At 42.0% G+C, this 144,179-nt stretch overlaps 1 protein-coding gene across 15 annotated transcripts; it reads right to left on the reverse strand.

Moving 5' to 3' along the window:
• Window positions 1-2,598: 2,598 nt before the first annotated feature.
• On the reverse strand, window positions 2,599-119,208 carry waca (WW domain containing adaptor with coiled-coil a). 15 transcript variants are annotated; one of them, XM_078233693.1, is made up of 15 exons: window positions 118,982-119,176; window positions 118,616-118,649; window positions 117,661-117,850; window positions 114,631-114,737; window positions 109,109-109,224; window positions 108,907-109,022; window positions 107,537-107,845; window positions 76,102-76,344; window positions 57,638-57,760; window positions 41,694-41,842; window positions 40,714-40,829; window positions 15,368-15,545; window positions 11,133-11,168; window positions 6,006-6,133; window positions 2,599-4,045 (listed from the first exon to the last, which is right to left on the reverse strand). In XM_078233693.1, the coding sequence occupies exons 3-15, from the start codon at window positions 117,755-117,757 to the stop codon at window positions 3,976-3,978; spliced, it is 1,788 nt and encodes a 595-aa protein (XP_078089819.1). In that variant the 5' UTR covers window positions 117,758-117,850; window positions 118,616-118,649; window positions 118,982-119,176; the 3' UTR covers window positions 2,599-3,975. The 15 variants fall into 15 exon arrangements, with proteins under 15 accessions (XP_078089819.1, XP_078089758.1, XP_078089751.1 ...); XM_078233632.1 differs by having other exon boundaries at window positions 118,944-119,176; XM_078233625.1 differs by having other exon boundaries at window positions 76,102-76,347; window positions 118,944-119,176.
• Window positions 119,209-144,179: the final 24,971 nt, after the last annotated feature.

A 144,179-nucleotide genomic window follows, 5' to 3' on the forward strand; every position in this document is an offset into this window, starting at 1 on the left:
ATCTAGTTATACAATTGGCCAAGCCACTGGTCCCAGCCATGATTAAGTGGTGTCCATCCCACTGGAATAGTTTCCTCTTTCCTGAGTACTGATGCCAGTTCCCATGAATCAAAATCCCTTCCTCCCACACCATTCTTTGCGCCACACATTTACTCTGATCTGCTTGATCCGGTGCCAATTGGTTCATGGCTCAGGAAACCGGAGATGATTATTCATGTTGTTCTGCATTTTAATTTGGACCCGAACTCATCATTCCTAGTTCTACCTATTTCTTTGGTTCCCATGTGAACCACAACTCGATCCTCCCTCACCCAGTTCACCTCCAGCCGAGATGTCCTTACCCCTGGTACTGGGTAGGTTTCGGAGCTCCTGGCTGAAGCTGCAGAGAACAGTATTTAGCCCCCCAGCTATACTATACCCACAATTATTTTTCACTGCCCCCTCCCCCCAATAGCATGGTCAATTCACCCATTCATTTTGCAGTCCTCACGCAAACAGATAGCACACCTTGTATCTGTTGCTCAAAGCCAGGGGCCAAGGCTCCTGCATCACTACATGCAGGTTACCCATACCTGCCTCACTTGCAGTCACCCTCCTGTCCCTGACCACCAACCAACTATAATGCTCTGCCTATCCCAACGGGTGTGTCTGCCCTCTGGAACAAAGTATCTAGTAACTCTCCCCTTCCCTGATGCTCCATTATGTTTGCAACTGAGACTCCAACTCAGCAACTCTGAGCCAAAGTTGCTCAAGTCACAGGTACTTACTGCACATATGGTTGTGCAGAACTGCATTGCATTCCGATTGCCACATGTTGCGGTCATGGCACATCACCAACCCTGCCATATCTAACTTTATTCAATTAGTCAATTATTTACACAACTGAAGTAATAGTAAGCTACACTCTCCTACCTTGAAGACAAAAGATGACTCACCAGCTGCTGGAGGCTGAAGAAAAGTCAAAAATAGGAGCACGTTCTCCTCCCGTGTCCCAGTTCCTGAATTAGCACATTACACTCGGGCATCACCTCCACTGTGTGTCACCTCACTGCGTGTGGCACCTTCTTTTGGAAGTATTTATGACTAATTCCTACGTTGCAATGCTACCTGCATCAATTAAGAACTTCAAAATGTTTGCAGAATCAATATCCAAATCCATTTAAGTTAATATACCTTAACTGTTGCCATAATATTTTGATACAAATGATAATCTAATGCTAAAAAGATGCTGTAATTTATGGATATGGAAACACCTAGAATTTCAATCTACTTAATCCAAGAAAATATCATCTTGCTTTTCTGACATTTGGATCAGAATTTATTGCTGCAGGTGTCCACAGGAAGCAAACAAGAACTGCAGCCATGAAGCAGTCATCCAAACGTCAGGGTTATATTGATACCAGGTCATGTTGCTAATGTGCAATGAAAGATTTAAATGTGCTGTTATGCCCCACTGCACAGTACAGCACCCAAAATGTACTAGTTCTAGATATTCAAAGATACTTCAAAGAGGCAAGGAGAGCATTGATGTTGCAGTAAAATTACATACATTTACGTTTCCGCACTCCTCAATTCTGGGGCTCAACACTGATATTCAATTTGTTCTGCTATTCCTATCTGACCATCAAGTAAAATTTCGACTCTTTCATACTGTTTGTTCACACATGATGACAAGAGGAATTTTTTTTAAATATGGAAAGCAGAAAGTCAGGTAAATACTATTCCAAATATTACATTTAAGCTGTAAAGGAAGGACTTTAAAAACTGAATGATATATATGTATATATAGATATATATACCTTCCGGTTAAACAATTTTCAAAAGGTACCTAGATTCAAAGAGAATATTTTTGAAAATTGGTCAGAATATGGAAAGAGTTGTTCAGAAATGCATTGCACAGATATTACAATGCTCATTTTAAAAAGGCTGAAGTAAATAGTCCCAGGTTTTGATTCGATCAACTTTGGTTAGTATACAAACTTGCCCTGCACACCAAGGAATGATTATTTGAATAAAAATTAAAATCATTTTTAAAAAGAGTTTAACTTGCAGGTTTAAAGACACAAATGACAGCTTTCTGCGAAGCATAAAAGACACATATGGATACAACGGCTTCAAGCAAAAAAAACTGAATGCCAACCGAAGAGAAGAAATTTATTAAGTAATTAATCTACTGTTGCTCAGTTGATTGTAGAAGTAGCAAGAATCTAATTAGTACCCTTGCCTTTATTCAAACTGAATTAAGTGGTAAAATCTATTAAGTCAAGTGACCAGTGTGTCTGGGATCATTGGGCACATATGTACTTTAATAAAATCATAATTTATAACCAAAACAGATTGAGCAAGTTAAACTACAAATCAAAAATCTATCCTTCAGAAAAACGTTTTCAAGTCTTACATCTCTTCTAACATGCATGAAAATCCCTGCTCAAAACCAAAGTAAAATGAAGTGCTAGCACAAGGAAAGCTGTAAAGTCAATTTTGTTAGTAAGACAACATTGGTGAAAAATACGTTCCTTAATTATCTGAACAAAGATTTTGGTTCATAAACAGGCAAACCTCAGGTAAACCTACATATAAAAGAAAAGTGAGCATAAACAGTGGTAGCATAGTTTTATTTTTATATACTTTAGGAAACAATATACAAAGCTGAGCTCCACCATCATTTTCCAATGATGGCTGTGTGCTCAAATTACACAGATCTAGCGTATTGTGATGGCAAAGAACAGCAGTCAGCACCTTACTTGCACAGTTAGCGACAACACAAACATCCTTCAAATTAAATGTGTCATTATAGCAATACAGGTAAACCAAGACTTTGCACAAGCCAATTACAGGCAAGGAATCCAAAACCCTTGTTGAAGTTCTTGTTTTAGTCACTGAATCACTTACAAAAAGAAAAAAAGTTCTTCTGTCATTCATATTTGCACAAAATGATCTCTTCTTGAAAGCTAGAGTTCTATACAAAGAAAAACAAGCATCCAACAAGGATTACTCCCAATCAGGTTTGCCAGAGCAGTTCAGCTTCCTGTATGCATCAGCTGAATAAAAAGAAGGGTACCCAGTGCTTTAAACAACAAAAGTTTATTATATTTACATACATCTTTTCATGACTGACCGGCTTTCTTCCATCGTCAACAATGTTAGCAAATAACATTGGGCTTCTGTCACTATTCTTCGAGTGGCTTCTGCCGCTTAATAAATACACACATGCCCTGTATCAATCTTTCTCCGCTCCCATTTTTTTTGTTTTAAAACAGGGCACAAATGCAAATACACAGCAATTAGGTAGGCATACAAGAAATCAATTTGTACTTTACCTACTGCAACAACCTGTATTTTTTTTCCATACAACAGCACATCACTTATGAACTGCTGTACAGAGGAATGAAAAGTTGGTGAACCCAAGTGCCTTGACCACAATGTCTTAAGAAAAAAAATTGTAATTGCCTTGCAATGAAGAAAGCTGTCTGCAGAGCTGCTCCTGACTGGGCCTGTGGAATCTGAAGGTGCTCCATGCTAATTTGTGTACTGACCAAACTGTTCCAGTTGTTGCAGCCCGTGATGCACACTGGCTGATGCCAGGATTCTAGGAAATGCGTATCACTGAATGATGAAAATTACCAAAGCTAGTTTGCAGACAAGTTAACATGTAAAAGGCTAGATATTTAGCCACCTCAGCATTGATTAGTTCAGATGTCAAAGCTCTGATACACATGGCTTCCCATGGCTTCACTCTACAAAACATATTTACAACGTGAAGGATACATCTACAAGAAATCTACATTTCAAGGGTTTACAAATCAACCACTTATCTCCCCTGAATCAGAACCCTCCATTTCCCCTTCCCAATCCACCCCTTTGCCCAGCCCCACGGTCCAAAGCCTTCTCAAACGCAGCTCAAATTTTAGTTTAAGACTGGGCAAACGTTTACAGTCCCTGGCTTTAAACCATGTGCAATTTCTTCACAAGTCCTCACACCATAAAGGAATTTTGATTCTTCAGTTTTTCAAGTTCTTTAATTTGTTGTCTCAGAAACAGTATCCTGTAAAAAGGGAGAGCGAGAAAACTAACAGTTAATACATGTTATAACATGGAAGTTTAAAAAATACAGCCAAATTGAAAGGAAGAATAGATTTTTGAGCATTATCTTGTTTGTACTCTTAGGTGATTCATGTTCAGATCTCATTTGAATGTATAAAATTTAGAGTATTTGGAAAAAGTTAAATTATTTATTGAGTTTTACAAATGCACACTTCTCACCACTACAAACCCATTATTCCCACGAAACTCATCGCCAAACTCCGTGGCCTGGGCCTCGGCTCTTTCCTCTGCGACTAAATCCTGAACTTCCTAACCAACAGACCACAATCTGTAAGGATAGGCAATAACACCTTCTCCACGATCATCCTCAACACCGATGCCCCACAAGACTGTTCTCAGCCTCCTACTATACTCCTTATGCACCCATGACTGTGTGCCCAAATTCCCCTCCAACTCGATTTTCAAGTTTGCTGACGACACCACCGTAGTGGGTCGGATCTCAAACAATGACGAGACAGAGTACAGGAATGAGACTGAGAATCTGGTGAACTGGTGCGGCGACAACAATCTCTCCCTCAGTGTCAACAAAACGAAGGAGATTGTCATCAACTTCAGGAAACGTAGTGGAGAACGTGCCTCTGTCTCCATCAATGAGGCCAAAGTAGAAATGGTTGAGAGCTTCAAGGTTTTAGGTGTCCAGATCACCAACAAACTGTCCTGGTCCCCCCACCCACGACACTGTAGTTAAGAAAGCCCACCAACGCCTTTCCTTTCTCAGAAGACTAAGGAAATTTGGCATATCAGCTACGACTCTCAACAACTTTTACAGATGCACCATAGAAAGCATTCTTTCTGAGTGTATCACAGCTTGGTATGGCTCCTGCTCTGCCCAAGACCGCAAGAAACTACAAAAGGTCGTGAATGTAGCCCAATCCATCATGCAAACCAGCCTCCCATCCATTGACTCGGTCTACACTTCTCGCTGCCTCAGCAAAGCAGCCAGCACAATTAAGGACCCCACGCATCCCAGACATTCTCTCTTCCACCTTCTTCCGTCGGGAAAAAGATACAAAAGTCTGAGATCACGTACCAACCGACTCAAGAACAGCTTCTTCCCTGCTGCCATCAGACTCTTGAATGGACCTACCTTGCATTAAGTTGATTTTTCTCTACACCCTAGCTATGACTGTGACACTACATTCTGCACTCTCGTTTCCTTCTCTATGAACGGGATGCTTTGTCTGTATAGCACGCCAGAAACAATACTTTTCACTGTATACTAATATATGTGACAATAATAAATTAAATCAAATAGTACATCACCGTTGCAGTAGGGAATATTTCAGCTATCAACCCACCACTGTCCATTATTTGTTACTTTAAAATACATTTGCCTTCAATTGAGCTTCTATCCTTGGACAATAAAGATACAGTTATGATTTTTTCTCAAGTTCACATGTAAAACATGCACGCAGAATCAGATACTGCATCAGTGAATGTCATAAATTCTCTCCCCCTTTAGTTCTTCATGTTGAGAAGAGGAGCCCTATAGAAGGAATCCTAATGAAAAAGGCTAGATTGCACACCAGAACACTCAGATGTAATTTGAATGCAAACCTAACTATTTTAAGTCATTGGTTTTATTGGTTAAAGGTAACCTGTTTATTGTAGTTTGACTTCAATAGGAGAAGGGGAGGCATGGTCTTCTCCGATTGAAGCCAAACGGCAATATACACAGGCTATGTTTAAACAATAAAGCCAGTACCTTAAAATAGGTTCGCATTCGACAATTACTTCAAACAACTTATCATCCTATTTCGTTTTTATTGCACTGACCCAAAGTACATATTGGACAGAGTCAAAATTGTTGAATGTCACACAAAAAGCTGGCAACATTCACAGAGGTTTAATTTGCACACATAATGGCGCTCAAATTAATCATGCAGAGAAGAGTTACTTACCTTTGCTCACGCAAAGTTGCTTGGATTTCACATACTCGAACCAAAGACCTTAAATTTTTAAGCTCAGTACAAATTTCAGATATGTGAATGCTTCCCATGTTATGTGCTTCTTCTCTCAGTCGAGATGCCTAAACATAAAATTAAAAAAACAAATAAATAGGTATTGAAGATCTGCAGTAATAAGAAAAAGGAGAAATAGTTCAACTTTCTAAACAACATGGACATACGCTGAAGTTAAAATTTTAGTTGTATTGAGCTAGCCATCATTCAATTATTTCCCAATACAGAGTATTTATGTATGGCGCACTAAATATCTCATGAAACTTTTCAGACCCACATGCACAGACAGACACACACACAGCAAGATCTTGAGGGTGTAGAGGACGTTTAACAAAATGCTTTCAGAGCTCTTTGAAAGAGCTATTCAATTTGTTCCACTCCCTGCTCTTGCTCCAAAACTCTGCAATTTCCCCCCCCCCCTTTTCAAGTATTTATCCAATTGAGGAAACGAATCCCAGCTTTTCCACTTAATTCAAGTGCGAAAAGGCTAGGATTGGTCTCCTCAGAACAAAGAAGCTGATGGGAAGATTTACTACAAGGTGTCCAAAATTATTCTTATTCATGAAGAAGATATAGAAAGAAGTCATTTCCACAGGCAGGAGGGTTGAGAAACAGAACTTAAGCGAATTGGTAGAAAAATCAAGACAGGAATTGTTTTTAATGCAAAGAGTTATCATCTGGAATGCATTGCCTCAAAGGGTGGTAAAAACAGAATCAACAGTGACTTCCAAAAGCAAATTGGATAAGTACTTGGAAAAATAAAAATTTGCCTAGTTATGGCAAAAGGGCAGGGAGCGGAACTAATCAAATAGTTCTTTCAAAGAGTCAGCACAGAAATTATGCTTCTTTGCTGTATGATTCTAAGATTTATCCCTAATCCTATTTTATTGTAAATAACGCATTTGTGGTTTCCTCCCACAGTCCGCAAGATGTGCTGGTTAGGTGCACTGACACAAACAGGCAACTAGGGGAATTTCACAGTAACTTCATTGCAGTGTTAATGTAAACCTTATTTGTGACTAATAAATAAACTTTACTTTACATCCCTTAAGCTAACTGGGGGAATTACCTACAATGTTCATCCAACACACAAAAGCAAATCTCTGAGATAGTATTACGATCAGACCCTGTTGAAAAAGTATTTTCCCTTTCACTCAGTTACCGGGTGAGTTGCATTCTTATCTGTACCTGGAATTATATATTTACATGCATTTTTAAAAATTGGTTTGAATTGACTACAATGCAACTGCACCCAAACTTTACAGCAGCCCATAAAAAATACATGCTGGCCAACAGGATTGCACAGTGAGCAAATAAACAACCAATTAAATTCAAACAAAGATTTGCATTTCTTTAATGTCCTTTATGACTACAGGATGTTGCAAAACACTTTTCAAACAATTAAGTACTTCTGAAGTACAGTCTCTGTTGTAATAGGAAAATCAACAATTTGGGCAAAGCAGCATCCCCAAACAGCAATGTGATAATGACACTATAATCTGCTTTTGTGATGTTGATTGAGGATAAGCATTGGCTGGGACATTGGACATTCCCCTGCATTGGACATTAGTGCCAAAGGACCATTTATGTCCACCCAAGATGCAGGGATCTGGAAATATCGATGCATAAATCCCTCAAAGCAGCAACAAAAAATGCAAAGTAGCAGAAAAAAACTTGCATTTACATCAATGATTAATTTCTAGAGAAAAAGAATGCAAAAGCAGACAAATCATGTTAAATTCATATAAAGTCTTGGTTAGAAGACACTTCTAAGTAATTTTATGGTCTCCATAGTATTAAAGGGTATGTTAAATTATTGGAACAAATGCAAATAAGATATATATGGACGTTATAGTACCAGAATTGAGAGAATGCAACAAGATATATATGGACGTTATAGTACCAGAATTGAGAGAATGCAACCATCAGGCAAAATTAAGCAGGCAAAGGCCCTCCTCAAAAAATCAAAGACCTGATGAATCTTTAAAATTATGAAGTGATTAATGTGGAGAAATTGGCTGAGTAGTGAGAACGTGGAAGCAGATAGCATCGAAATATTTTGGCGGTGACTTGATGCATACAGGAGAGGCGGGAATAGAGGGATGTAGTGGCAGGGAGGGGAAGAGGTAATTGAATAGGGTAGAGTTGAGCGTTAACACTGACATGGACCAGTTGAATTAAATGCCCTGTTACTTGCTGTAGGATTCAAAACCATTTTCACAACTTCAGAGCTGCATTCCACACGGAGAGAGTTAACCCTGAATGTTGAGTATTTACACAGTTCATTTGATGCAAGATAAAAGTTGAGTTCTAAAAAGTATCCAAAGTACAATCACATCAGTGAGGAACAGGATTACAACTGGATATGGAAATTTGGAACCCTCCACACAGTAATTGAGTGAGTTAAGCTTCACTTACTCATTGTAAATTTTCTCTGCAGTAGCCCTGTCAGTTACAAACATGAAGTTAAGAAACCAAGTGCTTCCCTCATTTCTAGGGTCTTCTTGATCACCTCCACACTGTGCAGCCTTGAAGTCCAACATGGAAGTTCAGTTTCAAATTTCACTTTCTCGCCTCCCTCCCCAAAATACCGATTCTGAATCCTGTGACATTCTCTGCCTCTGCCGGACACACAATCCTCCAACTGCTAATGAAATGTGTACATGTATGTCAGCTCTAGTCTTCATTATTACAATGCTCTTCTGCTCAGCATCTCTAACCTAAGAAATTACATTTTTGCCACCACCCACCTCCCAATCTCCACATCGGGTCTGCCTCTGTTGAAAGTAAAAGCTACTTAAGTAAAAGTTTCTGGCTCACTACATGTATCGAGTGTGTGCCAAGAGCAACATCAGGCATAAAGTAAAAGTTACTGAAGACAGTACAAAGTTACCAGTACATAAGACACCATCAGCAGCAGGTTACCGAACGAAGCACCAAAAACCAGGCAATTAACAGCTGAAGCTCTTTATTCCCCTTAAGTAGCCTACATGAGCCCAAGTGGTCTGACTGACTTTTTTCCCTAAGATTTTCAACGCAAAAGTGTCAAATGGAAGGAGAGAGTGGAGATGATGAGGATTGCGCACAATGAGTGATGAATACTAACTTGGGAATTTGATGCAAATGGGAAAGGAAGTGCTGCTTTTGTACATTTACTTTCAACTTCCAGTCGCTGTTGAGTATTCAATAGCATTAATTAGGTGCGCAAGTGCATGAATTATGAGTTTTAAGCTTTTAACCCTCTAAACAAGGGCAGCAGTTTAGACTTGAACTGGGGAGGTGTAAACTTTGCATTACATTTGTAGCTTAGCTAATTAAACTGCTCAACATGAATGCACACAACAGTCAAGTGATATTTCTAAATCTGAAACCTAATAAGCTAAATAAGACAAAATGGCAGGGCAGGATGACATGTGGCACAGTGGCTAGCATTGCTGCCTCACAGCACCAGGGACCCGGGTTCAATTCTGGCCTTGGGTGACTGTGTGCAGTTTGCAAGTTCTCCCCGTATCTGCGTGGGTTTCCTCTGGGTGCTCCGGTTTCCACCCAGTTCAAAGATGTGCAGGTTAGGTGGAGATGGACTGGCCATGCTAAATTGCCCCCTTAGTGTCTTAAGATGTAAAGGTTCTGGGGATCAGTGGGTGAAATATTTCGGGTTATGGGGAACAAGTCTGGATGGGATTGCCCCTTATCAGAGGATTACATGGGTTTACAAGGGTAGGGCCTAGTTGGGATTGTTGTCAATGCAGACTTGATAGGCTGAATGGCCTCCTTCTCCACCGTAGCGATTCAATGATTCTATTCAATGACTCGTGGTGATATGTTGCAACTGTAGCATTGGGGAGCAGGTCAAAACTTTGAGTTAAAGTTGCTGAGATGAGAGGCTAAGCTTTAGACACTGAACTATCAGAGACCAGGGTTGGGGGGAGAAGGAGAGAGAGAAAAAGAAAAGGAAGGGCGAGAGCGAGAAAGATTGCGCGAAGGAGAGAAGTTACTTGGAAACTTTGTGCCAGGAGGCAGTCACACACCTGAGGATAAGTACTTCAGATTTGGTCTGTGGCCAGAGAGGGTGTGATTGCAAGTGAGGTAGGCATAAAGATCCAGCAAGTAACAATGTAGGAACCTCAGCAATTGTACAACAGGTTTGAAGTTCTTGCGTGGATGAGAGCAGGGACTGCATGGGGGGGGGTGGATGAGAAACTGACTATGGCACCAAGGTGAAGGGAGCCCTTCAGTGATGGTGGTGGTAGTAGTGGTAGGGCACAAAGGAGTGTAGTGTAGTAATGTACAGTGTAGTTAGGAAGTGAACTACTGTTCTTTGTAGTTGGGAGAGAGTGCCAAAGGCTACATACCCTGTCCAGTGCGAGGGTACCAGTTGTCATAGTGCACATGGTTACAAACATAAGCAGAACTATGAAAGAGGTTCTGCAGAGGGAATATGATCAGCTAAGTGTTAAATTAACCAAGCAGAACTACAAAGGTAATGATCTCTGCATTACTACCGAGCCACAAACCATGTGCACTCCGATCAAATTGACATATGATGAATAAGTTGAATGCGTGTGTGGCTTAAAGATTGATGTGGGAGAAATGGGTTTCGCTTCATAGCACCAGTATTGGGGAAAGAGGAAATTATATTTAGGACGGTCTTCACCTGAACCGTGCTGGAGCCACTGTCCTGACAAGTTGTATAACCAGGGCGCTTGAGAAGATTTAAAACTAAACAGTGGGGGGTAAGGGTTTACTAATGGAGAGATTTGGAAAATAAAGGAAAAGGACAAAGCAATAGGACAGGGTAGCAGTACAGGTAATGGTAATCAGAGTGTGACATGAAGGGATAGATTGTACAAACATGAGAGCACCAGCAAACATGGTCAGAGCAGAGAAAACTGGTTTTAAACTAACAGAGGGGGAGGAGGATTTGAATCCAAAAGGGAACAATTGAGACAACAGAAAAATGTATTGATGTGGGTAAAGACAGGCTGTGTGAGATAGGAAGCGACAGTAATAGTGCAAAAGTTCCATGCATGGAATAGTAGTAAAAAAAAAAACCTGAAATCACTTTACCTGAATATGCGAAGCATCTGCAAAAAGATAGATGAACTAGTGGCACAAATAGAGATAAAGGGTTTAAATGTCATCGCTATCACAGTGACAGAGTTACAAGGTGACCAAGGATGGGAAATAAATATTTCAAGGGACACACCATTTCGAAAAGTCAGACAGGATGGAAGAGAAGTAGCCCTGATAATGAAGGGTGACATTGGATAAGAAAAGATTTGGTTCAGAAAATCAGTAGGTAGAATCTGGTGGCGATTGCAAACCGCAAGACTCAAAATGCTGGTTGGAATAGTTTTTTGGCCCCCGAACAGTTGTTATATCACTGAACATGAAAATATTGGAGCTTGTAACAAATGCAATGTAATAGTTGTGGGGGACTTTCATCTTCATATCGACTGCACCAGAATGGCAAAGATGGTCTGGAAAATGAGTTTGTAGAATGCTTTTCTGCCAGTTTCCTAAAACACTATGTTTTAGAAGCAACTAGGGATAAAACTATTTTAAGATGAAGCACTGTGCAATAAGACAGGGTTAATTAGTAACATGATAGAAAAGGAAAATAGTGATCACAATACAAGTGAATGCCGCACTAAATTTGAAAATTACATGCTCTATTCACAGCAAGACTCTTAAATTTTAAATAAAGTAAATTACGTAGGTACGTGGGGAAAACTGGATAAGGTTGATTGGGAACATTGGGAAATATTTAAAGATATAATTCAAAATATTCAACAAAAATACATTCCATTGAAGAACAAAAGCTAAGCAAGAAAGATTCATCTGTGACTTAAGAAGGAGGTTAAGTATTATATTGAAAGAAGAGGTTTATAATCTTGTTAACAGCAACAGCAGGTCTGAAGATTGGGAATGTTTTAGAAACTAGCAAAGGGCCATAAATAAGCTGATAAAAATAGAATACAAGAGTAAACTAGGTAGGAATTTCAAAACATTTAAAGAGTTTTTACAGGTCCATTAGAATCATAGAATCCCCATTGTGCAGGAGGCCATTGGCCCATCAAGTCTGCACCAACTTTCCGAAAGAGCATCTTAACCAGACCCTTCGTAACCCCCCACCCGCATACATTTACCATGGCTAATCCCCCTAAGCCACACATCTTCGGACAAGAAGGGGCAAATGAACGTGACCAATCCACCTAACCCACACGTCTTTGGACTGTGGGAAGAAACTGGAGCACCCGGAGGAAACCCATACAGACATGGGAAGAATGTGCAAATGCTACAGAGTTACCCAAGGCCGGAATCTAACTTGGGTCCGTGAGGCAGCAGTACTAACCACACTGCCACCATGCCGCCTATTAAAAGGAAATGAGTAGCTAAAGTAAATATTAGTCCCTCAGAAGCGGAGGCAAGAGAAATTATCGTGGAGAATAACGAAATGGCAGAGGAAGTGAACAAATACCCCGTGCCTGTCTTCACAATAATAGGCAAAAGTTACAGATGGAACCTAGGGGCTAATAATGTGAGAAAATTAAGATAATTAATATCACGATAGGGGAAGTACTGGACAAACTTCAGAGACTAAAATCCAACTAATCCCAGAACCTGATGGTCTAAATCCTGGAGAGTTTTAGGAGATAGCTGCAGGGATAGTGGATGAGCTGGCTCTGATTTGCCAAAATTACGTTAATTTGGGAATGGTCTCAGCAAGGTTGGAAGTTAGCAAATGTAATACCATTATTCAAAAAAGGAGGGGGAGAAAAACAGAACTACAGAATGGTTAGCCTGACAAATGGTGGAATCTACTATAAATTAAAGCAATCTTAATGCACTTAAAAAAGCAATATTAGAACAAGTCAGTATGGTTTTATGAAAGGGAAATCCTGTTTGACAAAACTATTGAATTTTTTTGAGGGTGTAACTAGTTGGGTAGTGAAGGGGAATCATTGGATGTTGGATTTCCAAAAGGCATCCAATGTTGTGCCACAAAAAGTTAACACAAGTTAAGGGCTCATGGAGTTAGGGGTAGGTAATAGCAGGGCAAGAGGGTTGGTTAATGGACAGGAAGTAGGGAATAAGGAAAAATGAGATATTTTCAAGTTGGTGTGCTGTGAATAGTGGAGTGCCACAAGAATCAGTGCTGGGGTGTCAACTGTTTACAAGCTATATTAAATGACTTGGACAAAGAGACAGAGGAATGCATCGCCAGCAAACTTGGGTCCGAAGTTAAGTGGGAATGCATGCTATGAGGAAGAAACAAAGAGACTACAAAGAGAAATTGCTTCGTTAAGTGGACAACGAAGTGGCAGATGGATCATAATACAGGTAACTCAGAGATTATTCATTTTGGTCATAACAACAGAAAAGCGGAAGGTAAAGGTGTAAAATTTGTACATGTTGACTTTGAGAGATGTGAGCGCATTTGTGCAAGGAACATAAAAGATTAGCATACAGGTACAGCAAGCAATTAGGAAGGCAAATGGCATGTTGACCGTAACTGCCAGAGAGTTGGAGTAGAGAAAGAAGGAAAAGTCTTGCTGCAGTAGTACACGACTTGTTGAGATCATACCTGAAATACTGTGTGCAAGAATGGTCTCTGCAATTAAAGGAGGATATACTTGCCTTGGAAGTATTACAACAAAGGTTCAGTAGATTGGTTCCTGGCATGGGGGGTTGAATTGTGTCTGCATTCAATGGAATTTAGAAGAATGACTGATGATCTCATTACAAAAGTCAAGATTGTGAAAGATTTGACAGGGTAAATACTGAAATATTGTTTCCCCTGGCTGGAGAATCTAGAACAATGAGGCATGGTTTCAGGATAAGGGGCTGATTATTTAGGATTGAGATGTGGAGAAATATCTCAAAATGTTGTGAATCTTTGGAATTCTCTACCCCAGAGTGTTGTGGATACACCACCATTGAATATATTTAAGGCCAAGATAGACAGTATTTTGGTCTGTCAGGTAATCAAAGGACATGAGGAGCAAGTAGTAAAGTGGACTTGATGCCCATGCTCATATTGAATGGTGGAGCAGGCTCAGCAGGCTGTATGATCTTACCTTGCTCCTATTTCTTATGCTGTTCAGAGTGCATGATCCCACTTTGCCCACTCCCTAGTCCTCCACCATTTTAGTGCCAGAGTTTATACACAATTTTATTCAATTCATATTCTTGTCCAGCATTTTACTGTGATTATTGAACAATATGGAACACTATGGATGGGAAATATCCTGGCAACTAAACATGAGAAATCTCACCCAGGTAACAAATGTTTCACCAGCCTCCTTACAATCCAGTTAAGTGATGGGAGGAGTCACCAACACTGGTATTAAGTAGCACTCGTTTACCAATAACCTGCTTGTTAATAACCACTTTGGGTTCAAACAGAATTACACTGTTCCTGACTTCACCACAGCTTTGATGCAGACTTGGAAGCAAGAATCAAATGTTGCAGGAATTTGACTGCCAAAAAGCCCTTGTGAAACTGAAATCAATGATGGATGAAGAAAAATACAGGAACAGGAGTAGGTCATTCAACCCTCAAGCCTGTTCTGCCATTCGATGATATCAGGTTTGAGCTGTATCCTAACTCCTTCTGCCTTGGCTCCATATCCCTTTATTCCAAGGGCTAGCAAATTCTATCAAGCTAAGATTTGAAATTATTAATTGATTTGGCATTTAATGGAAATATCAGATAATCAAGTTGCTCAATTGTACAGGATTTTAAAGTTTATAAATTACACATGCAGAGGGCAACTGAACTACACTGTTTCTCACATGACTAACACTGACTAATGTCTGAACTTGACTGAACTATGTGGCTGTTAAGAATATTTTGCGCAAGGGTAATGGCAATCACTACGGAATAGTTGAATATTTACAAGGCTACCACATTTATCCTAATTAGTATAAACTTTCTGCACAGTTACTGAAACAAGCCCATTTAAACAATTAAAAATTATGCCATAGTATCAAGGTAAAACATGAGAGAACCTAGACATATTTTGTGATAAGACATTGTAAATGAATAGTTGGCAGCCAAGATTGACAGCTCAACTCAAACCAATGTAAACAGCCATGTACTTTGATGGTCTACAAATTGGATAGATAACTGAAATTTTACTGAGAAAATACTGTTAAATCAGTTGGTCAAAATTAATGAAGCAACAGAATACATAGCAAAGACAAACCAAACCGATTCCCAAGCGTTAACTTACTTGAAGCATCTCTGAGCAGGGTTTGTATAAACTATTTCAAAACAAAAACAGTTATGCACTTACTTGCTTTTCCGCATGATCAGCGGGCCAACCTTGAACATGCTTTATAAGATTTTCATTGAAGTGCGCTGCTAGTGTCGGCGTCAATGAACACGAGGAGCGTGCAGACGTGGCTGACGGTACCGAAGATGCACTGTTACTTGCAATATGATTTGGACTTGGTGATGGACTTCTCTGGTTACTGTAAAAGTTTAAATAGTTGTGCTTGACACAAATTCTAAAGACCTTCCAAAAATGCATTTGATGTCACTAAAATTATAAGAAAACATTTTCATTGAAGCAAAAGCCCTCCAAATTCCTGTTGAGAGATATTTCTATGATCAAACTGGCTACCATGTTTCCTACAATATAATACTGATGACAACCATACTTAGCTTGTTGTAATGTGTTTTGGGATGCTGAGATTGTGAAAAGTGTCATATAAATGCAAATCTTAGTTTCTGATAAGTTATCCTGCAAGGTGAAAATTTGATTTGTGTGTTATATCTTCAAGTCAGTTAACACAAACCTGCATTCACTTCAAAGATTTGTTGCTTTGTCCAACTTCCTCAGGAATTATATTTCATCACCCACCTTTTATAGGCCACTTAATATCTCATTTCTTCTCCCTGCCAACTGCTGTATTATTCATTTTGGATCTAATAAAATGGAATCTCAGTTTCTGTTCATGCATGTCTTTATAAACTCTAGACTGCTGTGCCATCAAGTATTGATGAGCTTTTCTCTCAATTATTTCTGCAATAAACTTTGAATAAAGCAGAGTATACTTCTTCATACACTCATCCCTCCATTTGCACCAACATTTTATGAACACAAAAAATCTACTTCACATTTGGAAAATTTTAGTTCCAAATACTGGCATAAAGCCCAATTTAGTAAACATCATTTAATGTAAAGTGAACACATGTCAGATAACTAATCATATAGGTTGAAGCCACCTCATGCTTAATTTGCAGTCAAATATTACTCATGAACCCACATGTGAATAAGCAGATCAAATTTTTATCAATTATCCAGAGGCACTAATTAATTGTAGCACTATAAATGACATCCTGGCTGGGATTAATTAATGGAGGACATTTTCAGTGATCAGAACTGACAGCTTCTGGCTCAATACTAAACAAGGCAGTGTGCAAAACTAGCTCCAGTTTGCTCGCATGTTGTTACTCTTGAGGTAGCTGTGGTTAAGAATCCACTGAAGAAGAGGAACTTGCATTTGAAACACTATTGTTTTAACAAGCTTTCACAGTGCTTAATTCATATATTCATATGTGAATATTCATATTCATATGTGAGGATATTCAATTATCCTCACAGTGAAAATATGATCAGCTAAGAAAGAATTTAATGCACACCAAGCGTGAAAATAAAGATCCACGGTCATGCACACACACTCTGCCAGAAATTTTGCACGTTGTCCAGGCCAGGGCACTGACTTTGACCATCAATTGGGACATTAGACTTGTAAAATAAACAAGCAGAAGCCAAGTCTCAAAAGGGCTTACATTTAAAATGCCAATGGTAAAACATAACCTTCATTCACACTAAGTTGTTGTGCTTGCTCAGTTTCTTAGAACTATGTTGAATATTTTGTTCAAAGACCATCCAACACACATGTATAGGAACATAGGAATTAGAAGCGAGTAGGCAATTCAGCCCTTTGAGCTCGCTCCACCATTCTACATGATCATAGCTGATCTCCATCTCATCCTAGCTCCACTTCCCTGCCTTTTCCCCATAGTCCTTTGTGCCACTTTTGATCAAATAGTTATCTATCTCTTTCTTGAATCCATTGATCGATTCTGCATCCACTGCACTCTGGGGCAGTGAGTTCCATAGATTCACAACCCTCTGCGAGAAGTATCTTCTCCTCATCTGTCTTGAAACTCCCCCTCTTACTCTATAACAATAACCTCTTGTCCTAGAAGGGGGAACAATTCGGTTAACATTTACTTGAATCAATCCCGTTGAGCACGTTATATACCTTAATCAAATCCCCCCCTCATTCTTCTGTACTCCAGCAAGTACAAGCCCAAGCTACTCAACCACTCCTCATACGACAGCCCTTTCAAACCTGGAATCAATCGCGTGAACCTCTTCTGAACCATCTCCAGTGCCACCGACCACATCCTTCCTCAAAGATGGTGACCAGAACCATAGCCACAATGCTCCAAGTGTGGTCCCACCAATGCCTTATCCAATTGTAACAACACTTTTATACTCTGGACTCTTTGCAATAAATGCCAAGATTCCATTTACTATTTGTGATATATATAAATGATTTGGAAGAAGGTGTAACTGGTGTAATCAGCAAGTTTGCGGATGACACGAAGATGGCTGGATTTGCGGATAGCGAAGAGCATTGTCGGGCAATACAGCAGGATATAGATAGGCTGGAAAATTGGGCGGAGAGGTGGCAGATGGAGTTTAATCCGGATAAATGCGAAGTGATGCATTTTGGAAGAAATAATGTAGGGAGGAGTTATACAATAAATGGCAGAGTCATCAGGAGTATAGAAACACAGAGGGACCTAGGTGTGCAAGTCCACAAATCCTTGAAGAACAACAAAGAACAATACAGCACAGGAACAGGCCCTTCGGCCCTCCAAGCCCGCGCCGCTCCCCGGTCCAGGATTGAATCCTGAATCCAGGATCCCCGCCCAATTTTCCAGCCTATCTATATACCAATATCCTATCCACCGAGCTGTCCCTCACAGCTACGATGCTTTTGTTCATTACAACCTATTAACTTACCCCCACCCCCACATTCCAGACCATGTGATCTCCAGGGAGAGGCGAAAACCCAGAGTGAAAAACCCCAGGGCCAATATGGGGAAAAAAAATCTGCGAAATTCCTCTCCGACCCCCTGAGGCGATCGAAACGAGTCCAGGAGATCACAATGGCCCCGATCGGAAAATGCTTCCCAACCCTAGTCATCTCCACTTCCACGAACACCATATGAATTCCCTGCCCCCGAGACAGGTTCCCAACTATCCGCAGTCTCACTCTGTACTGGCACCAGCAAGATGATCATAGAATGAAGCCTTGAAACGAGAAACCAGGAACAATTAGCCCGCGCCGCTCCCTGGTCCAAACTAGACCACTCTTTTGTATCCCTCCATTCCCACTCCGTTCATATAGCTGTCTAGATAAGTCTTAAACGTTCCCAGTGTGTCCGCCTCCACCACCTTGCCCGGCAACACATTCCAGGCCCCCACGACCCTCTGTGTAAAATATGTCCTTCTGATATCTGTGTTAAACCTCCCCCCCTTCACCTTGAACCTATGACCCCTCGTGAACGTCACCACCGACCCGGGGAAAAGCTTCCCACCGTTCACCCTATCTATGCCTTTCATAATTTTATACACCTCTATTAAGTCTCCCCTCATCCTCCGTCTTTCCAAGGAGAACAACCCCAGTTTCCCCAATCTCTCCTCATAACCAAGCCCCTCCATACCAGGCAACATCCTGGTAAACCTCCTCTGTACTCTCTCCAAAGCCTCCACGTCCTTCTGGTAGTGTGGCGACCAGAACTGGACGCAGTATTCCAAATGCGGCCGAACCAACGTTCTATACATCTGCAACATCAGACCCCAACTTTTATACTCTATGCCCCGTCCTATAAAGGCAAGCATGCCATATGCCTTCTTCACCACCTTCTCCACCTGTGACGTCACCTTCAAAGATCTGTGGACTTGCACACCCAGGTCCCTCTGCGTCTCTACACCCTTTATGGTTCTTCCATTTATCGTGTAGCTCCTCCCTACATTATTCCCACCAAAATGCATCACTTCGCATTTATCAGGATTGAACTCCATCTGCCATTTCCTTGCCCAAATTTCCAGCCTATCTATATCCTTCTGTAGCCTCTGACAATGTTCCTCACTGTCTGCAAGTCCTGCCAGTTTTGTGTCGTCCGCAAACTTACTGATCACCCCAGTTACTCCTTCTTCCAGATCATTTATATAAATCACAAACAGCAGAGGTCCCAATACAGAGCCCTGCGGTACACCACTAGTCACAGGCCTCCAGCCGGAAAAAGACCCTTCCACTACCACCCTCTGTCTTCTATGACCAAGCCAGTTCTCCACCCATCTAGCCACCTCCCCCTTTATCCCATGGGATCCAACCTTTTTCACTAGCCTACCATGAGGGACTTTGTCAAATGCTTTACTAAAGTCCACATAGACAACATCCACGGCCCTTCCTTCGTCAACCATTTTGGTCACTTCTTCAAAAAACACCACCAGGTTCGTGAGGCATGACCTCCCTCTCACAAAACCATGTTGACTATCGTTAATGAGTTTATTCCTTTCTAAATGCGCATACATCCTATCTTTAAGAATCTTCTCCAACAACTTCCCCACCACGGACGTCAAGCTCACCGGCCTATAATTACCCGGGTTATCCTTCCTACCCTTCTTAAATAACGGGACCACATTGGCTATCCTCCAATCCTCTGGGACCTCACCTGTGTCCAGTGACGAGACAAAGATTTGCGTCAGAGGCCCAACGATTTCACCTCTCGTCTCCCTGAGCAGCCTTGGATAGATTCCATCAGGCCCTGGGGATTTGTCAGTCTTTATATTCTCTAACAAACCTAACACTTCCTCCTTTGTAATGGAGATTTTCTCCAACGGTTCAACACTCCCCTCCGAGACACTCCCAGTCAACACATCCCTCTCCTTTGTGAATACCGACGCAAAGTATTCATTTAGGATCTCCCCTACCTCTTTGGGCTCCAAGCATAAGTCCCCACTTTTGTCCCTGAGAGGTCCGATTTTTTCCCTAACAACCCTTTTGTTCCTAACGTATGAATAAAATGCCTTGGGATTCTCCTTAATCCTGTCTGCCAAGAACATTTCGTGACCCCTTTTTGCTCTTCTAATTCCCCGTTTGAGTATTTTCCTACTTTCATTATACTCCTCCAGAGCTCCCTCCGTTTTTAGCTGCTTGGACCTAACATACGCCTCTCTTTTCCTTTTGACCAGTCCCTCAATTTCCCTGGTTATCCACGGTCTCTAATCCTACCCCTCCTATCCTTCTTTTTTACAGGCATATGCTTGTCCTGTAGCCCTAACAACCGTTCCTTAAAAGACTGCCACATACCAGATGTGGATTTACCCTCAAACAGCCTCTCCCAATCAAGAGCTGCCAATTTCTGCCTGATCCCAATAAAGTTAGCCTTCCCCCAATCCAACACCTTACCCTTGGGACACCACTCATCCTTTTCCATCACTATCCTAAAGCTAACAGAATTGTGGTCACTATTTGCCACATGTTCCTCAACCAAAACTTTGGGCTCATTCCCCAGCACCAAGTCCAGTATAGCCCCCTCTCTAGTTGGGCTGTCCACATATTGTTCCAACGAACCCTCCTGTACACATTTTACAAATGCCTCACCATCCAGAGTCCCTGCCCTCAGCGATTTCCAGTCTATACCAGGGAAATTGAAGTCTCCCACTACAACAACCCTATATTTCCTGCACCTATCCAGTATCTCCTGACATATCCATTCTTCCACTTCCCTTGGGCTGTTGGGGGGCCTGTAGTACACCCCCAACATAGTGACTGCGCCTTTCCTGTTTCTAAGCTCCACCCAGAGTGACTCGCTACACGACTCCTCCGAATTGTCCTCCCTCTGCACCGCTGTAATATGCTCTCCAACCAATACCGCTACTCCCCCACCTCTTTTGGCCCCTCCTCTGTCTCGCCTAAAACACTTGTACCCTGGAATATTCAGCTGCCAGTCCTGTCCCTCTTTCAACCAAGTCTCTGTCACCGCAACCACATCCAAATTCCTCGTGCGCATTAAGGCCCCAAGTTCGTCTGTTTTACCTGCTACGCTCCTTGCATTGAAGTATAAGCACTCCAGACCCCCAGGCTCAGTGAGGTCGTCCTCCCCCAGAGTGCTCTTCTTCTTTGCCAGCCTTGTCCCAGCCCCAAGCTCGTCCCCAGCCACCACACTTATAGACCTAATAGTTTGATCCCCACCCCCCTGCCATACTAGTTTAAACCCCCCCGAACTGCATTAGCAAAGCTCCCAGCCAGGATATTTGTGCCCTTCCAACTTAGTTGTGACCCCTCCCTCTTGTACAGGTGCCATCCTCTCCTGAAAACCTCCCATTGGTCTATGAAAATAAAGCCCTCCCTCCTGGACCAGTCCTTTAGCCAGGCATTCATTTGAACCAACTCCCTATTCTTATCCTCACTGGCACGAGGCATTGGGAGCAGCCCAGAGATGGCCACCCTAGTTACCCTACTTTTTAACCTATTTCCCAACTCCCTGAATTGCTCTCTTAGGACCCCCCTACTCTTCCTATCTACGTCATTTCCACCAATGTGTATAATGACATCCGTTTCTTTATCTTCCCCTTTTAAAATGCCTCCTATCCGCTCGGAGACATCCGTGACCCCAGCACCAGGTAGGCAGACTACCATCCTGGAGTCCCGTTCGCCCCCACAGAATCGCCTGTCTGTCCCTCTAACCGACACATCCCCCACCACTATCGCTCTCCTAACCCCTCTCTTCCCTTTCCGGGCCACAGAGCCTGACTGTGTGCCAGTGACCTGGTCACTGTGTCTTACCCCTGGAGAGGCACACTCCTCCACACTATCTAAAACAATGTACCTGTTTTGGAGTGGGACAACCACAGGTGACCCTTCTTCTAACTGTCCACTCCCCTCCCCTCTCACACCTGTCCCCAAGCCCTTCCTATTTTGAGACACCTCTGGAGACCTCCCTTGTACTTTACCCTTCTGCCCTTTACTCCTCCTAACTGTGACCCACGTGTCATTCTCCCGATGCCCCGGTGTAACTAGTTGCCTATAACTGCTGTCAATTTTTCTCCCATTTTCCCTGACTAGGCTAAGGTCAGCGATCTGCAGCTCCAGTTCCCTAACACGGTCCCTCAAGAGCTGCAGTTCCACGCACCTGGCACATATGTGAACCTCTGGGAAGCTAGGTGTTTGCAGGAACTCCCACATCCCACATCGGAAGCACTGAACTGGCCGATCACTCATACCTGCCCTTATCCTTTATAGGGTTGGGTAAAAAATAACTAGCCTTGCCTTGCCCTTTTAGCCCAAGCCCTGTGAGCCAAAGCCCTTATAATGCACACTCTGCTACCCACTCACTCCACTGCCCGCTCCCGACGCTGCCCGCTGTATAGTGCAGACGGCTTTTTATGCTCCCGACGAACCCCCCAAGTAACTGCCTTTTATACTGAGACTCAACCTCCCAGAATCCCCTTCAGCTGACCTCACTTCCTCAATTCAAAACCCTGAAAAAAGCCCGCGAAATATACTAGGAATACCCTTAAATGAATAAATGAATAATTAAATCACTTCTTAGCTTACTCTCAGCACTCCTGCTAAGACTCTCTCCCCCACTCTCACTCCAGTTAAACAAAGAGGAAACAAAGAAGGTGGCAACACAGGTGGAGAAGGTGGTGAAGAAGGCATATGGTATGCTTGCCTTTATAGGACGGGGTATAGAGTATAAAAGCTGGAGTCTGATGATGCAGCTGTATAGAACGCTGGTTAGGCCACATTTGGAGTACTGCGTCCAGTTCTGGTCGCCGCACTACCAGAAGGACGTGGAGGCATTGGAGAGAGTGCAGAGAAGGTTTACCAGGATGTTGCCTGGTATGGAGGGTCTTAGCTATGAGGAGAGATTGGGTAGACTGGGGTTGTTCTCCTTGGAAAGACGGAGAATGAGGGGAGATCTAATAGAGGTATACAAGATTATGAAGGGTATAGATAGGGTGAACAGTGGGAAGCTTTTTCCCAGGTCGGAGGTGACGATCACGAGGGGTCACGGGCTCAAGCTGAGAGGGGCGAAGTATAACTCAGACATCAGAGGGACGTTTTTTACACAGAGGGTGGTGGGGGCCTGGAATGCGCTGCCAAGTAGGGTGGTGGAGGCAGGCACGCTGACATTGTTTAAGACTTACCTGGATAGTCACATGAGCAGCCTGGGAATGGAGGGATACAAACGATTGGTCTAGTTGGACCAAGGAGCGGCACAGGCTTGGAGGGCCGAAGGGCCTGTTTCCTGTGCTGTACTGTTCTTTGTTCTTTACCTTCCTGATAACATTCTGCACTACATACCCACTTTCTGAGACTCATGCACAAGGACACCAAGATCTTTCTGCACAGACATCTTTTAAATCTGTTTCCCATTTAAATAGCAATTTGCCCTTTCATTTTTTTCTAGCCAAAATGAATAACCTCGCATTTATCCACATTAAACTCCATCAGCCAGATTCTGGCCTATTTCTCTAACCTGTCAATATCCACTTGCAAACTTTTTATCTCTTCATCACAGCCTGCTTTCTCACCTACTTTTGTGTTGTCAGCAAATTTCACTGTGTTACACTTTGTCCCTGCTTGCAGATCATTGATATAGATAGTAAATAGTTGTGGTCCGAGAACTGAACCCTGCGGGACCCCACTAGTTACAGGTTGCCAACTGGAGAAGGACCCATTTATCCCAACCCTCTGCTTTCTATTAGTCAGCTAATCCTCAATCAAGCCACTACTCTAACCCCTTGGGATCTAACCTTCTAGATCAGTCTCATGTGGCACCTGATCAAATGCTTTCTGGAAGTCCAGAGAGATCACATCCACAGGATCCCTGTTATCTACCTTGCTAGTTACATCCTCAAAGAACTCGAGCAGGTTTGTCAGACAAGACTTGCCTTTCACAAGTGCTGACACCAGTGAATTGAGCTTTGCTTTTCCAGATGCTCAGTCGCCTTCTCCTTAATGATTGACTCCAAAACTTTCCCACCAGAGGTCAAGCTGACTAGTCTATAGTTTCACTTTTTACCCCTCTCCTTTCTAGAACAAGGGCGTCATATTAGCATGTTTCCAGTCCACTGGTACCTTTCCGGAATCCAGGTAATTTTGGAATATCATAACTAATGCACTATCTCTGCCGTCACCTCCTTTAACACCCTAGGGTGTAGGCCATCAGATCGTGGGGACTCGGCTACTTTTAAACCCTTAAGTTTACTGAGTACCTTCTCCCTGGTTATAGTAATTTCACCAAGTTCCACTGTATTAACTGCAGCTTTTCGGGCAAAATCATCTTCTACTGTGAAGACAGAGACAAAATATTGGTTTAGTGCCTCTGCCATCTCCCGAGTTTCCCATTATTACCCCACCATTTCCATTCTCCAAAGCGCCAACGTCTACTTTCACTATTCTCTTCCTCTTAGAGAAAATTTTGGTATCAGTGTTTATCTTTTCAGTTAGCGTAGAGATATCAGAGGGTTGAAAGACCAGAGGAGGTTTCACCCAGTCAGTCTGTTGGGGGTGTGAGGCCATGCTGGAATTTGAATTAAGGATGAGAATTTTTAAATTTGCACTGTTACCAGACTAGGAGTCAGTGCATGTCAGAAAGCACAAGTGTGATGAGTGAACAGGGTTCAATACAAGTTGGTTTGTGGGTAGAAGAATTTTGTGAAAGAAGTCACAAGCAAGTAGGCTGCTTTGTCCTGGATGATGCTGAGCTTCTTGAATGTTGTTGGAGCTGCACTCATCCCAAGAAGTGGATTGTGTTCCATCATACTCCTCCTGACTTGTGCCTTGTAGATGGTGGAAAGACTTAGGGGAGTCAGGAGGTAGCATGTCATCAGATTGGCCAAACATGCCTAAACACAGTGCACCACTGCACACTGTCCTCAAAGCAACTGCAGCGGGGAAGAGGCCACTGCACATCTTCTAAAGTGTGGCTTCGCAAAATAAGTCTGGAAAGAGATGCAAAGGTATTTGTCAAGGTTCATCCCAAGCAACTCTGTGCTCTACAGACTACTCCCAGGGACGCAAAACAGGAGAAATATCAACTGCTGCTTGAGAATCATCAACTCATTGAAAGGCACTTTTGGTCTTGCTGGTCCTCCAATGTAAAGAGTTGCCCACGACCAAGTGTTGCAAAAGTCACATTCCAAGGTTCAAGACTACATGCTGAGGAACACACTAAAACTTGGGGCAGCCATCGCAAATACGATGGTTTGGCGGGGGGACACATCAAATTTATAAGAGATCAGTAAGCTCATTGAATCATTTTTTTCCAAAATGGAACTTATGCTTACAAATTGACTGCTGCAGTCACATTCACCAGCAGATGGCAGCAGCCATGTAATAATGCTCATCACTATAAAGTAATAATATTGCCTTGAATCTGTCTGTTTCTAGTTGTGAATCCACGTGCAATGCCATACTTTGGAACATAAAAACAAACAGGAGCAGAGCCTTAAAAATATTCAACAATGAAGCATTGACGATAACCAGGAGAGACGATTCGTAAGATTCACAACCCTTTGAGTGAAGAAATTTCTTGTCTCAAGTTTAAATGTTTGGCCCTTTATCCTGAGACCATGCCCTGTCTATGTGATGACCCAGTCAAGGGAAACAAGCTCTCAGTATCTATCATTTCAATAAGATCACCTCTCATCCTTCTGAACTGCCGAGAATGAAGGTGCAATTTACTGAGACTCTCATCATAGTACAACTCCCTTATCTCAGGAACCAGTCTAGTGAACATTCACTTGATCTTTTCCGTAGGAAGTATATCCCATTCTCAAACATGGAGACCAAAACTGTACAGAAGACTTCAGGTGTGATCTCACCAAATTCCTTTATATTTGTGGTAAGATGTATTATTCTTGTACTCCAATCCCCTTGCAATAAAGGCCAACATGTCATTTGCCTTTCTAATTGATCCCTGTACCTGGGACCATAGAATAGTTACAGGGCAGAAGGCTGACTCTCTGAGCAGTTCATCCTAGCTACGACCCCACTTTGTCCCTGCAAATACTTCAGTTTCCAATAATAATCCAATTAACTTTTGAATGCCTCGACTGAACCTGCCTCCACCACAGTGCAATCCAGATCCTAATCACAGCTCTTGGAATGCACTTCGATTCTCCTCAGTTTCCTGCTATTCTCCAAGATACAAGATTTCTTGGGATCCTTCCACAAGTATCTGGAGAGGTAATCCTCCAACTCTGCTCAAACACCTCACAATGGTGAATGACACGCCTTAAGCATGGGCCTCACTGTTTTTTTGTTCACTGACTCCAAAATCAGAGAACACCCTTGTTATCTGACAGCCTTTTATTGATCTACAACTCCTAGGAGATGTTTCTCTTGGCTTGTCTCAAAGCCGTTTCAAGGCCCCAATTGATTGCCGGGATCCCCAAACTAAAGGTCATGCTCCTAAAACATATGAATCGGGAAATTAGACATGTCCACAACAAAGAAGCACTCATTCCAGTGAACCTTTACTGCATCGCTGCCACATTAAAGTTCTTCTCTTAATGGGGTGCTTAGAATTACATGAAGTACATGAACCTCAACCTAGTTGATGGCTTGTATAAATTCACCATTACATCCTTGCTTTTGTATCGAATTCTCTACAGACAAAATAAATACAGCATTCTTCATAGCTGTTTCTAACTACTTAGAAGATTTGGGCATTTGTGGGATCTCACTATTCATCCATGCATAAAATAACATGTAGACCATTTGGCCTGCTCCGCCATTCAATAAGAGCTGATCTGATTGTGGGCTTAATTTCACTTTTCTGTCTGTCTCTACAACCTTTACTCCCTTGTCAATCAAAATTCTGTCCAACACATTAGGTATGACCCAGCCGCCCCTACCCTCTAGGATAGAGAATTCTAAAACTTAATAAATCGACAGAAGAAATTCCTCACCTCAGTCTTAAATTGAAGCCCCCTTATTTTGAAACTTTGGTCCCCAAGTTCTAAATTTCCTCAGGAGGATAAGCATCCTCTCAACACCTATCTCATCAAGTCTCCGCAGAATCTTCGATGTTTCAATAATATCACACTTCACTCTTATAAACTCCAATGAGCATAGCCAACCTGTTGAACCTTTACTCCGAAGACAATCCCTTCATCTGAAACATCAACCCAGTGAACCTTCTCTGCACTCCCTCCAATGCATATATATATCCATCTTTAAACAAGGAGACCAAAACTATATGCAGTTTGTATACACTTTGGTGTGGTCTCACCAATGCTCTGTAAGGTTGTAGCAAGATTTCCCCCCTTTCAATAAGGGCCAACATGAGCATAGAAACTAGAAGCAGGAGTAGGCCATTCGGCCCTTCAAGCCTGCTCCGTCATTCGTTTTGATCACGGATGATCATTGAATTCAATATCCTGATCTCCCCCCCCCCCATATCCTTTGATCCCTTCAGCCCCGAGAACTACATCTAATTTCTTCTTGAAATCAGACAACGTTTTGGCCTTAACTACATTTGATGGTAGTGAATTCCACACATTCACCACCCTCTGGGTGAAGAAATTTCTCCTCACCTCAGTTCTGAAAGGTTCACCCCTTATCCTCAAACTATTACCCCTAGTTCTGGACTCCCCTACCATTGGGAAGATTATTTCTGAATCTACCTTCTCTAACCCTGTTAGAATTTTATAAGATATTATGAGACCCCCTCTCACTCGTCTTCTAAACGCCAGTAAATATAATCCTAACCGACTTAGTCTCTCCTCAGATGACATACCTGCCATCCCAGGAATCAGCCTGGTAAACCTTTGTTGTACTCCCTTTATAGCAAGGGCATCCTTCCTCAGATAAGGATAGCACAACTGCACACAATACTCCAGATGTGGCCTCATCACTGCTCTATACAATTGCAGCAAAACATCCCTATCCCTATACTCAAATCCTCTTGCTACGAAAGCCAACATACCATTTGCCTTCTTTACCGCCTGCTGTACCTGTGCACTTACTTTCAGTGACTGATGCACAAAGACAGCAAGGTCTTGTTGAGATCCACCTCTCTCAATTTACACTCATTCAAGTAATAATCTGTCTTCCTATTATGTCTACCAAAATGGATAACCTCACATTTATCCACATTATACTTTATATCATGCATATGCCCACAGTAACTTCAATGCACTGTTAATGTAAGCCTACTTGTGACAATAATAAACTTCATCAGCCTGTCTAAATCATACTGAAGCATCTCTGCATCCTCCTCTCAGCTCACCCTCCCACCCAGCTTTGTATCATCTGCAAATTTGGAGATAATGCACTTGGTTCCCTCTTCCAGATCATTAATATAGAATGAGAACAGTTGGGGTCCTAGCACAGATCCTTGTGGAACCGCACTAGTCACTGAACGCCAATCAGAAAAGGACCCATTTATGCCAACTCTTTACTTCCTATCTGCTAACCACTTTTCTATCCATCTCAAGACATTACCTGCAATCCCATGCGCTTTAACGCTTCCTAATTATTTGCTGTAGCTGCACGCTAATTTTTTGCAATTCATATACCAAGGACATCCAGGTCCCTCTTCAGCGCATCTTTCATCAGGCACTCTTTATTTAAACAATATTCTATTTTTTCCCAAAGTGGACAATCTCACATTTTCCCACATTATTATTCATCTGCCAATTTTTTGCCCACTCACTTCAACCTTTGCAGACTCTTTGTATCCTCTTCACAACTTTCTTTCCTACCAGTCTTGACATCAGCAGCAAACGTGGCTACAATATGCTTGGTCCCTTCATTCATTAATATAGATAAAAACAAAAGTTGAGATCCCAGCACTGATCCGTGTGACACTTCACTAGGTGTAGTTTACCAACTTGAAAATTTTCTCAACTCTATTTCCTTTTGTTAACCAATCCTCTACCCATGCCAATATATGAACTCTAACACCCTGAGCTCTTATCTTTTATAAATCACCTGACCAAGTGCCTTTTGGAAATCCAAATACACAACATCCAGTGACTCCCCTTTATCCCCCCTTACTCTAAAATTTGTCAAACATGATTTCTCTTTTATAAAACCATGTTCACTCTGCTTGATAGTATTGCAATCTTCTTGATATTCCTTCCTTAACAATGGATTCCAGCATTCTGTCAATAGCAGATGTTAGGTTGACAGGCATTTAGCTCCTGCTCTCTGTCTCCTGTTGTTTCTTGAATTGTTGCCTTTGTGATTTTCCAATCTAGGATATATGGACTTTTGGAAAATTGCAACAAATGCACCCACCATCTCCAGCGCCGCTTCCTTGAAGATCCTAGATTGCAGGTCAACAGACAGGAATAGTCAACCTTTCATGCCATTTGTTTTCCCATTACTTTTCTTCTGTGATAGTGATCGAGTTTGTCCCTCCCTTTTGTCGCCCAATTTTCCAGTATTCTTGGGATGCTTTTTTGCATTGTCTACCACATTGACAGATACAAAACGCTTACTCAAGTTTCTGCCATTTTCTTGTTTGACATTATTAATCTTATTTTCATACATTAAGTTACCAATGTTTACTTTAGCTACTCTGTCCCTTTATATATACACTTGTAAAATATTTTGTCTGTTTGATATTTCTCGTTGGCTTACTCTCAGATTCTATTTTCTCCCTCTCATTTTGTAATAGTTTTTGAGTGGTGGTAGAACTGAGAATTTAGGGATTCTGCAGGATAAATAGTATGCCTTTGAGCTAACTGCTCTTATCACAGGAGGAGGAGGGACTTTTATTTACCCAACAAGCGCTAATGGACTGGAATGCTCAGATCACTAAGATGGCGGAAGCTATTACAACAAGAATGGGAGAAGTGTGCACTTGATGTCGTCCCACTCCTCCACATGTCACACCATTAAACTAAGTGTCTATGTAATTCATTCACTAAAAAAGGCCAATTATTTACCTTCGCTATTGCTAGACCAAAAATGAAAGAGACTTCAACCAGGCGTCTTTCAATAAACTAGGTGATTGATTTATTAAAAAAAAACATTCTTCCCAAAACAAGTTGTAGGAACCGGTTAACAAGACAATTGGTAATTATCCAAGCATCTATCCCTTTTAAAATTCCCCAGAATTTAAACACAGTAACAAAGAACAAACAAATAGGATTTCTGCAGAGATGGGCAGTTGAAGACTTTATACATTAAAAAGGATGAATTTCACAGGGTTTCAACACTGTTGATCTCTAGTCCCAGTAAAGACCATAAGACCATAAGACATAGGAGCGGAAGTAAGGCCATTCGGCCCATCGAGTCCACTCCACCATTCAATCATGGTTGATTTCAACTCCATTTACCCGCTCTCTCCCCATAGCCCTTAATTCCTCGAGAAATCAAGAATAAAGGCCTGGAAGTTCTCACCAATGGAGCTTCAGTGTAGAGGAGAATAGAGCCAAATCAATCCTTCTCGCCTCAGCCTCTCGGGTTTCCAAATACAGACAAGTTCCACTGAGATGAGGACTCCTAGATGGACACTGATAACCACAATGTTTCAGACAAGGCAAAGAGCACACGAATTGGGCAGCTTCGCTCCTCCTCAGTTCATTCCCAACCAAGTTTTAAACAACTCATCCTTATCAGGTGATTTCCAGTCAATCACAAGGGCATCTCTGCCATTAAAAGTTATTTTTTTCTAGCCATCAAAGCAATTACTGTTCAAATAAGCAAATAACTCTCCCCCTCATGTGATTTCTTAGAAAAGGCATGCCTGCTCCCAGTCCAAGATCTATAACCTTTTTGAATATTTAAATACACTGAAATGAATGATCAGGTAACGAAACATGAACATGTACTGTAAATCGTCACATGTAAATAGTATACTCTGTTGAAAAGAAGGCAATGTATCTTTAAAAAGGATGGGACCTGTTGTAATATGCACCACCACTTTAAAGGGCAGTGTGTCATGTGATCCAGCCTGTTTCACTTCGACCTGCAGCAGAATACAGACAAACAGCCCCGCTATTGTTATCTTCAAGCTTTCTGTCCATGTATATTTGTTCACATGTGCCTAGAACACACACACACTTTTAATTTGAAGTTGTGTAGCTCAAGGATCATTATTGAATTTAAGGCTTGCTCAATCCGCAGTATGTCTAAATTCTCAATTCGATCGCCACTCAAAAACCATTACAAATTATGAATACTAGAATCATAGGTTTACAGGGGTACAGAAAGAGGCCACTTCGCCCACCATATCTGCACTGGCCCAAAATCATGCCACCCAGCCGAATCTCACTTCCATCACTGGTCTGTGGCCTTGCAGGTTCCAGCATTTGAGGTGCATATTCAGGCACTTTTCAACTAAGTTGAGGGTTTCTGCCTCTACTACCCTTACAGGCAGAGTGTTCAAGATCCCAAAAGACATCTGGGTAAAAAACTATTTCCTCGTCTCCTATCCAATCTTTCAACAATCACTTGAAATCTATGCCCCCTAGTCATGATGTTTCTGATAGAGTGAACGTGAAGGGCCCATTTACTATATCAAGACCCCTCACAATTTTGTACGTCAATCAAATCTCACCTCCACGTCCTCTATTCTAAGTACAACAACTCCATCATACCCAATCTTACCTCACAGCTGCAATTTTCCAGTATTGGCAACATCCTTGTAAATCTCCTTTGTACCCTGTCTAATGCAATTACGTCCTTTTTTACAATGAGGTGACCAGAACTACACACTGTACTGGTCCAAGGTCTTACCTAGTTCCAGCATAACCTCCCTGCTCTTATATTCTGTAAGTCGGCAAGAAACAAAAGGACTCCATATGCCTTTTAAACCACCTTATCAATCTGTCCAGCTACCAAAAGGATTCTCTCCAAGGTCCCTTACTTCCTCCGATTTATTCTATAATCCTCTGCCATGTTTGACCTCCTCAAATGCATCACCCCACTTCTCTGGATTGAATTCCACTTGCCACTTTCTACCCAAAGAAAAAATGCTGGAAAATCTCAGCAGGTTGAGCAGCATCTGTAAGGAGAGAAAAGAGCTGATGTTTCGAGTCCAGGTGGCCCTTTGTCAAAGCTCTTTGCCACTTTCTACCAATCTGATCAGTTAATTGATATCTTCCTGCAGTGCATAGCAATTCTACTTACGCAGCCAATGTTTGTGATGTCCGAAAATGTCTTGATCATTCCCCCTACATTTATATTCAAATCATTAATATATACCAAAAATGCAGAGGACATAATGCTGATCCCTGCAGAAACTCATTGGAAACAATGTTCCAGTCACAAAAACAAACAACAATCACCTTTTGTTTCCTATCACTGAACAAATTTTGTACCCAGCTTGCTGCATTCCCCTGGATCCCATGGTCTTCATTTTCTTAAAAATCAATCTGCCCTGTTGGACCTGATCAAAACCTTTGCTAAAATCCATGCAGACTACATCAACTACACTACCCTCATTAATCCTGCTGGTCACTTCGTCAAAAAATTCTATCAAACTTGTCAGGCACTACTTTCCCTTAAATCCATGCTGATTCTCCTTGGTTAATCCATGCCTAAAGTGACAGTTTATTCTGCACCACAGAATTGATTCCAATAATTTGGCTACGAATTTTCCTTTTTAAACAAAGGTACAACAGCACCATACTTGCACAGTTAGGATTTTTCTGGCTGGTGATCAGTGTGTGCCTCAAGGTGCAGTGTTAGGACCCCAATTGTTTATAATTTATAAAGATGATTTGGAGTTGGGGACCAAGTGTCGTGTGTCAAAGCTCGCAGATGACACCAAGATGAGTGGTAGAGCAAAGTGTGCATAGAACACAAAATCTGCAGAGGAACATAGATAGTTTGAGTGGGCAAGGGTCTGGCAGATGGAGTATAATGTTACTAAATGTGAGTTCATCTATGTTGATAGGAATAACAGCAAAATGGATTAGTATTTAAATGTTCAAAAAAATTGCAACATACTGTCTGTGCATCCCTTCTCAAGTAAGGAGACCAAAACTGTACACAGTACTCCAGGTGTGTCCTCACCAGCATCTTTTCCAACTGCAACATAACTTGCAGAGGCGATTCACTAGGTTGATTTCAGAGTTGAGAGGGTTGGTTTACGAAGAGGAACTGAGTAGACTGGGACTATACTCATTTGAATTTAGGAGAATGAGGGGGAATCTTATAGAAATATATAAAATTATGAACGGAATAGATAAGAGAAGCACAGAAGTTGTTTCCACTGATGGGTGAAACTAGGATTAGGGGGAATAGCCTCAAAATAAGGGGGAGCAGATTTAGGACTGAGTTGAGGAGGAACTGCTTCACCCAAAGGGTGGTGAATCTGTGGAATTCCCTGCCCAGTGAAGCAGCTGAAGCTACCTCGTTGAATGTTTTTAAGGCAAAGACAGCTTTATGAACAGTAAAGGGATTAAGGGTTATGTTGAGCGGGCGGGTAAGTGGAGCTGAGTCCACAAAAAGATCAGTTATGATCTGATTGAATGGCAGAGCAGGCTCGAGGGGCCAGATGGCCTACTCTGCTCCTAGTTCTTATGTTTGGAAAATGATGATCAGACTCAACGCCATTCTCTCCTGTGCTTCTTTTACAGCCGAGGGTTACATTTCATCCGGCCCTGGTGATTTGTCCACTTTGAAGAATCTTTAATCACAGAATTAACGGATTGTTACAGTGCAGTGGCAGCCATTCAGCCCATCATGTCTGCACCAGATGTCCAAATGAACATCCTGATTTAATGCATTACCCCTGCCTTTTCTCTGTACTCCTGCACATTGCTTCGAAGTCAAGTAATCATCTAAATGCCCTCTTGAATGCCTTGATTGAACCTGCCTCCACCACACTTCCAGGCAGTGTGTCCCAGACCCAAACCACACTCTGTGAGAAAAGGCTTCTGCTCACATCGCATTTGCTTCTTCTGCAAATCATTTTGAATCTGTACCCACTCGTTTGCAATCCTTTCACAAGCAGGAACAGTTTCTCCCTTTCTATGCTGTTCAGCCCCCCTCGTGATTTTGAGCACTTCTTCAATACTTATTACTTCCTTTCTCCCCATGTTTATCACATCTATTACTTGTCACTCCTCCTTAACTACAATGTATGCACTGCCCCCTCTTTTGTGAAGACAGGCACAAAGTATTCATTAAGACCCATACCCTCATTCACTACACACAAGTTACCCTTTTGGTCTTCTATGGCCTCAACTCTTGCCTTTGTTATCCTCTTACTTGTAACGCATTGATAAAACATCTGGGTTGTCTTTGGTTTTGCTTGCCAATATTCTTCATGCCCTCTCTTTGATTTTCCCAATTTCCTTTTAGATTTCATTCCCCCATTTTTCTATCCTTCTCTCAGCTTTCTGCAGTATTGAGTTCTTTGGTGAATGACATAGACTTTCTTTTTCTGCCTTATCTTACACTGCAAGTTCCTTGACATCAAGGGTGCTCTAGATTTGGCCATTTTACTATTTGCCTTTGAAGGAATATATTTACTCTGAATCCTTGAATCTCGCTTCTAAATGACTCCCACTACTTTGACACTGATTTACCTTCAAGTCGCTGTCTCCATTTCTGTTAAACTACCCCCTCAGCTTTGTAAATTTGGCCTTGCCTTAATTTAGAATTTTAACTCTTGTTTCAGCTTCGTCCTTCTCCATAATTATGTTAAAACTAGCTTAATGATGGCTACCACCACCGAAGTGTTCTGCTGATGACACTCTTTCCAACTGGCCAGCTTCATTTCCTGAAATGAAATTCAAAACCATGTCCTTAAATTCTTGCCTAATTATAATATTCAATTTCTAACGAAGCATGCCTATGTGGGTACACCATCCAAACTTTCACACCTGCAGACCTTGGCTGTTATGGCTACCTCTTTGTGGTTTATCAAAGTTCCCATTCTCTTGTCGCTTGTTCATCTTGTTTGTGCAGCCCATTTGTAGCTGTGGGGACTTCACAGCAGCTGCCCAGGGGAACTCTGCTGTACTCAATTCACAGGGGAATTCTACTGCAAAGGGATTTTAACCCTTTCAGGTACTACCACAGTACCTGTAAGCTATCAGCAGCAGTCTGCTCAGCTTCCAGTAACAATAGTGTAAGGCTGAGGACCAAGTCTTTTGAGCCAACTCACTCTGGACATACTCTTCCACCTTCTTCTGTCGGGACAAAGATATAAAAGTCTGAGGTCACGTTCCAACCAACTCAAAAACAGCTTCTTCCCTGCTGTCATCAGACTTCTGAATGGACCTACCTTGCATTAAGTTGATCTTTTTCTACACCCTAGCCACAAACGTCACCCCACATTCTGCACTCCTTTTTTTCTCTATGTACAGTATGCTTGGTCTGTATAGCATGCAGGAAACAATACTTTTCACTAATACATGTGATAATTATAAATAAAATAAAATCCTATCCCTGCAACCGCACATATTTACCTGCTAACCACCCTGACAAGAAAGGGCATGGCTAATCAATCTTAACCGCACATCTTTGGGGCTGTAACAGGAAACCGGAGCACATGGAAGAAACCCACAGACACAGGGAGAATGTCCAAACTCCAGAGTCACCCAAGGATGGAATTAAACCCAGGTCCTTGGCGCATATCCCTATTTTAACCATTTAGTCAGGAAACAACACTCATTGAAAATGTGGGAGAACAAGTCAAGCTCAGCACCAGACATACTCAAAATGAGATGTCAACTTGATGAAGCTACAACACAGGAAAACATGCATGCTAAACAGCAGAAGCACCACACAACAGATAGAGCCAATGAATCAGATTGAATAAAAGCAAAATACTGCGGATGCTGGAATCTGAAACCAAAAGAGAAACTGCTGGAAAATCTCAGCAAGTCTGGTAGTATCTGTAAGGAGAGAAAAGAGCTGACATTTCGAGTTCAGATGACCCTTTATAAAAGCTCAACTTGAATCAAATTGATGTTCTGCAGTCATACCATAATCAGTCATCAACAGCCCAGTAGACAATTAAACATTTATCTGGAGCAGTAGGTGCCATGGGTGTCCCCATCCACAATGGTGGCAGAGCTCAACATTTAAGTGCAAAACAGTGAAGAGTCTGCAAATGTCTTAGAATCATAGAATCCCTAGTGCAGACAGAGGCCATTCGGCCCATCGAATCTGCACCAACCACAATCCCACCTAGGCCCGCACCCCCACATATTTACCCTGCCAATCCCCTGACACCAAGGTCAATTTATCATGGTCAACCAACCTAATCCACACGTTTGGACTTGGAGGAAACCGGAACACCCAGAGCAAATCCACGCAGATATGGGGAGAACGTGCAAAGTCCACACAGACAGTGGCCCAAGCCGGGATTCGAACCCAGGTCTTCAGAGCTGTGAGGCAGCAGTGCCAACCACTGTACCACCCCTCAGCCAGAAATGTTGAGTTGAGGACCATCTTGGCCTCTTCCTATGAATCCCTGCACCACAGAAGGTCGTTTTCAATCAATTAGATTCACTCCACGTGATGTCAAGAAATGGCTGAGCACACTGGATGCAGCAAAAGCCATGGGACACATCAGTACCCTGGTTGCAGTGCTGAAGTCTTATGCTCCAATAGAAAGAACAACAGTACAGTATAGGGCCAGGCCCTTTGGACTACCAAGTCTGTGTCGACACCGATGCATCTCTAATTTAATAATTTCTTGCCTTTACATGATCCAGATCCCTGCATTCTCATGTATTTATCCAGGTGCCTTTTGAACATGGTTAGAGAATCTGCTTCCACCATCTCATCCCGCAGCATGTCACGGGCACTCACCATCCTGTGTGAAAAACGTGCCCCTTACATCTCTTTTAAACTTTCCCCCTCTCACTTTCAACCGTTACCCCGAGTAATTGACCTTGGAAAAAAGACTGACCATCCACTCTATCCAATCTGTCATAACCTTGTAAACCTCTCGTAGGTCCCCTCTCATCCTCTGACGCTCCAATGAAAACAATCCAGGTTTGTTCAACCTTTCTTTATAATCCATATCCTCCAAACCAGGCAACATCCTGGTAAATCTCTTCTGCACTCTTTCCAATGCATCAACATCCTTCGGGTAGTGTGGCGACCAGAATTGTACACAATACTCCAAATGCGGCATAACCAAAGTCAGATACAGCTGCAATATAATTTTCCAATTCCTACACTCAATGCCCTGACCGACGAAGGCCAGCATGCCATATGCCATCTTCAGGGAACTGTTGATCTGCACGCCTAGTATATGCTAATAATTGTAAGGGCTCTACCATTCACTGTATACTTTCCTTCTGCAGCAGACCTTCCAAATTGCATCACCTCACATTTGTCCGGTTGAATTCCACCTGCCATCTTTCGGCACAGGTCTCCAGCCAACTTATATCCTGCTGCATCCTCTGATAATCCTCTTCACTATCAACTACTCGCCCAATTTTTATATCATCTGCAAATTTACTAATCAGATGACTGACATTTTCCTCCAAATTATTTATATATATTACAAACAACAGAGGCTCCAGCACTGATCCTTGTGGAACACCACTTATCACAGACCTCCAGTTAGAAAAGTACCCTTCCACTGCTACTCTCTGCTTTCTGTGCCCAAGCCAGTTTTGTATCCATCTTACCAACTCACCTCGGATCCCATATAACTTCACCTTCTGTATCAGCACCCACAGGAGAAACCTTATTGAAGACTTTACTAAAGTCCATGTTTACAACATCCACTGCCCTGCCCAATTCTTTTTGTCACTTCCTCAAAGAACTCAATCAAATTTGTGAGACACGACCTCCCCTTCACAAAACCATGTTGCCCATCGCTAATAAACCTACTCTCTTTCAGATATGAGCACATCCTGTCCCCAAGAATGTTCTCCAATAATTTCCCCACCAACAATGTATGGCTCAAAGGCCTCTAATTTCCCGGATTGTCTCCTCTGCCCTTCTTAAACAGAAGAACAATGTTAGCAACTCCCCAATCCTCTGGTAACTCGCCCGTGGTTAAAGAGGATACAAAGATTTTGGCCAAGGCCTCAGCAATTTGGAATAGCTTGGCTACAGGCACAGCAGAAGCAGATGTGCCTCGAGCCAAGCTATTCCAATGCAACAACAACAACTGGCATTGACCCAAAGAAAAACTGTGCTGTTTGCAAAAAGAGACAAACCCAATCAATTAATGCCCCATCAATCAGCAAAGTGATTGAAGGTTTCTTCAACAATGCTATCAAACAGCACTGACTCACCAGTAACTTGCCCACCGATACTCGATTTGGGGACTGACAGGTCCATGTGGCGCCAGATGTCACTGCAGCTACCAAAGAATCGAATTTCAGAGGCAAGTGCGACTGCCCTTGACATCTAGGCAGCATTTGTTGGGATTGTAGCTTCAAGGAACCCTATCAAAACTGAAATCAATAAGAATTGATGGGAGGAAAACTTCATTGGCTAGTCATCCCTAGCACAAAAGATGATGGCTGTGGGAGACCAATCACCTGAGCCCCAGGACATCGCACTAGGAGTTCCTCAGGGTAGTATCCAAGGCCCATACAGCTTCAGCTGCTTCATTAATGACCACCGCTCCAACACAAAGTCAGGAGTGGAGGTGTTGGCTGACAACTGTAGTGTTCATTTTCGTCACATCTCCTCAGATATGAAGTAATCCGTGCACAATGTGAACAGGGCACCATGTAGGTTTAAGCAGCCATGGTTCAGGTAATAGCTGTATCACACAAGTGCCAGCTCAAACGTGAGTGACTAATCACTTTTCACGGATATTCAATGGTGTGACCATTGTGGAATCCCCCATTAACAACAGCCTGAGCTTGACAATTGAGCAGAAACTGCACGAGCCATATATTCTGTAGTTAAAAAAGCAGGTCAGAAGCTAGGAATAACTCACCTCCTGACTCCTCAAAGCCTATCCATCACCGACAAGTCAGGAGTGGAATGGAACACTCTTGCAGGGATGAGTATAGCCCCAGCAACACTCAAAAAGCTAAATACCATCCAGAAAAAAACAGCCTGATAGACTGGCAACCATTACACACTACATTCACTCCCTCGACCACTTGCGCATGATGCACTGCAGCAATTCAACAAGGCTTCTTGGACAGCACCTTCCAAACACGTAACCTCTACGACCTTGAAAAATAAGAGTAACTGACACAGGGGAAACTCACTAGCTTAAATGTTTTTTTTGGAGGGTCAAAATCCTGGGACCACTTAGCTAACAGCACAATGGGAGTGCATACACCAAAACGTACTACTGCAGTTGAAGACAGTGACTCACCATTACCTTCTCAAGTCCACTAAATATTGGCTTTGCCAACAACGTCCACATTCCATGAATGAATTAAAAACATCTTCAGCCAAAAGCGATTCCAGCAGATGATTCTACTTCACTTTTACCTTTATAGATATCAGTAACCTGCCAATTTGGTTCACTCCATGTGACATTTGAAAAAAGCAGTTGAGTGTAGTGGACATGACATCAGTTTCTAACTTTGTTAGTTATGTTTCCAACCGCGAGGTTCACCCAGTGCTTTCAGATTTCCTGAAATCAGTTTGGTGAAATGTTCAGATAAATGGCAGATGAACTTCAAAAAAGAAATACAAAGCGATGCATTTTGGAAGAAAAACAAGAGACGGCAATATATACTAAGTAGCACGATTTTAAACGGTGGTGTAGAAACAAAAAGGTTTAACAACCACAAATTTTTGAAGGCAGTACTACAAATTGATAGAGCTGTTAGAATAACATGTGGTATCCTGAGCTTTTTAAATGAAGGTGTAAAGTACCAACAAAAGTAAGTGAATGATCTGCCTTAAAGGATGATGGAAGCAGATTCCTAATGTTCAAACGGTAAATACAAAAACATAAAGGAGGAGAGGAAATTGCAGTGTAAAGGGAAAGAACTGGGGAATGGAACAAATTGAATACCTCTTTCAAAGAGCTGGCAAATTATCTCTTTTTGTGCTGAAAATTCTAACAAAGTACACAATTACATTGCAACAGAAAGAGCAATTAAAAGGTTAAAAGTTCCATTCTAATTTCTCTAAAATAGATGTATAATAACAACTAGAATCAAATTCCTCGTATCAGTGACCAATTACTTATGGCACCCAAAAAGATGCCCAAAAATAATTTTAGGCATTTCATTAACAACCTCACCCTGGAAATCATAACACCGAAAAGAGAAAATGCTGGAACATCTCAGCAGATCTGGCAGCATCTGTAAGGATGAAGAAGAGCTGATGTTTCGAGTCCAGCTGACCCTTTGTCAAAGCTTTGACAAATGGTCATCTGGACTCAAAACATCAGCTCTTTTCTCTCCTTACAGATGCTGCCAGATGCGCTGAGATATTCCAGCATTTTCTCTTTTGGTTTCAGATTCCAGCATCGGCAGTAATTTGCTTTTAATCATGACACCCAGTTGCCCTTGGCAAATGCATCTATTTATTCAGTGCAGAATGACATTTTCATCCCAAATTAAAGATAAAATTGTTACTTAGGTCAGCCTATGTAGCAAAATCTCAAAACAAAAAAGCCTAATTCATACTTCAAACTTCATCCACAGCAATTCCAACTAGATATCCTCACCTTGAACGTTGAACATTACGAGGAGATCCTGGCTCATGCCCATGCTTGTCAGCAGGTGCAGGTTGTTGAGATACTTGCTGCTGTGCTGGCCCTGGTTTCACAATTGAAGTACTGGACTAAAGACAGAAAGGGGAAGTCAAATCCTCACCTCTTTCTTAAATACACATTTTTCACTTAAATCCATACCACGTTGCTTAACATTGCCTTTTATACTCCCCAACAATGCACATCTCTAAACAATGTGTTATTTAAATAAAAATTAAAACAGATCAATGTCTTAGAAACTACAACAGCAATCTGCATGATACACAACTTCTGAAACCATAGCAGGTGCACATGCAGTGCAATTTCCGTAAAAGTCTCACACTAATGCTTGCACTTGACTTTTAGTTTCAACACACAAATTCTGAGCATACCAAGGGACAGGATCTTCCCCACTGTCTCCATCAACCTTTGCGAGATGAGTGTAATATTTGTAAATAAAGGTTGAGCAATAAAGAATCATAAATCCTTCGAGTAATAGATTCTCATATTAATTGAAATGATTTTGGGGAGTGGCAAAAAGCTACATTTAAATTGATCAATCTTCATAAACACATTCCCACAGAGTACAATCATATTGCAGGAACAGGAGTACAAATTTCTGACCAATAATTCTTTTTTTAAATCCCTGGCATTACATAACATAAATACAAGTCCAGCCACAGAGTTAGAATGCACAGCATCTCCGACACTCCTCCAATATAACTTGAATCGTGTTGCTAAGAAAATGGACATTTTCAGACAGTAAAAATGCTATGATGTTACTTAAATTGCAACTCAAGTTAATCACAAGGCAAACTACAATGATACAATCATGAAACTACCACATACTAAATTTAGAAGTGGACATTTAACATTCATATACCATCCCTTCTAAAAGTGCATTTTTATTTAAAAAATTCAGTATTTGAATTAAGCATTAAATGGTTTTAGTTTACCTTTGGTTGAGACGACACTGGAGGTGTACTTATCAGTGGTTTAAGAGGAACAGTGTTAGTCTGCGGCGTACTTATCCTGGGAGACACATATGACCTTGGGGATGATGCATCTGATGCCAAAGACATCGGTGACTGATTAGACTGCTGGGCTGTATTTTGGGGGGAAAAAAAAAGTCAGTAATATTATTCAATTAAAAGACTCTGAAGTTTTTTTTAAAAGGGGGAATAGGTTACTAAAATACTTTCAAGCAAACTTTTTCAACGTACCAAGTTTTTGTGAGAATATTTCTCCAGTGGGCAGCATGTGAGCGGGCGGCAGAGTAAAGGGGAGCAGAGTGAAGGCTGAAGGGCTTTGGCTCAACGGGCTTAGTCGGCAACGGGCGAGGCATGTTAGGTTCATCTCGTAGTTTTACCAGTGTACTTGAAGAAAGGGGAATTATGAGTGAAAGTCCAGTTTGTCGTTCTCGGTGTTGGATGTGAGAGTTCCTGGAGTCAGCTAGCCTCCTGGACGTCCATATCTGCGCCGGTTGCATCGAACTGCAGCTCCTAAGGGACCGCGTTACGGTACTGGAGCTGCAGCTCGATGACCTTCGTCTGGTCAGGGAAAATGAGGAGCTGATAGATAGGAGTTACAGGCAGGTGGTCACACCGGGGCCACGGGAGGAAGACACGTGGGTCACAGTTAGGAAGGGGAAAGGTCAGGTACTAGGGAGTACCCCGGTGGCTGTGCCCCTTAAAAATAAGTAGTCCTGTTTGAGTGTTGTTTGGGGGAGCAGCCTACCTGGGGGAAGCATCAGTGGCCGTGCCTCCGGCGCAGAGTCTAGCCCGGCAGCTCAGAAGGGTAGGGAAAGGGAGGATGAGCAAACTGACCACAGCACCATGGTACAGGAAGCCGTTCAAGTGGGGGTAGAAAAAAGAAATGTAGTAGAAATTGAGGATAGTACACTTTTGGATGCTGTTTGGGAGGGGGGGGGGGTGAAGAGAGAGAGAGAGAGAGACTTAGCAGGGGTAAGCCATGGTGTATAGGTCACTGGCTGAGAGTCTGCCCTTGTTGCTCAGAAGAAAGGGTGGGGGGGGGAAGAGGAGTAGAAGATTAGTCATTGGGGACTCCATAGTTAAAGGGACGGATAGGAGATTCTGCAGGAACGAGAGAGACTCGCGGTTGGTGTGTTGCCTCCCAGGAGCCAGAGTCCATGATGTCTCGGATCATGTTTTTGAAATCCTTAAGGGGGAGGGGGACCAGCCCCCAGTTGTGGTTCACATAGGCACTCAAGACATAGGTAGGAAAAGGGATGGGGATGTAAGGCAGAAATTCAGGGAGTTAGGGTGGAAGCTTAGGGCTAGAACAAACAAAGTTGTTATCTCTGGTTTGTTACCCGCGCCACGTGATAGTGAGGAGAGAAACAGGGAGAGAGCGCAGTTGAACACGTGGTGCAGGAGGGAGGGTTTCAGATACCTGGACAATTGGGGCTCTTTCTGGAGTAGGTGGGACCTCTACAAACAGGATGGTCTGCACCTGAACCAGAGGGGTACCAATATCTTGGGGGGGAAATTTGCTAATGCTCTTCGGGAGGGTTTAAACTAATTCAGCAGGGGGGTGGGTACCTGAATTGTAGCTCCAGTGTACAGGAGGTTGAGAGTAGTGAGGTCATGGATGAGGTTTCAGGGTCGCAGGAGTGTACTGGCAGGCAGGAAGGTGGTTTGAAGTGTGTATACTTCCAATGCCAGGAGCATCCGGAATAAGGTGGGTGAGCTTGCAGCATGGGTTGGTACCTGGGATTTCGATTTTGTGATCTCGGAGACATGGATAGAGCAGGGACAGGAATGGTTGTTGCAGGTTCCAGGGTTTAGATGTTTCAGTAAGTGCAGGGAAGGTGGTAAAAAAGGTGGAGGTGTGGCATTGTTAGTCAAGGACAGTATTACGGTGGCAGAAAGGACATTTGATGAGGACTCGTCTACTGAGGTAGTTTGGGCTGAGGTTAGAAACAGCAAAGGAGAAGTCAACCTGTTGGGAGTTTTTTTATAGACTTCCGAAAAGTTCCAGAGATGTAGAGGAAAGGATTGCAAAGATGATTCTGGACAGGAGCAAAAGTAACAGGGTGGTTGTTATGGGGGACTTTAACTTTACAAATATTGACTGGAAAAGCTATAGTTCGAGTACTTTAGAGGGGTCAGTTTTTGTCCAATGTGTGCAGGAAGGCTTCCTGACACAGTATGTAGATAGACCACCAAGAGGCGAGGCCACATTGGATTTGGTACTGGGTAATGAACCAAGCCAGGTGTTAGATTTGGAGGTAGGTGAGCACTTTGGTGATAGTGACCACAATTCGATTACATTTACCTTAGCAATGGAAAGGGATAGGTATATACTAAAGGGCAAGAGTTATAGCTGGGGGAAAGGAAATTATGATGCAATTAGGCGAGATTTAGCTGGCATAGGTTGGGGAAGGAAACTGCAGGGGATGGGCACAATTGTAATGTGGAGCTTGTTCAAGGAACAGCTACTACGCGTCCTCAATAAATATGTACCTGTCAGGCAGGGAGGAAGCAGTCATGTGAGGGAACCGTGGTTTACTAAAGAGGTTGAATCTCTTGTGAAGAGGAAGAAGGAGACTTATGTGAAGATGAGACAGCTCAATTAGGGCGCTTGAGAGTTACAAGTTAGCCAGGAAGGACCTAAAGAAAGAGTTAAGAGCCAGGAGGGGACATGAGAAGTCTTTGGCAGGTAGGATCAAGGAAAACCCTAAAGCTTTCTATCGGTATGTCAGGAGTAAAAGAATGACTTGGGTAAGATTAGGGCCAGTCAAGGACAGTAGTGGGAAGTTGTGCGTGGAGTCTGAAGAGATAGGAGAGGCACTAAATGAATATTTTTCGTCGATATTCACACAGGAGAGGGACAGTGTTGTCGAGGGGAGTACTGAGATGCAGGCTGTTGGACTGGACGGGATTGAGGTTCATAAGGAGGAGGTGTTAGCAATTCTGGAAAGGGTAAGTCCCTTGGGCTGGATGGGATTTATCCTAGGATTCTCTGGGAGGCTAGAGAGGAGATTACAGAGCCTTTGGCTTTGATCTTTGTGTCGTCATTGTCTCCAGGAACAGTGCCAGAAGACTGGAGGATAGCAAATGTTGTCCCCTTGTTCAAGAAGGGGAGTAGGGACAACCCTGGTAATTATAGGCAAAGTTTTGGAAAGGATTATAAGAGATAGGATTTATAATCACCTAGAAAGGAATCATTTGATTAGGGATAGTCAGCACGGTTTTGTGAAGGATAGGTCGTGCCTCACAAACCTTATTGAGTTCTTTGAAAAGGTGACCAAAGAGGTGGATGAGGGTAAAGCGGTTGATGTGGTGTGTATGGATTTCAGCAAAGCGTTTGATAAGGTTCCCCATGGTAAGCTATTGCAGAAAATACGGACGCATGGGATTGAGGGCGATTTAGTGGTTTGGATCAGGAATTGGCTAGTTGTAAGAAAACAGAGGGTGGTGGTTGATGGGAAATATTCATCCTGGAGTTCAGTTACTAGTGGTGTACCGCAAGGATCTGTTTTGGGGCCACTGCTGTTTGTCATTTTTGTAAATGACCTGGCTGAGGGCGTAGAAGGATGGATTAGTAAATTTGCGGATGACACTAAAGTCAGTGGAGTTGTAGACAGTGCGAAGGGAAGTGGAAGGTTACAGAGGGACATAGATAAGCTGCAGAGCTGGGCCGAGAGGTGGCAAATGGAGTTTAATACGGAAAAGAGTGAGGTGATTCACTTTGGAAGGAGTAACAGGAATACAGAGTACTGGGCTAATGGAAAGATACTTGGTCGTGTGGATGAACAGAGGGATCTGGGTGTCCATGTGCATAGATCCCTGAAAGTTGGCACCCAGGTTGATAGGGTTGTTAAGGAGGCATACGGTGTGTTAGCTTTTATTGGTAGAGGGATTGAGTTTCGGAGCCATGAGGTCATGTTGCAACTGTACAAAACTCTGGTGCGGCCGCATTTGGAGTATTGCGTACAGTTCTGGTCGCCGCATTATAGGAAAGATGTGAAAGTGTTGGAAAGGGTGCAGAGGAGATTTACCAGGATGTTGCCTGGTATGGTGGGAAGAACGTAGGCGGAAAGGCTGAGGAACTTGAGGTTGTTTTTGTTAGAGAGAAGGTGGTTAAGGGGTGACTTAATAGAGGCATACAAGATGATCAGAGGATTAGATAGGGTGGATAGTGAGAGCCTTTTTCCTCGGATGGTGATGGCTAACACGAGGGGACATAGCTTTAAATTGAGGGGTGAGAGATATGGGACAGATGTTAGAGGTAGTAAGGGCGTGGAATACCCTGCCTGCAGCAGTAGTGGACTCGTCAACGTTAAGAGCATTCAAATGGTTATTGGATAAACATATGGATGATATTGGAATAGTGTAAATTAGAGGGGCTTTAGATTGGTTTCACTGGTCGGCACAACATTGAGGGCCGAAGGGCTTGTACTGCGCTGTAATGTTCTATGAAAATATCCCTAAGTAACATACAAGCCCAATCAAATTTTTCTTGAATACAAAATCATAAAAAAACGTACTTAACTGTATTTAAAGTCATACATAAAATGTGGTACATAAATTTAATATAATTAGCCTGTTTTACCCCAATAGATTTCCTCGTTCTGTAACTGACATCAAAAATATTATGCCAATATTTTGTGCCTCAGCTCCAACATGATTAAACTTAGTTTATACCAAGACTAAACACATCAGAAACTGGAACGCAGCTTTTCAGTGTTATCCTATCATTTTTCTTAAATGTGCACATATGGAAGATAATCAGATATTACACATTTGATTTTGGCTAATTAAATTACAGGACTGCATGGTGAAAATCAATTTCAGGGTATATACCAACTCAAATATTAACAATCTATCGCTTCTAATGTCTTAAACAAGTTCACAGCAACAACAAATGGACGAAGTTCGGTGGCATTTTGATCCTTTTATGGAATCTCACTACCTAGCATCTTAAGTACCAGTGATTATAATAAATGTGATACTAATTTCATTTTCAAAAAATAAATTAGTCAGTTTTTCAATCTGAGGTGCTTGACAGAGATATCAAAAAGGGAGAGAAAAAAAGGTAGAGGAAAGTTCCATTTGTGTCGACCCACAGCATCTTCTAACAACGGCCTAGGAGCAAACAATGCATCTGTTGTCCTGGTTGCAGTCACATGATGAATAGAACAAACAAAAGGCAATAAAACTACAAGTGATATATTCTAGCAAATACCATATATATATATTTTCTAAATCCATTCTAAAAACTGACTTCTGACAAAGATTATTCCAGTACTGCTTACTGTCAAGAAAGTATGAGTTTATAATTCAAAGCTGCATTAAAAATTTAGGAGCGGAGAGTGGAATGTGAACACAGTCCATATAGTTTTCTTTGAACTCAGTATTTAACTTAGCAGCTTAATGGCGTGCAGAATCTTTTTGCATAGCATGTGAAGTCAGAGCTGTGTCCAGGCAGGGAGCATGACAAGCAATTCCCTGGTATGTTTGCTTGCAAGCTCCTGGTGAAAACCTTATCCCTGCCCTTGCAGCTGACCTCCTTCACACCACCACCCTCCCAGCACTCAGCTGTGCCTGGATCCCTCCTCAATCTGAAGCCTTGGGTGGGTGCAGTACTAGCAACAGTCACCATTTCCATGGAGGCCAGCGGCTCTTCCCTCCCCAGGGTCCTTGATCCTGAGAGAAGGCCGACCGTCGGCCTCTTAAATGCCTCAGTGGCACAAAATGCAGCAGGTCTTCTCGAAAGGGACAACATAGGGATCACATCAGTTCTCCAGCCAGCAACTGGAGACCCCCGTTGCCACCACAAGATTCCATCCAATATGCAGTTTCTTAATGCCAATACTTTTTGCAACTTGAACACTCCCCATATCAAAGCATGAACTGCATCTATTTGTGCAAACCTGCTAATCACAATCCCGAATCAACAGATCTAGCAGCAGCTCTGAGGTCAGTTCAGGAGTTGCTAAGTGCAGGTGATATACAAAGAAATTAAACTGAAAATTGGTGAAGCAAAGACAACCAATGTTAAAAGACACCACCAGCCAGAATCTTCTGTCCCCCTGCAGGAGTCAAGGAATGAGGCAGATGGGCCTGAACATTTGGTGGGTTGACATCAGGAACGATACCGATGCCTATTCCCCCCTCCATCAGAAGTTCTGGGCAGGAAGGCTAATAATTGACCTTCTCACCCCACATTCACTCGAGTCCCTTAAGTGGTATATTAACAACGACTTAACAGCCTCTTCCCACCTCTGATGCAACCTTCCAAGCCCCAGGTCGGCTGACTTACGGCCATCTTAAGAACATAGAACAGTACAGCACAGAACAGGCCCTTCGGCCCACGATGTTGTGCCGAGCTTTATCTGAAACCAAGATCAAGCTATCCCACTCCCTATCATCCTGGTGTGCTCCATGTGCCTATCCAATAACCACTTAAATGTTCCTAAAGTGTCTGACTCCACTATCACTGCAGGCAGTCCATTCCACACCCCAACTGGTAAAATGTGCGAGCTGCATGTCAGCTGGGGGGGCGTGGCCTCCCTCGATCTTCACTAATGCGCGCATGATTGAGGACATGGACACAAGGCAGTGGGTGGCTTCTGACAGACAACCCCCTCCCTTTGCTGCCGACACCATGGCTCCAACTCCCTTGAGCCCCACCCTGCGGGTATGCTCCCAACAGCATTTACCTTTTTTCTGGGTCACTCTGCAGGGGAGGGGTTGCTGTTCCTGCAGTCGCCATGGCCTCCTCCATGGAGTTAACAAGTGCAAGAGCTGCTGGCAGGCAATCCTTGGTGGGCCTGATCGCTTTCCGAGGTCCTAGGTCAGGAAGGAAGTCCACCGCTGTCAACCTAACTGCCTAATGGACAGAAAGTACAGTGGGACTTCACCCAGAGTCAGCGCAGGTGTCTCGCTGCCTTTTAGGCAGCTGGCGGGGTACGTGCCAAGAACAAAAGATTCCACACTTCCATATCAATGCTTTGCCTTCAGAATGTCTACCCAGGTGGCGTAAGGTTGTGTATTATACATACAATCGAGTCTGCCCACACACACTGTGGCTATTTCACTGGGATTGTAATGCAGAGGTCCTACCTAATGCTCTGGATACAGAACTCCCAAATGAGGTACCTAAATGTTAGTCTCATTAATATAGATCATAAAACTATAGGATTGCCATGAAGGAAGGAAAACTGCTGTTCTTACGTGGACTGGCATTTGGCAGCTCAGACCCACAGTAGTGTGATTGACTCTTAACTGCCTTCTGAAATGGCCCAGAAAGCCACTGTATATCAAAACCACAGAAAAATTGAAGACAAACAAAATTAGATGAAATTTCCGGCATCAACCTCAGCACCCAAAATTACAAGTCACCCCACCCTACAAAGTCCCCTCTAAGATCTGGGGACGTGTGCCAAAATTGGTAGAGCTGTCTCGTCTAGATCAGCGACAGAATGACTTAGTCATATTGTGACACGAACTGTGTCTTTAAGGAATGCATTTTAATCCTGCTTCTGTTCTATTGTTGCCATGGTGTCTGGTGAAGTCATATTCCTTTATTTTCAATTTGGGCCTAATGCAATGTCCTGGGGTTTGACATGTTTACAACAGGGTAAGCACTCAGCTAGTTCCAAATGCCTGCATTTGACCCATATCCCCCTATACCCATCTTACCATGTAACTGTCTAAATGCTTTTTAAAAGACAAAATTGTACCCGCCTCTACCAGCTCGTTCTACACACTCGCCCCCTCTATGAAAAAATTGCCCCTCTGGACCTTTTTGTATCTCTTCCCTCTCACCTTAAACCGATGCCCTCTAGTTTATTCTCCCCTACCTTTGGGAAAAGATGTCCACTGTCCATCTCATCTATACCCCCTCGTTATTTCATAAACCTCCAAGATCACCCTGAAGTCTCCTACGCTCCAGGAAAAAAAGTCCCAGTCAATCCTGCCTCTCGTTATAACTCAAACCATCAAGTCCCGGTAGCATCCTAGTAAATCTTTTCTACACTTCTTCTAGTTTAATAATATCCTTTCTAATAGGGTGACCAGAACTGTACACAGTATTCCAAGTGTGGCCTTACCAATGTCTTGTACAACTTCAACAAGACGTCCCAACTCCTGTATTCAATGTTCTGACCGATGAAACCAAGCATGCTGAATGCCTTCTTCACCACTCTGTCCACCTGTGACTCCACTTTCAAGGAGCTATGAACATGTACCCCGAGATCTCTTTGTTCTGTAACTCTCTCCAACGCCCTACCATTAACTGAGTAGGTCCTGCCCTGGTTCAAGCTATCAAAACGCATCGCCTCATTTATCTAAACGAAACTCCATTTGCCATTCATCGGCCCACTGGCCCAATTGATCAAGATCCCGTTGTAATCCTAGATAACCGTCTCACTGTCCATTATGTCACCAGTCTTGGTGTCATCTGCAAACTTACGAACCATGCCCCATAAATTCTCATCCAAATCATTAATATAAATGACAAACAACAGTGGACCCAGCACCGATCCCGGAGGAACACCGCTGGTCACAGGCCTCCAGTTTGAAAAACAACCCTTTACAACCACCTGTCTTTTGTCGTCAAGCCAATTTTGTATCCAATTGGCTACCTCACCCTGGATCCTGTGAGATTTAACCTTATGCAACAATCTACCATGTGGTACCTTGTCAAAGGCCTTGCTAAAGTCCATGTAGACAACATCAACTGCACTGCCTTCATCTACCTTCTTGGTTACCACTTCAAAAAACTCAATCGAATTCCTGAGGCATGATCTTCCACTCACAAAGCCATGCTAACTATCCACAATCAGTCCTTGTCTATCTCAACGCCTGTAGATCCTGTCTCTCAAAATACCTCCTAACAAATTACCCACAGAGGTTAGACTCACTGGTCTAGTTCCCAGGCTTTTCCCTGCAGCCCTTCTTAAACAAACGCACAACATTTACTTGCCTCCAATCTTCAAGCACCTCAACCTGTGGCTGATTCAAATATCTCAGCAAGGCAACCCGCAATTGCCTCCCCAGCCACACACAACATCGTGGGATACATTTCATCAGGTCCGGAGATATATCAACCTTGATGCGCTTTAAGACTTCCAGCACCTCCTTCTCTGTAATATGTATACTTCTCAAGACATCACTATTTCCCCAAGTTCCCATCCATGCCTTTCTCAACAGCAAATACCAATGAGAAATATTCATTTAAGATCTCCCCATCTCTTGTGAATCCGCACATAAATGACCTTGTTGATCCTTAAAAGGCCCTATTCTCTCCCGACTTACTCTTTTGCCCTTTATGTATTTGTAGAAGCTCTGGATTCTCCTTTGCCTTATCTGCCAAAGCAATCTCATATCCTCTTTTTGCCTTCCTGATTTCTCTCTTAACTCTACTCCGACAACCTCTATACTCAAGAGATCCACTGCATGTCATATGCCTTCTCCTTACTTTTAACCAGGACCTCAATATCCCGAATCATCCAGGGTTCCCTACTTCTACATGCCTTGCCCTTGACTCTAAAAGGTGCAGACCGTCCCATTTGTATTGGTCCCAACTCACCCTGTACCGGTTCCAATGTCCCAGGAATTTGAATCCCTCCCTCTTGCACCATCTCTCAAGCCACAAATTCAACTTAGCTATCCTGACATTCCTACTCTGACTAGCACGTGGCACTGGTAGCAATCCTGAGAATATTACCTTAGGAGGTCCTACTTTTTAGTTTAACTCCGAACTCCCTAAATTCAGCTTGTAGGACCGTACCCCGTTTTTTACCTGTATCATTGGTGCCTATATGCACCACGACAGCTGGCTGTTCACCCTCCCCCTCTAGAATGCACTGCAGCCGCTCCAAGACACCCTTGACCCTTGCACCAGGGAGGCAACATACATCCTGGAATCTTGTTTGCATCCACAGAAACACCTTGTCTATTCCCATTACAATTAGGTCTCCTATCACTATGGCTCTGCCACTTTTTTTTCTGCCCTCCTGCACAGCAGAGCCAGCCACGGTGCCATGAACCAGGCTGCTGCCACCTTCCCTTGGCGAGCCATCTCCCCCAACAGTATCCAAAACAGTACATCTGTTTTGGAGGGAGATGGCCGCAGATGACTGCATTGCCTTCCTACTCTTCCTCTGCCTGGTGGTCACCAATTCCCCATTCCCTAAGTAATTTTTATCTGCTGTTTGGCCAACTCACTGAACATGTTATGCATGACTTCCTCAGCATCGTGGATGCTCCAAAGTGAATCCATCCGCAGCTTCAGGACTGTCAAGCGGTCTAGCAAGAGTTGCAGTTGGACACACTTCTTGCACGTGAAGGAGCCAGGCATACCAGAAGAATCCCTGAATTCCCACATGGCACAAGGTCAGTTTGGACAGTTTTTTTTCCTTCACAGGAGAACTTTACTTTCAGTTTTAGTTAGAAGCTGTTAGGACTGCAGACTGCAAGCAGTATTTCTGTGTCTCTCTCTGATAGAAACATAGAAAAACTACAGCACAAAACAGGCCCTTCGGCCCCACAAGTTGTGCCGAACATATCCCTACCTTTTAGGCCTACCTATAACCCTCCATCCTATTAAGTCCCATGTACTCATCCAGGAGTCTCTAAAAAGACCCTATTGAGTTTGCCTCCGCCACTACTGACGGCAGCCGATTCCACTCGCCCACCACCCTGTGTGTGAAAAACCTCCCCCTAACATTTCCCCTGTACCTCCCCCCCAGCATCTTAAACCTGTGTCCTCGCGTAGCAGCCATTTCCACCCTGGGAAAAAGCCTCCGAGAGTCCACCCGATCTATGCTTCTCAACATCTTATATACCTCTATTACGTCTCCTCTCATCCTGATACTGGAAATTTAGCTCTTGATGACTGGTTAGCTAGTAACTAGAGGCAAAGAGTGCCTTTGTCTCTTGAAGTGATTTGCTGGCTAAAAGCTAGAGGCCAGCAGTGCCTCTATCTTGAGGAGTACTCAAAGCTACAGGACAGGGAAGTCAAGAGTTTCAATGCTCCATCCACAGGACTAATTCACAGCAGGTGTTGCAAAGCTGCAAGATCCTGCATCAGATGAGCATACTCAGTTTCTGTGCTAAACTTGGGACAGGTAAATGTTTGTAAGATGTTTCTTCTAATCAGCACTGATAGGCATCATTGTCACACATGCCTTGTGGAGACAATGAGGATATGCCTTACCATCTTATGTGAAACTATAACCACCAATGGGTAGATTCAGGCAGAACATAGCCACCAGCAAAAAACTGGACACTGAGGCAGAGTCAGCAGCAGAACTCTATTCAATCACAACACAAACATATAGCCCAGCACATCCTTCATTCTACCACTGTCATCACGTCAGCGGAATAATCCCGATTCAATGAGAAATGTACAAGAGCGAGCAATCCGGGCAACATAGGGCATAACTAAATAATGAGGTACCAATCTGGTGAAGCTACAATACGGTACTACGTACAGAACCAATCGATCTGATAAAAGATCGGCAGACCTGCCACATCCAGCTGAGAACATTGGTGAACAATTAAACAGTTAATCAGGAGGAGAAAGTCCCATGAACATCCCCATCCACAAAGCTGGCAAAAGATATGGCTGAAGCACTTATAATCACCTTCAGCCACAAGTGCGAAGCTGGTGATCCATTTCAGCTTCCGCCCAAGACACTAGCAGCACAAATGTCAGAGTCATAGAGGTATGCAGCACAGAAAATGGCCCTTCGGGCCATTGCATCAATCTTTAGCCAATTCAGTATCACTCCTTGTGACATTAAGAAATGGCTGAAGGCACTGGATACCTCAAAGACAATGGGCACTGACAACATCCCTGCTGTAGTATTGAAGACTTGTACTCATGAACGACCTGTAAAGTTAGTCAAGTGCAGCTACATGTGTGTGATCTATCTGACAATGTAGAAAAATGTCCAAGAATGTCCTGCCCTCAAAAAGACAACTGAATTATCACATCAGTCACTCACAGTTATCAGTGAAGTGATGTAAGATATCAAAGAACAAAGAAAATTACAGCACAGGAACAGGCCCTTCGGCCCTCCAACCCTGCACCGACCATGCTGCCCGACTTAACTAAAACCCACTACCCTTCTGGAGACCATATCCCTCAATACCCATCCTATTCATATATTTGTCCAGATGCCCCTTAAAAGTCACTATCGTATCTGCTTCCACTACCTCCTCCAGCAACGAGTTCCAGGCACCCACCATCCTCTGTGTAAAAAATCTGCCTCGTACATCTCCTTTAAACCTTGCCCCTCGCACCTTAAACCTATGCCCCCTTGTAATTGACTCTTCCACCCTGGGAAAAAGCTTCCGACTATCCACTCTGTCCATGCCTCTCAATCTTGTAGACTTCTATCAGGTCGCCCCCCCCAACCTCCGTCGTTCCAGTGAGAACAAACCAAGTTTCTCCAATCTCTCCTCATAGCTGATGCCCTCCATACCAGGCAACATACTGGTAAATCTTTTCTGTACCCTCTCCAAAGTCTCCACATCCTTCTGGTAGTGTGGCGACCAGAATTGAACACTATATTCTAAGTGCGGCCGAACTAAGGTTCTATGAAGGTGCAACATGACTTGCTAATTTTTAAACTCAATGCCCCAGCCCATGAAGACAAGCATGCCGAATGCCTTCTTGACTATCTTCTCCACCTGCATTGCCACTTTCAGTGACCTGTGTACCTGTACACCCAGATCCCTTTGCCTATCAATACTCCTAAGGGTTCTGCCATTTACTGTATATTTCCTATCTGTATTAGACATTCCAAAATGCATCACCGCACATTTGTCCGGATTAAACTCCATCTGCCACCTCTCTGCCCAAGTCTCCAACTGATCTATACCCTGCTGTATCCTCTGATGGTCCTCATCGCTCTCTGCAAATCCACCAATCTTTGTGTCGTCCGCAAACGTACTAATCAAACCAGTTATATTTTCCTCCAAATCATTTATATATAGTACAAACAGCAAAGGTCCCAGCACTGATCCCTGAGAAACGCCACTTGTCACAGCCCTCCATTCAGAAACGTACCATTCCACTGCTATCCTCTGTCTTCTTTGGCCGAACCAGTTTTGCATCCACCTTGCCAGCTCACCTCTGATCCCATGCGAATTCACCTTTCGTACCAGTCTGCCATGAAGGACCTTGTCAAAGGCCTTACTCAAGTCCATGCTGATAACATCCATTGCCCTACCCTCATCAATCATCTTTGTCACTTCCTCGAAAAACTCGATCAAGTTGGTGGAACATGACCTCCCCTTCACAAAACCATGTTGCTTCTCGCTAATGCACCCACTTATTTCCAGTGGGAATAAATCCTGTCTCAAAGAATCCTCTCCAATAATTTCCCTACCACTGATGTAAGGCTCACCGGCCTGTAATTACCTGGATTATTCTTGCTACCCTTCTTAAACAAAGGAACAACATTGGCTATTCTCCAATCCTTTGGGAGCTCCCCTGTAGCCAGTGAGGATACAAAGATTTCTCTCAAGGCCCCAGCAATTTCCTCCCTTGCCTCTCTCAGTATCATTGACAGTGTAGCACCGCATGAGCAATAACCTGCTCACCGATGCTCAGCCTGAGTTCCAGCAGTTCATTTGGCCCCGGAGAACATTGCAGCCTTGGTTCAAAAATGCAGAAGAGTCGCATTTAAGAGACAAGGTGAGATAGTGCTGCCTTTCTGCCATGGACACTATGACAGCAAGGAGTTGTAAAATTTAAGTTAATTGAAAACTCTCCACTGGTTGGAGTCATACCTAGTACAAAGAAAAATGACTGTGGCCATCAGAAGTCCATCATCTGAATCCCAGGACATCACTCGAGTTCAACTCGTGTTCTCAGCCAAACCATCTTCTCCCACTCACTCCATCAATAACCTTCCCTCCACCATAAGGTCAGAAGTGTATATGTTTGTTGATGATTGCATAGTGTTCAATACAATTCAGAGCTGCTCAGATATTGAATGAATCTGTATCAACATGCAGCAAGACCTGGATAACATTCAGGTTTGCGCTGATAAGTTGCAAATAACATTCATGCCCCACAAGCAGCAAGCGGAGAGTAGAAAACAAGAAAGCCAAGTCTCAAATCAGTTGGCATCCAACAGTGTGGAATCAAGTGCTATTCTTAGCTTCTGACAAATTGGTAAATACAAGCAACATAACTCCGGACTTGAGAAATCATGTGGAGTTAAGGATACTGGGAGTGAGAAGGAATTAATATAACAAGAATGCATCAGGGTCGAATTCAGTGATATGCAAGTAAGTTGGAGCGAAAATTGGGGAAAAAGAACACTAATTCAAACAGGTACTGTTGGCACTCAGATTGCCCATTGGGCTGAATTGAATTTATTGCTATAAAGGGTAGAAACAGAGAATGAACCAAAAGTAAAAGGAAAAGTTATCTCAAGACAAACAGATCTTATACTTTAATTCATGGCAAAGTCCAAAGTTAAGAAGTTTTGTAGATGAGTTAACAAGCTTTAAAAATTCGACAGTATGTAAATGTCCTATGAATGAATTGTACATGTGTGTCAATGAGTACTTGCAATTCAAATACTCATGTACTTCAGCAAAAACATAAAATACACATTTACAAATTTTTAGTCTACAACTCAACGCCCAAGAGCTGTGTTCTACTTATAATAACTTCCAAGGACAGTGAAGTTCTCTCATGCCATGCAACCTATTCTCAGAAACAAAAGTCTTGACAAATATAGCAGCTTGACATAGCACAAAACAAACCAGGAGTTCAGAATAACGGATACTTGTTTCTGATGCTTGCAATTAATGGTGTAAAGAAATTAGAGATTTCAAGTTGAATCCCCAAAGCTTACCCACAATTCAATGTATGTGCTCCAAAGTAGTGAAGCAAATGCCTAAATCACCACTTGAACAAAAGCGGAAGAACACAAGGTGACAAGCAGGATTCGTCATGGTCGGGAGAAGCATGACATTCAGCTTGTTTCTCAGGTTGAGAATTTTAAATATCATAAAAGGAGGTTGAGGCACTGTAAGTGCGTGCTGGTGAACATGAACTTCTACCTTTAAAAGTGCTGAAATTGATTGTGCAATACTCAAGGTTGCAAGTTTAACAAGTTTCAGAATTCTAAGCATCTCCGATGTTAATGGTATTGAACTATATTAAGGTGATGCCATCAGTTGCCAACTGTAACAAATGAGGCGACATTTCCTTGAAGGTTCCAACTCCATTTGTTTTCCCAGTCAACTGTCGCTTGTTACCACAAGTACAAGGATATCACGTCCATGATAGGAATGTTTATGGACCTAAGTTCATGTCAATTTGAAGAATTAAATTCAAGCCTTCAGATTCAGCTTGGCCTTTTGCAATACTATTTGAGTTGCCAGTCTCAAATGTTTTTGTTTAGTTGCAGCTTACCTATCAGAAGGGTGAAGTGAATAACCACGAAGCGTAATATAATCTGCCAAACAATCTCTCAGATATGCACACAAGATAGAGTTTCAGTAAAACTTTAGAAATAAATCTGAACTATAATGAATTCAATCTTTTGAGTGACATTGAAGTCACAAACTCTTTCAACTGGGACAGAGCAAAGTTCTTCGTGAAACATTTGAAGAACGAAAAAAAAACTGAGTCATAAGCTGCAGAAGCGCAAATCTTCTTCACCTAGCTAGCTGGTGTATATCTCACCTAAGGTCTATTGCTGATGCGAGGAGGAAAATGACGCCTTCCCAATACTGAAACCCTTCAACTTGATGGGTACATTAATGAAAGTGAGGGGGGGGGGGGGAAGAGGGGGAGGTGGGGGGGGGGGGGGGGGGAAGAGAGAAACAGTGGGCAGTGCAACGTTTTAAGTGCTAACAGAGCAGCAAAAGAACACACATTTTTGTTTCAACCTTACCCTGAGAAGACAACTGTGCAGCTTGGGAAAGGAGAGTAGTGATGCTTAAAGCTGATGGTCCAGCCGTGAGGAGCTTATGAAGCATAGACTGTAAGGAAGCTTGCGTGACAGCAGCTGTAAGGACTGCAAGACAAAAGGAAAGTGCTGGCTTAAACTTCTGCTATGCAACAATAACATATTTAAACTGCTTACAATACGTCAAATAAAATTAGAAGATCTCTTTAATTCTGATTTAACAGACTGCAACCCAATAATGCCAACAGGCAATTAAGGCTGTCTCAATTCAGAGCGTCTGAAATCCAATTTATGCGTTACTTGTTTCGAAATCAAAATTGGTTCATATTGTTAGCTGAGGCATGAGATGATGTTGCAAAAAAAAATGCATCACCAAAACAAATTACTCAATCCTCATATCTAAAAACAAATCATTGTACAAAATGCAAGGATTGAAGAAAGAACAGGAATGTCCTTTTCAGAAATTTATGCCCCAGGCAGTTTGCCCTCCCTGCAATCATCCAAGTAATAAACAATCTTTTCAACTTGGCAAATGTACTCTCAATATTCATTTGTAACAAATCTAGTATTAACAGTGAAAATCTAAAATCAATAGTGGAAGTACTGTTCGAGAGCAATCTGCAGCATAATACAAATGAACATTTAAATAACATGCACTATGCAGCAGTTGACATAATTCTAGAAATAGGTTACACCTCAATTCTACAAGAGTTCTTTGAGGGTCCAATAAATTAGTGGATTCAGCTTACTCAGTTTTGTAAAAAAAAACATTTCCTCAAAATGTGCAATCTGTAAAGAATTTTAAGATTTACTAAATTACCAACATCATCGAGTTCAAAATTAAAATTGGCATGACAACCAAAGACAGTTACTGACAGAAAATGCACTGCCAGTGAAGACGAATCTAGTATAATATATAGGAACTCTGCTCAATCACAAACTTTGTGAATGATAGGGAACAGCACATTAGTGTAAGAATTTAATTTGTTCACAAAACAAAGTTCTGAGTCTGTTAAAAATAGAAAGATTATCCATACTCCATGACACATGGCAGTTACATAAATGTGCTAAGGTGGATTGAATGTTAGTAAATAGATGCAAGTCAACACATTCAAGAACAGGCAACAGTAAACTTGTGAAGAACACAAAAGGACCCTGTTATAAGCAACGCCAGCGAGATTAGGCAAAGCAAAATTCCCAACAGGCATCAACAGGCAGCAGCATAAAACAATACCTCAAATTGAGGCAGCAAGATTGGTGCAAACCTAACTGGATTATCCTTTTAAATTGGCAATGCCACTTGGGTTTTACTTGGGCTTCATTTTCCTCCAATGCCAGAGATGAAAAAAGATGACGATGTTGGAGTGCCACTGATCAAACTCTAAAATTAATACTGGGTTCATCTAGAGAGCATGGAACAAGTTAGCCAAACAATATGCAAAGTCTGATTCTAAGCCTGGCATGCAAATCTGATAACTTTACCTCAAGAATAAAAATCCATCAAAACATTCAGAAAAAATACCAGACACTTTGAGACACAAGTGATGAAGCAAGGTAGATATGCGCAAGTAGAAAACTTCATTTTCACAAAAGAGCATAATATGAATTCATTCCCTGAAAATGAGACCCTGTGCATTGTATTTTTGTTTTGCAATGCGAATCAAAGCAACTTAAAACCATTTCAAGATTCTTTGCTGCTTTCTCCTGCTCCAATAACCAAACAAGTGCACTTCTATATTTTACAAGCAAAAAGGAAATAAGTTGAAATTTCAATACTTTATCCTCTTCAAACTACAACTAGCACTGAACCTTCATTCAAATCAATTCTGCTGTTCCAACAATCAGATTGTCTATGCAGTGGATATTTTCAAATTGCTCTGAAACATTGCAAGCAAACTCAAAGTCTTCACTCAACCTCTAAAAAGCCCTATTCAAATTACTAAATGAATCTTGGTTAACACGAGCTGCAACTCAATTGCTGACCACAAATGAATAGCTGTTATATTGAACTTCTATGGAAACAGATGGATGAGGTCTTATTATTTTGATTCCAATAATCCAAGCGGCTGCAAAGAATTATAGCACAACATGGATCCAGAGGAGTGACAGACAATGCATTTGGGGAGGTCAAAGATGGCAAATACCCAATAAGTGGGAGGATATTGAAAGATTTCTTAGCGGAGACCTAAGATGGGGCGGCATGTTGGCACGGTGGTTAGCACTGCTGCTTCACAGTGCCATGGACCCAGGTTTGAATCCCAGCTTGGGCCACTGTCTGTGCAGAGTTTGCACATTCTCCCCGTGTCTGCATGGGTTTCCTCCGGGTGCTCCAGTTTCCTCCCACAGTCCCAAAGACATACTGGTTAGGTGCATTGGCCATGCTAAATTCTCCCTCAGTATACCTGAACGGCTGCCGGAGTGTGACGAATAGGGGATTTTCACAGTAACTTCATTGTGGTGTTAATTTAAGTCTACTTGTGACAAATAAATAATTTTTTAACTTTACTTTAAAATGCAACATCAGGGGTGTTATCTTGGAGCTGTATAAAATACTGGTTACAGTTGAGTACTGCATGCAGTTCTGGTCAACTCATTACAGAAAGGATATAATTACACTAGAGGATACAGAGGAGATTTAGAAGGATGTTGCCTGGACTGGAAAATTACAGCTATGAGGAAAGATTGGAACTGCTAGGGTTATTTTCCTTGGAACAGAGGAGGCTGAGGGCAATTTGACCAAGGTGTATAAAGATGTGAAGGGCCTGGATAGAGTGGATGGGAAGGACAGAGATCAGTGACGAGGGGACATTTATCTAAAGTGATTAGCGGAAGATGGAGAGAGGAGAAAGAAAAGATATTTTCACCTGAGAGTGGCAAGAGCCTGGAACTCTCTACCTAAAAAGGCAGTAGAGGCAGAAACCCTCAACTCATTTGAAAGGTGTCTATCAGGTAGCGATGCACCTGAGGTCCGTAACCTCCAGGGCTACAGATCAAGTGCTGGAACATGACATCTGGCTTTTTTTGGGGCGGGGGGGGGGGGCAGCAAAGTCAAAAATTATTCAATTTAGAAGACAAACTTGCCAGAACTAACATGAAGAGCAAGATAAAAAGATTTTCAGCATGCACCATTGACAGCTGGTTTAAATTCTGTACTCTATGCTGAGGCAAAGATCTGTTTGTGATCAGTGGAAGAGTTAACTGTGCACACCAGGACAAAGTTTCAAATAGAGCAGAATAGGGACCATTCATGGCACCACTGCCAATTATTTTCCACAGGAAGAAGTTTAACAACACCAGGTTAAAGTCCAACAGGTTAATTTGATAGCAAAAGCCACACAAGCTTTCGGAGCTCTAAGCCCCTTCTTCAGGTGAGTGGGAATTCTGTTCACAAACAGGGCATATAAAGACAGAGACTCAATTTACATGAATAATGGTTGGAATGCGAATACTTACAGCTAATCAAGTCTTTAAGAAACAAAACAATGCGAGTGGAGAGAGCATCAAGACAGGCTAAAAAGATGTGTATTGTCTCCAGACAAGACAGCCAGTGAAACTCGGCAGGTCCAGGCAACTGTGGGGGCTACAGATAGTGTAACATGAACCCAATATCCCGGTTGAGGCCATCCTCGTGTGTGCGGAACTTGGCTATCAGTTTCTGCTCAGTGACTCTGCGCCGTCGTGTGTCGCGAAGGCCGCCTTGGAGAACGCTTACCCGAATATCAGAGGCCGAATGCCCATGACTGCTGAAGTGCTCCCCAACAGGAAGAGAACAGTCTTGCCTGGTGATTGTCGAGCGGTGTTCATTCAGCGGTCACGGGCATTCGGCCTCTGATATTCGGGTAAGCGTTCTCCAAGGCGGCCTTCGCAACACACGACGGCGCAGAGTCGCTGAGCAGAAACTGATAGCCAAGTTCCGCACACACGAGGACGGCCTCAACCGGGATATTGGGTTCATGTCACACTATCTGTAACCCCCACAGTTGCCTGGACCTGCCGAGTTTCACTGGCTGTCTTGTCTGGAGACAATACACGTCTTTTTAGCCTGTCATGATGCTCTCTCCACTCACATTGTTTTGTTTCTTAAAGACTTGATTAGCTGTAAGTATTCGCATTCCAACCATTATTCATGTAAATTGAGTCTGTCTTTATATGCCCTGTTTGTGAACAGAATTCCCACTCACCTGAAGAAGGGGCTTGGAGCTCTGAAAGCTTGTGTGGCTTTTGCTATCAAATAAACCTGTTGGACTTGAACCTGGTGTTGTTAAACTTCTTACTGTGTTTACCCCAGTCCAACACCGGCATCTCCACATCACAATTATTTTCCATCCATGGAAGTATGGTTATTTATATTTGTGTACACAGGCTCAATTAAAGATATATACCCCACCCAGATATGTGCATTTGTAACCAGCTGCAGAGATGCAAAGATTAACTTTCAGTAAGAGAAGCCAGCATAATAGGTGATTACATCTTTCAAAATATGAAAATTAACCATTAATATTTGCATTGAAAGTTGATTCAAGAATTTCTATAGGAAAAGATCAGGTACATGAACACTTCATTATAATGCATTGCTCCAGAGACTACCTAATATCGGCTATTGAGGGCAGTCACATGCACACACAAATAAATAAATAGAAAGCCGTGACAATGCCTTATAACTACAACACAAACAGAGGAAAATCCAACAATTTTTTTAATGAATAAGGAAGCAAAATGAGAAGCCGAGGTGAACTGAGTTACATAGTAGCAGGCATGTAATGTAATAATGAGTGGCCTTTAAAGAAAAAATTGCTTAGATGTAGTCTAGGTATTCTCCAAAAGGAGAAAAAGAGCAATCAAAATCATGCTGGACAAAGAGTTAGAAAGTAGAAGAGAGAGAAGCGGGGGTGCAGAGTGGGGGAGGGGGCGAGGTTGAGTGGAGAGAAGCGGAGGGGTAGAGTAGAGAGGAGCGGCGGGGAATATGGTGCCACAGTGGTTCGCACTGCTGCCTCATGGCACCAGGGACCAGAGTTCAATTCCAGCCTTGGGTGACTGTGTGGAGTTTGCATGTTCTCCCAGTGTCTGTGTGGGCTTCCTCCGGGTTCTCCAGCTTCCCTCTCACACGCCAAAGATGTGCGTGTTAGGTGGATTAAACCTGGTAAATTCATGGGATTAGAGAGATAGAGTAAGGTGGGGGTGGGGGGGTTGGTTCTACTGAAGTGTGACAATTCTTTTCATGTTGTATGGCTGCACCACATCTAAACAAATGCACCACTTTTTAAGCTTCAAAACTTTTGTCACTTCTTGCTGAGTACCAGTTCCATATGACACTTCAAACAATCCAATGCCCACATTCCCACTTTTGCAAAAATTACTCAATCACTTAGGCAAACACTGGAAGATTAAAAGTTTTTGAAGGGAGAGAATGGAAAAAGAAACCGACAACGCCTTCACTTCCAAACCAGATTATTTGCAAGGTAAAAATATAACACCAGATGACATGCATAGCAGCTAACAGAAGTTCCAGTTCTAAGAGATTACCAAAAATACTTGAGACAAGACTGAAAATCACAGACCACTGGATCAGTTGGAGACTCCATTACACACAGCTGAGCCATTCGCAACATTTAAAAACTGAAATTCAGTAAATCTGACCATTGATTCATTTTCTTTCAGGGATGTCTGCCTTTCAACCCATACACAATGATCCTAAATTTAATTCTTGTCTGTGTCAAATTAGTTACAGTAAGTTTAACAACACCAGGTTAAAGTCCAACAGGTTTATTTGGTAGCAAAAGCCACAAGCTTTCGGAGCCTTAAGCTTGTGGCGTTTGCTACCAAATAAACCTGTTGGACTTTAACCTGTTGTTGTTAAACTTCTTACTGTGTTTACCCCAGTCCAACGCCGACATCTCCACATCAAATTAGTTAATCATAGTTGATCAGAGAGATGGTGGTAAGAGGAAATGCAAAGATTAAAAAAATTATACTGCAGGATCAACAAAATTCAGTTTCACTATCTGGCAAGAGGATAGAAGCTGGGGGGGGAAAAAGAGTCACAATTTACTACATGCACACCTCTTTTGCTGTGCATGTTCACATTTGTTCTTAATAATGTATGGATGATTTAGATTTGCGCAATCATAAAATTGTTATGGCACATAATGTCCAACATAATGACCCCAAGGACTCCAAAAGAGTATTGGGTTTTATAAACTGGGACATATATAAGAGTACGATTTCAGCAAAACAAATTTTCATGAAACATTAGAATAAAAGCAAATGACTGCAAATGCTGCAGATCTAAAATAACAGAAAATGTTGGAACAACTCAGCAGGTCTGGCAGCATCTGTGAGAAAACACTTAACATCGAGTCTGTAAGACTTCTTCAAAGTCATACGGACTCGAAGCATTAACACTATTTTTCTTTCCAGAGATGCCTCCAGACTTGAGGTTTTCAAGCATTTTCTGTTTTTATTGCATGAAACATTGGTTCACTCGAAGTTTGGAGTACCAGGCACAATTATCAAGAAGCCATTGAAGCCAGATTGCACAAGGCACATATTCATGGTGATGTTGGGATGGTGAAAATACGAATCGCACAGACCAGAAGAGATTTGATTGGGTTTTGATGCAGTGAATAATTCAAGAGAATTTCCTGAAGGGAATCAGTGATTAGGGCTCATCAATTCAACATGCTCAAGAGAAAAAGGGAGGGGGCGAGAAAAAAGTTATTGAACAGATAGTTTTTACAACTTGAAATACTCAGGCACAGGGAAGGAACAATGTTTCTGTTAAAGGAAAATGGATAAATATTGCAAACAGAAGATAATATAGGGCTATAAGGAAACAAGATTAATTTTGGAATAAAAACACCGCAGGAAATACTCAGCAGGTCTGGTAGCAACTGCAGTGAGAAAAACAACAGTTAATGTTTTTTTTAAGTCCAATGCAATGTTCTTCAAAACTGAAGGGGAATAGATAAGTAAGGGAAAAAAAGATTTACATGTGTAGGAGAAAAGAATTGGGGACGAGGTGAAATGGATACCTCTTTCAAACAACTTATATCGGCTAAGTGGACTGAACCCATTTTTCTGTGCTATAAGATTTCTTCTATGAAAATGGCACAAGGATTGATCAAAAAAGTGGGATTGCAACATATAATTCCAGTGGGCACACCACAAAAGGCCCAAGCACCATGACCTAACATTGAAGATGAAATTCTTTGCAAATTAGTTCTTTATTATTGTGCGCCAACTCATAAAACTAGAAGCAGGAGTAGGGAATTTAGCCCCTCAAGAGTGCTACACCATTTCATACGATCATGGATGATCTCATAAGGACTTAAGAATTAGGAGCAGGAGTAGGCCATCTTGCCCCTCGAGCCTGTTCCGCCATTCAATAAGATCTTCGTGGACTCAGCTCCACTTACTCACCCACTCACAATAATCCTTAATTCTTTTGCTGTTCAAAAATCTATCTTTGCCTTAAAAACATTCAACGAGGTAGCCTCAACTGCTTCACTAGGCAGGGAATTGCACAGATTCACAACCCTTTGTGTGAAGAAATTCCTCCTCAACTCAGTCCTAAATCTGCTCGCCCTTATTTTGAGACTATGCCCCCGAGTCCTAGTTTCACTTGCCAGTGGAAACAACCTCCCTGCTTCTATCTTATCTATTTCCTTCATAACATTAAATGTTTCTATAAGATTCCCCCTCATTCTTCTAAATTCCAATGAATATAGTCCCAGTCTACTCAGTCTCTCCTCATTAGCCAATCCTCTCAACTCTGGAATCAACTTAGTGAATCTCCTCTGCACCCCCTCCAGTGCCAGTATATCCTTTCTCAAGTAAGGAGACCAAAACTGTACACAGTACTTCAGGGTGTGGCCTCACCAGCACCTTATACAACAACATAACCTCCTTGTATTTAAACTCCATCCCTCTAGCAATGAAGAGCAAAATTCCATTTGCCATCTTTATTCCCTGCTGCACCTGCAAACCAACTTTTTGTGATTCGTGCACAAGGACACCCAGTCCCTCTGCACAGCAGCATGCTGCAATTTTTTACCATTCAGAGAATCCATTTTGCTGTTATTGCTACCAAAATGGATGACCTCACATTTACCAACATTGTACTCCATCTGCCAGACCCTTGCCCACTCTCTTTAGACTATCTATATCCCTCTGCAGACTTTCAATGTCCTCTGCACACTTTGCTCTGCCACCCATCTTAGTATCATCTGCGAGCTTTGACACACTACACTTGGTCCCCAACTCCAAATCATCTATGTAAATTGTAAACAATTGCGTTCCCAACACTAATAGAAATCATAGAAACCCTACAGTGCAGAAGGAGGCCATTCGGCCCATCGAGTCTGCACCGACCACAATCCCACCCAGGCCCTACCCCCGCTTATTTACCCGCTAATCCCGCGAACCTACGCATCTCAGAACTCTAAGGGGCAATTTTTAACCTGGCCAATCAACCTAACCCGCACATCTTTGGACTGTGGGAGGAAACCGGAGCACCCGGAGGAAACCCACGCAGACACGAGGAGAATGTGCAAACTCCACACAGACAGTGACCCGAGCCGGGACCCTGGAGCTATGAAGCAGCAGTGCAAACCACTGTGCTACCGTGCCGCCCCTCTCTGAGGGAATCTCTGAGGGAAACCACTAATCGCCAACCAGAAAAACACCCATTTATCCCCACTCTTTGCTTTGTTCGTCAACCAATCCTCTATCCATGCTGATACATGACCTGTAACGCCGTGCACATTTATCTTGCAGCAGTCTTTTGTGCAGCACCTTGTCGAATGCCTTCTGAAAATCCAGATATACCACATTCACCGGTTCCCTCTTGTCCATCACACTCAATGTCCTCAGAGAATTCCAGTAAATTAAACATGACCTGCCTTTCATGAACCCATGCTGCGTCTGCCCAATGGGACAATTTCTATCCAGATGTCTCGCTATTTCTTCCTTGATGATAGGTTCAAGGATTTTCCCCACGACACAAGTTAAACTAACCAGCCCAGTTACCTGCCTTTTTTAAACAGTGTTTTCCAATCTGTCGGAACCATCCAGTGAATTTTGCTAAGTTACCACTAGTGCATTTGCTATTTCCCCAGACATCTCTTTTGGGACCCTGGGATGCATTCCATTAGGGCCACGAGACTTGCTTACCTTTCGCTCCATCAACTTGCCAAAAATATCTTCTTCAGTGATAATGATCATTTCAAGGTCCTTACCTGCTCTCGCCTCCTTGTCATCAATTTTTGGTACGTTATTTGTGTCTTCTAAGATGAAGACTGACACAAAATAGCTGTTCCATGCCTTGGCCATTTCCTCATTTCTCATTATTAATTCCCCCTTCTCATTCTCCAAAGGACCAATTTTTACCGTCACCACTTTTTTTCGTTTTATATACATCTCATCTCGGCCTCCACATCTGCCACCCCTTATCATAGAACATAGAACAGTACAGCACAGAACAGGCCCTTCGGCCCACGATGTTGTGCCGAGCTCTGTCTGAAACCAAGATCAAGCTATTTCCTCCCTATCGTCCCTAAGTACTCCATGTTCCTATCCAATAGCTTCTTAAATGTTCCTAAAGTGTCTGACTCCACTATCCCTGCAGGCAGTCCATTCCACACCCCAACCACTCTGCGTAAAGAACCTACCTCGGACATCCTTCCTATATCTCCCACCATGAACCCTGTAGTTATGCCCCCTCGTTACCGCTCCATTCACCCGAGGAAATAGTCTTTGAACGTTCACTTTATCTATCCCCCTCATCATCTTATAAACCTCTATCAAGTCTCCTCTCAACCTCCTCCGCTCCAAAGAGAAAAGCCCAAGTTCCCTCAACCTTTCCTCATAAGACCTACCCTCCAAACCAGGCAGCATCCTGGTAAATCTCCTCTGCACTCTTTCCAGTGTCTCCACATCCTTCTTGTAGTGAGGTGACCAGAACTGCACACAATATTCCAAATGTGGTCTCGCCAAGGTCCTGTACAGTTGCAGCATAACCCCACGGCTCTTAAACTCAAACCCCCTGTCAATGAACGCCAACACACTATAGGCCTTCTTCACGGCTCTATCCACTTGAGTGGCAACCTTCAGAGATCTATGGATATGAACCCCAAGATCTCTCTGTTCCTCCACATTCTTCAGAACCCTACCTTTGACCCTGTAATCCACATTTAAATTTGTCCTACCAAAATGAATCACCTCGCATTTGTCAGGGTTAAACGCCATTTGCCATTTTTCAGCCCAGCTCTGCATCCTATCTATATCTCTTTGCAGCCTACAACAGCCCTCCACCTCATCCACTACTCCACCAATCTTGGTGTCATCAGCAAATTTACTGATCCACCCTTCAGCCCCCTCCTCTAAGTCATTAATAAAAATCACAAAGAGCAGAGGACCAAGCACTGATCCCTGTGGCACTCCGCTGGTAACCGGTTTCCAGTCCGAAAATTTTCCATCCACCACCACCCTCTGTCTTCTGTTAGATAGCCAGTTACCTATCCAATCGGCCAAACTTCCCTCTATCCCACACATCCTTATTTTCTTCATAAGCCGACCGAGGGGGACCTTATCAAACGCCTTACTAAAATCCATGTATATGACATCAACTGCACTACCTTCATCTACACACTTCGTTACCTCCGCAAAAAAATCTATCAAATTTGTGAGGCAAGACTTGCCCTTCACAAATCCGTGCTGACTATCCCGGATTAAGCTGCATCTTTCTAAATGGTCATAAATCCTATCCCCAAGGACCTTTTCCATCAACTTACCGACCACCGAAGTAAGACTAACCGGCCTATAATTACCAGGGTCATTTCTATTCCCTTTCTTAAACAGAGGAACCACATTCGCCACTCTCCAGTCCTCTGGCACCACCCCCGTAGACAGTGAGGACGCAAAGATCAATGCCAAAGGCTCTGCAATCTCATCCCTTGCCTCCCAAAGAATCCTAGGATATATTTCATCAGGTCCAGGGGACTCATCAACTTTCAGTTTTTTCAAAATTGCTAGTACATCTTCCCTCCGAACATCTACTTCCTCCAGCCTATCAGCCTGTGACACCTTCTCTTCCTCAAAAACATGGCCCCTCTCTTTGGTTAACACTGAAGAAAAGTATTCATTCATCACCTCTCCTATCTCTTCTGACTCCATGCACAAATTCCCACTGCCGTCCTTGACCGGCCCCGGCCTCACCCTGGTCATTCTTTTATTCCTCACATAAGAGTAAAAAGCCTTGGGGTTTTCCTTGATCCGACCCGCCAAGGACTTCTCATGCCCCCTCCTAGCTCTCCGAAGCCCCTTTTTCAGCTCATTTCTTGCTAACTTGTAACCCTCCATCGAGCCAACTGAACCTTGTTTTCTCAACCTAACATACGCTTCCTTCTTTCTCTTGACAAGACATTCCACCTCTTTTGTGAACCATGGTTCCCTCACTCGGCCATTTCCTCTCTGCCTGGCAGGGACATACCTATCAAGGACGCGCAGTATTTGTTCCTTGAAAAAGTTCCATTTATCATTAGTGCCTTTGCCTGACAATTTTTGTTCCCATCCTATGCTTCCTAATTCCCGCCTGTTTGCATCATAATTACCTCTCCCCCAATTGTAAACTATGCCCTGCCGTATGGCCCTCTCCCTCTCCATTGCAATCACAAAAGACACCGAATTGTGGTCACTATCTCCAAAGTGCTCTCCCACAACCAAATCCAACACTTGGCCCGGCTCATTTCCCATTACCAAATCCAATGTGGCCCCACCTCTTGTCGGCTTATCCACATATTGTGTCAGGAACCCCTCCTGCACACACTGCACAAAAACTGCCCCATCCGAACTATTCGACCTATAAAGGTTCCAATCAATATTTGGAAGGTTAAAGTCCCCCATGACTACTACCCGGTGACCTCCACACCTATCCATAATCTGCTTAGCAATTTCTTCCTCCACATCTCTATTCCTATTTGGGGGCCTATAGTAAACTCCTAACAACGTGACCGCTCCTTTCCTATTCCTAACCTCAGCCCATATTACCTCTGTAGGCAGATCCCCTTCGAAATGCCTTTCTGCAGCCGTTACACTCTCCTTGATTAACATTGCCACTCCTCCACCTCTTTTACCAGCTACCCTACACTTACTGAAACATCTATACCCCGGAACTTCCAACAACCATTCCTCTCCTTGTTCTACCCATGTCTCCGTATTGGCCACAACATCGTAGTCCCAAGTGCCAATCCACGCCCCAAGTTCACCTACCTTATTTCGGATGCTCCTTGCATTGAAGTAGACACACTTCAACCCACCTTCTTGTCTGCTGGTACCCACCTTTGACCATGATACCCTTCCCAGTACCTCACTACACTCACTGACCTCTGGACTACAACTCCTCTTCCCATCCCCCTGACCAATTAGTTTAAATCCCCCCGAAGAGCCGTAGCAAATTTCCCTCCCAGGATATTGGTGTCCTTCTGGTTCAGGGGCACCCCGTCCTGTTGGTACAGGTCCCACCTTCCCCAGAAAGTGTTCCAATTATCCACATAGCTGAAACCCTCCCTCCTACACCATCCCTGCATCCATGTGTTTAACTGCACTCTCTCCCTGTTCCTCAACTCGCTATCCCGTGGCACCAGCAACATACCAGAGATGACAACCTGTTTTGCCCTGGCTCTCAGCTTCCAGTAAGAAGTCTCACAACACCAGGTTAAAGTCCAACAGGTTTATTTGGTAGCAAATACCCTATGGTATTTGCTACCAAATAAACCTGTTGGACTTTAACCTGGTGTTGTGAGACTTCTTACTGTGCTTACCCCAGTCCAACGCCGGCATCTCCACATCTCAGCTTCCACCCAAGCTCCCTGAATTCCTGTTTTAAATCCCCGTCCCCTCTCTTACCTATGTCTTTGGTGCCGACGTGCACCACGACTTGTGACTGTTCCCCCTCCCTCTTTAGAATCCTGAAGACATGGTCGGAGATGTCACGGACCCTGGCATCCGGGAGGCAACATACCATCCGTGAGTCTCTCTTGTTGCCACAGAACCTCCTATCTATCCCTCTAACAAACGAGTCCCCAATAACTATAGCTCTACCGCTCTCCCCCTTTCCCTTCTGAGCCACAGGGACGGACTCAGCGCTGGCGATCTGGTCACTGCGGCTTACCACTGGTAGGTCGCCCCCCTCACCTGTATCCAAAGTGGAATACTTGTTGCTAAGGGGAACAACCACAGGGGATCCCCGCACCGACTGCTTCCTCCCAGCCCCGCTCACTGTCACCCATCTATTTTCATTCCCTGGAGCAACTATATCCCTGAAGCTGGTGTCTATGGCCCTCTCTGCCTCCCTGATGTCCCTAAGCTCATCCAACTCCAGCTCCCTAACGCGGTCTTGGAGGAGCTGCAGATGGGTGCACCTCCCACAGGTGTAATCAGCAGGGACACTGATGGTATCCCTCACCTCAAACATTCTGCAGGAGGTACATTGCACTGCCTTCACTTCCATCCCTTCCATATAACTTATAGTCTTATCCTAAGACTATGACCTCTTTTTCTAGATTGCCCTAAAGAGGAAACATCCACTCCACATCTACTTTGTTAACCCCCTTATCATCTTGTACACCTCAATGAGATCTCCTCTCATTCTTCTAAGAGGGCCCGGATGGAATGCATCCCAGGGTACTGAAAGAAATGTCAGAGGTAATAGCGGATGCGTTAGTGGTTATTTATCGAAATTCGTTGGATTCTGGGGTAGTGCCGGCGGATTGGAAAACGGCTAATGTTACGCCGCTCTTTAAAAAAGGAAATAGACAAAAGGTGGGTAACTACAGGCCGGTTAGCTTAACGTCTGTAGTTGGGAAAATGCTGGAATCCATCATTAAAGAAGAAATAGCAGGCCATCTGGATAAGAATGGCTCGATTAAGCAGACGCAGCATGGATTCATGAGGGGAAGTCGTGCTTGACGAACTTGTTGGATTTTTATGAAGATGTGACTAGTGCGGTTGACGGAGGGGAACCGGTGGATGCGGTGTTTTTGGATTTCCAAAAGGCGTTTGATAAGGTGCCTCACAAAAGGTTGCTGAAGAAGATTGGGTCACACGGAGTTGGGGGTAGGGTGTTCGCGTGGATTGGGGATTGGCTATCCGACAGGAAGCAGAGAGTCAGAATAAATGGGTGCTTTTCTGGTTGGCGGATGGTAACTGGTGGCGTGCCGCAGGGATCGGTACTGGGGCCTCAACTATTTACCATTTATATGGACGATCTGGAGGAGGGGACTGAGTGTAGGGTAACAAAGTTTGCAGACGACACAAAGATAAGTGGAAAAGTGAATCGTGTGGAGGGCGTAGAAGGTCTGCAGAGAGATTTGGACAGGCTGAGTGAGTGGGCGAGGATCTGGCAGATGGATTTTAACGATAACAAATGCAAGGTTATTCACTTTGGAAGAAATAATAGCAAATTGGATTATTATCTAAATGGAAAGAAATTACAACATGCTGCTGTGCAAAGGGACCTGGGGGTCCTTGTGCATGAGATGCAAAAACCCAGTCTGCAGGTGCAACAGGTGATCAAGGCGGCAAATGGGATGTTGGCCTATATCGCAAGGGGGATAGAATATAAAAGCAGAGATGTCTTGCTGCATCTGTACAGGGCATTGGTGAGGCCGCAGCTGGAATACTGTGTGCAGTATTGGTCCCCTTATTTACAGAAGGATATATTGGCCTTGGAGGGAGTGCAGAGAAGGTTCACCAGGTTGATACCAGAGATGAGGGGTGTTGATTATGAGGAGAGACTGAGCAGATTGGGTTTGTATTCGTTGGAATTTAGAAGGCTGAGGGGGGAATCTTATAGAGACCTATAAGATAATGAAGGGGCTGGATAGGGTAGAGATGGAGAGATTCTTTCCACTTAGAAAGGAAACTAGAACTAGACGGCACAGCCTCAAAATAAAGGGGGGTCAGTTTAGGACAGAGTTGAGGAGGAACTTCTTCTCTCAGAGGGTGGTGAATCTCTGGAATTCTCTGCCCACTGAAGTGGTGGAGGCTACCTCGTTGAATATGTTTAAATCACGGATAGATGGATTCCTGATCGCTAAGGGAATTAGGGGTTATAGGGATCAGGCGGGTAAGTGGAACTGATCCACTTCAGATCAGCCATGATCTTATTGAATGGCGGGGCAGGCTCGAGGGGCTAGATGGCCTACTCCTGCTCCTGTTTCTTATGTTCTTATGTTCTTAAACTCGAGGGAGTTTAGGACTAAACTGCCCAATCTCTCTTCATAAGAAAAACGCCTCATCTCTGCAATCAATTCAGTGAGTGTTTGTGTTAATTTTTCGTGTAACAATTAAAATATAAATAGATTTAAAATATAAATGGGCCTGAATCTTCCAAGCAGCGGCAGTGGTAAGCAGATTGCCGGTATGTGTGAAAATTCCCCCAACCTGAAACTGCTGCATATTTCTCCCAGAATCTCCAGCACTGCGACACCGGGAGCTCCATCAGACCAGACTAGAGTCGGGGAAGAGAGAGCACACATCCTATGTGCAGCACAGTGACCCTGGGGAGCTCCACCAGAGTGGAATCAGGGAAGAGAGAGCACACTCCCTATTTCCAGCACAGTGACCCCAGGGAGCTCCATAAGAGAACAGTCTTTGCCAAATGTGGACAATTGGGACTAGCTTAGGGGTTAAAAAAGGGTGACATGGACACGTTGGGTCGAAGGGTCTGTTTCCATGCTGTAAACCTCTATGACTCGAAACCTCCTCTGAACTGTCTCCAATGCAACTAGTCCCTCAAATAAAGGAATCAAAACTACACAATAATCAGGAGCCACATCATTATTGGATACAAGATGAATCAAACCTTTTAAAGTAACAACAGAAATTTAAGGGTTCATATGGAACAAAAGCAAGAAAAACAGCCATCACGTGATGACAGCCAGAATAAAGCTCAAGTTGGTGGAAATAACTTTTACTTCAACAGTTTAAATACCACAGCGACTGAAGAACATATGATCTGATTTGGGGCATCAAAATATTGCACAGAATGATGCCCATCTGAACAAATTAAGCATTCAGATATGCTAACAGGGTCCTAAACGGTCCTAGACACAATCAGGAAAAGACTTCTGGAGCATAGGTACAGAGAATGAAAACAAAGATTCTGGGACAGAACCTGGAAACTCAATTAAAAAAGGAAACAACTGAAAGCTACACTTCACATCACTCACAGACGATCAAGTGAAGAACAGGATAGGCGACTCAAGAAGATAACAGGTTCTCTTTGGAAAGAGATGTTGAATTCAAACTATGGCATGGTTGTGGATACCATCAACTAAGTTTGCAACAGGAAGTCGTATGAATAAATGACAAAGTCAACAAATGGTATTGTTAGGTTTGCATGAAAAGGTGTTGCTCTGCCCCAAATAAAGATTCATGCAAGGTTAATATGAAGAAAGGCAAGTGAACCAGCAACTGCAATCACATTTGCAATTTCAATTCTTGAGACTGCAATTCTGCTTGTTCTGTGTTTCGAGGAACACTGTTGAACAGTACACAGATGGCAAACAAAACTTTACACTGAGCAAATTGGATGTGGTATATGAGAATGAACATGACCACAAACCTGGAAAAGCTCAAGACTGCAAAATGCCAGAAAATAATTGGCACATGATCAGTACGTTTCAACACCAAAGGAATAAGTAATTACAAATTTAATTGCGGAAAATCAAGTGGCAGAACAAAAAACCTGATGAATGTAGGAAAACGGTTGTAAATTGGGGCATAAACATAGTTTCAATTTCATAACAGACAAGTGCAATCAAAAGTTAAAAATGAAGGTGCAGGACTGGTAAAAGGCTATAAGTGGAGTGACACTAAATTAACGAGGAAGAATGAATCAGCTATGGAAAATATATGGATGAACAAAAAAACCTCAGTGCTAAACTCCTTTGGAATTCTGTGGATAAATGGGTTTAAAATAAATTGAAAATTAAGGAAGAAACACATGAGGAATTATAAACTTTTGCAGAGAATTGAACAGATTAAAAGGACATCTGAAAGAAGGCTCACAGGTCATAAAAACAGAGTGCTAAAGGCTTTTATTACCATAGAAAAAAGCTTTTAAAAATTAAAAGTGAAGGTAGGACTACCCAGTCAAGAAGGATGCAGTCTGTGCAGGATGACACAGTTGGGATGCTTGGTCAACTATCATCGGAACTCTTGTGACTTGCCATTCATACTCCATGATACGTCGTGCATGATAGTATCTGTCTGATGGCAATATCTGTGTCTTTCATTGTATAAAAAACTGATATTTATTGTATTGGGGCTTGTCAAATTTGTTTCAAATAATATCTGAACACTGAGACTTGCTTAACCAATGAGATTCAACAGTGACATTACTTCCTCCCTTGCGACAATAATTTTAACTTTACATCAACTAAAATCGGTTGATCATTTATTCAGCCAGGGAAAACTTTTACAAGGATTTCATATCTCCAACTTTTCATTTTACCACATCACAACCCTAGAGTAATAAGCATGTAATTTGATTATTCTACCAGCTAAAAGCACATTATGCGAAGCAAATCACAGAATGATACTGCATATTATGCTTGTGCCGGCTGTTGGGCAGAGCTATGCAATTATTCCCATCTCTGCTTCTTACTTATAGCCTTACAGTGTGCTTCACTCAAAGTGTGTGTCCAATTCTCTTTTGAATGTTACTGCTGAATCTGCTTCCACCACCATATATTCCAGAACTCGCTAACAAATGTTTCCTCATGTCACCTCAGGTTTTTCTACCAATGCTTAAATCTGCCCTCTGGTTCGTGACCTTTTTAACCACTGAAAACAGTGCATCTTCATTTAGTCTATCAGAGTCAATGATTTTGGACAGCTGTATCAAATCTCCACTTATATGCAGAGGTTAGGGGAGGCTGGCTAAACATCTCTGGGCAAAGGAAATAGAGGATTGGATTGATGAAGAGTCAAATGAGGAAGGATGGGAGGTGGCTCAAATGGAACAGGGGCTGTTTGGACTGCAAGGATAATTTCTGTGCTGCATATTTTATAGAACTCACTATTCTACTAAATCCATTCCGCATTTCTCCAAGAGCTCAGCAAACTTCTTGAAGGGTGGTACCCTGAACTGAACCCAATATTTCAGCTGAGGCCTAACCTGTATTTTGGAGGTTTAGCAGAAATGAACAAGAAATGAGGCTTTGAAGCCTAAGATGGAGTTGAGGGTGAAAAGTTGATATACAAAATGCGGTCACTCAGTTAATCAGCAAATTATGACTTTTGAAAGTTTGTTGCATCAAGTGCCACATTATACAACAAGAGCAAGTATCAAGTATTTTCATCTTTCAGATCTTATATAAAGTAAAAGTTTTTCTCCGATCTATTTTATGCATTGAAAACACATCAACAGAGAAGTTGTCGCTTACCTTCATTTATTTTTGACATATCCACATTAGCATTGTTAAGCTGCAAAGTGGCTTGTAAAGCAGGAAGTAATTGTCTCAAAAGATTTGGATCCTGTAGTAGAGGAGGGATAGGTGACTGAGGAACAGGTGAAACTGGGACTGTAGATGTGGTGGCTGATGGAGTCTGAGAAGCAGGAGTCATTCCTGAAGACGACGACGAAGGGGTAGCACAAGACTGAGATGCTGACTTGTCCACTGAAGCAGCTTCTGGTGAAGAAGGGGGGACAAAAAGTCAAAATGTAGCATCTCTTCGAGAACCTTACAAAAAAACTAATGCGTGGGATAACAATTTTTCCCCTCAGTTCCAAAATAATAATCACCATTTGCTAATTCTCAGGGGATTCCCTTGGATATTATTTTTTATAGATATAATGGTTTGGGATGGGATTTGACAAAATTTCATTGTTGCACTTTAAACCATTTTGTGGACATTTAAACCAAGATCCCATCTGCCTGCTAATGTGGCATTAATCAAACAATAGCAAGGAAATCTCCCAATGCCCGAGTCAACAGTCCCCCTTTCATTGTTTGCAATGCACTTTTCAATGGCCAGATAATGTGAAAAGTCTTCCATAAATTCAAGCTACTGATTGCTTTATCCAAGCTGCCAATACTTGGTGCTGACAGACAAGCTTGACGGTATGATCCACACAGACCGAAGTGGCAGAAAAATCAGTAACATGAACAATATCAGTAAAATATTAGTTTTTCTTCCCCAGAACTAAATGTTACTTTACTTTATATACATAATTGCCTGAAGGGAGTCAAAGGTTATATATACCACATACTAACCCCAATATTGCTAATAATTTCACCTTTAAGTCAACTTGGGATAATTAATAAATGCAGTCTTATCAACATCCAGTGAATAAACAGTAGTTTGGTAGTACAGAACTTGGAGTATTGCTGAAAAAGAGACATGTTGAAGCTTTTTACCTTGCACTCATCAGGGCACTTGGCAAGAATACTGAATTAAAGAAAAAAACAACAATTTATACTCGATGTGAAGAGCTACGTTGACAACCAATTGAAGATAGTCAGTTGGGCTAAATGTAGTGTATTTGCATGCATTTGAGGTTGCGTACATTAATACACCGGGCTCTATTCTTTGCAGACATAAAGAACGTGTACACACATCAGCTAAACAAAATAACTGACAGCCATTTGTTGACTCATTCCTTACAGCAATGCCGTAACCAATTGGGGTCAAACTGCCTGGTTCAAACAATGTTTGGCAGTTAATTGTCACCCGGTGCATTCTCCAGAGCAATGCCCCCACTAGATGCTACTAGTCAACCAATCAGCACTTTGTCATACAGCACAAATTCTTGTTTTCTCCTTATATCGGTATTCTTGCAAGGTGGCCTGATGAAAAGCTACAATGCCTCTCTCTTCAGCAATCCGTAGAACAAATTAAAATAAATATTTTATCTGAGTACAGCAACTACATCAAGCATGCATTTAAAGAAACTTAGTATTCATTGTAACATAACATAGGAAAAACCAAGATGCAAATTTCCCCACTCAGGCAAGTAGAAGGTTCTATCATTTCATAATTATTTTGCTGAATAAAAGAGGGGAGAAATAACTGTCAATTTAAGATTACATTTATGTTGATAGGGGTTTTCCAAACACCCAATGAAGGAGAAGTCTATAAATCTCTGTTCTTCAACAGCTAAGGTGTGAAACACAAGCACATTGGTTTTCCATGAAGTGAGTGATCCAACAATTGAATCGCACAGAACTATCTGGCTGAAACAGCATTTTAAGTAACTTTTAAAGTGAGCATTCTCACCTGGCAACCTGCAAGAGCAAAATACAAAGTGAATAGCCCTTTGAAATGAGGGTTTTTTGGTTTATCCTGCTTTACGTCAAGAGCTTTGCTACATGATCATAGGTATTCTAAATTTGTCACAGCTGGCCAACACAAGTCAAAATCTCAACCAGGTGTTTTGAGGACTGATCCACAACAGGAGGCTAATGAACCTTTGGGCTTGGTTGCTTCCATATTAATAACAGCACTCTAGTTTGAGATAAATTCAAACCATCTTCAGAGCTTGGGGCAAAAATTCAAAGTAGGATCATGTTTTATTTATCTCTTCACCCATCCAAGGTCATACTGTGCACAAGTCTGGCTCAGTTTGCAGTATTATAACACTATGGATTGAAAGCCTTAGACAGGACAGAGTCCAGTGCATTAAACAAGGAGCCATACTGTCGAACATGTTTGAAGCTTTGAAGTGTTACTTCTACTTCATATGAATTCAAACCTACTATAGACTTGAGCACATTGTTGGTCACATAATCTTTCTATGCTGCATTTTGTCTCACTACAAGGAGATTTATTGCGGGAACTAATTTTACTGATTTCAGAGACATAATATATAAATGAATTAAGGCATTTTAAATTATTTCCTCAGGAAAATTGCAATAATAGAAATGTCTGATCTGGAGTATCACCTCCAAGATAGAACTGAAAAGCAGAGAAGTTATGCTAAACCTGTATCAAACCTTGCTTAAGTGCTTTGTATAGTTCTGGTTGTCATATTACAGGAAGAATATTGAAGCAAAGATTTTCATCTATGAGAACAGACTTATTGGTGAAGGAAGAAAGAGCATGGATTTCTTTATCTTGGAAAAGGACGACTCAAGGATGACCTCACAGAAGTAAAATTATTCAAGGTTTTGTTAAGATTGGGTACACAGAGAAAGTTTCCACTTGTGACCATCAATATAAGACAGTAACCAAGAAATAAAATCAGGATTTCAGAAGAAAATTTTTAACCAGAGTGTGATGAGAATGTGGAACTTGCTACCACTGGGAGTGGTTGAGGCAAATAGTTGCATCTAACACACTATTGTTAAGACTGGCCAGCACACATTGAGGACACCCTCAATCCAGTTGCATGGAATGACCACCATATCACATGGGATACAAGAGGTGCTCCAACAGCTCAAGGCTGGGCATCCATGAGAAGATGTTAGCTAACAACAGCTGAAGAAATTTCTTCTGCTCGAATCCATCACATGATCTATCATAGCTCATTATTATCAAATCATGGGATCAATCCTAGTTTAATATTAGTGTAGAACAACATACCAAAAATGAGGTGCCTGGTGAAAATTGCTTTAAAAAAAACGCAGCAAGTAATAATTATCTGGAATGCATGATCTCAAAGGTGGTGGAAGCAGGTTTCCAAAGGGAATTGGATGTTTACTTGAAAAGGAAAAAAAAATTGCAAGCCTATGGGGAACGAACAGGGAAGTAGGCCACATTGGATAGCTTTCGGAGACAGCACTGACATGTTGGGCTGCTTCCTTCTCTAATTTAATGATTGCACAATTTTCAATTAAATTTGTGACCTTTTGCAGAGATAACAGCATCAAATTTCAATTTCAGTTCTGCTATTTTAACATTGAAAGAGGACAGTGTACCTTTTATGACATTTTGACAGGTAGACACTAACAACTTTTAATTTCAATGCGAAGCATTAACTAGAACATATTCAGCCTTCAAATCAGTGTAAGCCACATAGACGTTTAGCCATATTAATCATAAACCACTTCAAAATCGTACCTCGAGAACTGTAACACTATCTCTCGCCAACAGAGTCCCACCGTTCAAGCTTTACCAGCTAGATGGGCGAAAGCTCTGTTCATTTCTATGTTTTTACATCATTTCAAATGCCAAAAAAACAATTTTGTGCACGGAAAATATAATTACATGCACTGTGGTTACACAATGGGGAGATGGTGGCATAGTGGCAATGTCATTGGACCAGTAATCCCACCAAGGTAGCTAGTGGGATATAAATACGATTCATAAAACTGGAATATGACAACAATCGCCAATTGTTGTAAAAACCCATCTGGTTCAATAACATGTTTTAGGGAAGGAAATCTGCTATTCTTAGTTGCTCTCGCCTACATGGCCTTGATACGACTCCAGGCCCACAGCAACGTGATTGACTTTCGTGACGTGAGTGTACCATTAGGGAAGGTTCTCTTTAAAAAAAAAAATCACAATTTCTGCAGCTCTCACAGCTTCAGTGTTTTTTTTAAACTCAGCCTCAGCTGATGTCATTCTGTTGCCAGCTTGTCTGGAGATGTCCTTTATTGCTGCTTAAACGGGGTTTGTTTATTTTTACTGGGATGTTTATGACTCTGCATTGTTAGGAGAAAAACTGGTTGACAGGTCGGGTGATAGGAGGTTTTTTCATTTCCAGTTTGGAGCTGCAGGTTTGCGTTTTAGAAGGAACAGTCAGCCGGAAAGAAGTCTCTTTCTCTCCCTGGTTTTGGAAATTCTGCAGGTTAGCTAAGAGCCTTCCTGGAGCAGAAAATCTGCTGTTGGTGGCTTGACCAGAGTCTACCTGGGGTTCTGGAATGCTGTTGTGACTTCAAACTGCTCTGGGTGTGTCAAGAGGACTACTCAAACTTACAAGACATAGTTTTCAATTCTCCAACCAAAGGACTCAATTCCAGTCTCACTCGAGTGCTAGTCTTTGCTGTGTTAAACCTGTGAGAAGGGTCTTTTGTCTATGGGAATGGTTTGATTGGAACACATTAGATATATTTGGTAAGGGTTATACATTATTGTGGTTGTTTTGTTTCTGGTTTGTAATTGATAAAAGTTGTTGCTAATTTTTTTACTATTTCTGTTAACTATATTCTTATGTTAATTTTGTTTGTTTGTTTGATAAAAGCTCCCTAGTGGGTCATTTGAATTATACCTGAAGTGAAACATTAACATGCTTATCCTAGCCAAATTCAAGGTGCAAAACTTATGATCCTGGCAGATCCACAGAACACATGAGTTTTTGAACCAGAACACTAAACAGCCCTCTAAAATGGCCTGGCAAGCCACTGAGTTCATGGGGGATGGGCAAATACTGGCACTGTCTGCAATGGCCATATCCCATTAAAAACAAAGGGAAAAAATGCAATATTAAAGTTGGAATTTAAATGGCAGCATTTTGAAAACTAAAAAGAATCTAGGCTTTTTAGGAAGCACCATGACCTCAACGAGTCAGTCACATGTTCAATTTTCCAGACTGGAGCTGGAACCCAAGTTCTCAACCAACAGCAGTGTAGCTCTGGCAAAGTGCTGCACAATTGGATGTATCATCTTTTCAATGAAATGTTGAACTAAGATCCTATCTTATCGAAGATCCAATGTGGATGGCACAGTGGTTAGCACTGCTGCCACACAGCACCAGGGACCCAGGGTAAATTCCGGCCTTGTGTGCCTGTGTGGAGTTTGCACATTCCCCAGTATCTGTGTGGGTTTCCTCCGAATGCCCTGGTTTCCTCCCACAGTCCAAAGATGTGCAGGTTTGGTGGATTGGCCATGCTAAATTGCCCCTTAATGTCCCAAGATGTGTAGGTTAGGGGTTTAGCGGGGTAAATATATGGGGTTACAGGGATAGGGCAAGACGATCTGTCAGAGAGTCAGTGCAGACTCGATGGGCCAAATGACTCCCCCTCCTGCACTGTAGGATTCTTTCATTTCTATCTCTCTGCTCTGCCTTTATGTTACAATTCAATGAGCAGACGTAGCCCTTTGGTTGACCATCCTTCAACCAATACCGCAAGTTTATTTGTTCTTAACTGTGTCAGATTCTACGAGACAACTTGGCTGCTGCCTTTGCCAACATAACAGCTAAACTTCCAAAGTGTTTAAGCAAACACTGCAATATTCCAAGGACAAGAAAGGTACTATATAAATGCAAGCTTTTCTTTCTGTTCTTAGGCTTCAAGACAAAAATGCAGATTCAGTTTTTGCCATACATTAAGGCGAGTTACATTCAACATTCCGACAACCTTCTGTATAATTTGATATCCAAGCTTCATGACCAATTACAGAATACTGGCACAGCTGTTAAACTTGGCAGAAATATTCTCTGGGGTTCTGAAACATCAGGCCAGGATTAATGAAGTCATCTCAGTGCAACAGCTACACTGGTCTTCGTCAGTGAAATATTTAATGCCTCTAGACCCACCCTCTCCTTGCTCGTCATACCAGTTAACTAATTGTCAAGTATGCATAAATGCCCCCTTAGACATTGGCATAAACAAGAATGTGGAGTTCAATGACATCAACTTTTATGGACTGGTTAATTCTCACCGGGGAAAAAAGAACAAGAGGCAGTCAAACAACTAAAAACGTACAAACAGCAATGAACTTTACACAATGATGCACAACATTTAAAACTGTCCAGGACATGTCATTGGTTCTACAAAGATGAAGTGCAATGGTAGCCACCCATGTCTGTTTCCCTCCATCAGTAATTCTCAATTGTAGCATCGCATGACTTTGCACTGGCAATATCCAATAAACAGAGGAAAATTAATTGAACAGATGATTGCCAAGGCTGGCAAAATAGAAGCAAACTTAGGTTTACTTACGTAAATGCTGTTGTTCTCGATTAGCACATAACCAAGAAAAACACTTGAAACATTTCAATACAAGAACATGCTCCAAGTGCTAACTATTCTTCGTTGTTAATAGAACTACTGACAAAAGGGATGGGTGGCATAGTAGTTCGCACTGCTGCCTCACGACACCAAGGACCCGGGTTCAATTCCTGGCTTGGGTCACTGTCTGTGCGGAGGCTGCACATTCTCCCCTGTGTCTATGTGGGTTTCCTCCCAAAGTCTGAAAGACATGCTGGTTCGGTGCATTTGACCATGCCAAATTCTCCCTCAGGTGAACCTGAATTGGCAGTGGAGTGTGATGACTAGGGGATTTTCACAACAACTCGATTGCAGTGTTAATGTAAGCCTACTTGTGACAAATAAACTAACGTTAACTTTAAATGGGACTTTTAACAAGGAACAACAGTTCATACTTGCAGCATGTTCATGTGAATATCTTTAAGGTAGATTCCTGAATGGGAATGTGGAATTCAAGTTACAATCAGTTGAGCCACAATCTCATTGAATGGTAGAGCAAGTTTGAAGTGACCTATTCCTTTCTACTCCTAATTCATATGTCCTCTTAATTCATATTCCTAGGCTCGTCTCAACCATGTTTTACTTTGTTGAGACGAGCAATGAACTTTACACAATGATGCAGTGAAATATTCAATGCCTCTAGACCCACCCTCTCATTGTTCGACTTACCAGTGCTTGGAGCATGTTCTTGTATTAAAATGTTCCAGTACTTCTGGCGAATAATAGCTAATACATCGGCAAACTTAAAGTTGCAAAGAAAATTCATGTCACATCCTTGGTTTAAACATCAAAAACTGCACAGAATTTAACAAGGCCAGTCTGCTGCATGAAATTCTTTTCTTTTCCCAACTGAATGACATGACCATCTTGAGTCTCTTCTGCAAAACAATTGCAGCAGCACACACAATAAAACCGTACAAAGATCTCCACAGCCACAATGAGATATCCCAAAAACTTTTGCATCAAGCACAAAATTAAAAACACAAATTTGCATAGTACCCCATCTGCTAGCATCCCAAAAATGTGCAACATTTTTGGCGATTTACACTCAATGGTTGCTTGGATTCAGACTAATTTCGATAAGTGGATCTCAAATTGGTGACCCAGAATGTACTTGAATTTCTCATTCTAAGAGGGGGCCAACCAGCATTTTATTTGAATTTGCTTGGTATATTGCGATCACTTGGCACATGAACTTGGCAAGTGGAAGTATCGCACTCAGACTGAAGCTCAGGCGACAAACTACTGGGCAAATTTTCTTGAGTAGAAAATACAATACTAACTACAGTGTACATATTTATAATTCTAGATTTGTACTCATTCATGTGATCTATGTAAAGCGGCAAAAACAATAAAACTGCATCCCACGCACATAACTTTGCCATTCTTGATCTTCACAGGCCAACAATGGTAACAATGCCTTTGGCTAAGCAGATGTCACATGCAGCTGTTTACATATGTATCTGTCACCCCTGAGGTCAAATGCACTTGAGACTTTCTTCACGCAACAGTTGTTTGCTTTACCCAGTACTGTGAACTTCTTAGTGACTTCTACACTGCTCGTAAGAGAATATATGGTAAGGACAAGCACCCTTATTCTCAAATACTTTAATCCAAAAATAATGATGCCAAATGTTGCATAAGTAACTCTACCCAATTAGAAACTAATCATACCCTTATTACAATCTAACAATGCAAATTGGGGCTTGGTCTTCCTGATTTGTATCAATGAGATCAATTCACCAGCCAACCCTAGTGAGCCATCTGGAATGCACCAGTTCTAAAGTTCAACCTCAGTTGCAAAGAAAATCCATCTCTCAGCCTTGGAATTAGACATCCAAAACTGTGCACAAAGTTTAATGAGACCAGTCTGCTCTATAACAGTTTTTTTAAAAATTAAACTAAAAAAACCCTAGCTACTCTTCAAACAAATCCATTCCTTCAGGTTATTTTTATGATGAACTCTTCGCTGTCACTGATCCCACGCATTTCATGGAAAACCTTGTGTCATGACCTTGTTAAGTAAGAGGCAACTCGACTCTAGTATTCCCTTCTCCAGTTGTCACCAGCAAACTGAATTTGTTCATCGCCACAAAAGTAGGCTTAAGTTTAATTTTATATCTTTAAAAAACTCAATCAATTATCAAGATAACATGAAAATTATTTTTAGATTTGTTTCAGTACTTCCCAGGTGTAGTAAGAAATAATTTAACGCGATCAATTAATCCATAAATCATAATCTCAACGGACAAGATAATCGAGACAAAAAGTCACACCGAATGGCCTGCTGTACACGTTCTCTGTAAGTGGACTGCACCAGACTTGGCTGTGATAGCAAAATTGAATGGTGGGCATATAAAAAGCTCACTTGCTAAGACACTAAAGGACTGCTGATACGCATGCGATTTTATTATAGCATGAATCACAACCTTTCAGAGGCAAGATGATAACATTAAAGGGTGAAGAGATGAGTGCTGAAGTCACTTATGTCCATACAAGTCACTTCAAACCTATCCAGCAAAACTTCATTAAAATGCAACTGAGCGAAAACATTGCATTCATGCTACCTCAACAAATCACAAGTTGTTTATGATTCACTGGTGGTCATTTCCCTTCCCCTGCATCCTTCAGTTTTGTCAATGCAGTATTTGATGCAGCAACTACCAAATTCTATCTGCATTGGAGGAAATAATAACAAATGGGATTACTATCTCAATGGAAACAAATTAAAACATGCTACCGTGCAAAGGGACCTGGGGGTCCTTGTGCATGAGACGCAAAAGCCCAGTCTGCAGGTACAACAGGTGATCAAGAAGGCAAATGGGATGTTGGCCTATATCGCGAGGGGGATAGAATATAAAAGCAGGGATGTCTTGATGCACCTGTACAGGGCATTGGTGAGGCCGCAGCTGGAATACTGTGTGCAGTATTGGTCCCCTTATATGAGGAAGGATATATTGGCATTGGAGGGAGTGCAGAGAAGGTTCACCAGGTTGATACCGGAGATGAGGGGTTTGGATTATGAGGAGAGGCTGAGGAGATTGGGTTTGTACTCGTTGGAGTTTAGAAGGATGAGGGGGGATCTTATGGAGACTTATAAGATAATGCGGGGGCTGGATAGGGTGGAGGCGGAGAGATTCTTTCCACTTAGTAAGGAAGTTAAAACTAGAGGACACAGCCTCAAAATAAAGGGGGGTCGGTTTAAGACAGAGTTGAGGAGGAACTTCTTCTCCCAGAGGGTGGTGAATCTCTGGAATTCTCTGCCCACTGAGGTGGTGGAGGCTACCTCGCTGAGTATGTTTAAAGCGCGGATGGATTGGGATTCCTGATCGGTAAGGGAATTAAGGGTTATGGGGATCAGGCGGGTAAGTGGTACTGATCCACGTCAGATCAGCCATGATCTTATTGAATGGCGGGGCAGGCTCGAGGGGCTAGATGGCCTACTCCTGCTCCTATTTCTTATGTTCTTATGTTCTTATTTCCACACTGCTTTCCGAGCTGTCTGCATTTCCTACTGTTCATCAAGACTAAAAAAAAATGACTATATAAACAGCCCTTTAGTGGCAAGTTCATTACTGAAAAGAGAAAGAAATAAAATAGATAAGTATACAAGGTTACATTGCACCTGAAACTGGTTTGACCTTGAAATCTTAATTCAATAAAAGACAAAATACTGCGAATACTGGAATCTAAAACAAAATCAGAAAATGCTGCAGAAACTCAGCAAGTCTGACAGCAACTGTGAAGACAAAATAGAAGGGTCATCCGCTCTCCACAGATGCTGTCAGACTTGTTGACTTTCTCCAGCATTTTCTGTTTTTGTTGAAATCTTAATCTCTGTTTGGCAACCAAGATGTTGTAACCAATTTAACAAAAGCACAATTTGCTGAGCTTTTTGGTACAGGTAGTTCCCAGAATACATCCTAACAGGAGGCATACCTGAGATAATCAAATAATGCATTGTTGAGTATACAAACAGTAAATCTGAAACCTTACGAAGAATAACTAGCCCAAATTAAATTTGCTTCAAGTAGAGTTAGAACCAAGAAAAGAAAATCCCCAATTTCAGCATGGAAAGAAATGTTCAAGTGTAAATTAAGATTGATGTGTTGTGCAAAGTCCCAAAGATTCAAAAACATCAGCAAAGGAAGTCATCTTCCCAATAAAAATACAAAATCAAGTTTACAGTAAAGCAATTCCATCATTGGGGCAGTGTCAGGGTACTTCCTCTACATAAACTGTTTTAATCTAGAACAACAGAAGTGTAAAAAGTATTTCTACCCAATTTCCATCTACTTAATGTAATTCATAGAATCCCAACAGTACAGGAGGCCACCATTCGGCTCATTGAGCCTGCGCTGACAACAATACCACCCAGGCCCTATCCCCTTAACCCCACATATATACCCTGCTGGCCCCCCCTGACACGAAGGAGCAATTTAGCATGGTCAATCCAATAACGAGCACATCATTGGTTTGTGGGAGGAGACCGGAGCACCCGGAGGAAACCCACTTAGAACATGCAAACTCCACACAGTCACCCGAGGCCGGAATTGAACCTGGGTCCCTGGCGCTCAGAGGCAGCAGTGGTAACCACTGTGCCGCCGCCCTCAAGGAAAATGAACATTCAACTCATTAGGCCAAATTGTTTTATTTCACAGGACATGGGCATTGCTGACAAGGCCAGCGTTTTTATTGCCCATCTGTAATTGCTCTCGAGAAGGTGGTGAGCCACATTAAGCTGCTGCAATCCATTTAGTACAGATACACCTACAGTGCTGTTTTTGTCCCAGTGACAGTGAAGGAAGGGCAATATGATTCCAAGTTAGGATGGTGTGTGCAATTTGCAGGTGGTGTTCCCATGCATCTGCTGCTGTTCTCCTCCTTGTTGTTAAGTAGCTTCTTGGCTCGGCTGCGGGACAGTTGTTCCAATTTTGGCACAAGTACCAGGTGTCAGTAAGGTGGGCTTTGCAATGACTTTGTATCAGTTTGATACAACTGACTGGCTTGCTAGACCATTTCTAACTTAAATAAGTTTAAATAAGTTTTTTGTGCCGGTCTTCACGGTGGAGGACACAAATAGTTTGCCAAATACGAACGATAGAGGGTTGGCAGCAGGAGAAATACTTAATACAATTAATGTTACCAGAGAGGCAGTGCTGGGTAGACTAATGGGACTGAAGGTGGACAAGTCCCCGGGTCCGGATGGAATGTATCCCAGGGTATTGAAAGAAATGTCAGAGGTAATAGTGGATGCGTTAGTGATTATTTATCAAAACTCGTTGCATTCTGGGGTAGTGCCGGTTGATTGGAAAACGGCTAATGTTACGCCGCTGTTTAAAAAAGGGAGGAGACAAAAGGCGGGTAACTATAGGCCGGTCAGCTTAACGTCTGTAGTAGGGAAAATGCTGGAATCCATTATTAAAGAGGAGATAGCAGGGCATCTGGATAGAAATGGTTCGATCAATCAGACGCAGCATGGATTCATGAGGGGAAAGTCGTGCTTGACGAACATGTTGGATTTTTATGAAGATGTGACTCGGGCGGTTGATGGAGGAGAACCGGTGGATGCGGTGTTTTTGGATTTCCAAAAGGCGTTTGATAAGGTGCCCCATAAAAAGCTGCTGAAGAAGATTAGGGCACACGGAGTTGGGGGTAGTGTGTTAAAGTGGATTAGGGACTGGCTATCCGACAGGAAGCAAAGAGTCGGAATAAATGGGTGTTTTTCCGGTTGGAGGAAGGTAACTAGTGGCGTGCCGCAGGGATCGGTACTCGGGCCGCAACTATTTACCATTTATATAGATGATCTGGAGGAGGGGACGGAGTGTAGGGTAACGAAGTTTGCAGACGACACAAAGATAAGTGGAAAAGTGAATCGTGTGGAGGACGGAGAAGATCTGCAGAGAGATTTGGACAGGCTGAGTGAGTGGGCGAGGATATGGCAAATGGAGTATAACGTTGATAAATGCGAGGTTATACACTTTGGAGGAAATAATAACAAATGGGATTACTATCTCAATGGAAACAAATTAAAACATGCTACCGTGCAAAGGGACCTGGGGGTCCTTGTGCATGAGACGCAAAAGCCCAGTCTGCAGGTACAACAGGTGATCAAGAAGGCAAATGGGATGTTGGCCTATATCGCGAGGGGGATAGAATATAAAAGCAGGGATGTCTTGATGCACCTGTACAGGGCATTGGTGAGGCCGCAGCTGGAATACTGTGTGCAGTATTGGTCCCCTTATATGAGGAAGGATATATTGGCATTGGAGGGAGTGCAGAGAAGGTTCACCAGGTTGATACCGGAGATGAGGGGTTTGGATTATGAGGAGAGGCTGAGGAGATTGGGTTTGTACTCGTTGGAGTTTAGAAGGATGAGGGGGGATCTTATGGAGACTTATAAGATAATGCGGGGGCTGGATAGGGTGGAGGCAGAGAGATTCTTTCCACTTAGTAAGGAAGTTAAAACTAGAGGACACAGCCTCAAAATAAAGGAGGGTCGGTTTAAGACAGAGTTGAGGAGGAACTTCTTCTCCCAGAGGGTGGTGAATCTCTGGAATTCTCTGCCCACTGAGGTGGTGGAGGCTACCTCGCTGAATATGTTTAAAGCGCAGATGGATGGATTCCTGATCGGTAAGGGAATTAAGGGTTATGGGGATCAGGCGGGTAAGTGGTACTGATCCACGTCAGATCAGCCATGATCTTATTGAATGGCGGGGCAGGCTCGAGGGGCTAGATGGCCTACTCCTGCTCCTATTTCTTATGTTCTTAAAAGGCATTTAAGAGTCAACTGCATCAAAATGAGGCAACAGGGAGTTATAGACAAGTAAGCCTGACGTAGATAGTGGGAAAAATTCTAGATTCCATTATCAAAGATTTTATAGCATAACATTTGGAAAATTGTGACAAATGGGGAGAGTCAGCGTGGATTTGTGAAAGGGAAATCATGCTTGACAACGCGACTTAAATTCGAGGATGTAACTGGTAGAGTCGATGAAGTTTATGCCAGTGGATGTGGTATATTCGGACTTTCAGAGGGCTTCCGATACAGTCTCACACACGTAAAATTAAAGTGCATGGGGTTTGGAGTACTGCATTGAGATGGATCAATAACTAAAAGGAGGAGGAATAAATAGGTCTTTTTCCAAATGGCAGTACCTCGTGGAATACCGCAAGGAACAGTGCTGGGACCCCAGCTATTCACTATATAATGATTTAGATAAGGGAACTAAATGTAATATCTCCAATTTGCAGATGACACAAAGCTGGGTAGGAAGGTGAGCTGTGAGGACGATGCAGAGATCCTTCAGTGTAATTTGTACAATTACAAAGTGGGCAAATGCAGTATAATTTGGATAAATGTGAGGTTATCCAATTTGGTAGCAAAGGCGGGAAGACAGATTACTATCGGAATGGCCATAAATTAGCAAAAAAAATGTGCAACAAGGGTGCCCTCGTACACCCAGTCACTGAAGGTTAAGCAAGGTGCAGCAGGCAGTAAAAAAGGCAAATCGTATGTTGGCCTTCATAGCAAGAAGATACGAGTGCAGGATCATGGACATCTTGCTGCAATTATACAGGACCATGTTGAGGCCACACCTGGAATATTGTGTAGAGTTCTGGTGTTCTTACCGGAGGAAGCATGTTCTTGCTCTGGAATGAGTGCACAGAAGGTTTACCAGGCCAGTTCTTGGGATTGCAGGACTGATGTACGAGGAGATATTGAGTCAGGTAGGATTATATTCCCTAGAGTTCAGAAGAATGACGAGGAGGGGGTGGAGGGGGGATGGATCTCATAGACACCTAAGAAATTGTAACAGGACTACACAGGGTAGGCACAAGGAGGATGTTCCCGATGGTGGGAGTGTCCAGAACCAGGGTTCACAGTCTGAACATACAGGGTAGACCGTTCAGGACAGGGACAAGGAGAAATTTCTTCACCCAGAGAGTGGCCTGCCTGTGAAATTTGCTACCACGGAAACTAGTTGAGGCCAAAACATTGTATGTTTTCAAGAAGCAGTTACATATAGCACTTGGGGCAAAGGGCATCAAAGGATATGAGGAAAAGGTGGTTCAGGCTACTGACTTGGATGATTGGCCATGATCATAATGAATGGCAGAACAGGCTCAAGGGTTTGAATGGCCTCCTCCTGTTCCGACTTTCTATGTTTCTACATGGGTCAGGAGTCACATAGGCCAGCTCAGATAAAGACAGCAGATTTCCTTCCCAAAAGAGCATTCGTGAACCAGATGGAATTTTACAACTGACAAAGATGTATTGTCAATATTACCAAGACTAGCTTTTTAATTCCTGATTTATTAACCAAATTTAAATTCTGCCAGCTGCCATGATGGTATTCAAATCCATACCCCCAAAACATCAGCCCAGGCCGCTGGATTACTGGTATGGTGACATTACCACTGTGTCACCACCTCGCCAATGGTACAGTGGATTAGTGATGGTAAACGTGTAGAATCATGGCGACAGGATGGAGGGGAGGGCCTGGGTGCGATGCTCTTTCAGAGTCAGTGCAGACTGGATGGCTTATTTCTGTACAATAAGGATTCTATCCTATGGTTCTAAGAGATACTGCTGGGCAGGTTACTCCTCGGAACTGACTGGGTGGTCTGCAAATTTTCCATTATGTTAACTACATTGTATCATCCCACCAGCTGAAGGCCATGACCTTCTCAAAAGCGTATCTTCTCCATCTATCCATTTCTGAATAGACATTTATTCAGTTCTGTTTGAGAAAGGAGTTACAGCACAGCAACACTTTTTGAATCATAAGGAAAAATTAAACAATGTTTGAATCCTGTTAAATTTTGAATTCATAACCAAAGTAACCGAAGTTATTTATCCCTCTATCATCCATACAAACTGGCCACAATCTTTTCTTCCGTTGAAAACAAGTTCATTTTTGTGCAAACACCAACATCAAGGATAATAACTCAATCATTTGAGAAATCCTTTCCAACTCCAATAAAATATATTTTTTAAGACAGTGGGTGCAATACAGCACAGAAAATAGTGAATCTTGCCTCAATGACGATCTACTATCAGGGTTTGTTTATCTTCATGTCCAATGTGTAGCTTGCAACTTTCGAATGTTCAGCCCAATGAGTGACAGATTAAATTTGCTCCCCCCACACCTTTATTGGTAAGTTTACAAGATGACTAATGAAGCAACAATTTCAAGTGCATGTGCATTTACAAAGCTGTGAAGAAATTACAGCAACAGAAAATACACTGTAGCAGTTCAAAATGACATTACATGGGGAAGTGTTACCATGATTAAATATTTCAGCATCGTGAACCAGAAGATGGTAGTATGCTATTCTCTTTTAAATGCTGACTGCACACAGAGGACTACCAAACTTCAGCACTATGTGGCATTCTTTTTAAAAGGCAAATATTCAAGGTTCATAAAGAATGTTCTCGTGACAATTATTAATTTGAGAAACTACAAAGCTGCAAACCGAAGCAGAATCTGAAAATACTTTTCAGAATTGCTAAGGTTTGTGAATGAATGCTATTTGCCAATTATAAATGGCAGAAATCAATGTCTTTACCAATGAAACCAATATTAAGTCCAGACAGCAGTGCACTTTTGTCTCAGAAGAAAATAAGTCAACATTCATGATTCTTGGACAAATATGTGAGCCCAGCCCAATTTTTATAGATTCGATACTCCAAAGAGAGAGAGTGCGAATCTCACACTCAGGTTGATTTGACAAAGAATTATACAGCAAAAATTCAACCTGTTGGTATGCAGGTTTGGTGCAACTAATTTTTCAGCTCAGTTACACTGTCGCATTGCTAATAAATTGACAAAGTAAATGCATCTAGGCTATGTACAACATTGTAACGGGTTCTAATTCTAACTGCAAACTGGATAAATAAATTCATCCCAAATTCCCTTTTGTTGTCATTAACAACATGTACATTTATGATCCAATACTGGTCCCGCTTGCAAGTGGAATCCCCTCCACATCCGCCCTATCTCACCATTTCATTATCATTTCACAAATCAGGTCACTCCAATGTGTTCCATCTTTCCTGATCAGTATAACCCCTTGGTTCCAGCATTATTCTACTTTTTTCTGCACATTCTCTGGTGTCTCTATATTCCTTTTCTAATATTGAAACCAAAACGTTCATATTTCTCCCAAGTGTGATCGAACCAAGGCAAAAAGAATCAGGAATAGGACATTCTCCTACTCTGCTATTCATTTTGATCATGGCTGATCATCAAAATTAATGTCCTGATCCCCCACCCCACCCCCCCACCCAATATCCCTTGGTCCCTTTAGCTCCGAGAGTTATATCTAATTTCTTCTTGAAATCACACAATGTTTTGGCCTCAACTACTTTCTGTGGCAGTCCACATATTCATAGTTTCACTAGAGCAATAAACTGAGTTACTCGAGCAAGTTACTCACACAGGAAACCATATCAAAGGAAACTCCCATATCTTTGTGGTGTTAAATCAGTTAATTCGCAGTTTAGGATGGTGTTATCTCAGAAACATTACATGAACGTCATTGCTGTGGGCAAGTATCTGTATTCAAACAAGGAAATCAGTATTGTTAAACAAAGTCAAAAGAGAACTTGAGGTAAAATATTTCCTTGGACCGTCAATTCCCTTCAAATTAATAAAACAAAACATCCCAAAGGGAGAGAGAAATTCGAACAAGCAGAAATTATTGAAAGAGTCGAGGGAAGTAAATGAAAGCAAGTTCAAAATGTACTATTTCAGAGCATTTAGAAACTGTGGAGATGATGCAAGACAAGTGGTTTTCTAGAAAAAGCCATAAAAGGACAAGGAACTAGCAGGCTGATCAACCATTCAGATTGAATAATTCTCAGACAGCAAAGCAGCAAGTTAAAAGTAGGGAATGCAAGTCATAATTATTCTACGGAAAACAAATTAAGGGTTGGGTACATAGACTAAGGGAAAAAAGAAAAAGAAAATTTTATTCTAAATCTGAAATTTAGGAGCATGTAGGAGCATAGGGACCTTGGGGGTAAGTGCACAAATCATTCAAGGTGGCAGGGCAGGTTGAGAAAACAGTTAAAAAGGCATAGAAAATTCTGGATTGTATAAAGGCATTGAGTGCAAAAGTAAGGAGGTTACTGTGAGCTTTTGGAAAGCACTAGTTGGGCCCCAACCAGAATACGGTGTCCAATTTTGGGCACCACAATTCAGGAAAGAAATGCAAAAACAGGGAATGGGTGCAGAAAACATGTACAAGATTGCTTTCAGGTATGAGGAACTTCAGTTATGTGATGGCCTGCAGAAGCTGGGGCTATTCTCATTGAAAGCAAGTTTGAGGGGAAATTTGGTGATGCATCTGAACAGATTAGGTCGGGCAAAACCGTTTCCATTAGAGAGAGGATCAAGAATCAAAAGGGACAGAATTAAAATGAAGGGCAAAATGAACTAAAGGCAACATGAGATACAGCAAGTGGAATGCGCTACCCGAGAGTGCTGTAAAGGAAGATTCAACTGCAGCTTTCAAAAAATAACTGGATAATGACCGTGAGAGAAAAGATCTTGGAGTAACATAGCAGGAGAGTGCGACTTGATGAGTTGCGCTTGCAAAGAGACAATCCGGATACAATGGTCCAAATGGTTTCCTACTGTGCTGTAACCAAGTTGTGCATGCACAGTGACAATACAGGCATCTGCAAGGCAATGTGGAAAATTGCTCACGTATATCTTGTCCACAAAATGCAGAACAATTCCAACAGGGCCCATTACCACCCCATCAGGTTCATCTTGATCAGCAGCAAAACGATGGAAAGGTTCACCGACAGTGCTATTAAGAAACACGTACTCAGCAAAAACCTGCTTGCTGATGGGGTTTGGGTTCTTCCAGGGCCACTCAACTCCTAATCTCATGAGAGCTTAGTCCAAACATGGACAGAAGAGCTGAGCTCCAGAGGTGAGGTGAAAACTCTCCACTGGCCAGAGTCATACCTGCCACAAAGGAATATGGTTGCAGCTGCTAGAGGTCAATCATCGCAGCCCTGGAGCATGCTGCAGGCATTCCTCAGAATTATGTTGTGGGCTCAACCATCTTCAGCTACTTCATCAATGACCTCCCCCCTCTGCTCTCAGTCACTTCCCCATAAGGGCATAAGTGGGGAAGTTCACTGATAATTGCACAATGTTCAGAACCATTCATGACTCCTCAATTACCGAAGCATTCCATGCCCAAATGCTGAAAGACCTGGACAAAATTCAGGCTTGGGTTTCTAAGTGGCAAATAACATTTGTTGCACATATTTTCCAGTCAATGACCATCTCCAACAAAGCAGTTTCTTGATCGGTATCCCATCCACAACCTTCAACATTCACTACTTCTACCACTGACTCATTGTAGCAGTCCTGTATGTCATCAATGCAAGCAACTCATCCAGGCTGCTTCAACAGTATTTTTCAAACCCATGACCTCTACCATCTAGAAGGACAAGGGCATGGAAACACCACCACATGCAAGTTCATCTCCAAGTCACACACCACCCACACTTGGAACTATATTGTCATTTCTTCACTGTTACTGGATCATAATCTTGGAACTCCCTCCCTAACAGCATTGTGGGTGCACAGACACCATATGGACTGCAGTAGTTCAAGGGTAGGCTCACCAGCACCTCCTAAAGGCAATTAGGGATGGGCAATAAAAATGCTGGCCCAACCTGTGGCACATCTCAGACTGCAATGGGATCTTGATCAACTGGGTCAGTGGGCCAAGGAATGGCAAATGGAGTTTAATTTAGATAAATCAGAGGTGTTGCAGTTTCATAAGACAAACCAGGGCAGGACTTACACAGTTAATGGTAGGGCCCTGGGGAGTGTTGTCGAACAGAGACATCAGGGGTGCAGGTACATCGTTCCTTGAAAGTAGCATCACAATTAGAAAGGGTGTTGAAGGAGCATGGCACATTTGCATTCATCAGTCAGAGCACAGAATACAGGAGCTTATGTTACAACTGTGCAAGACACTGGTACGGCCACATTTGGAGTACTGCGTACAATTCTGGTCGGTTGCTACAGGATGGATGTTATTAAACTCGAAAAGGTTCAAAAAAGATTTACAACAATGTTATCAGGATTGGAAGGTTTGAATTATAAGGAGAGGCTGGGACTTTTTTCCCTGGAGAATGACATATTTATGAAATCATGAGGGACATACCTAAGGTGAAAACCAAGGCATTTTCCCAAGGGAAAGGGAAACTAGAGGGCATAGGTTTACGGTGAAAGGGGAAAGAAAGATTTAATAGGGACATGAGGAGTAACGTTTTCATACAGAGGGTACAATTACAACATTTAAAAGACATTTGGGCAGGTGCGTGGATAGAAAGGTTTAGAGGGTATGGGCCAAACGCAGGCAAATAGAACTAGTTCAGTTTAGGAAACCTGGTCGGCATGGATGAGTTGGACTGAAGGGCCTGTTTCTGTGCTGTATATCTCTATAACCCTATGACCAGTGTTGCATGAAAACATTTTTAAAATTCTACATTTCTAGCATAATACATTTCCCCTCCCAATATAGCGATCTGGCTCGCAGATAGGAAGCCAAGAGTTGGCATAAATGGGTCCTTTTTCTGATTGGCAATCAGTCTGTGCTCAGACCCCAAGTGCTCACATTATATATTAATGATTTGGAAGAGGGAACTGAATGTATTATCTCCAAATTTGCAGATGATACCAAGTTGGGTGGGAAGGTAAACTGTGAGGAGGATGAAGAAAGGCTTCAGCGTGATTTGGACAGGCTGAGTATGTGGGCATGTGCATGGCAGATGCAGTATCTTGTGGATAAATGAGGTTATCCATTTTGGTGACAATTGTAAGAAGACATATTATTATCTGTATGGGTGTAAATTGAGAGAGGTGGATACTCAGTGAGACCTTGGAGTCCTCGTGCATCAGTCACTGAAAGTAAGTGCACAGGAATAGCAGGCAGTAAAGGCGGCAAATGGTATGTTGGCCTTCATAGCGAGAGGATTTGAGTATAGGGATGTTTTGCTGCAATTGTATAGGGTGTTAGTGAGGCCCCACCTGGAATATTGTGCGCAGTTTTGGTGTCCTTGCTTTGGAAGGAGTAGAGCGAAGGCTGATTGCTGGGATGGCAGGTCTGTCATATGAGTAGAGGCTAAGTTGGTTAGGATTATGTGCACTGGAGTTTAGAAGGGGGAGAGGGGGAGTCTCATAGTAACCTATAAAATTCTAACAGGTTCTCACAGGGTAGGTTCAGAAAGAATGTTCTCAATGGTGGGGGTGTCCAGAACTAGGGGTCATAGTTTGAGGATAAGGGGTAAACCTTTTAGAACTGAGATGAGGAGAAATTTCTTCAACCAGAGGGTGGTGAATGTGTGGAATTCACTACCACAGAAAGTAGGCCAAAACATTGTCTGATTTCAAGAAGAAATTAGATATAGCTCTTGGAGCTAAAGGGATGAACGGATATGGAAGGAAGGGAGGATCAAAATAAATGGCGGAGCAGGCTCGAATGGCCCACTCCTGCTTTTAGTTTCTGTGTAAAGCACAGGGCATTATTTTGGTGGAAAATACAATACACAAACTGCTTCTGTATCAATACGTACAGAGAAAGCAAGCTTGTAAATTTTTTCGCAGTTCTGGGGAATGTTTCTGAAAATAATTTAGTTGTCTCGAACTGAAGAAATTGCTTAAAAAGACATCACCTTATTAAAAACAGCACTCTCAGCTTGTGTCCAACTGGATACCATAAATACAAAATTATTGAACTCCTGCAAAAAGCCAAATAAAATCCTACATCTGTCAGGTAAAAAACAATTGGAGGGCAAATTTTAAAGGCAAGGAATAGGTAGGGTCCAAACTGACAAAGGAATTGAAGATGATCAAATTCACACTTTTTCTGCCAAAACCTTTGATGAAAATACTGCAGAACACCGTAAGTGATTGACTTGATAATGTGGCGAAATACAACACAACCTGCGTAATGTCCAAAATCATGATTCTTAAGCATCAAACTCCAGTGGCCAAGACCGACAAGTTCCTCTCCTCCACCAGCCCTCTATTTATCCTCTATTTTTCATTCACAACTGCAACGAAGATGCATGGGGCTTAAGAAATACCTCTACAAATTGCAAGTAATCCAAATAGTAGCACAGTTTAGACTAAAATGCCACTGTATCCAATTATCAACAATCCCAAACAATGAGGTTCCTGCTTAACATTTCCTGATTTCTTGAAAACAGTTCTATTAATTTAATTCTTCAGCAGAAATCAAACGAAAAACAGCTCATTTCCTATAAAACCAGTTCTAATTTTTCATCTCAATCAAATATTCCAACTTAATCGAACTGCTGGACAGCTCAAGTCCAGCAATCGCATTTGTTTCTGTCTTTGCAACCTTCTCAACATGACCCTTTGGAGATATGGTGCCGAGATAACAATTTGCAACCCAAGGTTATAACTCATTGACCACCCTCAATTACAGATCATCAACCATCTCCCCTCAACGTGCAACAGCCTCATCACTGCCAAATTTTCCAGCATCAATACCTGGATGTTACTTTTGACAAGAGATTTAACTGCACCACCCAAATGAAGAGGCTGGGGAATTTTGCAATTGGTATTGCACCTCCCGATCCCCAAAAGCCCGTGGACCATCAACAAGGAAGTCAGGAATGCCATGGACAAGGTGACCAATTCTCCTAGAGTACATTCAAGGACACTTGGCATCTGAGCCAGTTAGGAGGGCTGGCAAGTCTGTAGTAGCATGTGAGAGAGTCACTGGGAGGAGAGCACACTGTGTGCTGCACAAGCACAAAATTCCATCATCGAGAACATGGGACAAACAAACATGGAACACAGGCAACGCGGGACAAGCCCCTCAGATTTGGGGCAGTCCCAGGAAATCCGGGACAGTTTGTCAGCCTGCTGCTGGAATAATTCACACTTCCTGGATGATTGCAGCTCCAACAACACTTAAATGAACTCAACACAGTCTAAAATAAAGCAACCTACTTGACTGGCACTCCATCCACTATGGCTGCAGTGTACATCGTCTACAAAATGCATTGCAGCAACTAATCAAGGTTTTTAGACCACACCTTTTAAACTTGACCTCAGCAATTTTGAAGGACAAAGACAGCAGGTGCATGACAACATCAAGTTCCCCAAACAATGACAACTTGGAATTACATTGTCATTCCTTCATATTGACAGGGTGGGAGCACCTTCACTACAGGGAATGCAGGTCACTACCACTATAAGGGCAATTAGAGTTGGGCAATAAATGCTGGGCTTGTCAGGAACATCCATACCCATGAATGAGAAATATTAGTACAATTAATGTTCAGCAGATTGGTAAAAGGGAAATTGTACTATTACAATAACACTTGCTTTGATGTTCCTCCTTCCCTTTGCATTCCAAAGTATTACTAAAATCATCTGCAGAATCACAGTCGTGGAATTTTATGTACAAAAAGGAACTTCTTTGGCCAATGATGCCTGTACACACTTTGCATTTGCTCTTTGCTGTTCCCCCAACATGTTTTTCCCCCAAATATTTATTCACTTAACATTTAATAAGTTATGAAATCTGTTTTTGACCATTGTTTCTGATAGGGTATTACAGTCGAATCATCTGCAGTATGAAGGCAATTATTTGACTCAACAATCTCTTTCATTGTTTGAATTAAAGAGTCTGTGGCACCACTGTGGCACAGTGGTTAGCACTGATGCCTCACAGCACCAGGGACGCAGGTTCATTTCTGGCCTTGGGTGAGTGTGTGTGTGGAGTTTGCACGTTCTCCCAGTCTCTGCGTAGGTTTCCTCCCACAATTCAAAGATGTGCAAGTTGGGTGGAGTGGCCATGCAATTTAGTGGTAATTTAGCCCCTTTGTGTCCCAAGATGTGTAGGTTACGGGAATTAGCACGGCAAAAGTATGGAGTAATGGAGATAAGGCAGGGGAGAGGGCCGGGTTAAGATGCCCCGTCACAGTCGGTGCAGACTCAATGGGCTGAATGGCCTCTTCTGTACTGTCTGGCATTTATGATGGAAACACACAGGACATGGGCATTATTTATCCATCCCAACTTGTCTTCGAGAAGGTGGTGGTGTACCTTCTTAGACGCATTGAGAGTACTTGAATGCAGATGACAGGTTCCTTGCTGCAGAATATTGACTGAACAAGTGGGCAAGCCACTGAAAATTCAATAGTTATTCATTCAGGGAACTAAGGACGTAAACTGATATTCAGTATCAGACATACAAGAAGCTGTTGCATTAAATGTCCATTTTTACTTCAGATCATTTTAAGCTTCTATTGCACATTAGTCTTTGTAATATAAAGTGCATCTCCTACTGCAATGCGTAACAAATTGGAAGATAATCTGAGTAACAGTCGTGTAAACCATCTAACAGAGTGGATCAGGGCATATAGTTACATTATAGATTAGCAGAGACAAGCAAAATATTTATGGTCAAATTACCGCCTTCATTGTAACCATACTTGTTTAAATACAAGATTTCTAGTTATTCTTTCAACAAAGACCTGAACAGAGTTAAATCTTCTCAGTCTAGATATAGCTATTTATGTGAAGAAAACAGGTTTAGGATTAGATATACAAATCTAAACGCCTGGTTACTTCTTAGTCACAGAATATGAAAGTTTGTGAAAACAAATTTCTCCCCATTTTAAAACATGTTGGTATTTAATAAGCTCAAAATTATTCGAGGAATACCATGTACCACAGTATACAATAAAAATCAATTTTTCCTCGCCCAAAAATCATGTTTTTGCATAGCCTCAAGAGTGCAACTACACTCCCCCTTTTCAGTCACGACATGTTATTTCTGGCCAGCCTCAATTTTTCACAGCAATAATGCATGATTTACTTACCTAATAACTGGCCGCAAAGAATCTAGGCAATTCAGGCATTATTTATAAGCTGGGCAGGAGATTAAGATACAGAGCAGACTCCATGCGGCAAACAAAGAGGAACGCATCTTCCAACAAAAGTATGAAGCATGTTTCAAGCTAAAAGTCGCAACATTTGATAACTCAAATTTCTTCTGTGTTCTTGACCGAACAGTGTGAGAATGGAAGAAGGAATCCACCATAAAGTAGATGCCCATGACCAAACGTGCCACAAGAACAGGGACCAGCCACAAGCTTGATCTTCAGAAGCATGTACCGCAATGGTCCTCAAAAATCGCCAGAAATATTTCATCATAACCAGAAATGCAATGTGTGTCCATGCACTTAAATGGGCCAAATTAAACCCAGAGTCCCAGTAAAGGTTTCAGGGCAACAGCTGGTTGGTGTAGCCACTTTATGGAAGGAAAATATCCAGTGTTGCGGCATAAATCCAAGATCACTCAACGACTACCAAAGACTTCAATGTCAAAATGACCAGGCTCCAGTGATTCATCAACAGACAATAAAATATCCATTATGTCGCAACAGCAATACGTGTTGAATACAGTGACAAAACTGTGGAAGACTTTAGAATACTAGAATCTCGCTGGCACTAAACTGCATGACCAACGAAATGAAGTTGAAGCCTACTATAATTTTCAAATGTCAAGCCATGTCAAAAATCAAGTTTAAGTTGGGAGTTTCTGTGCATGACCATGACAACGGATGGATGTATTAGCATGAATTAAAGTTATACTACAGAGAGTTCAAGTGGTGCCCAAGAAAAAACACGCACATTCCAGTTATATCAGGGAGTCTATTGTCCATCGTGCAACCTTTGGATGTGTGCCTTATCAAGCCACTCAAGGATCATGTTTGCTCCAAATGGATGGTTGGTTGCAGAAAAAAACCCCACGAAGTGTGAAAAGTTGCCCCACTTGTTGATGTTTTGTCTGCTTTTACTATTAAATTGTAGGATGCAATTGGTGCTCAAACTGCAATCAGATCGTTCAAAAAAATAGGCAGAATATCCAATTCAACAGGATGAGGAGGAAGATGACTTGTTATGGAGCGATGATTCTGAAAGTGAAAGTACCATATCTGATCTTTCCAATGATGCTATAAGCAAAGTGACTCAGAATGAATTTCATTCACTCTTTACACCAGATGCCAAACACAATGAATTTGACAAGATTTTAAAATGCTTTCATTATGGTTAAAAGTATCTTTGTACAGTTAATTTATTCAATAAACCATGCCACATTAAATTAGTATGAACCAGTGTTAGGATTTCATTACACTTTTCAAAAAGGTGAGCACCCCTTCACATTTCATACTTTATGGAAGTCGACTTTTGTTTTTGGTCAACATCCAGCATTGAAATTATCCACAATTACAGCATTTAGCATTGAAGAAAACATCTTCCTAATTACCAATCCTGTTCCACGACAAAGTCTTTATGATTCCAGTTTTATAGCAACATGGTATCTGCTCCTTCCTGGAATCTAGGTTTATGGGGCTTAAATGCCCATTGGAGTTAAGACTGTGTAGAAATGCAGGAAGATATAGACAGTTATCATGCTCGTCTATTGAATCAATTACCAACGTAGTATTTTAATTCACCTGTAAAACGTTTTAATTAAAGTCCAGTGAATTTTCATTTTAGCACAACTTTAGCTTTCATTTAAATTTTATCAAATGGTCGTCTCCACCATTTAGCCACACTTAGCCAATTCCATCACATTACCCACATCTCTCTCCTGCAATCCCCAGCCACTCTCATCCCAATCTTGTTACCCCTAGCCCTCCGATCAATCCCATCCTGTATGCAAACAATCTCTCAAGCCAATCTAACCATATTGTTGGGCTCTGTTTACCTTAAGGTGGTTTTGCTCATCAACCACCATCCCAACTACCAGTTGGCAGCAGTCCTCACCAAAGCCATTAAAAGCCTGATATGGAGTCCAAGCTGAGGAACCATGACTGCCATTCCTTCACTGCTTGGTGACAAATAATTTGCAAGTCAGGGTAGTGTGCAGCTTGGAGAGGAACTGAGTGGTGATCCCATACATCTGCTGCACTTGCCCATTTAGGTGGTAGATGTCGTGAGTTTAGAAGGTGCTATAGAAGGCGTCTTGGCAAGTTGCTGCAGAGCATCTTGTATATTGTACACGCTGTTGCTATTGTGCATCAATGGTGGAGGGAGTGAATTTTGAAGGTGATGGATGGGATGCCAATCAAGCGGGCTGCTTTATCCTGGCTAGTATAAAGCTTGTGTTGTTAGAGCTGCATGCAAGCACCAGCTATTTTGATATAGTAGGAACACGGTGCAATCCCTAACGAACATGCCCACATGGAGGGAAGGTCATTGATAAAGCAGCTAAAGATGGTTGGGCTGAAGAAAATACTCCAAGGAACTCCTGCAGTCCTGGGATGAAGACGATTAACTTTTAACAACTGCAATCATCTTCCTTTGTGCTAGGTACAAATCCAACAAGTGGAGCTTTCACCAAATCTCCTGGACTCCAGTTTTGCTGGTGCACCTTGATGCTGCACTGGGTCAAAGGTAGCCTTGATGTCAAGAGCAGACATTCTCACCCTTGAGTTGAGCTCTTTTGTCTATGTTCCAACCAAAGTTGCAATGAGGTCAGGTGCCAAACGTCTTGATGGAATCCTGACTGAGCATCAATGGGCAGGTTATTGATGAGCAAGTGCTGTTTGATAGCACTGTTGACAACACCTTCCATCGCTTTGCTAATGATCAGGAGTTGATCAATGGGCTGGTCATTGGCTAGAGAGTATTTGTCCTACTTCTTGTTGGCAGGATGTTCCTGGGCAGTTTTCCATATTGTCAGCTAAGTACCAGTGTTGTCGCTGTACCAGAACAGCTTGCCGAGGGGTGCGAACTAGTTCTGGAACACAAGCCTTCAGTATTACTGCTGACATGCTTGCAGTGTCCAGTGACTTCACCCGTTTCATAATATCAGGTGGAAATAATTGAATTGGCTGAAGACAGGAAGAGGCCAAGACGTATCATCTACTCAGTACTTCTGGTCCATGGTGGTTGCAAGTGCTTGAGCTTTGTCTTTTGCACTCATGTATTGGGCTTCCCCATCACGGAGGATGAGAATATGTGAAGATCTCTCCTCCAGTTAAATCGTTCAATTGTCAATCACCGTTCACACAAAAGCAGGATTGCAGACTCCTGATCTGACCGGTCAGCTGTGGGATCGCTTAGCTCTGTCTATAATACACTGCTCCTACTGTTTGGCATGCAAGTAGTCCTGTGTTGAAGCTTCACTAGGTTAACAGCTCGCAAAACTCTGAAAATGTTCTCTAAAAATTTGCTTTTAGTCAAAAAAAAAGTGCTATAGATGTTTCATCCTAAATTATAATGCATTTTTAATCAAGCTGCTGAAAGAAGACAATGTACACAACAGAATACAAATTGGATTGGCAATTTTTTGTGCCAACCAAAAATGCCAGAAAGCACATTTGCATCTAGCCTGTTATTGTACATGGGTAAAACATAACTAAAGCAAAGTTCGATTTTTTTCCAAGGAAAAGTTAGATACAGGTTGCAGGATAGTGTATTCTACTGATTTGTCACATAATCCTCATGGTTTAACTTACCCTAAACTACACAGCTTTGGACAATAAGGGGCAAGTTAGCATGGATAGGGTGGGAAAAGGGACTGGGTAAGGTACTCTGTCAGAGAGTCGGTGCAGACTCGGTGGGCCGAATGGCCTCTTTCTGTACGAATTCTACGATTCCTCAGGAGTCAATGGGGCTAAAGGGGACGACTCTCCACTGGTTGGAGTTATATCCAGCACAAAGGAAGATGGTTATGGATGTTGGATGTCAATTATCTCAGTTCATATCCAAATCAACAAGACCGTGGCGATATCCAGGCTTGGGCTGGCAAGTGGCAAGTAGCATTCACTCCACACGTGCCTGGCAATGACCACCACCAGAGGATCTAACTGTCGCCCTTTGACATTCAATGATATCACCATCACTGAATACAAAGAACAAAGAGCAATACAGCACAGGAACAGGCCCTTCGGCCCTCCAAGCCCACGCCACTCCCTGGTCCAAACTAGACCATTCTTTTGTATCCCTCCATTCCCACTCCGTTCATGTGGCTATCGAGATAAGTCTTAAACGTTCCCAGTGTGTCCGCCTCCACCACCTTGCCCGGCAGCGCATTCCAGGCCCCCACCACCCTCTGTGTAAAATACGTCCTTCTGATATCCGTGTTAAACCTCCCCCTCCTCACCTTGAACCTATGACCCCTCGTGAATGTCACCACCGACCTGGGAAAAAGCTTCCCACCGTTCACCCTATCTATGCCTTTCATAATTTTATACACCTCTATTAGGTCACCCCTCATCCTCCGTCTTTCCAGTGAGAACAACCCCAGTTTACCCAATCTCTCCTCATAACTAAGCCCTTCCATACCAGGCAACATCCTGGTAAACCTCCTCTGCACTCTCTCTAAAGCCTCCACGTCCTTCCGGCAGTGTGGCGACCAGAACTGGACGCAGTATTCCAAATGCGGCCGAACCAACGTTCGATACAACCGCAACATCAGACCCCAACTTTTATACTCTATGCCCCGTCCTATAAAGGCAAGCATGCCATATGCCTTCTTCACTACCTTCTCCACCTGTGACGCCACCTTCAAGGATCTGTGGACTTGCACACCCAGGTCCCTCTGCGTATCTATACCCTTTATGGTTCTGCCATTTATCGTATAGCTCCCCCCTACGTTAGTTCTACCAAAATGGATCACTTTGCATTTCTCTGGATTGAACTCCATCTGCCATTTCTTTGCCCAAATTTCCAGCCTATCTATATCCTTCTGTAGCCTCTGACAAGTGTTCCTCACTATCTGCAAGTCCAGCCATTTTTGTGTCATCCGCAAACTTACTGATCACCCCAGTTACACCTTCCACCTTTCAAGCCCACTTCCAAAATCCTGGAGGTTACCACTGAACTGAAATTGAACTGGACTAGCCATATAAAAACTGTGGGCTACAAGAGCTGTTCAGAAGCTTGGGATCCTGTGGTTAATATTAAGTTTATTTATTGTCACAAGTAGGCTTACATTAACACTGCAATGAAGTTACTGTAAAATCCCCTAGTCACCATACTCCAGCGCCTGTTCAGGCACACTGAGGGAGAATTTAGCTCGGTTAATGCACTCAATCAACCATGTCTTTCGGACTGTGGCAGGAAATCGGAGCACCCAGAGGAAACCCACGCTGACACGGGGAAAACCTGCAGATTCCGCAGACAGTGAGCCAAGCCGGGAATTGAACCTGGATCCTTGGCGCTGTGAGGCAGCAGTGCTAACCACTGTGGCTAGAAACTCACCTCTTGACTCCCCATAGTCTGACAACCATCTACAAGGCACAATTCGTGTGATGGAATACTCTTCACTTGCCTGGAGAGTGCAGCTCCAACAAAAAGCAAGAAACTTGACACCATCCAAGACAAGCGGTCCACTTAATTGGCATCCCTCGCAACAAACATTCACTCCCTCCACCACCGACGAACAGTCGCAGCAGTGTGTACCATCTATCTACAAGATGCACTGCAGGAACTCACCAAAGCTTCTTCGGCAGTACCTTCCAAACTCACAAATGCTACAATCTAGAGGGACAAGGGTAGCAGACAGATGGAAACACCTGGAAATCCATACTTCAAAATATATTGCTATTCCTTCGCTCTTCAACAGCCCTGTGGGTGTACCTACATCAAATGGACTGCAGTGTCCAAGGCTGCAGCTCAGCACCACCTTCTCAAGGGCAATTAGGGATGAGCAATAAATGCTGGCCTCACCATCAATGCCCACATGTAAATGATTTTTTTTAAGCTGCAGACTCCTGAAATGTCATTCAATCTCTCTGACCCAACAGAACAATTGAAAACATGTCATTGCATTCATGTAGGCTAACTCCTCTCAAGGTTTTTAGCTTTTTCTTAATTTGTTTTTACCTCTATTCTTTCCATACCTAATTTGACTCTGATTTACATTGTTTCCTTTCAAGTACATGGTACTTTGCACACTCTAAGGTAAATAAGGGTCAGTAACGGTCTGAAATTACAATTTCTAGAGGGCTCATACATTTTCTAACCTTTTCAGATAACAAACATATCTACAACAACAATCTCACTTGCAATACAAATTTCACTAAAATTAAATCAAAGAACTCCTTCCAGCATTATCTTCATTCATCTTCCGACATGACAGTAATTTTTTTAATTCATTTTACGGGATGTGGGTGTCACTGGCTGAGCCACCATTTATTATTGCCCATCCTGAACTGCTCTCCATTTCAGAGGGCATTTGAGAGTCAACCACATTGCTGTGGCTCTGGAGTTACATGTCGGCCAGACCGGGTAAGGGCGGCAGATTTCCTTCCCTAAAGGGCATTAGTGAACCAGATGGGTTTTTACAACAATCGACAATGGTTTCATGGTCATCATTAGACTTTTAATTCCAATTTTTTTACTGAATTCAAATTTCACTAACGGTCATGATGGGATTTGAACCCGGGTCCCCACAGCATTACCCTGGACCTCTGGATGACTCGTCCAGTGACAATACCACTACATCACTGCCTCCCCGTTAATGACTACATTTCAAAAATACTTAGTTGGCTGTAAAGCCCTGCAACCGTGTATGTGATAATCTAAGTGCAGAGAAGCCTTCAATCATGTATGTACACCTACCACAAGAGCTTTGCATTCTAGGCATCTTGGCCCAATTTTACAACCAGATGAATAGAAACCAAGTTAGTGTTTTTAGAGATGTACTGCTAATCCAAGGCTAGTAGTGGGTTATAATATTTCATGAGTCTAGATACTTAGAAGTCTGATTACTTTTAGTAATGTTTCAGTTCAGCGTTTCCAAACTAGTACATGAGCACTATTTAATAATGAGCTTTAGTGTCACTCGTGAACTAAAAACGTGCATGAACTCAAACAAGTCAAATATACCCCAGCATACGTACCTTTCTTCTCTGTCTTCTGAATGGGGATGGAAGGTGTGGGTGTAGGCACTTTCGGTACAGTAGCTGCTCCATTAGCATCAAAGGATTTCTTTGGCTGATGCTCAGGCTGTAGACTAAAAGGACTAGAAGGAACAGTGCTTGGGTTTGTAGTTGGGAGAACCACTGGTTTGACGGGGTGCTGCACTGGGGCAGCTCCACCAGGAGTCTCTGTTCTGGGCAGTCTGTAGTCTCTGTCATTGTGTCTGTTTGTCTGGGACAAAATATTCTGGGAGAGCATACTACCGGCACCGCTGGAATGCTTGTCTTCCACTTTTCATGATTCACAAAGGAAATGTGGCAAAAAAAAATAAAGGGGGAAATGTTGAAATTAGAATGATTATTAGAGCACTATTGGCTAATTTATTAACAGTCCCCTTAATTGTTCATAATTAAAGTTTTAAAATGCAAGAGTTGTTAGAATCAAAACACCTACTCAGGATACATTAGACCTTGTATCTTATGATGTCACTGCTGTGACATCTTCTATTTGGTTCCACTTATGTGCTCTAAAGGTGCAAATGTTGCAGCCATTTCAGCTCCATAATAACAATATCATTTAAATCAGGATGACATAAGCAGCAATAATGAATCTGAGCATTCTCCCAAAACATGAACACTGACCAGTGCATGCATTGGAATATAAACCTTAAAAATATTCAACATACGTTTTGGTTTGGATAAAGGTGTGCCAATGCAAGAGAAACCCAATTCTGAATCTAGCTACATTGCCCATAATGAACTGGTCACCAGGAAATCACATCAATCTATTCCTGGACATTTATTTAAATCCCAAATTATTTATTAGTGTAAAAATTCAGATTGCTTTTAAACATAAAATAAATGAAGATTCAGGGTCATCAGTTCCCGAGGAGCTGCTCTGTAGCAAGTTGGCAACTCTTGCAGGTTATTTTCACCCCAAGACCACAAACAACTTGGTGAAGGGAAGAGGAACTTAAACGATAATAGTCGCCAGAGGAAATAAACAAAAAAATCCTATTTTCCTTTCAACAATTCACTCAGTTATATTTACTTTTCTAAAAACCACAATGAGGAAAACAGCCTTATTTCAACATCAGTGCAACTCCAGCCCATTTAGAAACCTTAAGAGCATGTCAGAATTTGTGCACCAGAATTATAAACCCAAGATCACCAAGTCAGTTTATTCATAATCTACAACTAACAAAATATTTGTTCAGCATTGTTCACTAAATTGATTATAATAAACTGCATTCCAATTCTATGAACTTCAGGAAAGCCTGCATGTTATTTGAATCCTGTAAAGAAATCTGACAATAATTGTTTGTTACTTTATTAAATGTCATATTACTTACTTCCACTTGTAAACCCACTGCCAGCAGATGCTTGCAAGGTTTCCCTTCTGTAATCTCGATCTCTTGGGAAGCTGTTGACAACTCCAACTTTGCTTGCTTCTTTTTGCCTCTGTTCTCTGCGCAAATCAAACCACCGTTGATATTGTAACCCATTTAGAACACCTGTATACTTTACATAATATTTGAAAAACTAAACATGCACCTTTCAATCCACTCTTTGGGTTTTTCCCACTGAGAAACTTCTGTCCTGCAGTTGTAGTAGTACTTTTTGCCCGAAGAGCTGATGTGCTCTGACCAGTCATCAGCTGGTTCAAAAGGCTACATTAAGACAAAAAGAATTAAATCAAAGACAAAAACACAAACAGATTAACTTTAAACTGGATTTACTGCTCAACAACTCAATGCATGGAAGCAACAATTTTACCTACTTTATTCAGAAGTTTCTACCTCTATTTTAAGTTGTGATAAACTTCTTGCACGCTAAAATTATGGTTAAAGTTTGTTATTTCATTACCTCATTCAATAATTGCAGAAATGATTGAAGAATAAACATATCCATCATCCAACACTGCATATCTGTCCATATAACGAATTACAATTTAACCAAACTACATATTTACAGTTTTGCCCGATGGAGAAGCTTCTAGTAATACTGAGTACTGCTAAGCAGAAAATAAACAGAACAGGACCAAAGTGCTGCAGCAAATGCCACATATTGCAGTTATGCCAGCTTGGCTCAGATGGCAACACTGAACCCAGTTGAAATCTAACAAGTCTGGAGTGCATAATCCAGATTGACACTTCATACAATATTTAGAAAATGCTGCATGCTGGAGGTTCCTTCAAGTAATTTGTTAAACTACGTCCCAGTTTAAGATGTCATTTAGACTATTCAAAGAACTGCTCAGTCCCGTGTCATGTCTCTAAACAGCTTAACTAACCATTCCAATCATGACTGTGTGGGGATTATCTTGTACATATATTGATTGCCTCGTGACTCCATAAACCATAGCAATTCAAAATACATTAAACATGTTACAATTGTCTGAACTATTAATTTACATTTTAAACAATTAGCACCATGCCTATGCCAGTATGGCACAGAAATAGATGCACATGAAGGAAACTGCCTGCAATCAGCAGAAGATGCAAGAGGGGTTGTATGGTCAGTTATTGGTGGAGAGACAGTGGTGCAAAAGAAATGAAGTAAATAACTTGAATTATACTTTAGAATCAATAAATTGAAAGAAAACCACAATCATTATTTGGCAGGAAGTCTTGAAAATTCAAGCACATTTGTCGTCAAGGTTTGAAAGCAAAACTTTCTTTCTTCCATGGAGCTATAAGACCATAAGACATAGGAGCGGAAGTAAGGCCATTCGGCCCATCGAGTCCACTCCACCATTCAATCATGGTTGATTTCAACTCCATTTACCCGCTCTCTCCCCATAGCCCTTAATTCCTCGAGAAATCAAGAATTTATCAATTTCTGTCTTGAAGACGCTCAACGTCTCGGCCTCCACAGCCCTCTGTGGCAATGAATTCCACAGACCTACCACTCTCTGGCTGAAGAAATTTCTCCTCATCTATGAACCAGACTACAACATCAGCCCAACAAGAAATTTCTACATCTCATGTTTTAAAAGAAAAACCAAACAAAGTTGTAAACATGTACATTTTTCATCTTTTTCCATCATACAATTCCCTGATTTGAACTACAGACAAGCCAACCAACTCCAGAAATAATACTACCTTGTAACATGATACTATTCTGTCGGTCTGGAAACAGCTAACAAACTTGACTGTCCTATGCACAACAGCCTAAGTTCATACACAACACTTCACTGACAGTATATAAAATGTGTTTGAACTAAGAACACAAAAGTTCTTTCCATCATGTGCTTCTACAATGAAATTGACTTCTGTAGATGCGACTTGTAATAATTTGGATACGCTGCAATTTAAAATACATGAGTCTGCAATAAAAAGATTTAATTTGCTGTAACTTACTGCACAATAAAAGAATCATTCAATATCAAACACTCATTTCTATCAATCCAATTGTAAATCCCGCATTTGAGAAAAGATGGTGGCATTGTGGTAATACCATAGGGCGAGTAATGAATCACATACTGAGGACATGGGCTTAAATCTCACCATGGCAGCTAGCGGAACTTGAATTCCATTAGTAAATCTGGAATTGAAATATTGCCGTAAAAACCCATCTGGTTCACTAATATCCCTTAGGGAAGGAAATCCGCTGTCCTTACCGAGTTGGCCTATATGCGACTCCAGACCCAGTTGTGTGGTTGATTCTTAGCTGGCTTGTGAAGTGACCCAGTCAGCCATTCAATTTATAATCAGAATGATACAGCTCAGAAAAGGCCTTACGGCCCATCAAGTCTGCACGGACAACAACGACCACTAATGGTGCACTAATCCTATTTTCCTGCATTTGTGCCATATCCTTGAATGTTATGATATTTGAGGTGCTCATCCAAATATTTTTTCAAGGTTGTAAGGTTTCTGGCCTCCAATATCTTCCCAGGCAGTGCATTCCAGATTCTCACCACCCTCGGAGTGAAAAAGTTTTTTCTCAAATCCTTAAGAGTCTCCTGCCCCTCCCCCTCGTAAAACTAACGTCCCCTCATGATTGACCCCTCAACCAAGGGGAACAATTGCTCCCTAGTCACACCCCTCATAATTTAATACACCTCAATCATGTCCTCCCCTCAGCCTCTGGCCATGCAAAATTCTCCCTCGGTGTACCCAAACAGGCACCAGATTGTGGCGACCAGGGGATTTTCACAGCAACTTCATTGCAGTGTCTACTTGTGACACTAATAAATAAATTTAAACTTCTCTGCTTTAAAGAAAACAATCCAAGCTTATCTAGTCTCTCCTTGTAGTTCAAATGCTCCATCACAGGCAACATTCTGGTGAATCTCCTCTGTACCTCTTCTAGTGTTATCACATCCTTCCTGTAGTGAGATCAGAATTGCACACAGTGCTCTAGATGTGGCCTAACCAACACACTGTGCAACTCCAACATTACCTCCTTGCTCTTATATTCTATGCCACGACTGATAAAAGCAAGTGTCCCATATGCCTTCTTAACTATCCTATTCACGTGCTGTACTGACTTCAGGAATCTGTGAATAACTACCCAAAGATCCATCTGTTCCTCTGAGCTTCCCAATGTCCGGTCATTCATTAAATACTCCCTCATCTGGTTTATTCTTCCAAAGTGCATCACCTTGCACTGATCAGGCTTAAATACTATCTGCCACTGCTCTGCCCATCTGACCAATCCATCTGTATCTTGCTGTAACTTACAACCTTCTTCTTCACTATTAACCACTCTACCAATCTGGTATCAACTGCAAACTTGCTTAAGATTACTTCCACATTTTCATCTAAATCATTTAAGTGTACAACAAACAATAAGGGTCCCAGTACTGATCCTTGTGGTGCAGCATTGGACACTGGCCTCCAGTCACTTGAACAGCCTTCTACCACTACCCCTTTGTGTCCTATTAGTAAGCCAGTTTCTGATTCACCTTGCCAGGTTTCCCTGAATTCTATGTGCTCTAACCTTCTCAATCAGAATTTTCCCCAATAGTTCCCCTAGCACTGACGTGAGACTCACCAGTCTGTAATTTCCTGGTTCATCTCTACCACCCTTCTTGAAAACTGGAACCACATTCGCCGTCCTTCAGTCCTCTGGCACATCCCCCGTGGGAAATTCGAAACAGGCAACAAATGCTGGTCTTGCCAGCAACGCCCACATTCCAAACAATAAAAAATAATAATCTGGCATTTGGCAATCTAAACTATAATATCTAATAAATGCACAATTATGAACTGATTGAGACCTTGGAAGGGAAATAAAAGTTTCTAAGATAATACGTAAAAACTGAGATATTGTACAGGCTACGCACACTTCTGATCATTTTAGGAAAGTATGGTTCGATTCTAAAATAATGTGCATAGAAGCAGCAAATTTTCAATATTTAGAAGACAACTGTCCTTCCCTTACCCAAAGAGGATTAAGTTTGCTTTAGTCCTCCTGTGAAATTAGATCAGATAATTTTTAAATTAAAGATGGAGTGTTCATTTACGAAACACTCCTCTTAAGTTAGTTGTGCAGCACCAACAATATGTATTTATATGCTGTGGTTCCTGGGACTTCAACATACCAACTGTGCCTGGAAACTTATTAGCTTTGTGGATTGATCTAAGAAAGGCTATTTCCAATTGCTCTGTCGGTCTAAAATGGCCAAACTTGGTCACTTTTGATTACACAGAAAAGTAATCCCAATGTGTTACTGTTATGCCTTATTAATTGTAGAATTCATAGTTCCTACAATTTTTTTCTTATTCATTCATGGGATGTAGACGTCGCTGACTAGGCCAGTATTTATGTCCATCCCTAATTACCCTTGAGAAGGTGGTAAGCTGCCTTCTTGAATCACTACAATCCATGTAGTGCAGGTGCATCCACAGTGCTGTGAGGGAGAAAGTTCCAGGATACTGACCCAGAGACAGTGAAGGAATGGTGATATATTTCCAAGTTGGGATGATCAGTGGCTCGGAGGAGAACTTCCAGATTGTGGTGTTTCCATCTATCTGCTGCCTTTGTCCAAAACAGTAGCAGTCATGGGTTTGCAAGGTGCTGTCTCAGGAACTTTGATGACTTCCTGTGGTGCATCTTACAGATGGCACATATGACTGCTATTATGGAGTGCCAATAAAGCAGGCAGCTTTGTCCTGGATGGTGCAAGCATTCAGTGTTGTGGCGGCACTCTCAGCAAGTGAGAATGTTCCATCCCACTCCTGACTTGTGCCTTGTTGATGGTGGACAGATTTTGGGGATTCGGGATGTTAGTTATTGCTGCAGGATTCCAAGCCTCTGCCCTGCTCATGTGGCCAAAGTATTTATATAGCTAGTCCAGTTTAGGTTCTGGTCAATGGTAACACCCAGGATGTGGATAATGGGGGATTCAGCAATAGTAATACTACTGAATGTCATGGGGAGATGGTGTGATTCTCTTGTTGGAGATGATCATTGTCTGATGCTTGTGTGGCATGAATGTTACTTGCCACTTATCAGCCCAAGCCTGGATTGTATCCAGGTCGTGCTGCACTTGGGCACAGACAGCATTTTTGTTTTTTCGGGAGCAAGATCAAGAAGTTCATTCTGGTTGGATTTCTCAGAGTCTGTGCTTGACAATAATCAAACGTGTAAATCTCAAATCTAAGTGTATACCTGAGATACCTTGAGTCCACTTAGCTTCAAGAAATAGTCTCAAATGCTGGGGTACATCTAATAAAGTTATACTGCATTGTCCTGAAGTTTTTTTTAAAACTCAATGTCGTTTGTATTTTGGAGTGTATGCTAATCATTTACTTCGACATCGAATTAGTAATTTTAGCCCAAAAAACTTTATTTTCCAGTTTTCACTTGAAGAAATCTAATTTATTTTTCCTGTCACAGTTGCATTCCAGTTGCAATTTATTGCCATTCAGAGCTAATTGCTCAAGACATAAGCTAGGTCACTCTGTAAGGATATTAAAATGGAGGAGGTAACTTTCCAGTTGTTTGAGACATTTGCCAGTTGCCAGGCTGTTTAACTTAATTTGAAAAGATGGAAATGTAAAACTTTTATTACCTTAAATGAAATATCTGATACTTTAGGAAGGAATTGCAAAAGAAATACTTACTGCATCTGAAGTTTTACTTGGATTGTTACTAGGATTAGAAGAATGTGAATTTGAGCTATGGTGGGTACTGTTATTATGTGAATTCTCCTGTGGAGAATAGCTGGTCCCTGAAACAAATACAGTACATTTATTACATATATACACAAACATAGCAAATTAACCTGAGCCAACTACTTTTTTTTAAGTTACTAGGTTATAGACAAAGTTTGTTTTAATAAAGCTTAAATGTCTTCTTTCACACATTTTCTCATCTCCCATTATATCTAAAAAGGCAATGTTTCCTCTCAGGGGAATACTTTCAAGGACAGTAAGCATCCTCTTGTAAAAAGCCCAACTGCCAGTGTTGCATACAAAGAGTCTGGTAATGTTAGGCTATTCAAGATGATTTCCACACATACACATTTCCAGCTGGGTTTATTGGGTAGCTATCGAGAACAGAAACCATGTCTGACCTCTCTCTTGCCCTGCACCAACAGTTCTGTGGCCAACTGGAGAGCCCCTCTTATGTTCCCTACCCATAAGTTTAGAACAACTGAGTGATATTTCCTATCTCTATAATTCAGCCACTTATTGTTTGAGGCAAAGAAATATAAAGCTCATCTTTTCAGAATCTCCCAATATGTCACTGATTTGAAGTTAAATTAATGTGAAAAGGAATAACTTAGATTAACTACAAAGTTGCAAAAAATACAATGACCAAAAAAAAATTGAGAATTTGGTGTCAAGTTATTTATTACAATATGGACACTTAGAGCACAAAATCAATGCTGGGCCGTGGACCACTCTTCCAACAAGACATCCAGGGCTCACAAAGACAGCTCTAAGAACTAAAATTCTGTGTTCCAGCAAATCAAAAAAGTGACTGCGGCACACAAGATTTATTTTCAGATACCTGTACATCATAAGGGCAGCCAATGAGGCATGGGAAACATGCATGGTCATGAAGAATATTGCAGAGCATTGTTTTTGGGCTTTTTTAAGAACTTGGAAAAATCAGGAGAAAGCAAGAGTTGAAATACTCAGCCTATTGATGTTCTACAAAAGCTGCAGAAACAGACTGGCTAGCACAAGCTCTGAACAAAAGTGATGAAGTAGAACCCTAATACACAGCCTTTGCTTAGCTATCAACCTTGCTCTGGAGAACTGATTTATATATTTTAAGTCAATGTAAGACTGGCACCCCAGTGCAGAACTAAGAAGAATTTGAGTGGCAACCTTAGATCCATATTCCATCTGCATATTTCACTGTTCTCATATACATTAAAAAGTCTTGTGAAGAAAGGGTGCTCTCCCAGTGTCCTGGAAAAAAAAATGCCCTGAAGTGATATCACCCAAACTAAAAATTTAATTCCTAATTCAATGTGCTACCTATGGACAGTTAGCGGTGCAGAATACTGTTTATCAACGCAAAACTGCTATTCATTTCAGTACAATGCAAAAAAGGATCCTCGAAAGTGGTGATATTTTTTTTCCATCGGGGACAGCATTTCTGTGGTAGGAAAGATCCATGGGCAGCTACTTGTTCCCACTTGGAACAGAAATGGTATCATTCCAAATCTTCCACCAATAATTTCCCTTAGTAAAATGGCATATACATAATGCCAAAATCCCTCTTTTTTCCCCATGAGTGGAACAGTAAAGAGCACGTTCCAACACCTGGTCCTATGTATTTCACTTCTCTGATGGAAAATTCAGACTGCGAATACTAAATCAACACTGGATTCATTGCTAATTTAGTTCACTATATAATAGTTAATAGATTCAATTATGCACATACAAACATGAAAACTTGGAATCTGATCCATCTATCAAATGCACAATTATCACTAACGACAGTTCAAACAAAAGCTCAACCAATATAACCTATGAGAGTTAAAATAAACTTGAAAATTGGGAACTATTAAATGTTCACAAATAAAATGTTCAAAAACTCTATCTAGACTGTTAAAATTGTATGAATGAAACTTAAATGTTGCTTCAGTTCTAAAAGACTGCATCATAAGATACATCTTTGGTACAGCTGTACTAAGGCTCTTGAAGGTCCTATTCTGTTTGTAACAGTACTGTTCGTGGAAATTTTGATGCAGTATGAATCTTTTTCCAATTGCACTTTGCCTCACCTTTAAATACATAAAAGGATATAGAATAAACAGCATAGAAACAGGTTCATGCTCCACTCCGACTCCTCCCTTACTTCCTAATTAACTCGATAATCATAACATACGATCCCCTACTCTCTTGTATGCTCATCACGCATCCCCTGAAATACATCAACACAAGCTGCCACAGTGGGTTGAGGCAAGGAGTTGCACATTCTCACCACTCTGGAGTAAAACTGTTTCTTATGCATTTCCTATGCATTCATGGCCATTTTATGCTGACAGCCTCTGGTTCTGCTCTTCCATAAGCATGACTATCTATGTCTGCTCCGTCAAAACATTTCAATTGTTTTAAAGACCTCTATTAGGTCACCCCTTCAACTTTCTCTTTTTGAGAAGAAACTCAGCCAGTTCATCCTTTCCAAGTAGATAAAACAATCTTCTAAATCTTCCTTGAATCTTCTCCACTGCCTCTATATTCTTAGTTTTAAATATAGTCCTGCAAGTGTGATCTAGTCAAGATTGAAGACAAGTTTAGCACTAGTTCTCGACGTCTCAATTATATCGCTCTAGAAATAAACACTTGTGTTTGGTCTGCTGTTATGACCCCATTGACCCACATCACAACTTGCAGTGATTTGCTGTATTCAAAATGCAACAGGCTGATATTTGTTGCTGTACACAAACCCACAGCAGTTAATTTGGGCTTCCTAACTTTAGTTAAATACTTCAAATGGCAAGTTTAGATCCAAGTGTTGCTTGTAAATTTATTGGGATATTTGGTCAATACTTCTGGAAGCATTCACAATTACTTCTAATAAGTAAAGTTTCATAAATATTACAAGGCTGTATTTCTCACAACATTACTCACAAAATGTAATAAATTATGGAAAACTAAGACTTTCTGCATGCTGACTACAGGGCAACATACCGTCTCGCTCTCTGGCTCGATGTGAGTGCACAGTTTTACTCTTATGTCCTGTACTATCACTATGTTTATTTTCAGGGCTGTTAGAACGTCGCAGCATTTTGCAGGGTGGTGATGGATCTCCTGATTCTCTGGTTTTGTCATGACGATGATCACTGCTACTGGTGTGACTCTTTGATGGGTATTTAAGAGTCTGAAATAGAATATCATAAAATAGTTAATTACAACAAATATGAACTAGAAGCAAATTACCTGCAACTCTGGGCAAGTCTGCAGCTTATGTAGATTCCATGATAGTCCTAGTTTGATTTTTCTTCATACAACAAATAAATTCAACTATGTATAACTCAGTTTCTTAATCAATTATACCAGATTCCTATGCAAGTGTTACTTTCCATTGGCCTGTCAGTTTAACATTGGTTGAAGTAACTTAGTCAATGTCCAACCATGTTCTTCTTTAAAAGAGAACAGCAGCCCTCATAATTACAGTAACTTAAAACTAGATTTAAAAACAATAAATAATATACAAATGGGACACCCTGTTCTATTCCACTAATTTTTAAAAATTACAGAAGCAATTGGATACAAAGAGGCACACACATAATTTTGTCTTAATGGCAGATATTTAATCGTTTTAATTTTAAAAACGTTGGGGCGAAAATGATTTGCACACCAAAAACTAGGCCCACTGATAGCTTAGAATGTATTTACGTGCATCTATTTATGCAGCATATACTCAAAACTAAAGGGAAACTACAAAAGCCAATTAAATCTAAAATGCAGTAATTGGAATATCTCCGAACGTCACTAAACGGTATTTTCGGACAAGATTATAAAGCGAAGGTTTTGTTTTATTCCCCCTTCTCCTTCAGATCCAGCTGTAGAGTGGTGAGGCCTGCTTCAGACGCACAAGCCTTCGTTAAAGTAAATGCCATTCGTTTCACTATGAGAAATATACCTGATAGGGCTGGGATTCCCTCCTGTCGTGACACCTGCAGAAAATAAATCAGAAAATGAACACATCAGCAGTGCTGCGAAACATTTTTTGGGGAACTTTGAAACAAAAACTCGGCAGAAAATGGTATTTTTAAAAAAATCTTTCAGAGTAAAATGGTCACCAGAGGAGGGGGGGGGGCGGGGGAGAAGGGAAATTCGTTTACTCAAGTTTCTACTTATTTTGTTTTACAACAAAAATGGCGGATTGTCAAAAGAGAAGGGGAATTCGAAAGAGGGGGAAAAAGGAGATTTAAAGAATAACAAGAGGAAAAAAAACCTGAACATTTTACCCATCATTGAGTCTCGGTTGTTTCCTTGCATACATTACCATCAATGCTGTTGTATGTGGAGTGGATCAAAAGGTAAATTAGATTTTTTTTCTAAAGGGGAGGGAAAATATTGCCAAATACCGGCCCTGCTTGTTTTTTTAAGCCAGTGAAGACACTACCAACTCTCGGGATCCATCTCACACACACAAGCCAACACTGAAGAGGACGAGGCCCATACTACATACGGGTAACGCGTCAGCGATCGGGAACAGCCGACCCTCCCGCCAACGATCGGCTCTTTCCGGAAACCCTTCGACACTTTCCGTCCAACAGACGCTCCAACACCCAACAATCATAAAAAAAGAAGGAAAACAGTCGACGGAGATGATGGCCAGGAGGGAGAGGGGAAAGAAAATAACGTTTAATTCATATCACAACTTCCGGTCATAATTGACTGAACGTTTGTTTTTTTTGCCCGTTTGTTTTGAATTGCATGCTGGGATGCGGATCACGTGGCCGGGTCGCGCCCTGACCGTCCGCATCGAAAGGCGCAGAAGTCTCGTCAATGGAGGAAGGAAGAGAGAGGAAGGAAGTCAGGCGGAGTGCGGGTTTCTCAATAGTCACCAAATTAAATGGGTCGGTGCAAAGACAGACAGACAGAGAGAGAAGGGAAATAACACACATATATACACAAATCGAAGGGTAAATACAGAGACTGAGTGAGATTGGGACACTTACAGCAATGTGCATCTTAGGTGTGTGTGGACTGCGCTAGGGACGCTCATGGCCGCTCAGGATGGGAAGCACAACACAAGAAGTGGTCAATGCTATTCTGGAAGGGCTGTTAGAGTCGAGAGAGAACGAACGGATGAACAGAATTGAGTCTTCGCTGGAAAGCTTAACTGCCTCGGTCTCTGCATTTGGAAAGATGATGGCTGAACTGCAAGATACCAACCCGACCATGTTAAGTGTTCTCAAGACACTAAGTCTTGAAGTTAAAACCATCTCTGAGAAGCAAGACCACATGCATCAAATGCTATCAACAATACACGCTCGATCTTACATTGGTGCTGTACCACAAGGCGTCATTCAGGCAATAGCTCCCGCTAATATTCCTTTTATAACACCATCAGCCCAACGTGTCATACCCTCTGACCTTATGTATGATGATGTTATTTTTGATAGAACCTTAAAAAAATGACCATGTTCAGTAAATGGCTGACAGTCACATACTCAGGCGATTTGCATATGCCTTCCTTGTCTGCTTTTTTCCCCCCCCATCAGCTCTTGTACTATGATTAAACACACTTATTTGCATATCTCTATTAATTTAAATTCTTATACCAGGGGTGACGTGAGTGAATAAAATATAACAATTGAAAGATTGTTATTGATTGCTCAGTAATGTTGCTTTGAAAAAGAGTTATGTCAACTCCTATTGAGCAATTTACTAATTAACTTTCAATAAACTATGCTCAGTCAATATCTTTCAAACGGAGAGTAGTGTTTCTTAGTATTGAAAATCAGTCGTGAATGCATTACATTTAAACATTGTTATAATTTCAAGGTTTTTTTAAATCTGACTTTGTAACCTTAGTCTGATACAACAGTAGTAAAACGTTTAAAACTGGTTAACTCAGAATTTGGTGTGCAGAAAAATCTGGCTGAAAAGCAAATTAAGAAGTTTAACAACACCAGGTTAAAGTCCAACAGGTTTATTTGGTAGCAAAAGCCACACAAGCTTTCGAGGCTCTGAGCCCCTTCTTCAGGTGAGTGGGAATTCTGTTCACAAACAGAACTTATAAAGACACAGACTCAATTTACATGAATAATGGTTGGAATGCGAATACTTACAACTAGTCGCTGAGCAGAAACTGATAGCCAAATTCCACACACACAAGGACGGCCTCAACCGGGATATTGGGTTTATGTCACACTATTTGTAACTCCCACAGTTGCGTGGACCTGCAGAGTTTCACTGGCTGTCTTGTCTGGAGACAATACACATCTTTTTAGCCTGTCTTGATGCTCTCTCCACTCCCATTGTTTTGTTTCTTAAAGACTGGATTAGTTGTAAGTATTCGCATTCCAACCATTATTCATGTAAATTGAGTCTGTGTCTTTATAAGTTCTGTTTGTGAACAGAATTCCCACTCACCTGAAGAAGGGGCTCAGAGCCTCGAAAGCTTGTGTGGCTTTTGCTACCAAATAAACCTGTTGGACTTTAACCTGGTGTTGTTAAACTTCTTACTGTGTTTACCCCAGTCCAACGCCGGCATCTCCACATCATGAAAAGCAAATCACACATCTCCGTATTCAATGTCAACACTTTTGCATTTTATCTCTTGCTTAAAAACTTTCTTTTGTGAAGTAAGCGTTGTTGGCAAGGCTGTGAATTACTTAAAACTGTACAATTAAAATGAACAGCTTTTTAAGAGCCAGAGGAATCTATATCTGATTTTAGACAAATTTCTAAAGTAGTTAATATTGGTAGAAACTGAACAATGCTTTGCTTTCAAAATTGTGATTTTTAAATAACAAACTTCATAAATTCATTGTCATTTGAAACTGAGCAGAGTATTTTAGAAAGGGTGGTTTGTTCCAACTGATCGATAAATGATTCTTCAATGTCTGGTTTACTAAATTATGGGAGATAAGAGTGACATGTCTTTAGTAAACTTTGTCTTTGGGGTCACGTTCTCAACCAAAGCTTGCTGCACATGTAATCTTATTCTCTGATATATAAAATCTAAATTGATGTTAGTGGGTGTTTTTTATGACTACTTGCCTGTTCCTAAACTTTCAGGAATTCTGTATTTGAACCCTGAGGCTTTTATGTCCACACTTTTTTCAATGTGTTTACATTTGTTGTGTATGCTAATTTTTTTAACTCAAAATGTAAAAGCTCTGTCTGCTTATAATTGCAGATTCCTTCTTCAAGAACGAAGTAATTTACATTTACATTTTTCATGTAACTTCAGGCCCAAGACACTTCACAGGTGATCAGAGGGCACAAGCTGGAAGTGGGAGTTAAGTTAAGGGAGGTGATTGAAGACTTGTAAAAATCTATTCCTCCTCAAAATTTGCATGTAGCTGGCAAGGCTGGTAATTATTGCCCATTCCATCTTTCCCTATGTTGCAGTTTGATACAGGTGAATGCCCTGCTAGGCCACTGCAGAGGATTATTAAGATTTCCGTGGAATTTGAGTTACATACAGTTAGAGGAGATGAGACCACTGAGTTTGTTTTACTAAAAGACACGAGTGATCCAGTTGGGTTTTTGCAGCAACCTGACAGCCTTGCTGCTTACGACCAGTGTTTGTTTGGAGTCCAACACAAGTTGAGGCATAACGCACTTCTCAATCTTTTGGCCAAGGTCAAGCATAGGATCAACATCAGAACAGGCATTACAGGTATAATGCCTGTTCTTATCAGCTTGGATGTGGTATGTCACTTTTGTTGGGACCATGAATTAGATTCAATTTGAATTAGATTTTGGAGCAAGCTCTGTCCACTCAATACATTGAGTTCATAACTGAGAAAGGAATAACATTTTTTGTAAAAGGTTAGATTTCCGCACCCCCCCCCCCCCCCCCCCTCCCGTCATCTAAATTGAAGTTCTGAAATTGCTTTGGTGAGACATGTATTTGTGTTCTCTGTATACATAGAGGGTTTTCATGGTTGTCTGCCAGGAACAGCCAATGAATGATGTCTGCGGTGTTAGATGTTTGAAGTGGAAATCTTCTGAGTTAGATACAAATAGCAGCCTTCAAATGAGTTTGTGGGTTCAAGGTGGAATATGAGAAGCCAGCAATGAAAGCGTCAAAGGAATCAAGCCATAAAGTGATGGAGACATGAATAAATATTTTAGTGGCAGTACTGGTGAGAGGCAGGTGTTGCAATGCAGATGGAAGTAGACAGGAATAATGTTAGAGTGAAAGATAAGAAGAAGGAATTTCTGAAATGTGTTCAGGAGAACTTGGCCAGTATGTTCTTAGTCCAACTAAGAAGGAGGTAGGTGAGCCAAGTGGACCAAGTATTAGGGGGAATTTGACTCCAGTTTCTGACCACATATCTGCACAACTTCTGAGACTGCCTATTTTCACTTGGGTAAGAACACTTATTGTGTTGTAAGTTTTGGATAATTATGGATAAGAAGAAGGTACAATCTAAAGTAGAACTTCTAAATTGAAGAGGGCTTACTCTGGAGATCGAGCTGGGTCAAAATGAAAAACAGTAACGTAACGATGGGTGATCTTTAAGGAAATGTTTCAGCTACAGACTAGCTGCATTCCAATAGCAATAAGAAGTCTCACAACACCAGATTAAAGTCCAACAGGTTTATTTGGCATTCCAATAGGGTAAAAGCTAGGTGAATCAAAGCCAGGGCTCGTTGCATACTGAGAGATATAGCATAATTTAACAAAAAAGAGAGTATATGATTCATGTTAGGTAAATTCTTCAAGCAAGAACCAGGCCATGTACAAGAAGTTGAGAGATGAAATGAGGAAGAAAATATGAGAATGGGATGGCAGTATACATAAAAGGGAACCCAAATGTACCAGCATGTACCTAGTAAGAGGTGGGGCCAAATGGGGACAAATAAGATATTATATGCTCACATAAGCAGGGCTTATAAAATATTGATAGAGGTAGAAACAGTGGAGCAAATGAATGCGGTCAAAATTGGTAGGCTGGATGTACTTGAAAGGAGGGGTCTGCTTTGAGTGAATAAATTGTCAGCTCTGGGGAGGTTTTATCCAGGGTACTAAAGGAAGTCGGAGTGCAGGTACGAGAAGGACTTGCCATAATCATCCAATCTTCCCCAGATTCAGGGGAAGTGCCAGAGTTCTGTCCATGCTACAACACCATTCCATAGACACTGACACTCGTCCTCCCTCGCACTGGTAACTCTCAGAAGTTGAACAAGATTGTCCACCATGTTGGTGTCAAATTTGACTCCAGCTTCTGACCACATATCTGCACTACTACTGGGACCAGCTATTTCCAACCATTACCCAACATGGTGTCTCAGCTCATTTGTTGCTAAAACTCTTGTGCATTTGCTGCTTCTAGAGTTAAATATTCTGATGCACTCCAGGTCGGTGCTGAGGTTCTACCCTCCATAAATTGTAGATCATCCAGAGATCTGTTGCTTGTATCCAGTTAAACAATGCCTCGATTTTAAAATTCTCATCCTTGTTTGCAAATTCTTGTCCCTCTCGCACTGTATAATGTCCTTTGGCCCTCCAACTCTCCCAAGACATATTTGCTTCTCCAATTCTTGCCTTTTCAGCAGCCTTGAATTTAATCATTACACTTTTTATTGTGGCCAAGCCTTTAACTGCCAAGGCCCCAAGCTTTGGAATTCCCTCCTTTACCCCTCCACTTCTCTTTCCTTTTATAGGTTCCTTTAAAAACCTACCTCTGATCAAACTTTTGGACATCTGGCTCAATATCATATTATGTGATTTTGTTCCAAATTTTATTTGATAACGTTCTTAAGACATTATGTCTAAGGCATCTTATACACACACGGATTTTTGTCCATTCAGATTGAGAAGCTCTTTGGTCCCTGTTTGGCAAGTTGAAAGAAAAACTCAAATGGATTGTTATGCTTTTTACAAGTACATGAGGAAAAGAGGAGCTAAAGTAAACATTTTTTTTTGAAGCAGATACCAAAATTAGAATGTAACCGAGAGACTCGAATGAGGAAATTAAGGTAATTGATACTAACAGAGAAAACATATACGTGAGAAACTTCAGGACTGGAACACAAGAAGAGATAAATAGAAGCAGGAGTAGGTCACCAGGCCCTTCAAGCCTGCCCTGCCATTAAATACAATCATGGCTGATCTTTGCTGACCTCAAACTCCTTTTCTGTGCCATTTCCCCATAGCCTTCTATTGCTCGCTCTATCAAATATTTATCCACCCCCACTTCAAATACTTATGATCCAGCCACCATCACCCTTTGGGGCAGAGAATTTCGGAGATTCAGAGACTTCTGGTAAGAGGAAATTTCTGTGCACCTCAGTTTTAAATGACCGGCCCTTCATCTTGTTCAAGACTCTCCCACTCGTCTACAGACCTAGACTATTTAGTCTTGCTTGATAGGACAACCTTCTCATCCCAGGAATCAGCCTGGTGAATCTCCTTTGAACTGCCTCCAAAGTTACTATATTCTTTCTTTAGGTAAGGTGACCAAAGCTACGCAGTTTTCCAGGTGTAGCCTCACCAACCACTGTACAATTGCAACAAAAGCTCCCTATTTTTAAACTCCAACCCCTTTGCAAAAAAGGCCAAAATGCCATTTGCCATCTTAACTACTTGTTGGACCTGTCTGCTAGATTTTTGGGATTTATGACTAAAATCATAATTTTTGTTGGGATTTTGTCAAAATTTGTAATAAAATCTGACATCCCCCAGACCTGATAGCTTTCATCCCAGAGTTCGGAAAGAGTTGCAATGATCGTGAATGTGCTGGCGATGCGCCTCAGCTATGAGAATTTGTAATAGTGACTTAGAGAGTAATTTACCTAGGTTTTCTCAAAATATAAAGCTAGGTAGGAATGTAAGCAGTGAGGACACAAAAAGCCACGCAAGTAATCTGGTGTAAACTATTGACGTAAAAGGTTAATGAATAGCCTTTGTTGTAACACTGGTAAAGAATTTTGGGAGAAAGCCCTTTTGCATTGTGAATATAATATTTTAATGCAATTTTAATTGATCACATATTTCTACCAGAGTATGAGAGAGTTTTGAGATCTGGGACATGATTGGTATCAATGATTTAGCTGTCGTCGTCACTTTGGACATCCTGTATATAATGGATTATTATCTGAGCTCTTTCTTGAGACAACATCCATTATTAAAGATTTTTAGTAATAGGAAAAACTTTTAATTGTTTAAAGAATATGGTTTCAGCAGAACATGGGTAATAACAAAATGCTAGATAAACTGAACATTCAGAGAGATTCTGGATTCACTCAGAGAAACGGAGTTAACATTTTGAGTCCGTATGATTCTTCACAACATAGGTAAGTAGGTTAAGCACGTAGATTTAGATGAAATTTACTGCAGATAAATGTGAGAGCATACTTTCAAAAGTAGAATAGAGAAATGGTAAATTTTAAAAGGAATTGAGCAAAAGAGTCTTGTAGGAGAACCAGTCGACAAGACTTTAAAATGAATGATGGACTTTATAACCGAGTGTATAGAGTACAAGCTGGGAAGTAATGTCAAACCTATACAAGTTATTAATTAAGCCCTGCTTTGAATGATTATCACTGAAGAGCAGAGGCAGTAATTAGATTTTTTTATGCATCTACATCCAATGAGTTAACATTAACACCAGTTTCTAAAGTTTACCAAGTCACAAATCTGTAACTTTCAGGTAAATATTAACCCTGCTCGAAACAATCCTTGAGAGAGCTAGTTCCATGGTCAGGTACGTGCTCCCAATATATCATGGCACTCACAACGTGCTGGCCCAGAATTGCATGCCTTTCTGTGCCTGATTTTCAGCTCATTGATTGATTTAAATAGACAAAACATATGTATTTTCTGGTTAACACCAGCTGCAAACATCCTTCGTCTTTCGGATGCCTAACCATGAAACAAGACCTAACATCTTTTAACTGGAAGCAGATAAATATCTGTAAACAGTGAATTTAAATGGATATGGAGAAAGAACAATTAAATGGAACTAAGTTGATAACACAAAGTAAGCATGGACCTGATGGACCAAGTGGCTTCTTCAAAGCTATAAAATCCAATGATTAAACACCAAACAGGCTAACTCGAACATTACCTCACAGATTTCTGAAATAATTTACAGTGCAAGTTAGTATTTTACACCCACTAACATGGATGCAGAAAAAGATATTGCCTAAACCAATTTCTTGACTTTGAGTAAGTAACAATTTAAGTAGACTGTTGAAAGATACATTGTGCCTAAAAGTCAAGAAAGCATTTGATAAAGCTCCGTTTGAAAGGTTCTTCATTAACTCAGAGGATTTGGGGGTAACCTTGAGGGTGAATGGCAGGAAACAATAAACATTCATTCCATCAAAGTGAAGGGGGGGAATGTTTACTGAGTGAGATGCCTTAGATATTAATGTTGGGATCAATTGGGTGTATGCTGCACATGGAACAAACTGGCAGCACACATGCAAATTCCCTTCAAGATCCATAGAATCCCTACAGTGCAGAAGGAGACCATTCGGCCCAGTGAGTCTGCACCGACCACAATCCTACCCAGGCCCTATTCTTGTAACCCCACATATTTATCCTGCTAATCCCCCTGACACTAGGGTCAATTTAGCACAGCCAATCAGCCTAATCTGCACATCTTTGGACTGTAACCTTGGACTGAAATCGGCACACCTAGAGGAAACCCACGCAGACATGGGGAGAATGTACAAACTCCACAAAGACAGTGACCCAAGCTGGGAATCGAACCCAGATCCCTGGTGCTGTGAGGCACCAGTGCTAACCACCGTGCCACCCTAAATGATGTTTGGATGAGCAATTGCCATAAATTTTAAAGGGACCATGCAATGCAACAAGCCGGCCATGTTTATCAAACACAAGCTAGAGGGAACATTAGTTGGGTTTGCTATTGTTTTAATAATAACCTGCATTTAGAAACTCAATGCAAAATGATCACAATTACAAATTATACTAAACTCAGAGAGAAAGTGGAAACAGAAATTATAGATTGACGTTCACAAAACACCTAAATGGAGAGGATGACATAAAATTTAATGCAGACAAATGTTCAATGCAGATAAGCGTAAAGTGCAGTGCACAGAAAAGAAAAAATGTGACCTACGTACTTCATGAATGCATTAAAATAAACAGGATAATGTTGAAAGAGGTCTGGGAGTACACTCAGCCAGATTCTTCCTCCTTCCCTGGTGCAAACATCGTTAGGATTAACCTGAGTTACAATTGGTTAGAAGAATAATTTGTCACAGTGATCGAAAATGAGTAGTTCTCGGGCCCCTCCTGTTGATTGTGCTTATCAGTAAATTGAATATCGGTCTCAAGAGGTGATGTATAAATTTTCAGATACCACCAAAAAGTCCAACGCCGGTATCTCTCCAGCAAAAGCACCGCCAGAGCCCCTTGATCTACATTCAATTGATTCCCATCAGACAATCAAAATCACTGCAATTTTCCTGAGGCTCGCAGCTACTTGTCATCTGTTCTGGCATGTTAAAGAGAGTGGTTAGAGTTGCCATGACTTTCTATCAGCAGGCAGGAAGCTAAAACCAGTGATTCATAATTTACATTATTCTAATGGGGAAGGTCTCAATCTTCTAAGTGTTCTTAGTTCTTCATAAACAATAACTTGAACTTATGTCGCGCAATAATGCAGTAAAATGACTCAATGCACTTCAGTCTTACCAGACAAAAATTGGCACTGAGCTACATAAATAGACAATGGCCACAAATCTTGCAATAGCTATTAAATCTCGCCGGAGGCCCAAAACAGAATTTGTGCTGGTGAGATTTCGGAATGAGATCTTCCCAGCCCCTCTCTAATGACGTGATCGGGTTCACATCTGAGAAGGGCGTGAGCCTGATCAGCAAATTTTATCATCATTTAAATCTAAATTATTTTGGTTGTATCTGAAAATTTACACATCACCTCTTGAGATCGATATTCAATTTACTGATAAGCACAATCAACAGGAGTGGCCCTCGAACTACTCATTTTCGATCATTGTGACAAACTACTCTTCGAACCAATTGTATCCTCCCCCAATTCCAGACCCTTTAATTTTCTCCAGTAGTCTTCCATATGTCTTCTTGTCAAAGTATGACCTAATGTCCATAACTACAACTTGTACATGTCCGGTTGTTCATGCACGTACAAATGTACATACATTTTTTCCAAAAACAAGTTCTGAGGTTGGAGCATATCAGATATGTAAACTTTTATTCATTCATGTGATCACTGGCTGGGTCTCTTCTGCACTGTTGGGGATTTTATATTTCAATAATGAATAAAAATCTGGAAATAAAAGTCTAATGTTGACCGTGAAAACTATCAATTATCGTAAAAACCCACCTGGTTCACTTATGTCCTTTAGGAAAGAAAATTTGCCATCCTCACCTGGTCTGGCTTACATGTGACTCCAGGCCCACAGCAATGTGATTGACTCTTAAATGCTCTATGAAATGGCCCAGCAGGTTAATCAGTTGAAGGGTAATGAGGGATGGGCAATAAATGCTAGACCAGTCAGAATTAATAATACTATTACAAATGGTGATCATGTAGACATGGCCTAGATTATGGAGGAACCAAGCCTGAGTAAATAACCCCGACTTAAGTAACCTGCTGATATATCCACTGGAATTCAGAGTGGAGGCACGTGTCACATTATATCAATGCTGTTTTACTGTGTGTAGGTTTTGATTTGGATCATGAACAACAAGGTCCCTGTTCATTGTCATAGGCCTGCTACATCAGGCATCTGGGTTGCATCAGAATGAAAACATCATTATAGATCCCTGAAAGGCAGGTATTAAAGCATAAACTGATACTTCTGCACTTTGAAATGGTCAGCATAGTTATAGAATAGAGCCCTCTTGCATCAACATTAAGTTGGGGGGTCTTGATGGCCACCTGTCCTGTTTATAACATTTTGGACTCTGTTATACCAGACTTTCTTGTGAAGTGGAGGAACTGCAGTCCCAGGTCAGAGTAATCCCTACACTTGGGTCTTTTGGTAGCAGCGGCTATGAACAATCCTCTGTGGTGTCCATAGAACCATAGAATCCCTCCAGTGCAGAAAGAGATCATTCACCCCATTAAGTCTGCACAGACTCTCTGAAAAAGTATCCAATCCAGGCCCTCCCCGCCACCCTATCCCTATAACCTGAAAATTTACCATGGCCAATCCACCATCTTTGGACTGTGGGAGGAAATCGGAGCACCCAGAGGAAACCCACACAGACACTGGGGGAATGTGGAAACTCCACACAGTCACCCAAGGTTGGAATCAAACCCAGGTTCCTGGCACTATGAGGAAGCAATGCTAACTACTGTACCACCATGCTGTCTTTAAACCTGAAGTTCATGAGCTGTCACAAAAATAATAAAGTGCAATCTGGACAAACCATAGGAACTTCTATTCTGCTAGCTAGTTGTCTGTAACTTCTGCAGAAGCTGAATAAATTGGCTTAACGTGGATGTACAACAGTAACGATGTTTAATGCAGAAACGGAGAAAGGTGTCAAGCAAAATAAAACTCACTTTAATAGTTAAACAACAGTGGACTAGCTTCAAGAAACAGAGCAAAGCAGGTCAAACCTGTTTCTCTGTCATGTGCCAACTTTATACAGCTTGAGCAGTAGAGTGGGTGGAACAGGGACTTGGGTAAATTGAGCATGTGCTTTATTTGTAAAATTTATGTGGTTAGTAGAGATTTGCTTGTCTTTTTGTCTTTATGAAAACTGGGCATACTGCAAACTGGGCCACTTTTTCTGGCCTGTGCCTCTCAGTCTCGGGTTGAAAATCAATCCATCAGGAACAAGAAAGCTCTTCAGCCTTGAAATTGCTGTGGGGACAATAAGGGATATCTGCGTGTTTAGTTTTTTGAAGGATCGGAACAAGTTCCTTATTTCATTTTTCATTTGATTTTTCAAAATATGCACTTTAGAGGCTGCACAGCAGTCCATACAATACTGAACCACATTGCACATAATAAGCCCTATCATCCACTAATTAATGAGATTCTCCAGCCCTTGAAGTAGCAGATGAGTGCATTTTACTCAGAAATCCAACTTTTGTGACAGATGAAAGCCAAGTCTATTAATGAAGTTACTGAAAGAACGAAGGGATGATATAAACATGCAAAAGAGGACAAGTAAAGATGAGTTGATCCATCAAGCTTATCCCATTCTGATGTGGTACACCTTTTGCACACCTTCACTCCTTGCCCAAAGACAATCAAGCAAGCTCCAGATTTAAGATGGTGGACATGTTTTGACTTGCCTCTGCCTAAGTGCACCATACTACATCTATCTGAAGTAAAATGCATTTACCAGATCTAGATCCATTTGTAATAATGTTTAGATCACCTGAAATCATTTTTTTAAATTAATCTGAGATCCTTGCACCCACGCATAATTTTGTGATGTGCAAGCTTGTGAATAATTCTTACGAGTCCTTCATCCAGATCATTAATTAATATTGTGAAGAGCAATGACACCAATATTTTTAGAATTTCAGGACTTACCAGTACCCTTGCAGAAACCATATCATGGAAAGTAATCTTTGTCTTCAGCAAGTAGTTCAGGGGTCATATTTTCTGCCCAGCTTAAGAGATAGGAGCAGGCAGAAGATTTGCTATCCCCAAGCTGGAATTTCAAATGCAGCTTTGCTGGTATGGAAACTGATCGAGTTCCACTCTTGTTCCACTCAAATTCCTGCCACCTCATGGGTGATCAATCTAAATTATGCACTCACATCCCAAGAATCTTAGGCCCTTGAACTTTATCGTCTGTACAAAGCAAAGATGAAAAAAAATCTGAATTCTGATAATCTGAAGGTTTTTAGTCTCCTTGCAGATAGTTAATGACAAAGACACAAATGATTTGCGGCATCCTAAAGTCATAGAGGTTTACAGCATGGAAATAGGCCCTTCGGCCCAACTTGTCCATGCCGCCCTTATTTTTTTTAAACCCCTAAGCTAATCCCAATTGCCCACATTTGGCCCATATCCCTCTATACCCATCATACCCATGTAACTATCTAAATGCTTTTTAAAAGATAAAATTGTACCCGCCTCTACTACTATTACTACTACTACTAATCCTACTACTAATGAAAGACACAATATAAATGCTAGTCTTTTTTCTCATTGCGCTTGCCTCCCTTTTTGTCTTGAAGACACTGACCCTTTTCTGTGATAGGGTGCATTCTAAATTGTACAAGCAAACATGCAACTTAGGAAAGAAGGGGATGTATCCTTCAGCCCTTGAATAAATGTATGTTATTAAACCCTGCTGTTTCCTTGTACTTAGATTTAGTATATTTGATTCATCAACTTTGCTTGTTATTATTCTCCTATTTTTGGTCAGCCTAAGAAACATGCCTTCCCTTTTTCAAGTTGTAAGAAGACTCTCTATGCAAAACATTGTGCATCTTTTTTTACAATGGTAATGGAAATGCTGTTTTTAGTGTTTCCTGATTCGATCTTAATATCAGTGTTGATTGTGGTTTTGATTGATTCTAGAAGTTTAATGTTAAATTGTACGTGCAAACATGCTATCCATTTCATTTAGTTGCTATTTTCCAAGAATTGGACGAATCTGTTTTTGATACTTATGTTTAAATTTTATTGAATATTTAAACTTTTGAAGAGATGAAGGAATTCATTTATAGGTTTGGTTTTCCTCTATCCTGCACCAAAGAAATTAGCATTCATTAAACTGCATAAATGAAAAGCTGTCAGAGATCCACTTGTCCAGTCTCCATCCATTGCCACTTGCCAGAATTTCCTGGTGCATCTCCATGGGATGCAATTGATTCTATCTATGCCTGTTGGGATCACAGGGCTGAAATTGATAACATTATGAGGGAGGTGAGGGTGTTGCTAGCTTCCCAACTTATTTATTTTAGAACTGCTATTTGCTTGCTGAAAACAGGTGCTATGACCTTCCTCCAAACATTGGAATGTTGGTAACAGGTTGGCTGTATGAACAGAGGGGAAATTGTTTAAGAATATAAATGTGATTTTCCTTGTTTTTCAAATGAAAATAGGACAAAGTAGCTCATTGTTGTTAAACACCATGAGTAAGTCAATCAGTTTTAACTTTCAAACTCAATGACTCTTTATGACGAAGGCCATGGTGGTAGGATGAGCCTTGAATGCAGTATAAGCACCAGTGTGGACTAGTTAGACCAAATGGCCTGTTTCTGTGCCAAATGTCCTATGTAACAGATTATTAGCAGGAAATTAGGCCCCTATCATTGCTCATCATTCTGCCTGATAAGTAGTGCATAATAAACACCCAACAAAGTTAACCTTAGCAAGAACTAGACAACAAATGGTTGATTTTGAAGATGGTATAATGAGGAGATGCAAATCTACATTCAGGAAGAACTTTAGCCAAGTTCAAGCAAGATACCATGAGCAGGCATGAATAAAATTTGTTGGTCATTCAGGGGATATTCTTTGCCCAACATAATCAGAAGTGGAGGAAAAGCATCCGGGAAGGAGTTGAACACCTCAAGTTTCATCACCAGGAGTGAACCGAAGCCAAGCATTGACAGCAAAAGGAGCGTATGACAACCCGAGTACTCCACCCACCCACTCCTTCAACGACCGTCTGCTCCATCTGTGACATAGATTGTAGGCCATGCATTGGGCTCCTGAGTCACCTCTAAACTCATTTTTAATGTGGAAACAAGTCATCCTGGACTCCTCAGGGCTGCTTAAGAAGGAGATTCTTTGCATTAAAGACTACATGTAATGATTGCATGGAGACATTAAAATTAATACTTTGAAACAGTAGAAAATGTTAACTGTTAGACATCCTTGTGTCGCTAGCTTTTTGAATTTGTTGTTAAAAAGGATAAATGATTTTCTATCCTAAATTGGGACCTGAGCAGGTGCGAGACAGATAGTTAAATTTTGATCTCCTGATGACCATGAAACCATTGTTGATTGTCAGAAAAATCCATCTGGTTCGCTAATGTCCTTCAGAGAAGGAAATCTGCCGTCCTTATCTGGTCTGGCCGACATGTGACTCCAGATCCACAGCAATATGATTGACTCTCAACTGCCCTCTGAAATGGCCTAGCAAGCCACTCAGTTGTACCAGCATTTCAAGAAGACAGCTCACCACCACCTTCTCAAGGGCAACTAGGAATGGGCAATAAATGCTGGCCAGCCAGAGGTGCCAATGTCCCATGAATTAATTTTAAAAAACTTCGGTGAGCCTGCAAATGTAAATCAAATCACTGATTTTCCCTACCATATGGCTTCCTCACAACTGTAATATCTAAAACATAAAAATTTCAACAATCATTTAAAAACTGAACTCACAAAGAAATAACTAAGCTAACTTGTGAGATGGGCATGTTCTGTTAGAAATCTAACTGAACATTTTTCTTTGACCCTTTTCTGATTGTGAGTTTTCTTTTTCTGCTTGTCCTTCTCTCTTGAATTGCGGAAGGCATAAAAAAATCAAAATGATTAGTGTTATTTTCCAGTGCTCCTCAGTGACACTCAATACAAATAGATAAACCTCTGTTTCTTCGAAAGTAAACTTTATGCATGCAGTGCACACAAAAGTGAGCCACAAGGTAAACAATGAATAATTATAGTTTAACGGTATGAGTGTCAGGCCCCACTTATCTCTTCGACAGTCAGAAACATACACCAATAACCCAAACTGTAGCCCAAGCTAATCAGAACAAAGACAATTGAAGCAGGGTTAGGTCATTCAGTCCCTCAAACCTGTCATTCAGCTGGATCATGGTTGGTCTTCGACTTCAACCTCATTTTCTCACATTATCCCCGTATCACTTGATGTCATTACTATCTAAAGTTTATTTATTAGTCACAAGTAAGGCTTACATTAACACTGCAATGAAGTTACTGTGAAATTCCCCTAGTTGCCACACTCCGGCGCCTGTTCGGGTCAATGCACCTAACCAGCACGTCTTTCAGACTGTGGGAGGAAACCAGAGCACCCGGAGGAAACCCACGCAGACACAGGGAGAACGTGCAAACTCCACATAGGCAGTGACCCAAGCTGGAATCGAACCTGGGTCCCTGGCACTGTGAGGCAGCACTGCTAACCACTGCACCGCTGTTTTCAACATACTCAGAGATTGCGCCCCCACAGCCCTCTGGGGTAGAGAATTCCAAACATTCAGCACATTCTGAGAAGAAATTCCTCCTGATCTAATCCTAAATGGCCTATCCAATATTCTGAGACAGTGTCCCTGTTTCTCGACTGCCCCAGCTCAGGGAAACACATTTCCTGCACCGACCTTGTTGAACTCTGGAAGAATATTATTTGTTTCAGTGAAATTGCCTTTATTTCTTCCAAACACGAGTGGATACAGCGTAGTCTCCTCAATCTCTCCTCATTGAACAATCGCACCATCCCAGGAATCAGTCTGGTTTTATGTATGATATGAAAGACGGCAACTTGAATCGTGCAGTACTCCCCTCAATACGCATTGAAATGTTAGTATGGATTATATGCTGACACGATAGCACAGTGGTTCAGGCGGCACAATAGCACAGTGGTTAGCACTGCTGCTTCACAGCTCCAGGGACTTGGATTCAATTCCCGGCTTGGGTCACTGTCAGTATGGAGTTTGCATATTCTTCTCGTGTCTGCATGGGTTTCCTCTGCTCCGGTTTCCTCCCGCAGTCCAAAGATGTGTGGGTTAGGTTGATTGGCCATGCTAAAATTGCTCCTGAAATGTGTAGGTTAGAGGGATTAGTGGGTAAATATGTAGGGATATGGGGATAGGGCCTGGTTGGGTTTGTGGTCGGTGCAGACTCGATGGCCAAATGGCCTCTTTCTGCACTGTAGGGTTTCTATGATCTATCAATGATCTATGTATGAAATGGGGCTTGAACCCACAACCTTCTGCCTTGGAAGGGAACATGCTCCTGTTGAGCCAAAGCTGATAACCAACTGCATGCTGCCTTTTTGTTTTCTTTATAACATTTGCTTGATCATGGTTTCACAGGTGTTAACAACTCTCCAATATCTTGTTCAAATGTTCATTCTGGATACAGAATGCAGGTACCAGGTAACCCTTCCTCGGGGGCTTCACAAGTGAATCCAGTCTGGTACATATTCAGCATTCACACACGTAAGGGGAGTTTTTGAGACATCCTCCCCACTGAGAATGAGGTATTGGGGCCTTGAAAAATTACTGAGAAGAACGTACGACCCATTTCTCACTGATCTTGCCACACAGTTAAGTGTCTGTACAGGACCCCAATGACGTTGAGGCTCAAGTGGATAAAACATGCAGTATGCACACTCTGCCTCTTATTAGCTGCTGATCCAGCTGAAGAGGAGCCAAAAGTAAAGAATTTATGTTTGTGGGGCCATCGGTTATTGTGGTGGCCAGGAGCCAATGTGCTGCCTCAGAGCACTCAGTATCTGCCTCACAGCGAGACTGGGCCCTCCTGTCAGCATTACTGGGCAGACTCTCAGCACACTGCTGGCTGCCCACTTGTAAACTGAAGGAGGAAAATTGATTTTTCAGCAGGGATTGCTGAATAATATTCTGGCTTTCCTTCTCTTCCTCCTGCAACCCACTAATGTTGCACAAAAGTGAAATACTGCAGATGCAGGAGATCTAAAATAATGGCCGGAATCTTCCATTCTGGAGTATAAGTTTGATAGTGGGAGCAGAAGTGAGAGTGATTTCCACTGCGGGGGTGGAGGAAGGGTGCATGGGGAAAGGCTGGCCATGTACACTCTGCTCATTACATATGCATCCATGAACAGCAGGGTGAATCACACAGTGGGCTGGGCAGGAAATCACCGACCCATCATTCCCTCATGGGGTAAAAGTTCCAGGCGTCATATTTAAAAAACTGAGGCAGGTATTCACTCACTGCAGGCCAGGACCCCTGGATTTTCCACATCACAAGCATTATGTCCCAGAGCGGACAACATGCAGCCCCACGGTTCAGCCGAGCCTGTCTGCAGGTTTGCCTCCAGGTCATACTGGAAAGGCAAGGGGTGCTGTTTCCCACAGATGACAGAAGGAGGCCCACCTAAGTGACTACTGTGGCCTGAGCAGAGGTTGCAGTGGAGGGTAGTGTCGGTGGGAGCCACAGGAGCATTGCCCAGTCATGCTGGAAAAGGATGTACGACCTGCTGCGCCCTGCCTGGGTAAGTGGCACCATATACTCACTGCAAAGTTACACTTATAAGGACATCAGGCAGTATAAATGCAACTGCAGAGGGCCGGCCATCAGACTGGAGTTTGGGTTGCAGGACTCAGCAGCAGAAGGGACATGTACACTGAATGTGTGACAGTCACATCATACTGTCAATGTTCTATCAATTGCATGCTCCTAAACCACATCATCCACCCATTGGGGTGGCAATCAATGCTTCTGTCTGCCTGCAGGGCAAGAACATGCACAACAGGAGGGAATGGGCCCAGACCAGAGGTGGCCTGTCTGACATCAGAATCCTGACTCCTTTTGAGGAGGTAGCTGTTGAGCTAGCTGGGGAGGAGTAAGACTGTATCTGTGCTGAAGGTGAGATAGGACATTCCCAGGAAGCCAGTGTGGATGCCTCCAGTCTGCAGTTGTCAGATGCGCTGACTGAGTGAAACATTGTTTTGGTAAGGTAGCCTGATTAGGGGCCCAATAAACCTTTCTCTTCTTCATTCTAGGTACCAGCAAGAAAAGTTGGAGGCCCAGTTGGGAGCCCAGCCATAGAACCAGGCATAACCCCACCTGTGTGAATGAGCCACTGTGCCCACCTGTGCCCACCACCAATGCAGATAATCTACCTCAGTGGTGGCACGTTCTAAAGTCAGCTCAGGGTCGCAATCTGATGAGCACCTCACAGACACGGGTCCACAGCTGGTGGAGGAAGTGACAGCCAAGGTCTCTGAATTTGGAGGAATGATGGAGACCAGACCCTTACTGAGCACTATGCAGATGACCATCCTCTGGACACGGCCATAAGAGACCTGATGGAGAAGCAGAGACACGCCAGAGAATATCAGTCAGAGATATCAGCCGGACTGGACTGTCTGCTGTCATGGCTCTGGTGAGTGCTTGGCTGTCTCCATGGAAAGTGTGGCAGTTGCATTGGAGACTCAGGTCCAACAGAACACATACAGTGGCTATTGGATATGCGCTTGGGCCTGCACTCCATCACTCTTGCCATGGATGCAATGCAGCAGTGATGATGCAAGAGAGGGACAGGGCACTTCTGTCTCCCTCCAGTTGCCTCTTTTCCTCAAGGAATCAGGGAGATACCATCGGGCACTCACAGGAGAACAGCCAGCAAGACACGCCATGGCCTTCATTCCACAACATCCCCAGAATGCTCTGCTCCATCACCTCCCCTCTGTCATTGGCTCCATCAGCTCGGCCATCAGAGGATGCCTGCCAAAGTCATCACAATCAACAGGGCATAGCAGACAGCAGGCTGCCTCCATCTCAGTTGTGGATGTCAGGGCTGCACCTAAACATAGTAGAAGGAAAAGATAGACAAAGACGTTTTAAATGCACATAGTTAGCATGGAAGTACACCCATTGTATATACTTTTGACACATAAATATATGTTCACTTGCATGGTTTGGAATTCTCTTCTTGCTGCTCGCTGCTTCAATGGTTGTGGACATTTAAGGCTGTCCAGTTTAGGCCCACATCAGAGTCTGGCAATGAACTCCAAAAAAGTCACTTCTCACACATTATTAACAGGGTGATTACTGAATAATCCCATCAGTGAATCATTAAGCACTGGCCATCATTTGAGAATGTGTGGCCTGGGCCACATGATGCAATCCATTACTTGTTCATCATTATGTTCTGAGCTTTGAGAATGATGTCTGTGCAGAGTGTTCAGTGAGGTCATTGCACCCCCTGCTATGGTTGCCCTGATGTGAGTAGATGCAAGGAGCACTCAAGGGGAATTAAACATGCATGTCAAGGAACACTAGATGCAACATCAGGGTGAAAAGAGTGAAGTTCTACACTGTCTTCTTCACAATAGAAAATCAGAGGCTTCTCTACATGTTTGGAGAAAGCTATATTGGGCATGTCCAATCATTACTGGCCTTCCTTGTTGATTTTGGCCGAATGTGCAGATGAAAGCTGACAGTAAAGAGGCAATGGGCAAGTTAGCCTTGACTACAAGAGAGAGATTGAGTGTAGGATTAAAGAGCTCTGTGTGCAGTTGACTGAAGCCTTTGTGAGACTCGGCCTTTTGGCTAAGATCAAGTGTAGTATGGATTGGATGCTGCGCTTGATCGAGGTCATTGGGTTGCATTTAAGCTTCATATTCATATGAAGCAATTTTTAAAAGCGGCATCTCGGCCTTTTGGCTAAGATGCAAATGAGATCAAGCCTTGGAGGAGGAAACCTCCCCCTCCTCCAATCAGCTTGGCTCATGTAGATCAGGCCCAAGACAGGTGTGAAGGCCCTGTCTTGTCAGTTTGGATCGGAAATGTCTCAACTCGTTGAGGCTCTGAATTGGACTTGATTTGATTGAATTGGAAAAGTATATTTAAAAAATAACTTTGTGAGACTTCACATGGAGATTTGTTTGGCCTGATCATCTCCTTATCAAGGGCTGGGGTGGACTTTGCACAAGGGGTTCACAACCAAATTGCACCAGACCTCAGTGAAGGACTAGGGCCTTAGTCCATGAGTTGAGAGAGAGTAGAAAGGTCCTTTGTTCTGGACTGTGTTGAGGATTATGAGGCTATCCATGTGAAGCAATAGCAGCTGTAACAGGGCTCTGCAGGGTCCATGCAGGCAGGAAGTTTACTTTGGCTGGGTACAATGACAGATCACAGTCTCACACTAATATTAAGGACATCTCAGAGCGAGACTTGGAGTGTGTCAGCAATTGGAATGTCCAGAGTGATCACTGCTCAACAACCCAAAATGCAAGTGAGGTATTTCAGTGAATGGACTCCAAAGTAACCTCAAAATGTTTCAGCCTGATAAAGTTGTCAAGAGATTCGGTTTTACTGTGGGTGAGTTGTGATTGAGGCAGGAACACAATCTTCCCTGATCAATCCGCATATAACAGTGATCTCGAGGAGCCAAATGGTCTTTTCATGCTGCTTCTTCCTTTACGCGCATACATCTGTTTCTGCCTGAAAGAGCTGTCTGCAAGGTTTACCACCTGTTAATCACATCCATGCCAGTTGGCAAAATCAAGACGAAGACACTGCTTTCTCTGCTGGAGGGAATTTATTGACTTTGTTCACAGTTAACACTCCTCCAATTCTGCCCCCAGGGTCCCAGCTATCCCCATTGATAGGTGTACAAATACCCATCACCTGTTTAATAATGTAATTACCATCAAATCTTAACAATGTAATTGCCATAGAGTCATAGAGGTTTGCAGCATGGCCCAACTTGTCCATGCCGCCCTTTTTTTTTAAACCCCGAAGCTAATCCCAATTGCCCGCATTTGGCCCATATCCCTCTATACCCATCTTACCCATGTAACTGTCTAAACGCTTTTTAAAAGACAAAATTGTACCCGCCTCTACTACTACCTCTAGCAGCTTGTTCCAGACACACTCCACCCTCTGTGTGAAAAAATTGCCCCTCTGGACCTATTTCCTTGCCATTAAACATTAACAATGTAATTAATAAGACATTGACAGATTCTCCTCTTTTCTTTTAAAATTAAAAGTTTTTGAAAATTCCAGAAAAATCTTTCAAACTATTCAAAAAGGAACAAAAAATAATATGTATTTTTCCACCTTCTATGATTCTATTTCAGTGGTTCCCAACGTTTCATATGTCACGGCACTACAAAAAAATTTTGAGGCGCACTTCATATTTTTTCTGAGCCACCCTTGAGCAAAAGACTTTTTGGGGGCGATTTTCAGCCTGCGTTCGCTGTCAGACAGAATGGCGATGCGGGCGGAAAATCCAGAAAGAATCGGGAAACAGGGTTTCCACGTTTTACTGTGCATGTTTGGATGCCACAAATCTGATTTCCACCATATAAATGTTGAGCACTGATAGCTTCAGTTCAAGCTATAGCAAAACCTGGGCCATTGACTTAGAAAAATGTAAACAATACAAGTGTAAACACAGAAAATGCGAGAAAACCTCAGCAGGTCTGACAGCATCTGTGGAGAGAGAATAGAGCCAACGTTTTGCCCCAAAGGTCATTCAGACTCAAAACGTTGGTTCTATTCTCTCTCCACAGATGCTGTCAGACCTGTTGGGTGGGATTTTCTGGCCATGCTCGCCCCACGTCTGAAAAATCTTGCCTGAGGTCAATGGACCTTTTCGTGGTCCTTGTCCCGCCCACTACGATTTCTGTGGCAGGCGGACGGCAAAATTCTGTCCGCTGAATTTTTCCAGCATTTTCTGTTTTTGTTTCAGATTCCAGCATCCGCAGTATTTTGCCTTTACAATGTAAATGTAAACTGTATAAAGGGAAGCTTGATTTCCTTAAAAACACAGTTCACTAATTATTTATTCAGATCATACAAGATTTAATATTTTTAAATGGTTATCAACATGAATGTTGACTGTTTCTCTCCTCAGATGGTGCCTGATTGACTGAGTTTTTCCAGCATCTTTTCTTCTAATGTCAGATTTTCAGCATCTGCAGTATTTTGCTTTTGTATTAATATTTTGAGTGTTATTACCTCAGGTAGAAAAATGAAGCCTGAGAAAGCAGCGGTCACATAATTTAAAAAAGAAGCAAGAGAAAACTGACATGCAGGATGGAAGTCTCAGCATAATGCTAATCTCATATCTAGGCATTAGCTAAACAATGAAAGATACAAGTTATTGGCATGGTTTCAATTTTGTGATTTTCAGAGTAGCATATTCCATTTTTTTACCTCTCTCTTGCATCCCTTCTGAGTTTTTGCTTTTTGTGCAGGCACATGGGGCCTTTGTCTTGAGCTCCAAGTCCTGTTGGTCATGCGCATGAGTTTACCCAATGTAAAAAATCTAAACTGCGTAGGTGCAGCTCTTATCTGGCCAGCGCATGCCTGAGATTTATCAGTCCTTGAGATGCCAACCACAGAGCTGAAGACGAAGGTTATTTTTAGTTTAAGTGCATGAATTTTTAATAATTTTGAATTTTTTTCCATGGCACACTTGGGGGGTCTTTCTGGTACACCAGCGTGGCACTCTAGTTGGGAAGCCTCCTCTATTTAGTTGAAGGATCCAGTACATTAAGGGTTAACCTGGGATTGTGTACAGTACCACCCACCAGTGATGTCAGATGGCACCTGACCTAGAGCTTAGGCAGGTAGTGTGGAGTTAGGTGGCAACATGTAAGGACATGCCATGGAGTCCTCTTCGTACCTGTACCCTGTACTGTAAATATGTGCAATGTTCAGTAATGTCAGTAAAGATTTCTTGGTAACATCTACAACATTGCTTAATGGTGTCGAAGCAATACACATCACATGCCTCGCCAACCCAACAAAACAAGAACCAACCCTGAATACATCCCATATTCCTTCCTCTTTAAACACTTTTTTCTTCTTTACCATATGTAAATAATTACAAAACAATCAAAGAAAATATTGATTTTCAATATTCTCATTATAACACAAGGTGTCCCTCTTCAAGTATATCCAATAATTTCTTGGAGCAAGCACCTCTCTTCGTAAAACTGTCTGACAATTGGTGACTTGCATTCACTCATTTTGTTTTGGAATCTCCTTTGTTTCTAACATTTCCTTTATGTAAACAAGGTCAATTCTCAACCTTTTCTCAGTGTCACCCTTTGTTTAATGATCACTGTCCCAAAGAGAACGATTATCCACATAGCGTTCTGTGGGCAAACCTTCCTTATGTTTCCCCTTGTCTCTTATTTCCGTCACTATATTAGATGAGTATTCCCCATGTCTAATGCTTCAATTAATGGCAGTGTTTCATAGAACATAGATAGAACATAGAACATTACAGCGCAGAACAGGCCCTTCGGCCCACGATGTTGCACCGACCAGTTAAAAAAAAAACTGTGACCCTCCAACCTAAACCAATTTCTTTTCGTCCATGAACCTATCTACGGATCTCTTAAACGCCCCCAAACTAGGCGCATTTACTACTGATGCTGGCAGGGCATTCCAATCCCTCACCACCCTCTGGGTAAAGAACCTACCCCTGACATCGGTTCTATAACTACCCCCCCTCAATTTAAAGCCATGCCCCCTCGTGCTGGATTTCTCCATCAGAGGAAAAAGGCTATCACTATCCACCCTATCTAAACCTCTAATCATCTTATATGTTTCAATAAGATCCCCTCTTAGCCGCCGCCTTTCCAGCGAAAACAATCCCAAATCCCTCAGCCTCTCCTCATAGGATCTCCCCTCCATACCAGGCAACATCCTGGTAAACCTCCTCTGCACCCTCTCCAAAGCCTCCACATCCTTCCTGTAATGTGGGGACCAGAACTGCACACAGTACTCCAAGTGCGGCCGCACCAGAGTTGTGTACAGTTGCAACATAACGCTACGACTCCTAAATTCAATCCCCCTACCAATAAACGCCAAGACACCATATGCCTTCTTAACAACCTTATCTACTTGATTCCCAACTTTCAGGGATCTATGCACACATACACCTAGATCCCTCTGCTCCTCCACACTATTCAAAGTCCTCCCGTTAGCCCTATACTCAACACATCTGTTATTCCTACCAAAGTGAATTACCTCACACTTCTCCGCATTAAACTCCATCCGCCACCTCTCGGCCCAACTTTGCAACCTGTCTAAGTCTTCCTGCAAACTACGACACCCTTCCTCACTGTCTACCACACCACCGACTTTGGTGTCATCAGCAAATTTGCTAATCCACCCAACTATACCCTCATCCAGATCATTAATAAATATTACAAACAGCAGTGGCCCCAAAACAGATCCCTGAGGTACACCACTTGTAACCGCACTCCATGATGAATATTTACTATCAACCACCACCCTCTGTTTCCTATCCGCTAGCCAATTCCTGATCCAATTTCCTAGATCACCCCCAATCCCATACATCTGCATTTTCTGCAGAAGCCTACCATGGTGAACCTTATCAAACGCCTTACTAAAATCCATATATACCACGTCCACTGCCTTGCCCCCATCCACCTCCTTGGTCACTTTCTCAAAAAACTCAATAAGGTTAGTAAGGCACGACCTACCTGCCACAAAACCATGCTGACTATCACCTATCAATTCATTACTCTCCAAATAACTATAAATCCTATCCCTTATAATTTTTTCCAACATCTTGCCGACAACAGAAGTGAGACTCACCGGTCTATAATTCCCGGGGAAGTCTCTGTTCCCCTTCTTAAACAATGGGACAACATTCGCTAACCTCCAATCTTCTGGTACTATACCAGAGGCCAACGATGCTTTTAACTATGCTTTTTATTTACTTTTTGCTTCCCAGGCCAATGGATAACATTTATTATTCTTTCCCACCAAGAATATGATAAACCCTGCTGTGCCAGAATATCCACCTGGAAGATTGGTATGTGAAACATTGCTAAAAATGTCTATCCTCAAATCTTCTG

The sequence above is a fragment of the Mustelus asterias genome, chromosome 2, assembly GCF_964213995.1.
Source record: "Mustelus asterias chromosome 2, sMusAst1.hap1.1, whole genome shotgun sequence".
NCBI classification, from domain to species: Eukaryota; Metazoa; Chordata; class Chondrichthyes; order Carcharhiniformes; family Triakidae; genus Mustelus; species Mustelus asterias.

Coding starts and splice junctions, on each gene's coding strand:
- waca (XM_078233625.1), bottom strand. CDS start 118,984: ATGGTAATGTATGCAAGGAAACAACCGAGACTCAATGATGG. Junction 117,851..118,615: donor GGGAATCCCAGCCCTATCAG/GTATATTTCTCA, acceptor ATTCTATTTCAG/ACTCTTAAATACCCATCAAA. Junction 15,546..40,713: donor CGTAATGTTCAACGTTCAAG/GTGAGGATATCT, acceptor AAACTTTTACAG/TAACCAGAGAAGTCCATCAC.